The 144,179-nt window shown below is 43.0% G+C and overlaps 1 protein-coding gene across 2 annotated transcripts; it reads right to left on the reverse strand.

Annotated features, from left to right (window-relative positions):
* Window positions 1–24,810: 24,810 nt before the first annotated feature.
* On the reverse strand, window positions 24,811–95,265 carry GLDN (gliomedin). Of its 2 annotated transcripts, XM_007170393.3 has the most exons (10): window positions 94,758–95,264; window positions 64,995–65,046; window positions 48,766–48,783; window positions 48,287–48,394; window positions 37,992–38,129; window positions 35,598–35,726; window positions 32,823–32,906; window positions 32,600–32,725; window positions 30,884–31,034; window positions 24,811–28,502 (listed from the first exon to the last, which is right to left on the reverse strand). In XM_007170393.3, exons 1-10 carry the CDS (start codon window positions 95,118–95,120, stop codon window positions 28,025–28,027), a joined length of 1,647 nt encoding a protein of 548 aa, XP_007170455.1. In that variant the 5' UTR covers window positions 95,121–95,264; the 3' UTR covers window positions 24,811–28,024. The 2 variants fall into 2 exon arrangements, with proteins under 2 accessions (XP_007170455.1, XP_007170456.1); XM_007170394.3 differs by lacking the exon at window positions 48,766–48,783 and having other exon boundaries at window positions 94,758–95,265.
* Window positions 95,266–144,179: the final 48,914 nt, after the last annotated feature.

Here is a 144,179-nt window from a genome sequence, read left to right on the forward strand (position 1 = left end):
AATGCAATCTCCCACACAGAAAAGAATTGAAACAATGCCGTTTGAAGCACCATAGATGACGCTACAGATAATCATACAACTTGAAGTAAGTCAGAAAGCGAGAGACACATATCCTATGATATCACGTATAGGTCTTATGGAAAAATTGATATTAATGAACTTATTTCCACAGAGAAGGACACTCACATATTCAGAAAACAAACTTGTGGTTAACCAAATGGAAAGGTGTGAGGAATGTAGAACGGAGGAGATTGGGTTTAACAGACATATGCTAATCCTTATAAAATATCGAATCGCCAAAGACATACCAAATACCAAGAGAGGTCTACACAACATTCTGTAATAACCTATATGGAACAGGATCCAAACATGAAAAGATATATGTATCAATGAAACACATTCTGTACACCTAGAACCAACACAACATTGCAACCAAATTTGCTCTGAGAAAAATACAAATTAAACTAAGAATGCCAACACCAAATAAGAAGACATAAGTCTGAGGGGGTTTGTCCTGGCACATTCCACTCTAATTTGCAACCTACAAACAGGACTTCCAGGAAGGCTCTGTTGCCCTAGTAACCAGAGTTGGGAATATAGAAATGCCGCCGATTTGTGGCCGTTTCCTGCAACAGCAGCTTTAAACCCAGTGCTATTGGTCACTGCATATTCACAATTACTACAGGGTTGTCAATGACACCTGCCCTCAAAAAATGTTCTGGTGTAGGTAATGGCGAAAAGAATTCAGAACACGGCCAATGTTTTCAAGGAAACAGTTTGAAGAGGTAAGTTTTACTCTTTTCCTGTTAAAAGAAAAAAAAACGGACGTGGATAAAAGCTCCATATCGGGAATTATTAGACGCATGCAAATCCAAAGTACAAAAAGGTATCACCACCGAACACTCAAAATGCCATCAGTAAAAAGTCTACAAACAATAAATGCTGAAGGGGTTTTAGAGAACTGTGTACCCTCTACTTGCTGGTGGGATGTAAACTGGTAACAGCCAGTAGTGAGAACAGAATGGAGGTGCATTTAAAGGTAAAACTTGATCTACCATATGATCTAGTAGGCCCACTGCTGGCCCTATCCCCTGAGAAGACCAGAATCCGAAAGACACAGGCTGGCAATCCTGCACTGCATCAATATTTAGCAGAGCCAAGGCTTGGAAGCAACCAAAATGTCCATCAACCGATGAATGCACAAAGAAGAAGTGGTCCATGTACACAATGGAATATTCGCCGTGGAAAAGAATGAAACACTGCTCTTTCCAGCACCATAGGTGAGCCTAGAGATAATCACAGAACGTGAGGTAAGTCGGAAAGCAGACGACAAACATCCTGTGATATCACTACTAGGTGTTACCTAACAACTGACACAAGCGAACATATTTCCACAGAGAAAGACACTCACAGACATAGAGAATAAACTAGGGTTCTCTAAACGGAAAGGTGGGAGGAATGGATACATTAAGATTAGGGTTACCACACACATACAAATACATATTAAATACCTATATCAAAAAGACCGATCCTATACCAAGGTAGGTCTACTGAACGCTCTGTAATAATTTACATGGGGGCTTCCTTGGTGGGGCGGTGGTTAAGAATCCGCCTGCCAATGCAGGGGACACAGGTTCGATCCCTGGTCCGCGAAGATCCCACATGCTGCAGAGCAATTAAGCCCGTGCACCACAACCACTGAGCCTGCGCTCTAGAGGCCACGAGCCACAACTACTGAGCCCACGTGCCACAACCACAGAAGCTGGCACACCTACAGCCCGTGCTCTGCAACAAGAGAAGTCACTGCAGTGAGAAGACCGTGCACTGCAACGAAGACTAGCCCCCGCTCACCGCAACTGGAGAAAGCACACATGCAGCAACGAAGATCCAACTCCGCCAAAAATAAATAAATAAAATAAATTTATTTTAAAAAATAATAATTTACATGGGAAGAGTGTCTGTACATGAATAGATATATACAGTGTTCTATTGAACCTGATTGTGTGCACCTAGATCACAATATTGTAATCAGTGCACCAATTTAAAAAATTAAAACCACTAACAACAATTAATGAGACATAAACTTATTGGGGTTTTTCCTGGCACATTCCATTCTAATTTACAACCTAGGAACAATTGCATGGAAATTGCTCATCATCAGAAATTAATAAAGACATGCAAATCCAATCTATAAAAAAGGTTCACCTCACAACAGTCAGAATGATCATCAGCAAAACAGTCCACAAACAATACAAGCTGAAGGGGTTTTAGAGAACTGTGGACCCTCTAGCTGCTTTTGGGATGTCAACTGGTAACAGCCAGTAGTGAGAACAGAAAGGAGGTGCATTTAAAGGTAAAAGTTGAGCTACCATATGATCTGGTAGGCCCACCTCTGGCACTATCACCTGAGAAGACCAGAATCAAAAAGACACAGGCTGACAATCCTACACTGCATCACTATTTACCCTAGCCAAGACTTGGAACAACCAAAATATCCATCAACCGGGGAATTCACCAAGAAGAACTGGTCCATCTACACAGTGGATATTAGCCATGGAAAAGCATGAAACTGTGCTGTTTACACCACCATAGAAGGACCTAGGCATAATCACACAACTTGAAGTAAGAAAGAAACCAAAAGAAAGATATCCTATGATATCACTTATGGTTGTTACCTAAAAAATGATACCCATGAACTTATTTCTAAGAAAAGGCCACTCATGGATTACGAATCCAAAATTACCTTTACCCAAATGGAAAGGTGTGAGGAATGGATAAATTAGGATATGGGGGTGACAGACCTATACTAATACATAGGAAACATATAATCACCAAAGACCTATGGAATACCTAGAGGTCTATTCAACACTCTGCAATAACGTACATGGGAAAGGATCCAAAGATGAATAGATAGATATATAGATATAATAATCCATATTCTGTACACCTAGAACATACACAACATTTTTATCAAATTTCTTCTGATAAAAAATAAAAATTAAGTTTAAAAACAAAGAAGAAGTAAGGAGATATAAGCTGTTGGGAGTTTGCCTTGGCACATTCCACTCTAATTTACAGCCTGCTAACACGATTTCCAGGAAGGCTCTGTTGCCCAAGTACCCTGAGTTGTAAATGTAGAAATTTTGCCGCCTTGTGGCCGTTTCCCGCAAGAGCAGCTTTAAACCACGGCTAATGGTCACTTAATATTCACAAGGACTCACGGCTGTAAAGGACACCTGCCCTCAAAAAAATGTTCTGAGGTAGGGAGTGGCCAAAAAACTCAAATGAGAGCAAATTTTTCAAGAAGATCGTATGAGAGGTAAGTTTTACACACTCTTTAAAAAAAAACAAGGGAAAATGGATAAATTTCAACATGAGGAATTATTAGACTCATGCAAATCTAATCTACAAAAAGGTTTCAACACACACCAGACGAATGACCATCAGCAAAAAGTCTACAAACAATAAATGCTGAAGAGGTTTTAGAGAACTGTGTCCCCTCTAGCTGCTGGTGAGATGTAAAGTGGTAGGAGCCAATAATGAGAACAGAAGGGAACTGCGTTTCAAAGTAATAACTGAGGTACCATTCAATCCAGCAGGCCCACCGCTGGGCCTTTCACCTGAGAAGGCCAGAGTCGAGAAGACACAGGCTGGCAAAGGTGCACTGCAGCAATATTCACAAAAACCAAGACATGGAAGCAACCAAAATGTGCATCAACAGATGAATGGACAATGATGAAGTGGTCCATGTACACAATGGAATATTAGCCATGGAAAACAACGAAACACTGCTCTTTGCAGCACCATAGATGATCCTAGAGATAATCACAGAACATAAGGTTAGTCGGAAAGCAAAAGACAAATATCTTATGATATCCCTTATAGGTGTTATCTAACAACTGACACAAATCAACTTATTTCCACAGAGAAAGACACTCACAAACTTAGAAAACAAACTATGGTTATCTAAAAGGAAAGGTGGGAGAAATGGATAAATTAAGATTAGGGTTACCATACGTATACCAATACATATTAAATACATATATCAAAAAGACCAACCGTATACCAAGGAGGGTCTACTGAACACTCTGTATTAATTTACATGGGAAGAGGATCTGTACATGAATAGATATATATAATGTACAAATGAACCAGATTGTGTACACCTAGAACGAATAGTATTCTAATTATTACCCTGATAAAAATAATTAAATTAAAACAACAAAGAAGATGTACTGAGATATAAACTTATGGGGGCTTTCCTGGCACATTCCATTCTAATTGACAACCTAGGAATATGACTTCTCGGGAATCTCTGCTGCCCTAGTAACCAGGTTTGGGAATGGAGAAACGCTGCCGCCGTGTGGCCGTTTTCCACAACAGCAGCTTTCAACCCGGTGCTAATGGTCACTAAATATTAACAACAATTGCAAGCCTGTAAGTGACAGGCGCCCTCAAAAAAATTCCTGGGGTCGAAAATCGACCAAACAATTCAAAAGAGGGCAAGGTTTTAAGAAGAAAATTTCGAGACATATATTTTACTCGCACTTTTTTTTTAAACAACAACAAAAAGGCATGGAAAACTGCTCATCATTAGGAATTATTAAAGACATGCAAATCCAATCTACAAAAACGTATCAGCTCACACCAGTGAGAATGACCATCAGCAAAACTTCTGCAAACAATAAATGCTGAAGGGGCTGTGGAGAAATGCCTACCCTCAGCTCTAAGTGGGACTAAACTGGTTAGAGCCACCAATGAATACAGAATGGAGGTGCTTTTAAAAGGTACACATTGAGCTACCATGTGATTCAACAGGCCCACTCCTGGGACTATGACCTAAGAAGACAGAATTAGAAAGACACAGGCAGGCAAAACTGCACTGCAGCACTTTTACAACAGCCAAGACAGGGAAGCTACCAAAAAGTCCATCAACAGATGAATGGGAAAGAACTGGTACATGTACAGGTGGAATATTAGCCGAGGAAAAAATGGAACAATGCCGTTTGCAGCACCATAGATGAGTCTAGAGGTAATCACAACTTGAAGTAAGTCAGAAAGCAAAGGACACATATTCGTTGATGTCACTTATTGGTGTTACCTACAAATGGATACCAATGATGATTTTTCCACAAAGAAGGTAATCAAAGATTCAATCAACAAACGTATGGTTAACCAAATGCAAAGGTGTGAGGACTGGATAAATTAGGATATTGGGGTAAACAGAGATATACCAACACATGTGAAATATATAAGCACCAAAGACCTACGGAATACCAAGAGAAGACTACTCAACATTGCATCATAACCCACATGGGAAATGGATCCGAAGATGAATCGTTATATGTATATGTATAGAAGAACCACATCTTGCACACCTAGAACAAACAAAACATTGTAATCAAATTTGCTGTGATAACAAATAAAAATTACATTAAGAAAACCAACAAGAAGTAATGAGACATAAACATATGGGGGTTTTTCCTGGCACATTCCATTCTAATTTACAAGTTGGAACATTACACCCAGGAAGGCTCTTTTGCCCTAGTAACCAGATGTAGGAATGGATGTACTGAGACATAAACTTATGGTGTTTTTGTCTGTAGCAAAACCCCCATACGGCTTTTTGGAGGTAAGCTGGGGTGAAGGTAGAGAGTGGCATGGACATATATACACTACCAAGTGTAAAATAGATAGCTAGTGGGAAGCAGCCGCACAGCACAGGGATATCAGCTCAGTGCTTTGTGACCATCTAGAAGGGGGCTGATAGAGACGCAAGAGGGAGAAGATATGGGGATATATGTGTATGTGTAGTGATTCACTGTCTTATACAGCGCAAACTAACACACCATTGTAAAGCAGTTATACTCCAATAAAGATGTTTAAAAAATAAATAAAAACTGCCAACATACAAAAGTCCAGGACCAGATTGCTTCACAGGCAAATTCTATCAAACATTTAGAGAAGAGCTAACACCCATCCTTCTCAAACCCTTCCCAAAAATTGCAGAGGAAGGAACACTCCCAAACACATTCCATGAGGCCACCATCACCCTGATACCAAAACCAGACAAAGATACTACAAAAAAAGAAAATTACAGACCAATATCACTGATGAATATAGATGCAAAAATCCTCAACAAAATACTAGCAAACAGAATCCAACAACACATTAAAAGGATCATACACCATGTTCAAGTGGGATTTATCCCAGGGATGCAAGGATTCTTCAATAGACGTAAATCAATCAATGTGATAAACCATATTGACAAATTGAAGAATAAAAACCATATGATCATCTCAATAGATGCAGAAAAAGCTTTTGACAAAATTCAACACCCATTTATGATAAACACTCTCCAGAAAGTGGGCATGGAGGGAACCTACCTCAACATAATAAAGGCCATATACAACAAACCCACAGCAAACATCATTCTCAATGTTGAAAAACTGAAAGCATTTCCTCTCAGATCAGGAACAAGACAAGGATGTCTACTCTCACCACTATTATTCAACATAGTGTTGGTAGTCCTAGCCATGGCAATCAGAGAAGAAAAAGAAATAAAAGGAATAAAGATTGGAAAAGAAGAAGTAAAACTGTCACTGTTTGCAGATGACATGATACAATACGTAGAGAATCCTGAAGATGCCACCAGAAAACTACGAGAGCTAATCAATGAATTTGGTAAAGTTGCAGGACACAAAATTAATGCACATCAATCTGTTGCATTCCTATACACTAATGATGAAAAATCTGAAAGAGAAATTAAGGAAACACTCCCATTTACCACTGCAACAAAAAGAGTAAAATACCTAGGAATAAACCTACTGAGGGAGACAAAAGACCTGTATGCAGAAAACTATAAGACACTGATGAAAGAAGTTAAAGATGATACCAACAGATGGAGAGATATACCATGTTCTTGGATTGGAAGAATCAATATTGTGAAAATGATTATACTACCCAAAGCAATCTACAGATTCAATGCAATCCTTATCAAATTACCAATGGCATTTTTTTACGGAACTAGAATAAAAAATCTTAAAATTTGTATGGAGACACAAAAGACCCCAAATAGCCAAAGCAATCTTGAGAAAGAAAAACGGAGCTGGAGGAATCAGACTCCCTGACTTCAGACTCTATTAGAAAGCTACAGTAATCAAAACAGCATGGTACTGGCACAAAAACAGAAATATAGATCAATGGAACAGGATAGAAAGCCCAGAGATAAACCCACACACATATGGTCACCTTATCTTTGATAAAGGAGGCAAGAATATACAATGGAGAAAAGACAGCCTCTTCAATAAGTGGTTCTGGGAAACCTGGACAGCTACATGTAAAAGAATGAAATTAGAACACTCCCTAACACCATACACAAAAACAAACTCAAAATGGATTAAAGACCTAAATGTAAGACCGCATGCTGTAAAACTCTTAGAGTATAGGCAGAATACACTTCAACGTAAATCTCAGCAATATCTTTTTTGGTCTGTCTTCTAGAGCAGTGGAAATAAAAACAAAAGTAAACAAAACGGACCTAATTAAACTCAAAAGCTTTTGCAGAGGAAAATAAACCATACACAAAATGAAAAGACAACCCACAGAATTAAAGAAAATATTTGCAAACAATGAGACCTAGATTAATTTCCAAAATTTCCACACAGCTCATGCAGCTCAATATCAAAAAAAACAAACAACCCAATTGAAAAATGGGCAGAAGACCTAAATAAAGATTTCTCCAAAGACATACAGATGACCAAGAGGTACATGAAAAATGCTCAACATTGCTAATTATTAGAGAAATGTGGATCAAAACTACAATGAGATTCAACCTCACACTGGTCAGAATGGCCATCATCAAAAGGTCTACAAACAATAAATGCTGGAGAAGGTGTGGAGAAAAGGGAACCCTCTTACACTGTTGGTGGGAATGTAAACTGGTATAGCCACTATGGAGAACAGTATGGAAGTTCCTTAAGAAACTAAAAATAGAGCTACTCTATGATCCAGCAATCCCACTCCTGGGCATATATCTGGAGAAAAACATGGTTCGAAAGGATACATCCACCCCAATGTTTATTGCAGCGCTGTTTACAATAGCCAAGCCATAGAAGCAACCTAAATGTCCATTGACAGATTTATGTATAAAGGTGTGGTACATATATACAATGGAATATTACTCAGGCATAAAAAATGAAATAATGCTATTTACAGTAACATGGATGGAGCTGGAGATGATCACACTAAGTGAAGTAAGTCAGACAGAGAAAGACAAATATCATATGATATCATTTATACGTGTAATTTTTAAAATGATACAAATGAACCTATTTACAAAACAGAAACAACTCAAAGACTTAGAGAATGAACTTATGTTTATTGGGGGGAATTGTTGGGGGGAGGGATACATCGGGAGTTTGGGATTGACATGCACACACACTAATATATTTAAAATAGATAACCAACAAGGACCTACTGTATAGCACAGGGAACTCTATTCAATATCCTGTAATAACCTAAAAGGGAAAAGAATTTGAAAAAGAATAGATACATGTATATGTATAACTGAATCACTTTGCTGTACACCTGAAACTAACACTGTTAGTTTAACAACACTGTTAATCAACTATTCTCCAATATAAAATAAAAATTTAAAAAAAGAAATTGAAGGTACAAATAAATTCTGTGCTCATGGATTAGAAGAATCAATATTGTTAAAATGTGTGCTCTACACAAAGCAACCTACTGATTCATTGCAATTCCTATAAAAATTCCAAGGACATTTTTTCACAGAAATAGAACAAATAATCCTAAAATTTATATGGAACCACTGAAGACCCCTAATAGCCAAAGCAATCCTGAGAAAGAGGAACAACACTGGAGGCATCACACATACTGATGTCAAACTATATTACAGAGCTATAGTAATAAGAACAGTATGGTATTGGCATAAAAACGGACACATAGGTTAATGAGAGATAAGTTAATAGGTTAACAGAATGGAGAGCCCAGAAATAAACCCAACCACATATGGTTAACTAATTTATGACAGAGAAGCCAAGAATAGGCAGTGGAAAAAAGGCAGTCTCTTCAATAAATGGTTTTGGGAAAACTGGACAGCAACATGCAAAAGAATGAAACTAGACTACTATCTTACACTATATACAAAAATCAACTCAAAATGGATTAAAGACTTGAATATAAGACCTGAAATCATAAAACTCCTAGAAGAAAACATAGGTGGTAAGTTCCTTGATATAGGTCTTGGCAATGATTTTTTTTTTGGATTTAACACTAAAAGCAAAGGCAACAAAAGCAAAAACAAACAACTGGGACTACATCAAACTGAAAAACTTGTATACAGCAAAAGAAACCATTAACAAAATGAAAAGGCAACCTACTGAATGGGAGAAAATATTTCAGATTGTACATCTGGGATGTACGGGATTAATATCCAAAATAAATAAAGAACAAACTCAATAGCAAAAAAGAAACCTGATTAAAAATGGGCAGGGGCTTCCCTGGTGGCGCAGTGGTTGAGAATCTGCCTGCCAATGCAGGGGACACGGGTTCGAGCCCTGGTCTGGGAAGATCCCACATGCCGCGGAGCAACTAAGCCCGTGCGCCACAACTACTGAGCCTGCGCGTCTGGAGCCTGTGCTCCGCAACAAGAGAGGCTGCGATAGTGAGAGGCCTGCGCACCGCGATGAAGAGTGGCCCCCACTTGCCGCAACTAGAGAAAGCCCTTGCACAGAAACGAAGACCCAACACAGCCATAAATAAAAAAAAAAAAATGGGCAGAAGATCTGAGTAGATGTTTTTTCAAAGAAGACATATAGATGGCCAATAGGTACAGGAAAATATGTTGAACATCACTAATCATCAGGTAAATGCAAATTAAAACCATGATGAGATATCACCTCACACTTCTCAGAATGGCTATTTTCAAAAAGACAAGAGATAACAAGTGTTAGTGAGGATGTGGAGCAGCAACCCTCTTGCACTGTTGGTGGGAACATAAATTTGTGCAGCCACTATGGAAAACAGTATGAGGGTTCCTCAAAAAATTAAAAATAGAACTACCATATGATCCAGCAATTCTACTTCTGGGTATTTAGCTGAGAAAATGAAAACACTAACTCAAAAAGATATATACACCCCTATATTCATTACAGCCTTATTTACAACAGCCAAGATATGGAAGCCAGCTAAGTTTCTACTGTTAGAAGAATGGATAAGGAAAATGTGATATACATACAATGGAATATTATTTAGCCATAAAAAGAATGAAATCTTGCCAATTTTGACAACATGGATGGACCTCACTGGCATTTTGCTAAGTGAAATAAGTCAGACAGAAATACAAGTACCATATGATCTCTTAAAAGAGGAAAATATAAATCCCAAACTCATAGATACAGAGAACTGACTGGTGGTTGCCAGAGGAGGGGGTTGGTGGTGGTGGGGGGAATAGAAGAAGATGTTGAAAAGATACAAACTTCCATTTATATAATAAGTCCTGAGGATGTAATGTACAACATGCTGAGTATAGTTAATAATATTGTATTACATATTTGTAAGCTGCTAAGAGAATAGATCTTAAAACTTCTCACCACAAGGAAAAAAAAGTTTTAACTATGTGAGGTGATGGATGTTAACTAAACTTACTGTGACAATCATTTTGCATTATATATACATATACATACATTTATCAAATCATCATTATGTTGTACACCTAAACCTAATGCTGTATGTCAATTATATCTCAATAAAACTGGAGGGAAAAAAAACCAACCAAACAACTGATTGCCTGTTCCCCCCAAATGTGAAATAGACTTAAATGTGCAAAAGGTCAATGTCACCAGCAGATCTGTACAACAAGAAATGTGAAAGGAATGTAAAGGCAGTCAGTCTTTGAAGCCAAAAGAAAATGATACCAGATGGAGGTTTGGATCTACACAAAAGACTGAAGAGCACCAGTAGCGGTAACTATATAGATAAATTATATAAAGAGTTTTACCTCACTATTTATATCTCTTTAAAAGACAATTGAATAGGAGAGGAGAAGATGGCAGAAGAGTAAGACGCGGAGATCACCTTCCTCCCCACAGATACATCAGAAATACATCTACACGTGGAACTGCTCCTATAGAACACCCACTGAACGCTGGCAGAAGACGTCAGACCTCCCAAAAGGCAAGAAACTCCCCACGCACCTGGGTAGGGCAAAAGAAAAAAGAAATAACAGGGACAAAAGAATAGGGACGGGACCTGCACCAGTGGGAGGGAGCTGTGAAGGAGGAAAGGTTTCCACACACTAGGAAGCCGCTCCGCGGGCGGAGACTGCGGGTGGCGGAGGGGGGAAGCTTCAGAGCCACGGAGGAGAGCACAGCCACAGGGGTGCAGAGGGCAAAGTGGAGAGATTCCCGCACAGAGGATCGGTGCCAACCAGCACTCACCAGACCGAGAGGCATGTCTGCTCACCCACCGGGGCGGGCGGGGGCTGGGAGCTGAGGCTCGGGCTTCAGTCGGATCGCAGGGAGAGGACTAGGGTTGGCTGCGTGATCACAGCCTGAAGGGGGCTAATGCGCCACAGCTAGCCGGGAGGGAGTCCGGGAAAAGGTCTGGAGCTGCCGAACAGGCAAGAGACTTTTTCTTGCCTCTTTGTTTCCTGGTGCGCGAGGAGAGGGGATTAAGAACCCGCTTAAAAGAGCTCCAGAGATGGGCGCGAGCCACGGCTATCAGTGCCGACCCCAGAGATGGGCATGAGATGCTAAGGCGGCTGCTGCCAACGCCACCAAGAAGCCTGTGTGCAAGCACAGGTCACTATCCACACTGCCCCTCCCGGGAGCCTGTGCAGCCCGCCACTGCCAGGGTCCCGTGATCCAGGAACAACTTCCCCGGGAGAACGCACGGCGCGCCTCAGGCTGATGCAACGTCACGCTGGCCTCTGCAGCTGCAGGCTCGCCCCGCCTCCGTACCCCTCCCTCCCCCCGGCCTGAGTGAGCCAGAGCCCCCTAATCAGCTGCTACTTTAAACCCGTCCTGTCTGAGTGGGGACGAGATGCTCTCAGGCAACCTACATGCAGAGGCAGGGCCAAATCGAAAGCTGAACCCCAGGAGCTCTGCGGACAAAGAAGAGAAAGGGAAATTTCTCCCAGCAGCCTCAGAAGCAGTGGATTAAAGCTCCACAAACAACTTGATGTACCTGCATCTGTGGAATACCTGAATACACAATGAATCATCCCAAATTGAGGAGGTGGTCTTTGGGAGTAAGATATATTATTTTTTCCCCTTTTCCTCTTTTTGTGAGTGTGTATGTGTATGCTTCTGTGTGAGATTTTGTCTGTATAGCTTTGCTTTCACCATTTGTCCTAGGGTTCTGTCCGTTTTTTGTTTGTTTGTTTTACTTAAATTTTTTTTTAATTTTTTTCTTAATAATTATTATTATTTTTTTAATAAATTTATTTATTTTATTTATTTATTATTTTTGGCTGCGTTGGGTCTTCGTTGCTACTCTACTTGGAGCTGCACAGGCTTCTCACTGCAGTGCCTTCTCTTGTTGTGGAGCATGGCCTCTAGGCACATGGGCTTCAGCAGTTGTGGCACGCTGGCTCAGCAGTTGTGGAGCCCAGGCTTAGTTGCTCCGCTGCATGTGGGATCTTCGCAGGCCAAGGCTCGAACCCGTGTCCCCTGCATTGGCAGGCGGATGCCTAACCACTGCGCCACCAGAGAAGCCCTTAATAATTATTTTTTATTTTATTTTAATAACTTTATTTTATCTTACTTTATTTTATTTTATCCTCTTTCTTTTTTTTCTATTTTTTCTCCCTTTTATTCTGAGCCATGTGGATGAAAGGCTCATGGTGCTCCAGCCAGGCATCAGGGCTGTGCCTCTGAGGTGGGAGAGCCAACTTCAGGACACTGGTCCACAAGAGACCTCCCAGCTCCACGTAATACCAAATGGCGAAAATCTCTCAGAGATCTCCATCTCAACATCAAGACCCAGCTTCACTCAACGACCAGCAAGCTACAGTGCTGGACACCCTATGCCAAACAACTGGCAAGACAGGAACACAGCCTCATCCATTAGCAGAGAGGCTCCCTAAAATCATAATAAGGTCACAGACACCCCAAAACACACCACCGGATGTGGACCTGCCCATCAGAAAGACAAGATCCAGCCTCATCCACCAGAACACAGGCACTAGTTCCCTCCACCAGGAGCCTACACAACCCACTGAACCAACCTTAGCCACTGGGGACAGATACCAAAAACAACAGGAACTACGAACCTGCAGCCTGCAAAAAGGAGACCCCAAACACAGTAAGATAACCAAAATGAGAAGATAGAAAAACACACAGCAGATGAAGGAGCAAGGTTAAAACACACCAGACCTAACAAAAGAAGAGGAAATAGGCAGTCTACCTGAAAAAGAATTCAGAATAATGATAGTAAAGATGATCCAAAATCTTGGAAATAGAATAGACAAAATGCAAGAAACATTTAACAAGGACATAGAAGAACTAAAGAGGAACCAAGCAACGATGAAAAACACAATAAATGAAATTAAAAATACTCTAGAAGGGATCAATAGCAGAATAACTGAGGCAGAAGAATGGATAAGTGACCTGGAAGATAAAATAGTGGAAATAACTACTGCAGAGCAGAATAAGGAATTAAGAATGAAAAGAGCTGAGGACAGTCTCAGAGACCTCTGGGACAACATTAAACGCACCAACAGTCGAATTATAGGGGTCCCAGAAGAAGAAGAGCAAAAGAAAGGGACTGAGAAAATATTTGAAGAGATTATAGTTGAAAACTTCCCTAATATGGGAAAGGAAATAGTTAATCAAGTCCTGGAAGCACAGAGAGTCCCATACAGGATAAATCCAAGGAGAAACATGCCAAGACACATATTAATCAAACTATCAAAAACTAAATATAAAGAAAACATATTAAACGCAGCAAGGGAGGGCTTCCCTGGTGGTGCAGTGGTTGGGAGTCTGCCTGTCAATGCAGGGGACACGGGTTCGAGCCCTGGTCTGGGAAGATCCCAGATGCCGTGGAGCAACTAGGCCCGTGAGCCACAATTACTGAGCCTGCGCGTCTGAAGCCTGTGCTCCGCAACGAGAGACCGCGATAGTGAGAGGCCCGCGTACCACGATGAAGAGTGGTCCCCACTTGCCACAACTAGAGAAAGCCCTCGCACAGAAACGAAGACCCAACACAGCCATAAATTAATTAATTAATTAATTAATTTTTAAAAAAGCTAAAAATTTTTTTTAAAAAGCAGCAAGGGAAAAACAACAAATAACACACAAGGGAATCCCCATAAGGTTAACAGCTGATCTTTCAGCAGAAACTCTGCAAGCCAGAAGGGAGTGGCAGAACATATTTAAAGTGATGAAGGAGAAAAACCTACAACCAAGATTACTCTACCCAGCAAGGATCTCATTCAGATTTGATAGAGAAATTAAAACCTTTACAGACAAGCAAAAGCTGAGAGAGTTCAGCACCACCAAACCAGCTTTACAACAAATGCTAAAGGAACTTCTCTAGGCAAGAAACACAAGAGAAGGAAAACACCTACAATAACAAACCCAAAACATTTAAGAAAATGGGAATAGGAACATACACATCAATAATTACCTTAAATGTAAATGGATTAAATGCTCCCACCAAAAGACACAGACTGGCTGAATGGATACAGAAACAAGACCCATATATATGCTGTCTACAAGAGACCCACTTCAGACCTAGAGACACATACAGACTGAAAGTGAGGGGATGGAAAAAGATATTCCATGCAAATGGAAATCAAAAGAAAGCTGGAGTAGCAATTCTCATATCAGACAAAATAGACTTTAAAGTAAAGACTATTACAAGAGACAAAGAAGAACACTATATAATATCAAGGGATCGATCCAAGAAGAAGGTATAACAATTGTAAATATTTATGCACCCAACATAGGAGCACCTCAATACATAAGGCAAATACTAACAGCCATAAAAGGGGAAATTGACAGCAACACAATCATAGTAGGGGACTTTAACACCCCACTTTCACCAATGGACAGATCATCCAAAATGAAAATAAATAAGGAAACACAAGCTTTAAATGATACATTAAACAAGATGGACTTAATTGATATTTATAGGACATTCCACCCAAAAACAACAGAATACACATTTTTTCTCAAGTGCTCATGGAACATTCTCCAGGATAGATCATATCTTGGGTCACAAATCAAGCCTTGGTAAATTTAAGAAAACTGAAATCGTATCAAGTATCTTTTCCGACCACAACGCTATGAGACTATATATCAATTACAGGAAAAGATCTGTAAAACTTACAAACACATGGAGGCTACACAATACACTACTTAATAACGAAGTGATCACTGAAGAAATCAAAGGGGAAATCAAAAAATACCTAGAAACAAATGACAATGGAGACACGACAACCCAAAACCTATGGGATACAGCAAAAGCAATTCTAAGAGGGAAGTTTAGAGCAATACAAGCCTACATCAAGAAACAGGAAACATCTCGAATAAACAACCTAACCTTGTACCTAAAGCAATTAGAGAAAGAAGAAAAAAAAACCCCCAAAGTTAGCAGAAGGAAAGAAATCATAAAGATCAGATCAGAAATAAATGAAAAAGAAATGAAGGAAACAATAGCAATGATCAATAAAATTAAAAGCTGGTTCTTTGAGGAGATAAACAAAATTGATAAACCATTAGCCAGACTCATCAAGAAAAAAAGGGAGAAGACTCAAATCAATAGAATTAGAAATGAAAAAGGAGAAGTAACAACTGCCACTGTAGAAATACAAACGATCATGAGAGATTACTACAAGCAACTCTATGCGAATAAAATGGACAACCTGGAAGAAATGGACAAATTCTTAGTAATGATCAACGTGCCAAAACTGAACCAGGAAGAAATAGAAAATATGAACAGACCAATCACAAGCACTGAAATTGAAACTGTGATTAAAAATCTTCCAACAAACAAAAGCCCAGGACCAGATGGCTTCACAGGCAAATTCTATCAAACATTTAGAGAAGAGCTAACACCTATCCATCTCAAATTCTTCCAAAATATAGCAGAGGGAGAAACACTCTCCAACTCATTCTACAAGGCCACCATCACCCTGATACCAAAACCAGACAAAGATGTCACAAAGAAAGAAAACTAAAGGCCAATATCACTGATGAACATAGATGCAAACATCCTCAACAAAATACCAGCAAACAGAATCCAACAGCACATTAAAAGGATCATACACCATGATCAAGTGGGGTTTATTCCAGGAATGCAAAGATTCTTCAATAGACGCAAATCAATCAACGTGATACACCATATTAACAAATTGAAGGAGAAAAAACATATGATCATCTCAATAGATGCAGAGAAAGCTTTTGACAAAATTCAACACCCATTTATCATAAAAGCCCTGCAGAAAGTAGGCATAGGGGGAACTTTCCTCAACATAATAAAGGCCATATATGACAAATCCACAGCCAACATCGTCCTCAATGGTGAAAAACTGAAACCATTTCCACTAAGATCAGGAACAAGACAAGGTTGCCCACTCTCAACACTATTATTCAACATAGTTTTGGAAGTTTTAGCCACAGCAATCAGAGAAGACAAAGAAATAAAAGGAATCCAAATCGGAAAAGAAGAAGTAAAGCTGTCACTGTTTGCAGATGACATGATACTATACATAGAGAATCCTAAAGAGGCTACCAGAAAACTACTAGAGCTAATCAATGAATTTGGTAAAGTAGCAGGATACAAAATTAATGCACAGAAATCTCTTGCATTTCTATACACTAATGACGAAAAATCTGAAAGTGAAATTAAGAAAACACTCCCATTTACCATTGCAACAAAAAGAATAAAATATCTAGGAATAAACCTACCTAAGGAGACAAAAGACCTGTATGCAGAAAATTATATGACACTGATGAAAGAACTTAAAGATGATACAAATAGTTGGAGAGATATACCATGTTCTTGGACTGGAAGAATCAACATTGTGAAAATGACTCTACTACCCAAAGCAATCTACAGATTCAATGCAATCCCTATCAAACTACAACTGGCATTTTTCACAGAACTAGAACAACAAATTTCACAATTTGTATGGAAACACAAAAGACCCCGAATAGCCAAAGCAATCTTGAGAACGAAAAATGGAGCTGGAGGAATCAGGCTCCCTGACTTCAGACTATACTACAAAGCTACAGTAATCAAGACAGTATGGTACTGGCACAAAAACAGAAACATAGATCAATGGAACAGGATAGAAAGCCCAGAGATAAACCCACACACATATGGTCACCTTATCTTTGATAAAAGAGGCAAGCATATACAGTGGAGAAAAGACAGCCTCTTCAATAAGTGGTGCTGGGAAAACTGGACAGCTACATGTAAAAGTATGAAATTAGAATACTCCCTAACACCATACACAAAAATAAACTCAAAATGGATTAGAGACCTAAATGTAAGGCCAGACACTATCAAACTCTTAGAGGAAAACATAGGCAGAACACTCTATGACATACATCACAGCAAGATCCTTTTTGACCCACCTCCTAGAGAAATGGAAATAAAAACAAAAATAAACAAATGGGACCTAATGAAACTTAAAAGCTTTTGCACAGCAAAGGAAACCATAAACAAGACCAAAAGACAACCCTCAGAATGGGAGAAAATATTTTCAAATGAAGCAACTGACAAAGGATTAATCTACAAGATTTACAAGCAGCTCATGCAGCTCAATAACAAAAAAACAAACAACCCAATCCAAAAATGGGCAGAAGACCTAAACAGACATTTCTCCAAAGAAGATATACAGATTGCCAACAATCACATGAAAGAATGCTCAACATCAGTAATCATTAGACAAATGCAAATCTAAACTACAATGAGATATCATCTCACACCGGTCAGAATGGCCATCATCAAAAAATCTAGAAACAATAAATGCTGGAGAGGGTGTGGAGAAAAGGGAACACTCTTGCACTGTTGGTGGGCATGTAAATTGATACAGCCACTATGGAGAACAGTATGGAGGTCCCTTAAAAAACTAAAAATAGAACTACCATATGACCCAGCAATCCCACTACTGGGCATATACCCTGAGAAAACCGTAATTCAAAAAGAGTCATGTACCACAATGTTCATTGCAGCTCTATTTACAATAGCCAGGACATGGAAGCAACCTAAATGTCCATCATCGGATGAATGGATAAAGAAGATGTGGCACATATATACAATGGAATATTACTCAGCCATAAAAAGAAATGAAATGGAGTTATTTGTAGTGAGGTGGATGGAGTTAGAGTCTGTTATACAGAGTGAAGTAAGTCAGAAAGAGAAAAACAAATACAGTATGCTAACACATATATATGGAATCTAAGGGGAAAAAAAGGTCATGAAGAACCTAGTGGCAAGACGGGAATAAAGACACAGACCTACTAGAGAATGGACTTGAGGATATGGGGAGGGGGAAGGGTAAGATGTGACAAAGTGAGAGAGTGGCATGGACATATATACACTACCAAACGTAAAATAGATAGCTAGTGGGAAGCAGCCGCATAGCACAGGGAGATCAGCTCTGTGCTTTGTGACCACCTAGAGGGGTGGGATAGGGAGGGAGGGTGGGAGGGAGATGCAAGAGGAAAGAGATATGGGAACATATTGTATATGTATAACTGATTCACTTTGTTATAAAGCAGAAACTAACACCACTGTAAAGCAATTATACTCCAATAAAGATGTTTAAAAAAAAGACAATTGAATATATACACTACTATATATAAAATAGATAACAAATGAAAACCGACTGTATAGCACAGGGAACTCTGCTCAATGCTATGTGGTGACCTAACTGGGAAGGAAATCCAAGGAAGAGGGGATATACATATACGTGTGGCTGATTCACTGCTGTAAAGCAGAAACTAACACAACATTGTAAAACAACTATACTCCAATAAAAAAAAGACAATGGATTGCTTGAAGCAAAAATAATAAAAATATACTTCTGGTTTTATAACCTATGTACTGGTGAAATACATGACAAAAGTATCACAAAGACTAGGAGAGAAAAATGAAAGTATATTGTCAAAAAGTTCTTACACTATGTGTAAAATGGTGTATTGCTTGAAGATAGACTGTGATAAACAGTATAAACTAAAGTAAAATAACACAAAATAAGGTAACTAATAAGCGAAGAAAGGAAGTAAGGTGAAATTATAAAAAAGTTTTCATTAGTCCACAAGACAGCAGAAAGAGAGAAAAAAAGGACCAAAGGACAGATGAGACCATAGCAAGATGGTAGATTTAAACCAACCATATCAACAATTACATCATACGTAAATATTGTAAACCACAGATCAGCAAACATTTTCTTAAAGGCCATATAGTACATATTTTACCTTTGCAAGTTATAAAGTCTCTGTTGTCACTACCTAACTCTGCTGTTGTAGCACAAAAGCAGCCACAGTCAATACATAAAGAAATGGATGTGGCTGTGTTCCAATAAAACATTTACAAAAACAGGCAGCATAGCAGGCCATAGTTTACTAGTCCCTTGTTTACCTCAATTCAAAGGCAGAAATAGATTGGGGAAAAAAGCAAGACCTAAATATATGCTGCCTACAAAAAAATATTTTAATATGATACCCACCGATTAAAAGTAAAAGGATGGAAAAAGATATACCATGCTAATATGAATCAAAAGAAAGCTGGAGGGCCTATGTTAATATTAGCCAGAGTACATCTAGAGAGCAAAAGGAGGGATAGGGTTCAAAGAGAGTCAGCAAGCAGAAAGATGGCTGCATCTTCTGCCAAATGGATCAGGTTGCCAATACATATTTCATTGCCAGACTCCTAGGAACGAGGCCAACCAAATAAGACAGAAAAGGACTTGTCGAACCTCCTTCATGTGAGTGTGCCTTTAGCCCTTGCTACTGTACTAGAAGGGTCGAAGGAGCTAGAAAGAATGGAGGAATCCTAAGCTTCTTTCTGAGAGGCAGGAAAGAATAGTGACTAACAGTGTGGGCTCTTGTGTCAGACTTCCTGAATTTGAATCTTAATTTTACCATTTACAAACCGAGTGAGAGTGAGTGAGTTTCTTAATCTCTTTTAATCTGGAAAATGGGGATAAGATTTGTACCTTATGGGCTTCCCATGAGAATTACATGAGTTAATACATGTGAAGCATTTAGTACAGCACCTGGCACATAGTCAGTACTTAATAAATGTGAACTATGATGATGACACTGATGTTGCCAACCACTGTGGTATTCCTTTGGAGAAAATGAAGCATTGTACCCTGTTTGTGCAACAATCTTTAAGTTGACACAATGACCCCCATCCTCTAGGAGTAAAATGTTCTTAAATATAAGTACCATTTGGAAAATAGATAACTAATAAGGACATACTATATAGCACAGAGAACTCTACTCAATACTCTGGAATGAACTGTATGGGAAAAGAATCTAAAAAAAGAGTGGATATATGTATATGTAAAAAAAAGTACCATTTGGGGTGGCATGACTTAACCCAGGCGAATAAGGAAAAACTCAGTTTTCCACATTTCCCCTCTACTCTCACACTCCTACAACACACAATACTTCTGACACCAGATGTGTGGGAGTTTTCTCCCACTATGAAATTCTTGGATACTGGTTGGTGTCTTAAAAGTCAACTCAATTCTGACATTATCTACCTGGAGATAGCATGAGAGCCCACAGGATAAAGGCTCAGTCCTACAAGGTTGCCCCTGCTTCAGATGTCAATTGCAAGTCCACGTTCTTACCTGTGCTTCTGACTAACCGGCTATAGATCAGAAGTTCCAATGACTTCCTCTTTGGTTTTGATTAATTTTCTACAGCATCTCACAGAATTCAGAGAAACATTTTCCTTACTAGATCACCAGTTTATTTTAAAATGATAAAACTCAGGAATAGCCAGTTGGAGGAGAAGCATAGGGCAAGGTATGGAAAAAGGACTTGGAGCTTCCATGCCCTCTCTGAGGGCACCACTCTCCCCAAATCTCCACATGTTCACCAACCCAGAAGTTCTCCAAACCCTGTCTTTTTGGTTTTCTTATGGAGACTTCATTATACAGGCATGATTGATTAAATTATGCCTATATAATTAAATCATTGCTGATTGATTCAACCTCCAGCTCCTCTCCCCTCCCCAGAGGTTGGTGTGGGACTGAAAGTTCCAACCCTCTAATCATGGTTGGCTATAATGGCAACCTGCCCCCATGCTATGTTACCTAGGGGCTTTCCAAAAGTCACTTCATTAACAACAAAAGACACCTTTATGGCTCTCATCACAGGAAATTCTGAGGTCTAGGAGCTCCGTGCCAGAAAGGAGACAAAGACTAATATATATTTCTTATTATAAATCACAAGATCACACCAGGTTTCAGCAACTTGAAACCAGGTGTAGGTGAAATCCGGCCCACACCTTTTTTGTGCAGTCTGCAAGCTAAGAATGCTTTTTACGTTTTTAAATAGTTAAAACCATTTTGTGACACATGAAAATGATAACATTCAAATTTCAGTGTCCATTAAGTTGTATTGGAATCAGCCATGCTCACTCATTGGCATATTGTCTGTGAGTGTTTTCAGCCACAACAGCAGAGTTCAGGAGTTGCAACAGTTCAGAGACAGCGTGCCCCACAAAGCCTAATATATTTATTATCAGGCCTTTTACAGGAAAAAATTTGCCAACAAGCTTGACTTAATGCATCCTTGAACTTCCCCTTTGTTTCTAAACGACCACAAACACTACACAAAGTGCAGCTTGGAAACTGCCGACCCAGATATCTCCATCCCAAATGGCAGAGTCCCAATCTTTCTCTGGCCAGGTCCTCACCTTGGTATAGCGACTTTCTTCTGCTGGGAGTTTAATCTTCTTTGGAGCTTGGCAAAAAGCTTCTTTGGAGCTGATCTTCAAGTCCAGGGTCTGGTCCTCAGCTTTTTCTGCCCTTCTACTGCAGGAGACAGGAGACTCTTTATGTGCTGCTAAGGAGGCCCTGGGCTTTTCCACATAGCTTTCAGTTGGCAATTAATTGCTCTCAGCTTTTTATTATCTTTTTCCTTTTAGAGGGTCAAACAAGCTTAGCAATAGCCACCTGATTTCATTATCCTTTTAGTCCCTATTTCTCCATGATCTCAAACACCTGATATAAAACATTAGCTGATGTATTCCTTTCCACTGCTATACCATTCCAGCTTCCCACCAATGAAAGTTCTAACGACTGGACCACCACATTGTTCCAGTGGCTATTTGTGCTCAATCTACTGTCAGCCATGAGGTCCTTATTGCAAACAGGGTGGTGAAGCACTCAGCTCCAAAGCCCCATCAGTGGCCTCATTCTGGGACCACATATGGTTAGGGTTCACATTTGGTAAATATAAATACAGGACTCTCAGTTAAGTAAGAATTTCGGAAAAACAAAATTTTTAGTGTAGGTATATCCCATGCCTTATCCGGGACATATTTATACTAAAAAAATTGTTGTTCTTTATCTGAAATTAAAATTTAGCTGGGCATCCTGTATTTCACCTGGTAACTCTACAACAGGTTGGGTTCCTCAGGAAGCAAACTCTGAGATGGAGTTTAGCTAGTAGGATGTCATTAAAGAGTGCCCTTGTTATCAATACCTTTGGAAGGATTGGAGGAGAAAGAAGCAAGAGGGCAGAAGGAAAAGTCAGTCTGTGATGCAGGTCCAGTGACAGATTTGGATGAGCCCTGGGGATCTCTGGCACTAGAATGGCCCTTTAGAGTAGTTCCAAGTTGGGCTGAGTTGTCCAGGCCCTTATACTTACACTGATCCGTCAATGGATGAGGGAGTGCTTTCTGGGTGGAGGGGATCTCTGCAGACGAGGCAATTCCTGAAGGGGCTGACGGCTGAAGGCTATATGCCAACAGCCCTCCCAGCACCAGGGGCAGAAAGTCTTTCCTGAGGTGGAATCCATGTAGTGAGTGCATCACAGTGTCTACTACGCTTGGAGAGAGGATTAAAACATTGAGCAGAGAGAACAGATGATATTTAAGGACTTTTCCACTTGAGCATCTATGATTAAGTGAAATAATGTGTTCAGATTGCCTAGAAGAGACCATGGCCCATAGCTGGTAAGCACCAGGCAGTAGTTGGGTTGATGTCTCTGAAACTTTGGGCAGGAAGGGTTGTCCAGTGGTGAGGCAGTTTTTAGAGTAACACGTGGCACTGCTTCAGCATGCTTATCTACCAACAGTCAGAAGGTGATGACTGTTGAGAAATTCTTTGGTGGGGAGTGGTCTCTGCCTGACTAGGCTTGATTTGGCATTTTCCTCTAGACAGAGCTTTTCAAAAAGGAATGCCTTTTGAAAAAATCTTCAAAGTTAATTATTTTCTCTTTCCTGTTACAGAGACCAGATCCTTCCTTTGAAAGTGGCAGAGTGAGTTGGAAAACATGATCATAAAGTCAGGAAACAGTGTCTCATGTTTACCTTGGCACTTAAGCTGTGATGTTGGGTGAATCTTCTCTGGCCTCACTTTTCTAGGCTTTTAAATGAGAGGGTTGGAGTGGGTATTCTGTGAAGGTTCTATCTAGTGTTGACCATTTGTAATCCTGTGATTGTGTATGTGGCCTCTTGGCAAATGAGTTTGGGACACTGACCATGCCAGATTGCTAGACACAAGACTTCAGCAATTTTAAAATTAATTTTTTAGATTTTAGAGAGTAGTTTAACCACCACTTTTGCTAGACACAAGACTTCAGCAATTTTAAAATTAATTTTTTAGATTTTAGAGAGTAGTTTAACCACCACTTTTCAAGTAGCTCAGTTTTTGAGGCTGATCATGGCAAATTGCTTGGAGGGAAATGTAGGAAGACAAGTTAATTTCTTTCTTATTTTAAATCTTAGAGTGAACAGCTCTAAGATTGAATATGTTAACATCCCATGCAAGGTCTGAATGGTTCAATTAAAGGGGCAAGGCTATGTTCTTCATGGACTTTTATTTCTTTTTTGCTTTGTATTATTTTAATGACAAAAGTCATCAGTAGTGCATACCTGGGCCTCCCAGTAACAGAGACACTTCTAGGGAAGGTTATAAAGAAGCTCTGTAGATCAAGGCAGCAGGTTCTTGAATTGTTTTTTCATTATTTGAGGGCAGTTTTATTGTAAATTTGTTGTGTGGCTAAGGGACCATTTTTTGGTGACATGAAGTGTTAACCACCTCATCAAACAGACCAATAGATAGAAACTGTTGATGCTGTGCCCCTCACTCATCTCTGCAGCCCTTGAATAAGGCTGTAAGAATAACAAGGTCACTCTGGTTACCTGTAGGGATGAACTATAAAAGTTGCATTTATAATTTATTAAGAATCATATAATTTTTAGAGCATTTCTCAGTTCACATAGAAAAATCAAAGGAGGTAAGTAGTACTATTATCCACATTTTACATATGAGACAGAGGCTCTGAGGGATTGAGAGACTTGCCCAAATTCACACAAATCCAATTTTAAAAATTTCTTCTTTTTTATTTTTAGCCTAAAAAGTCATGTCCTTTGTAGTTGCCTCACCTAAGCCAATAAGTTAGCAAATATTCATTGCATTTATGTCTGTAAGTATCTAGTTTTAGTAACTAGTTGTACCTTCTTCATGTTTTCCTATAGAGAAAGCATAGTCCATATCAATGACTTTTTTCAGTATTCCAAAGAGCTAGCAAACTGTGAGAGTTTGAACAGAGGCGCAACAAATATAATTCTACCACAATATTGGTTTTTGGTTGTTATTTTTTCTTTTAAATGTTACATGTAAATTAATAAGAGGTAAAGATAACACTACACTGGTTTCAACATATGATTGTGCCCAGCAATGATTATTTTTATTGACTAATTAGATTAAAGTTAAATAAATTTCAACCAAAAAAGAGACATTCACCATGATTCATTTGTTGTTCAGAATAGTTAACAATCTGTGGTTACAGATTGGATATTATGGCTTTTAATGCAGTGTGGTACACCAGGTCACAGCAGCTGCCTGAAGACTGAAAAGCCTGATCACGAACTTCTCCTTCATATGGTTTGTGATCAGCCAGTCACAGCCAAAGTGTAGTCTGTGCAGCTAGAAAATGACACCTGGTGTCTCATTTGACTTTTTTATCTTGCAAACTTGGAAGGTAAGAAACTGTGAAGGTACCTAAGATCAGAATTCCTCATTTTAAAACTTTTCCCCCAGGACTCTTTCTTTGTCATAACACCTGTGCTTAGTGATACGTTGAGACCATAACCACCACATGGTTTCAATAGGACACATTATCAGTTTGCAAGAAAATGCTTTGAAATAGGGTTCACCCACATTTGAGGTTGGGAGGGGTGGTTTTATTTACTTTCTGGTGGGAAGCTATCTGCTTTAGATTAAAGAAGAATTAGAGAATTATCTGGTTTGATTCTGACATCAGAAGTGCAGACATTTGGAAAGTGCTTTAAAGTAACTTTGGTTATAAGTGACAATGTAAACTGCTAAAATGATATCTTGACTTAAAAACATTAGGTGGTATATTCTATTTTAGCAGTGAGCTCAAATCTTTTCTCTCTCTCTTTTTTTTTTTTTAAATCAAACACTGTTTGGAAAGTGAAACCAGGAAAGAATGAGTAAAATCTGAATTCTTTTCACTCTGTAAAGACAAACTTGTCACCCTTATTATGAAATTACTAATTTTTGTTTGTTGGTCAAACTCAGTTGTCCTTATATTACTCTGCATAGCAAAAAAAAAAAAAAAAAAAAAAGAGAGAGAGAGAGAGAGAGAAATCCCAGTATAAACTTCGCTAGTAGTGAGTATAGGATTCCTTACCAAAAATTAAGGGTGCTAAGATAGCTCAAATATCAAGACTAGGGTTTCTAAAACTTTTTTTCTAAAAGAAATATGTGCTAACTCAATAAGTAACCTCTTTTGGTTGCTACTGTATATACAATTAGTATTGTATATATAACTATCACTATGAAATTATACACATATTCAGGTCCCCTATGTCCAGAAACAGCAATGCATATTTTTAAATAGTTTAAAAGAAGACTAGTATATATTAAACACATTGATCTTGAACATGAAACTCTATTTTACTTTGTTATAAAACATGAATCTGAAGAGAGTATTTTTTAAAAGCTGTGATGACATGACACAACCATCTAATTAAAAAGTGGGGGAAAAAGTTTCAAATACCCATTATTTTGAGAACACAACAACAATAAATTCCCTAATAGCTGCCTAGGTTTATTCAGGGTGTGGGGAGATTTAAATATTTAAATCTGTACATCCCCTAAGTTTTAAAATGCTTCTATTACTAAGGTATAAAACTTAGGGCTCAGGGCCACTGAGAATCGATTTGGCTCCAGTGAAAAAGTTTCAGAAGCTCTCCCCCCAACACATTCATGTACTCAGTGAGGGCAAGTTGCTGAAAAATCTTTACATAAGTATTTCCCTAGGTGTCTTTCCTGGCTGCAGGACCACAGAAACTTTCCAGATTCCTTTCGACTCTCAGTGGCGCTGCCTGGACCTCAGTGCTGGGCTGAAGGATGTTTGAAGAACTGAATTGGCAGAAAATATGCGTATCTAAGGGCATTTAGGAGCAGGTTAAATTGGATTTTCTCCTTGCATCCGAAGGAACCAGATCACATTCTTTAAAACTATATTAGGGTAAGAACAGTTCATTAACTACTTTTTGGGAGGGCCACTTAATTTTATGCTGTTCTCACCCTTCTTCTTTACCAAAAACTCAAGCCATATAAATGACCACTTTTTCATCTGGAACAAAACAAAATATAACAAACAGGCTCAGGTGAATAAGCCCTTTCAAGAATCAGGCTCACTTTATATTTTAGATCAGGGGTTGGCAAACTTTTGCTGTAAAGGGCCAGAGAGTAAATGTTTTCGGCTTTTGGGGCTGTTACTCAACTTTCTTGCAGTGATTCAACTCTGCCAGTGTAGAGGAAAAGTAGTCATATACTAAAATACATAACCAAATGCCTGTGACCGTGTGGAATAAAACTTTGTTTACAAAAACAGACGATGGGCTGGCTTTGGCCCAAGGGTCATAGTTTGCTCATCCCTCTTCTAGATAATAACCACGAATGGTGCCTCTCTTCTGAAAACTGCAAAGTGTTTCCCAAGGTTCTCGCCAGAGTAATGCCCACTAGCACAGAATTTACTCTGATAGCAGATCCACATCTGTGGCAGAAGAACCCTGCAAGACCTGAGGATTCGATGTTTATGACCCAACCTGCGTATCAGCATGATCAGAAATTGATAGGAACCTGGAAGGGCCTGTTTCTGTTTCATTAGGAAACACGAGCAGGTAGCTGTTCCTGGCTTTTGCTAATCTTGGAGTGGTAATCAGGAGCTGAGGATAATGGCCACTCTGGTGCTCTGGTGGCAGGTGCAGATGCAGAGAAAGGTAATAAATTAGGGGTAATAAGGTACCTCAGCAGCCTTAAGGGGTCAGTGCGGCTTCCAAGGCACCAAGTCATCACTAAGGAATTTGTTGCTCAAGCAATCAGGCTGATCAACTCAGAGGTAAAATTGCTCAGCATGTGGCTAAAAACCAAAAAAACAAAACCAAATATGTAAAAGTTGTGAGAGTGGCAACAGCTAAGAATCACAGAATTCCCTACAACTTGAGGAAATCTTACCAATCATCCTAGCCAGCCCTTTCAAATTACCAGTGGGGAAAACAAAACCTAAAGAGGGACAGGTAACTTGCCCAGCTAGTTTGTAAAGGAATCACCAAATATCAGCCATTTTTGAGTTCCAATCTGTTATTTTCTCCTACAGAATCTGAATTAAAAGGGGGTCACCAACCATATAAATACCCATGTCATGTGATTATGACAGCTAAGTACCTGACCACCCTTAAAGACAAGTTTTCTATTGGGATATAAATGGTACCAGAGAACAGCTGAAATTTACTGAGGGGAATAGAATGCACCCCATCACTGGTTTAATGTAGCTGACAAAAACTGTACAGGATAAAGCATTAAATGGCCATCTTCCCACGAATATAAATTCTGGTCTCTCATATTGTATGATAACATGGCAAGAACAGATGGGGACGTTCTTAAATCGAAGTTTGCATTTATCTGTTTCCCTCCTAACAAATCAAAGGCAAATGTTATCCTCATATCTTTGGTGTCCGTGACATAGAGGATCCCTCGGGCAATGAAGGCGTTGCCAGCCTTGGATTTGGGGTACGTGGTGTTGATGTGTTGCACCACAGAGAAGGTCCTCTCGTTCAGCTGTGCGACAAGGATGCTCGAGCCATCCACACTGGAAGCATAGATAATCCAAAGCCCCTTTTCATCTACAGCTAAATTGAAGTACGTCTTGGAATTTGCAAAGAGGTATTTTCGATCAAAATACAAGGCATTTTCAAGCTTCAGAGTTTGGGATGTCTCTTTGCCAAATTCAAATCTGAAATGTATAAAAAAGTAGATATGAGCCACCATTTTTGTGGAGAAGGGTGGTTTTTTAGGCTCCTCCATTAAACTGGGGTGGGGCCTGGGATTCTGCGTTTCTAGTAAGTTTCCAGGTTGTGCTCATTCTACTGTTCCGTCTGCAGTGCTGTGAGCAGCAAGGATGTAGAGGATGGTGACTACATCCCAGTGTCCACCTACTAGCCATGTGACCCCGATAAAACTCCTTAACCTCCTGAATCCTCAGGTGTTTGCTGACCTCCTGAAATGCCCTCTCAAAGTTGCAAGGGGCCTTGAAAGATAATCTAGTCCAGTCGTTTCATTTTACTAATGAGAAAAGGAGAAGTGACTGGCCCAGGAACACAGGTAAGTATCAGAGCCAGAGTTTAAACTCAGGCTTTTGACTCCAAGTTTGGGGGTTCTTCCTCTACTCCATGCTGGAGTTTTAAGACAAAAATTTCACAGGAGGCTCAACGAAGGAAGTCACCAACTGAGAAGCGAAGCAGCAAAGTCATGGCTGTGATGTCATTTTTCTTGTCTGATAAGTGACTGGATCAATGAAGTGACGGCATGAAATCCCATGCCCCTCAGCTCCCAGAGGCCGTCTGATTTGGCAGACTCCACATCTAGATCATATCAAAAGTGGATTATGATTCAACTGCAGGAATGAAAATTCAGGAACTTTAGGCTAAAGGAAAAGTAAAACACTAGAGGGCGCCATTGAGCAGCAGAAGAACTGTGAAGGGTGTGAAGCTGCGGGTATGCACTGGAACATGGCGAGCTTGAAACCAATCAAGAAACCCTGAAGTAAGCTTGAAAAGAAACAAGAGTGAGGGCTTGAGAAAGCCCTGTTTGCCCATCTCAGCTCTCGGGGTTCTCTTTCCTCTGAATGCCCGGGATTCAGGACTGCCATTGGGTTCCTGACTAGTACTGGCACCTACAACTGCATTCCTTGATGAGGCTTGCCTCTCCCAGCAAAAAAGGGGTCTAATTCCAGTCTGCCTCTCCTTCTCCTCCCAGTCTGTGGCCTGGCACTGGAGCAGGGCCGCAGCATAGGTCTCCTAACCAGTGCCTCACGCAAATTTAGTGTCATTAGAGGACACTCTTTCTTAGGGTGGCCAGTCCTCCTTTGGGCTCATTTACCCCAGAACTCCCCTCCTACCACCCCATGTAACAGCGGTCCCCGGGAGCCACAGGATTGAATGAGAACAAATGTCACAGAAAGGAGTGTGTCTGGGGAGAGAGGGCTTCTGAATGGGAGGAGGGTCAGCTATCTTGTTCTGTTAGCGCAAGATGCTGTCCAGATGACGAGGTGGTGCAGAAGCCCAGTAGAGGGGGGTGAGAGGCACAGGAGGGGACGCTTCCAGCCACGGCTGACACGTGTGTCTAATGTGGCTGGTTTAACTGTACGATGTACTAGGAGACCTGCCCCCACCCTAGCCTAGCTCTGCAGCACCAACAAGGTTGTTGAAGCTGGATCTCACAGAGGGAGAGAGAGAAGGGACCCAGTCCTCCCTCAAGATCCTTGTCTCTTGTTTGGAATGACGAGGACCATGGCTTTTGTAACACTGGAATTGTCATTTCAGAGGGGGGTACAGTGGAGGGCTGCAGAGGCTCTGGTCCGCCTTTGCATTTTTAATGAGGACATGGAGGTCACAGGAGGTGGAGTCTCTCCTCTGAGGCCACAAGTAAGTAGGCAGGAGAGTTGGAACTTGAGTTCACTGCTCTCTTGATTTGCCCAAGATGACCCGCTTCTGCCTCTAAAGCCCAGAACTTGATTTCTTCTGGAGCCATGCAGACAACTTTCAGCAATTCTTGTGTGAAGCCAGGAAGCTTGGGCTGCTGCCCTGGGCACCGACTATCTGTGTGGCCACCTCCCCTCCCCGTGGGAAAGCGGAGGGAGCAGGGGAGGTGGCCTGGCAAGGGCTCCGTCAGGATGACAGAGCGATCTGAAGGCGGGGGCCCTGACTTTGCCTTGCAGTCTCTAGTCCTTGGTGATCTCAGCCGTGACATGAAATTCTTCATACCCAACATTTTTCAGAACAAAACCGATTTCGGGGTATGATACCTTCCTGCTAGAGGGAGCTCTGGGTTCCGCTGCTTCCTTTCCCAAAGGATGAGAAAGCTGCTGCTGTTATCACTCCAGGCCTTCTTTCTGGCCCTGACCTTACTCTTGGTGTCCAGACCAGCAATAAATGCAGATATGGGGCTCACTCATCATGTCCTGTGGTTCATTTCGTCAGCAAACCCTCACTGACCTCTGGCTGTGTGTCACCCCTGGGGACATGAAGATGATGGAGCCACAGTCCCTTCCCCTAAGCAGTTGAAGGATGGGCTGCGGGGCAGAGAGGAGGGTGCCAGTGGCCCCAGGGGACTCACCTCACTATGGTGTTGGAGCCTCCTTTGTGGTAGTAGAGAGAGTTATTGTGCACGGTGTGCCCACAGCCATGGAAATAGTAAGGGAGGTGGATGAGCGTGTAACTGCCGTTCAGCAGTGAGGTCTGGTCCTGGAATTCCTTTACCCTGAGGCCTGCAGGAGGGAAGCCAGCGAAAGGCAATCACGCTTGGGAGTGAGTCGGGGGAGGAAGTTAAAAGGACGGAAGGTGAGAGTGAGATGTCCTGTAAGGGTCCTTGTTCAGCTTCAAGAGTCTCAGGCTCTCAAACTCAAAGGCCAATTCTCTTCTATGGATTCCCGAACCATCTTTTTTTTTAGTTTTTTTTTTTTTTAACATCTTTATTGGAGTATAATTGCTTTACAGTGTTGTGCTGGTTTCTGCTGTATAACAAACTGAATCAGCTATACGTATACATATATCCCCATATCCCCTCCCTCTTGCATCTCCCTCCCTCCCACCCTCCCTATCCCACCCCTCTAGGTGGTCACAAAGCACAGAGCTGATCTCCCTGTGCTATGCAGCTGCTTCCCACTAGCTATCTATTTACATTTGGTAGTGTATATATGTCCATGACACTCTCTCACTTCATCCCAGCTTACCCTTTCCCCTCCCCGTGTCCTCAATTCCATTGTCTACGTCTGTGTCTTTATTCCTGTCCTGCCCCTAGGTTCTTCAGAACCATTTTTTTTTTTAGATTCCATATATATGCGTTAGCATACGGTATTTGTTTTTCTCCTTCTAACTGACTTCACTCTGTATGACAGACTCTAGGTCCTGACACCTCACTACAAATAACTCAGTTTTGTTTCTTTTTCCGAACCATCTTTTCAACATAGTAACCACAGAGTTGGCTTTGATCCTCCCAGGAAAATGGCATCACCCTCTCCCCTACAATTTTATAAAATTTTCTATCAGGCTGACATAGGCCTGTATCGGGAAGAGCACCGTGCAGTCACCTTCTGCCTCTTGCACTCCACAGTGGCCATGCTGACTCATGACCTTGCTCTTTCCTTTTGAGCCACAGAATCCTTCTCAGCTGGTCATCCAGGCAGTTACTGCCAGCTGATGTGTGAGCCTTGATGAAATGAAGCAGCGTATCTCAGCTATTGCTCTGACTAGTAGGTATGGCCAGGCCTCTTCTGGCATGAGGCCACTGCTACTACCACTGGCAATTCCTGACCACATTCCTTTGAGGCAGTGTGACTAGGGTCATGCTCGGATGCAGCAGACCTGCAAGATGACACTTCATCGTCTCCCCTGGGCTCTCTGCCCACAGATATCTGAGAAAAGTGGCCAAAAGTACTCTCCTTAAAGAAAGATAGCCCATGCAAAAGAATTTGTCTCCGACATTTCTTCCACATTACGGTTTTTGGGGTTTATAAAGCCATCAGTCATAATGCTATTTGTTTCCTTCTGGACACTTTGCTGAAAATTGGAATAAGCTACACTGAGGGAGCTTATTGCCCCTCAGTGTAGCCCTGGTCATGTCCCTGTGACCTGAACTGCAAGGCTTGTCACCAGTGTGCTCAACTGAGAAAAGTATTCTGCCTACTCATTTGGGCTTTCTAAAATAAAGAGCAAGTCTGTTACACCAATTAGCAGGGACTTCAGACACAGAAATAGGATAAGCCTGAAAGGAGGCAACGGATGAAAGATACAATTACAACACAGATATGGATCATCCGCCAAGTGAAAGCACCTGAAAAATGTTCAGTCACCCAGATCCGTTCATCACTCTTGTTAGCAGACTCTCTTATCCAAGTCCCAAACGTCTCTTTAACTTTCAAAACTTGTGTTGGATTTCCAATGGACGTGATCATGGATTCTACCAAAAGAAGAGAAAGGAAAGTTACTCACCTACCAATTATGACTTTTAGTCATCTGATTTCTGAATTTTAAAACAGGATGCTTAGTTTCTGTACCTGCTTGCAGGGAATGGTGTTCACTGACTTTCTCATCAGCTTTTCCAACCAAGGTATCATCATTTGGTACAGCACACGTCTCACCTAAAAGAACAACAACAACGATAATCAGAGCAAACTAGTTGGCACAGTGAGATTTGTATAACTTTATAACTGGTTACACATCCTCAATCCAGACTCTAGTTCCATAAGCATCCTTTACAATAGGCTCACCGAGGTTTTTGTTCGCTTGCTTTTAAGCACCAAGTCATACACTTCCAAATTTTTCCCCCTCCCTGGGGAGTTCCTAACAAGCATTCCATGACCATAGTTGCTAAGATACTACAATCAGGAAAATGTCACCTGAGTCAGCCATCCAAGCCCTGAGCAACCTGGGAGAAAGACAGGCTTACTGACATGTTCCTGGCCCCTCTGGGCCAGTGGGAATCTATCACAGTCTGCATTTTTCTGGAGGGATTTTCACTTTCAGGGAAGCTGATGGGGATGAGGGAGCAGTCTCATGATGGGGTGACCCACTTTACCCTGTCTTCCTGAACTGCCAGGGAGTAGAATCACAGAGAAAGAAGGAGCCTAGAGGCAGCCCAGCACAGAGAGATTTGAGCCCCTTCCCACCCCATTTCCCACCTGTTTCTGCTTGAAGGCCTGTGGGACCCAGGTCCTTGAGGGGCACCTGATTCATAGTTCGTTTGAGGCTACAACTGAGCTCAAATTCATCCTCCTTGGCTTGTCATTGTTCCCCTTAGCAAACGGGCTTAATTCAGACCTTTGGTGGAGAGGTGGCTCGGGGTGGCAGAAGTAGGACAGGAGGCAGGGAGGAATATGGTCAGTGTGAAGACGAGAGGGAGTGGACTGCCTGGGGGTAAGGACCCCCTACCTGGGGGCAGGTCGGGGCAAATCAGGCTTTCTGAGAAAGGCCAGGCCCACTTCCCTAGACAAATTCTGAGGATTTCCAATCACCCTGTGGTTGCTTGATAGAAAGGAGCACCTCCACTGTCACTAGGGAAACTCACAGAATAAACTAGAGAGGTTTCTTTATCAGCAAAATAAGGAGGCAGGACCCTCCGCAGTCTCTAATCTTCCTTCAGCTGGATATGAGCCTGTGTCTCTCTGAAGCCCTTTGTCACCCGACGAGAGCAGTCTCAGGATCTGTTAGACTCCCCCCCACGCAATGCTGCCGTCCTGGGTTTTGTCTGGAGTTTCCGCTTAGGGGATTGGGCTTCGCACAAGAGGGGGACAGAGAGACCCTCCCATTCTTAGTCTGAAGAAGAGGCCCTCATTAAATCATGTAGCGCCCACCAGCTTCTAAGGCTGTGGGAGTGGGATGGGGGTTAAAGAAAGGGAGTTGGAGCAGGAGAGAGGGTCAAGTTCAGATGCTGGGTGCAACGAGGACTCATTTCCAGGAGGAAAAGTGGAAGATAACGGCCTCTCTTTTAAAGCAGTTTTCACAACCCTGGAGCCCATCCCCTGCAGACCAGCCTCTTGGTAGACAGGCAAGGTGGAGGAGAGCACCTCTCCAGCACCCTTCTCACTGCTGACAGAGCCTCTGGCAAATCAGAATTCCCAAAGAGCAAGGTCAGACCTCCCCTCTGCTCAGGGGAAGGTTCCCACTGAGCTCACAGTCCAAGGGAGGCTGAACAAAGGGTGATGCTAATGGAGGGGGCGGCACTGACCCGGGGCGGGAGCAGCTCTGCGGTGATTTAACAGCCAGCTAACTGCTGGGGAGGATTGTAATCAGGCTCCATTTACTGGGGGTGGTAACATCTTTGAAAGCTCAGATTCACCCACTCTGACTGTGTGTGCTCCCCAAATGTCTTCCAGAAACAACAGTGCACCAGACAGAATGAGAGACTGTTTAGGAAAGTGAAAATGAAATCCATGGCAAGTGACAAAGAAACTCCAGTCAGGACCCTCCTCTCTGCCAGGGAGCAAGGCATCAAGTTGTGCTTTCTCACGGCCTAAGTTAGGTGAATTAGTCCCTGGTCACCACTGTGCGGAGAAGTTCTAGCTCTACCCTAGAAGGATTTCCCATTAATATGGCCCTTGATTTCTCCTTAGCTTTCAACCCCATGGCCACCCCTGTAACTACTGGCCGAAGAACAAACCGTCCAGGCCTGCCAGAGATCAGGTGTCCCTTGGCCTTGACTGGCTTATTCTCAAAGTGTGGACTTCCGTCTCCGAAAGAAGATGCTCTAAGCAGGCGCTTTACAGGCAGGCACATCTGGGTTTGAATCCTAGCTCTGTCACTTACTAACTGAGTGATCGCGGACAGGCTATGTAGTTCCTCGGGGTTTCAGCTTTGTATCTGTAAACTGGTAAGAATACGACTCCTATGTCATAGGACTGTTGTAGAATTAAATGAACTGAGCACTTAGCCCTGTGCCTGGAACATCAACATTAGTGGTGGTGATGGTAGTACTGGGGTGTTGTGGGAAGTTAGCCGATCTGAATCTCCCCATCATCTCCATCTCCCCAGCATCAGTCAAGCCCTTCATGCTCCAGGGATGGCGGATCTGGCAGGGAGGAGCACTTATCTGGTGATAAGTGAAGGGAGAGGGATGAGGCCAGGGGGTGGGAGGCCCAATTCTAAACCTGCCACCAGTCCTCACCCCGGGCAGACTGCTCAGGCCTCCCAGGAACATGTTGCAAGGGGGGAACACTCGCTTTGGGCAAAATTTCCCTCTGTTTAAAACAAATCTGGTCACAAAGCCTGGGTGAAGCCTGAGAGTTTGGGATCATTAACTGAAGAGGTGGTTCCCTGGGGAAGGGGTGGGTGACCTGGGCACTGGCCGTTGAACATGTTTGGCTGCCGAGGGCCTTTGGATCTTCTGCTTCCGGGGGGCCCTGGGGGACCCGGAGGGCCCGGGGGCCCAGGTGGGCCGGGTGGGCCTTGGTCACCTTTGGCACCTGGAGAAAGAGAGAGAGAAGCAGGGATGGGGGTTGATTAAAGAGCCATAGGCAGAGATGGGCTTCACACAAGAGAGAAGGGGACCCAGCATCTCCAGGAAGGCTTGCTGAGTCCCCCTTGCCAGACATAGCTGTCCTCCAGCACTTGTTCACACAGAGTTGAGGGAGCACCCATAGCAGGTGCTGAGTTCCAACTATGTGCCAGGAACTGTGCTAGGAATTTTATAAATCTCCTCCCCTTTGTCCTTCTCAGCCACTCTGTGAGATAGTATCAGCGGTTCCTCAGTGACCCGAGTCTCAGGGAAGTTCAGTGCTTTGCCCCAGGTCACAACTGGAATAGAGCTGGGACTCACCCTTAGGGGTGTCTTGCTCCTAAGCTCATCCTTTTTTCGTTGGCTGATGTTTGGAAAGCTCAACCCTGACTACTTATTAGAATCACCCAAGGAGCTCAAACACAATTCTAATGCCTGGGCCCCATCCCAGATCAATTAGATCAAAAAATGGTGGGGAAGCTGGTCATCTGTATTTTTAAAAACTTCCTAAGATGCTTTCAGGTATGAGAAACATGCCTCTATGTGGTAGAAGAAACCAGGGGCTCCTGTCCTGCTTTGTGACCTTGGGCAGGCAGCTTAACCCTCCGAGACTGGTTCTTCATTTCCAGATTGTCTCATACTCCCTGTCCTGACTTGTGAGAATCCATTGAAGTCATTGGGGTGAGTGCTCGGACAGTTGGATTCTCTACACATCAGCAGGTGGAATCCCTACACACTTCTAGCTTCAGGTGGCCAGTGTGGGTACAGCCCCTTGCAGGGGCCATTGGTTATGGAACTTTCATAAAGATGCCGCTAGGCTGGGATATTCAATCCTTTTGTTCTACCCTCCCTTCCTGGGCTGACTGGTGATCTAAGATCTCTTTAGCTGCCTCTTCCCAGCCCCACCAAATAAGCACTTTCAGTCGCTTTAGAGTGGGCAAGCAGGGGTCACAGAGGCTAACGGCGGGTCTAAGCCCACTGTGGAAGGGGCAGAGATCTGTAGGCAGGGCAAACACAATCCAACCCTCCTATTCCTTCTCTGCTCTCTGGCCAGAGGACACACTCAGCTCTGGCCTGTTCTCTAGAACTGGGGTACACTCAGAGATGTTGCTTTCCTGAATGGTTTGTGGTCACCCTCACTTGTTTGGTAGTATAAGGGAGTGTGGTATTCTGGATGTGTAGATTTCCCGTATAACTGAGTATAACATGACCTTATATTTTCAAAGTATATTAACATATATATGATCCTGTCAAAACACTTATTAAATTTTATGTATTTTACATGGCAACTTCCCTGTTTGTTAAACAAAGCATGCTAAACCTAATTTGATCTTTCCTTGGTGCTTTGGTCTTAGCACAGTACCTGGCAAATAGCAGGTGCTCAGTAAATTTTGAATGGCTGGATGGGCAACTGATTCAGGGTCATTGTTCTGAACACCTATCATCCTAACTTCTTGAGGACAGATATTATGTCTTAACTCATTTTCATATTCCTATTTCCAGCTACTAGCAAAATCCCTAATTCATAAATGGTGTCCTCTGATATTAAAAAATGCTTATTGAACGCATTAATAGGATAGTTATGTTTTTATGGTATAAATGGTCTCCAAAGTAGCGTGCTTTTAAAATTCTTCTGCCTCTTTCTGTGCCATGACCATCAGCTGTCGCCTACTCTTTCCACCATGTAATTGTCTTTCTGAGGCTTGCTGTGCCTCCACCTCCTCCCCCATAGACAGCAATTATCTGTTTTTAACCTGGGCTGGAAACCAGAAAAAGAAGATCAGCAATGATGTCTGCCCCAATTCTATGTCAAAAGTCTTAGGATAAGGGCCTGAGGATGGCTCTAGCTCAACTCTGAAGCTGTGCTTTCTGTCTGTTGTCCTCTGAGGTATCTGAAATTGCTCGCTTACTTGTCTTGTTCTGGATTGTGCTGGATTTAATAGCTATTTAGAAAAAGGAAGCTTCCTTCATCCGAAATCCATCCAGCCATGACACTTAGACCGGCATTATCTCAACTACTCATGCTTAGATATCAGATTTGGTCTCACCAACATTGGGCTTATATGCATGGTTCTCTCCTTGTTGAAAGCACAGAACTCTAAAACATGCTGCGAAACAGATGGGCACATAAGGCAGCTAAGGAGAGAAGACCCGGAGCAGCCTTGGTACTAGAAGCCAGGCCAATTTCTGGGCCCATTCACCCTGGGAGAGAGCCTGAGCGCCAGCCCCTTACCTGAAGGAAGCACATCATTAGACACGTCCCCTTTGTCTCCTTTGTCACCCTTCTGCCCTGCTGGGCCCTCGTTTCCAGTCAAGCCCAGCTCACCAGGGTCTCCCTTTTCCCCTGGAGTTCCTGTGGCTCCAGGTGGCCCTGAGAAAAAATGATTTATTAGCCTGTTGTGCAGGAAATTCTGGCACACTAACTACTTTGTAATATTGTACTTTGTATTTTTAAGGTGAAGTAGCTTCAGAAACCAAATACATAACACTTCATAACCATTTTAGGACAGCAGCATGTTCTCAATTCATGAAAGAATAGTATCTCCAGGTGGTTCTGTTGAATTCTTTTCAGAGACATTTGGCTGGGCCAACAGGTTAGAGAGGAGTGAACCCCTAGAAGGACAGTCACAGCAAGAGCAGAAAGAAGGTAAAGCCTAATTGGAAGTCTGCCCTCCCCCACCCCACGCCCTCCTCACCCCAGCAGGAAGGACTGAGAACTCAGAGGGGTTTGTTTGGCACCATAAGGGTGGATGTTGTCCTCTGCATTATCTGGTATATTCCTCACAACATTGGAGTGGTAGGCTGGTCAGTTATCCTTACTCTCATTTTATAGAAGTTGGAACTAAGGCCTACAGGGGTTACAACTGATGCTGAGTGAGAAGCAAAAGTCTCGATTCCAACTCCAATGCCCTTTTCTGTGACATTCCAATGCAAAATGCTTTTAATCAAAGTAGCAAAACAGGTAAAGCTGCTTTAGGACAAGCATTACAAGGGATGGTGATAGTGTGAACAAAATGTAATGGAGGAAATCTCTGTCTCTGCTCACAGGGAGGCATCACTATAGGAACTACAGTCCTACCACCCACAGCTAGGAATAGTCAAGATCTATGCCGTGACTCATCTCAGCATTGTACTACAGCAGCATAGTATTCTGATGCCTGGGAGAAAGGAAGCAAACAACATGCATAATATGATTGCCTTGGCTCATAGTAGTTTCCACACAGAAGCTCAGGGAGGGGGAACCTAAACAAAGCCTAGCAATTTCACTGAGGTGAGGAGACAAAAAGTTGAGCTTGGAGAGATAAAGGTGGCTAGCATTCATGAGACAGAATATGAGAGAGGGGGTAATCATGTAGAAAGAGCTCTGGAGAACTTCAGAGGTGTTTCCTCGAGTCTTTGTCAGAGTAATAGTCTGTGCAGGGTGAAAGTCTACAAGGTAGGGAAAAGAATGAACAGAAAGCCACTCACTATACAACTCTCAGAGCTTGCACAGGGAAAGGTTCTCATTCCCACCAGTCAAAGCAGAGAGATCTCAGAATGGTGGGCTGTTAGGTCAAGTCCTTGGAAAGTCTTGTCTTAGTAGTGAGGCTAAATTAGCCCAAGAGTCAAGGCTGCTGTGGATGTACCACAACAAAGCTTAAAAACAAGCTTCAAAAGGATTAAACTGAGCAGAAAGTAGTTTAACTGCCCAGCCAAACGTCTCTAAACTGTAGTTTAAACTACTGAAAGTAGTTTAATCATTTAGTCAATGTAATGTAGCATATTAATAATTTAAGCAAGAAAAAAATTATATGACCATCTTGGTGGAGGCAGAAAAGACATTTGATAAAATTCAACACCAATTCTTAATAAAAATTCTCATCAAATGAGGAATAGAAGGGGACTTCCCTGGTGGTGCAGTGGTTAAGAATTCACCTGCTAATGCAGGGGACACGGGTTCGAGACCTGGTCCGGGAAGATCCCACATGCCGCGGAGCAACTAAGCCCGTGCACCACAACTACTGAGCCTGCTCTCTAGAGCCTGCAAGCCACAACTACTGAGCCCACGCGCCACAACAACTGAGCCCGTGTGCTGCAACTACTGAATCCCTTGTGCCTAGAGCCCGTGCTCCGCAACAAAAGAAGCCGCTGCAATGAGAAGCCCACGTACCGCAACAAAGAGTAGTCCCCACTTGCCACAACCAGAGAAAGCCTGCGCACAGCAATGAAGACCCAAAGCAGCCAAAAATAAATGAATAAATAAATAAAAATTTATGAAAAAAAGAAGAGGAATAGAAGGAAACTTCCTCAATCTGAAAAAGGGCATCTATGAAAAAACCTACAGCTAACATCATCCTTAATGATGAAAGACTAAATGATTTCCCCCTAAGATCAGGAAAAAGACAATGGTATCTATTCTCATCACTTTTATTTCACACTGTACAGGAGGTTCTAGCCAGTGCAATAAAGCAAAGAAAAAGAAATAAAGGCAAACAGACTAGAAAGGATGAATTAAAATTGTCTTTATATGCAGACGACATGATTATTTATGTAGAAAATCTATAAAAAAGCTGCTAGAACTCATGAGCACCTAGGCACACTGAGAGGGAAAGTGATTACTTACTACTGTGCAAAGGTATTGCCAGATATGGATCAGTTAATACGATACCCTATTGCAGGGATCATTTGCTCATTTTGACAAGAGCCTCCTGGAGATATTGCTCAATAGAGATATTTTTCAAAGTGGCAGAGACTTCAGGCAATAGGGAAGAGCCAGAGGCATGTTTTAGTGCAAAACTTCAGTTTCTCTCCATCTCTTTAACCAAGAGGGCTTAGCATTCATTGTTTTTTCTAATTACCTTGCCAGTCCCAAGCCCCTTCTTATAGGTTCTGGCTGAGTGACTGCCCATTCACCCCTCTCCTGTGCCCCATCAACCTGGCCAATCCCCATTCTCCAATTGTCATTCTGTGCCATTGCAATTGTCCTCCCCCCAGATTTAAGACCAATTCTGAACCCTACCCCCAACTTCCTACCAGCCCCATAGGATTCCTATATAGCTGTCCCAAGAGAATCATAGAATTACGGATCGGAAGGCACCTTAGGGGTCACTTAGATTAACCTCCCATCCAACCCTGAAAGCCCCTCTCCACCACCCGATTGGCTCCTTTCAAGTCCTTGCAGCAATGCGGAGGTTATTATATCACATCACACCACAGAGAGCACTGGAATACTCTGCACTGCCATCGGAGGCCATTATTCCCTAAAACATACATCTGGAGCTCTTAGCAGCTTTCCTTTATGCCGAGGGAATGATAAGGTCTTCCAGATTCAAGGCACCCTACACAGACCATCCCAAGGAAGTCAGCAGTATATGAAAGAAACTTAAAGTGTTGATCACTGTTAAAAAATGTGGTGAACAAAGAAACATTCACCAGATTTCAGCCAACTACTAAAAAAAAAAACTCAATGGAAACCATGCAATTCAGCTGTAGATGGGGGTCAGAAGCCCCCGGTTCCCTGCCTCTGCCAGGGGTGATCTTGGGTGTCACCTTGTACTGATGGAGTTGCTGGGGACACAGTGGAAGACGATGTGAAGAAGAGCAGGGACCTCTCTAAATCAGGGACCTCTGCATGAGCACACGTTCTTTTGTCAGTATTTTAAATAGTCAATTTAGCACATTATCTGAAGGACACAAAAGAGAACGTTGCCATAGTGTCCAGCCAGCACAATGCGCCGAGTATAACTGATACCTTCTAAAGGTGTCACATGACCTACATTCAGCAATGCTCAGGGAAATGGTATCTTCTAGTTACTTAAGGGGTTTCTTTTTTCAGGCATTTATTCTAGTCACAAAGAGCTTCTCTGCATCATCGTTTGATTTCCCCTTCTTTTCTTTTATTCCTTCCTCTTATGCATTTTTCCCCCTTTCTCAAAAAGGCTAGGTGTGAAATAGAAAAATGTTCATACTGTAATGCAGCTGTTATAATGCAGCCTGCACAGGGGCAGGTGTTTAAAGCTCAGGATACTAAGGACCTTTGCTTATGGATGTATTCTGACTCTCAGCTGTGTGTGCATGATAATTTTTAAGTTTTCATTAAGAAAGGGTAGGGGATGTTTTGTCTACGTACCGTCTTTGCTGCCTCCACAAAGTTTTCCCTTGTCTTGCTTGGTGAAACCACCTTGGCCACGCACAGAAGTATACCGCCACCTCATCAGAGGACTTGAATGTGGCACTTTCTACCTTCCCCTGCCTCAGCTGTGCACAGGGACACTGTTAAACATTGTGTGGCCTGGACCCTGGCATTGTTGTCCCGTGATTCCTGGCAGGCTTTGAGTCAGCACATTCTGCCAGGGAAGAAAGGCCAGATTCCTCTTGCTTCGCTCGGGCGCTGGATGTGGCTTTCTGTTATTTTCCTTCCCCAGTGGTGCCCACTCAAAACAAGCTGTTTTCCCAGCTTTAGAGTTTGGGGTTGTGTGACCAGCTGGGGTCAACGCCATCATCTTCACTGCAAGGGGTGAGGGAGGACATCTTATTTTTGGCAGGACCATCTGTCTCCGACTGAGGCAGAGGAAAGGGAGCCGAGGGTGTTGGGCAAAACCCAGACCCAAGACTGGGATGAATAAGGAGGAGGGCGTTTACTTCTGTTTTGGTGGAGATTCGATTCTTAGAGAAGACACTGAGGCATTAACTCTTGAGTGAGAAAGTGAGAGGCAGATGGAGAGAAAGAAAAGGCTTGGTTTTGAGGCATAGCACGTCAAACTTCGAAAAAGATGCTAGTTGCAAAATTGACAACATGTAAGTCCAATTCTTCTCTCTAAATCTAAGTCGGTGTTTTCAAATAAATACAGGCATTTCCACTCAGATTTCCTTCCTCACCCTTGGAAACAACAACAACAGTAATATCTAACACTAACATAGCACTTGCTATGTGTCAGGCCCTATTCTAAGCACTTTATATATATATTAATTAATTTAATCTTCCTAACAACACTATGAGGCCGATACTATGACTGTTCTCATTTTACAGATAAGGAAACAGAGTGATTAAGTAACTTGCCCAAGTGCACACAGCTAGTAAGCGGAAGATCCGGGACCCAAACCAAGACTTCAAGCTCTGGCTCTGGCCTACTGCACCCTTGTTCTTAGCATCCCTAAAGTCAGACACTGAGGGTTATCTTCGTATTTCAATATCCCGGAAACAGCTGTTGGTCTAAAGCTCTAAACTCTGGTTTCGTCAGCTTAGTCTTCTTCTCAAGAGCCCGCAGTGGCTCCCGGCGGCCTCCTGCAGACATGGAGCTGAAGGCCCTGACCCCACACCAGGCTCACCTGGGTCCCCTCTTATACACAGGGGCAACCTCCTTAGAAGTTCCTCCGAGTGTGGCTTTTCTGTTCTCCCCCTGCAATGCCCTCCCCATCTCCCCTCTGTTTGTCTCCAAGATGTTGATCACACTTGTCTCTCTCGTCCTTTACACTTGTCTCTACTGTACAATCCGTCCTCTACACTGGATCCTATTTGTTCATTATCTGCACAGGAAAGTTCAGATTTTTCTTCCAGCAGTATTCTCTGCTGTGTAGTATAAAGCATCTTCATATCAGAATAACCAGTTATTGAATTCATCCTGGATATACACTATATCTTCTCTTTCAACAGGACTGTAAGCTCTTATGGACAGAAACTATGTTCTGTTCTTCTCATTCATGCATTCCTTCATTTTTCACTCATTAATTACTTACTGAGCCTCAGCTGGGGTTGGCTGAGAGCTATGCCAAATAATAGTCTCTCTTTCATAGGCAAACACTAGAGCAGGCTGTTTAAAAACCGGAAGCCATGCTAGAGTTGTTGGAAGACAACCTCTTTAGAGTACAGAGGAGACCAAGGCCCGATGAGGGACTGACCCGCCCAAGGCCTCAGAGCCAGTCGGGGTTCGAGGCAGGTGCTCCCGGAACTCCTTTCCTGGCTCCCCTCTGCCAGGAGAGCAGGGACCATTCTGCCTGCCTGACAGGTTAGTACTCATTGAACTGTGCGTTCCTGCACACGTCCTGCGGGCCTCTCGGAAGGGCTGGCGCTCTCCCACCCTCCCGGGAAGACTCAGGGTCAGACTCAGCATCATCCTTCGACAATTAACAGCACTAGCTCCCGAGGCCCAGCCTTCCTTCCCTCGGCTCCTGCTCTGCGGCACCTCCAGTAACGCCACTCTCACAGCTTGGGCCCAACCTCCTCGAGCCTAGACATTTAGTGCAGTTGTGTTTAAGAGCAGGAGTCCAGGAGTCAGAGAGGCCTGGGTTCAAGTCCTGCCTCCTCCACTTATTAGCTTTTGGACATTAGACAAGTTATGTCCATTAGTTCAACCATGACTTGATTGTCCTCTTTCGCTGGCTGTTCTAGGCTCTGGAGGTTGAGTCTAAGCGAGAGTGACATGGCCTGGTTCTCAAGGACCTCACGTTCTCCCTAGGGAGTCAGACCATCAGCATATCAACAGGCAACGCTGGGAGAGAATTTCAGGGAGGGATATGTTATTGGAAAAGAGCAGGGAATGTGACTGAGTTGCTGAGGCAGGTGCCAGACACAGAGGTCAGGGACAATCTTGAAGAGGAGGTGACTTATAAGCTGAGATCTGCTCTGTGGGAAGGACGGGCCTCAAGAAGGGCCGGGTCACAGCAGTGCAAAGGCCCTGGGACAAGGGTGGGCCTGACCTGTTTGGAAAACAGAAAGATAAGGTTTCTTCATCTGCGAAAAATACGGCTGGTAAAAATACCCATCTCCTTGGGGTTGTTGTGAAGACTAAATGAGGTGAGTGTAGAGAGGACTTGGTAGCGTGCCTGACAGTAAATGTCAGCTATTTACTATTGTTCAGAGGATCACTGCTAGAGGGCACGGTCCAGCCTAACCCTGTCCTATCTCTGTGGAACACAGTCTCTTTTTCCTGATTTTGGTAATAGCACTTGTTGTTCCCTCTTTCTGGAATGCACACCCACTCCTCCCTTCTCCCACCCCTTGCCTGGCAAACCACTAACGATCCTGGAACTCTCAGCTGAAATGACGGCCCTTCCTTCTCCACAGCCATGACCCTGGCCCAGCAAGTCACATCCTGCATGAGACCCTGTGGCTGACAGAGAGACCCAGACCACTAACCTGAAGGCTCTGGAAGGGCCTGGCCCCCGCCTCCCATCTCACCTTGCTGCATGCCCCCTCCCCCAGCTGCCCCAGCAGGGCCTTGGCAGGTGTGTGCACTCCACCTGGACCACCCTCTGCCTCGCCCTCATCCCTCAGGTCTGACCTCAGACATTACCTCCCGACCCGCCCTCTCTGCACTGTAGCTTATAACACCCTGTTCTCTCCTTCAAATGTGCACCTCACATTGTGATTACAGATGTATTTGTGTTGACTATTTATGTCTGCCTCCCCACCAAAGATGGAAAGTTCCACAATAGGGGCTACGTCTATTTTGTTTCCCCACTAGTACTTGGAACCCTCTCAGTAAGTATTTGCTGATGAATGTTCCCATCGTCTCCTGGTGTTCTTCCTGCTGCTCAGTCTGTCCTTGGCCTCGTTTGCTGGCTCCTCCCCTCCTACTTGGTCACTAGATGCTGTTACTTCTCAGGGCTTGACCCAGGCTCTCCTCTGCTAGTAGCTCCCTCCCTAAGGGACTGCACCCTGGCCCACAAGCCCACTGCCTTGGGTGACACCCTAATGTATACCTCTAGCCCCGGGGTCTTCTCCAACTGCAGACCTGCATCTTCAAGGCCCCCTTACACCTCCTCCTGGATGTTTCAAGGTATTTCAAACTCAGCACATCCCATGCTGAGCCATGACTGTCTCCCTGGACCTGAGTCAGTCTAGGGCCCCTCACCTCAGGGAAGAGCAGTCAGGCAGGATGAAAATCTCACAGTCAGTCTTGGTGACCCCTTCCCCTTCCTTCTCATATCCACCTTCCCCCAAGTCCTGTTGATTTCACCCCCAAATATCACTCAGCTCATCGGCCTTTGCCCACCCCACCTGTATCCCTTCCGCCCTCATGCTGAGTAGCTTCTGCCCTGTTTCCCTAACAGCAGCACTTGTGCGCTCGCTCCAGTGTGTCCCCCACCAGCAGCAGCGGGGGTATCACAGAAAGGCAGATCTGATCATGTCACTCTCCTACTTGAAACCCCTTCGTGGCTTCTCATGGCTCCCAGAATAGAGCCAATTCCCCTCTGTGGCCCTGCCAGCTCTGGTCCCTCCTCCCACTCCCTGCAATTCTGTTGATTGCTGGGTGGGATGGGAATCCACCCTGGGCTCAGGAAGGGAGCAGGGGAGGGAAAGCATAGCTGTGCGGCTTTGGCAGGGTGACGGGGACAGCACAGCCCTTGCTCTGGAGTCAGATGGTCCAGGCTAGAGTCTGAGCTGGCCGAGGGCTGAGCAATGCTTCCAACAACCTATTCATAGAGCTAGCCTTTTCAAAGCCTCCTCCTTTCCCTCCTGCAGGCTCCTTTGTGTGGCTTCCAGTGAGGTGTGCAGGGCAGGTGTCTGAGTACAAACCCCAGTTCTTAAAACGCTCAGGGCTAACCTGATTCGGTCTTGTTACCTCTCTGGTTTCAACTTGACCATGCTCACTTCTCATCCTTTCTGTCCGGCTACGCTGGCTTCCCTGCCACTCCTCAGCGTCTGCAGGCACACTGGACTTACAGGCTCCGCTGGAACCCTCTCCCCCAGACAGTCCGCCACCTGCGCTCTCCTCTCCTCCAGGTGTCTGCTCAAAGGTCCCTTCTCAGGGGGCCTCACCTGGCCTCCCAGTCTACAGTCACGCCCCACCCTACACACTTCCTATCCCCTCCCCTTGCTCTATTTTTCTCTTTAGCACTTAGCACCGCGTAACAGACAATATATTCTACTTATTTATCTTGTTCATTGTCCATCTGCCCAGACTAGGATGTCAGCCTCATGAGGGCAGAGATTTTGTCAGCTTTTTCATTTCTGGATCTCCAGCATCTAGAATAACACCTGCCACATAAATACGTTTTACAGAAATAAACAGACTTTTTCTTTTCTGCCCTCACTGGGCTGTGGGCTGCATGCTAAGCATATCTCTTCAAAGCTAGAGATCTGTCTCAGACCTTTTTGGAGCTACCCCTTTCTCACCTGACCCACATCCAGTGCTGTATGGTGGTCCCTCCCCCTCACTGTTGGCTCTCATAATACTCATTACTGAATCCTCAGGACCAGATCACATTTGTGGGGTCTTTCTGGGATAAACCAAGAGCCTGAACACTGACGGTCATCATTAATTGATGCTGATATTCATTTATAATTATAGTTATTATCTGACATGTAAGGGTCCATTCTGCTCTGCAGTTCTGGCTGTAACTGCTGGACTTCTGGGGACGGAGTTGACATGGGCTGCGTGGGCCCATTTTCACAGAGGCTGCCCCTGGGAACACAGGTATGCAGGCTTTTGGCAAGTGGCAGAGCCCCTCAACAATTTTCTCCCTTTCCACTGGCTCTCACTCAAATTGTTTAAGAGCAGAAACACTGGAAGGGGTTCCTGTGTTGTCTGGAAGAGTTGTTCTAGTGGTTCTTCTAACCTGGGGCCTGTCCAGGTGAGTTGGGGCAGTGTAACCAAGAGATTGAAAATAAATAAGAGAGTCGGTGGAGCCTCCACCCTCAGCTGCGGCTAAGAACCAGGCCTTCCTCGAAGCGCCCTGAGGAGTCTCTAACCCCTGCCCTCACGCCTCCACTGTGCCATGTGCCAGCTCTCTTCAGGTGACTCTGCCCCGGCCTTCCCCACGGACTTCCCAGGACTGGTGCTCAGAGCCCCTCAGAACTCGCCCTGCCCCAGCCTCCAACCCCCAGACCCTGCCAGGCCCTAGCTGAGCCCCTGCTGGTCACTGCTCCCTGACACATCTGACACCTTGGTGTTTCCAGGTCTTTGCTTGGGTGGTGGCAATACCACCACTCACAGCAGGGCAGAGGAGGTCTCTCAGAGATGCCAGCCACATCTTCTTAATAGTCCTGTGACCCCTGGACAGGAGACCCTGACAGCTGGGACCACACAACCTGAGTGTCAGCCTGGATGCTGCCTTCCTACTCAAATCATTCTAGTGATTCCTCCAGCCAGGAAAACCTAGGGGTCAATATCAGTCAACTGATTTTCGGTCAAACACAAAAATTTGCTGGGCAGGAGGAGGCAGTGAGAGGGTCGGGCAGGAACGACACTTGAAAGAACTTCGGGTACCAGCACAGACAGCCTTCACAGCCCGTGTAGTGGCCCTCCCCAGGACTGCTCACTCCTGCCCCTTCCATCTGTCTGTCTGCATCAGAGCAAGCAGAGGAGTGGACATCAGCTCTCAGGTGTACTGCTTCTCTCAGGCAGACTGGATATAAATCTTATCGGGGTTGGACCAAAGAGAAGGCCCTTGCCGCCCCAGAACACAGCAGCTTCCAGGCAAGCATTAACCAGCCTTGCATTCAGAGATGCAGCACTTTTCCCCCACTGCACCAGCTTTGGTTCATCCAAAATGCAATAATAGAGACAAAAAACAAGGAAATGAATTAGAAGAGTGACAAAATACCCATTTTTCCTCTCTTTCCATTTGCTCCTTTTTCGCCTTTTGGGCCCTGGGGACCAGGCTGTCCATCTGATCCATTGTGTCCTGGTAACCCACCAATTCCTGGAGGTCCTGCATCAAAACACGGGAAATGGGAACATTTAAAAAAATCTTCACAGAAGTTAACATGATTTCCTTTAGCCAGTGAAACTGGCCAGGCATTGACGCCTCTTCCAGATCTTCTCCTGCTTCTTCCTTTCTTTCTCTACCTTCCCTGCCCCCGCCTGAAGCAGTGACAGGTGGGGAATGGTGACAGCAAGTTCTCAAGTGGGAGGGAACAGGAGAGCTGGTGATTGGGGCAGAGAGAAGGAGGGGGACACAGTGATAGTCAAGGCTGCCTTCAGACTCTTCTTCCTTCCCTGCTTCAGTCCCTTCTGAGTGATCCCGGGGAGCCAGCCACCCATATCCTTCCCATGAACTTGGAAAAATCCATGGGCCCTTACCTGCTGGGCCAGGTGGTCCTACAACAGAAAAAAATATTTAGATGGTAAACCACAGATGGAAGAAAGTGAAGCCAACACCACAACCCAAAAAACAAAGAGCACCTTCCCCCTCTTAAAACGTACTAACCATCTATGGGCCCTAAGGAACCGCTCCATGCCTTTTACTTAGAACTCAGTATATTTGCCCAAAGATTCTACAAAACAATTCAACAAAGACCCATTTGCCAATCAAAACCACTTTTGCAAAAAAAAAAAAAAAAAAAAAAACCACTTTTGCTTAAGTTCCAATGGACTAAGAATAATTTCTAAGTGGCTTCACTATAGACTCATAAATCAGTCATCTCTCAAGCAATCAACTTAATTAAATGAGGTTTGGTGACAATGTGGGTGGGCACTAGTGCAGCCCTGGCAAAGGTAGGTGTCAGGAAGTGCTGCTTTTGCATGGCTGAGATCCAGCTGTCCCAGGAGCAGCCCCAGATACGCTCATCCAGCCAGCCTGTCTCCTCTAGGCCGCCAAGGGGAATTGAGAGCAGAAGCTGGTTTGCTTGGTCTCTATTTTGTTGCATAAAATAGCCTGAGAAAACTTGAGGGCCCAGATCAGGTAACAGATACCTTTCTTAGTGTGTAATTACCCAAGGATCTAAGGGGTTCAGGTGAATAATTTACACATAATCTAACACAATAATTTTGCTTCCACAAATAGTCTTAGTGACAATTATTCCATTTAAGCACTCGGACAAGCCAGTGAGGTCATGACATGAACAGCTGAGGGTCTTTTGCTTCTCCGGAACACATATAACAATCACCAATATTGGAGTGGGTAGGTCTTTCTAAAGATCCAAGCCTGTGACTCTTCAGAAAACCACCATTTATACTGATGAACCTAGTGGCAGGGCAAGAATAAAGATGCAGATGTAGAGAATGGACTTGAGGACACAGTAGGAGAAGGGTAAGCTGGGACGAAGTGAGAGAGTAGCATTGACATATATATACTACCAAATGTAAAATGGATGGTTAGTAGAAAGCTGCTGCATAGCACAGGGAGATCAGCTCGATGCTTTGTGACGACCTAGAGGGGTGGCATAGGGAGGGTGGGAGGGAGGCTCAAGAAGGAGGGGATATGGGGGTATAGGTATACATATAGCTGATTCACTTTGTTGTACAGCAGAAACTAACACATACAACATTGAATAGTAGTTATACTCCAATAAAGATATATATATATACACATATATATATCTATATATATATATATATATAAAAGAAAACCACCATTTACTAAGCACTTCTGTGTGCACCACAATCTTCCCATAAGTAGAAATCTTGATCCTTGTGTCTGCTGTGTTTACGACCTATCTGAGGAAGGTGAATACTTTGAAACCACAATGAGATGAGGGAGCTACAGAGAAGCAAACCCCTACAGAGGTGCCAGGGAAGTCTGGGCACATGGCAGTCGGAGAAGGCTCTCAGAGAGAGTGAGCCTTGAGCTGTGGCTCTGAAGACACAGTGGCCTGACATGGCTGCAGGGGTGAGGGCTGGGCATCCCATGCAGGAGACCAGCTGGAGAAAAGGTACAGGGGTGGGAGCTTGCGTGATTCAGGGTGAGAGAAAGGAGGAAGAATGGCTCAGCTGGAGTGTGTAGAGATGAGGCTGAAGTGTGTTCTTGGCAGAGGGATGTGGGGTAGCAGCACTTGAAGACCAAGTGGAGGGGTGTAGACAGTATGTGCCAGGCAGTGCGGAGCTACAGTAGATTGATTCTTAAGCAGGGGGGGATGACACTGAAATCAGCGTGTGTTTGATATCCTCTCTGTAGATGGATATGGAATAGAACTAGGGAGTGAGATGAGAGAGAGAAAGAGACAGGGAAGGAAGGGGGTGGGGCAGGGAGAAAATATCCAGAGGATCTTTGTAGTTAAAGTTTGGGACAAGGTTGTGGATAAATGCGGTTGGTGACTGTAGAGTTCTAGAGGGAGCTAGACATTCGAGAGGTGTTTCAGCAGAAGAATGGGCAGGACATGTCCATGTCTGATTGGGTAGGAGACAGCTGAGGAGGCCTCTCAGACGACTGAGCCTGGATACTGATGAGCCTATTTGACAGACATGAAAACTTTGGGAAGAATACGTGTTTGAAGGTATGCTTTCAGTACATACAGTCCTATGTTGGGCAAAAATGATTTGCTGAAAACAGCACGGCATTTTCTAGGGTCAGTGTAGCCTGTAGTCAGTGTGGTCAGTTTACTGCCAGATGGCGCACACATGCCCTGGTAAGGAGGTGATATGGCCCTTTGAGAGCTGTCAGAAGAAATCAATCAATCGTCAGTCCCGACTGCAGATGGAGCCAAATTCAGATGTGCAGATTGGTAGAAAAAGGTAAACAAGCAAGAATCAACTGTATATAGTAGGTTTCAAGAGTTCTCAGGGAGGGATACATTGGGAGATTGGGACTGACATATACACATTACTCTATATAAAATAGATAACTAATAAGAACCTCCTGTATAGCACAGGGAACTCTACTCCATATTCTGTAATGATCTATATGGGAAAAGAATCTAAAAAAGAGTGGATATATGTATACGCATAACTGATTTACTTTGCTGTACAGCAGAAACTAACACAACATTGTAAATCAACTATACTCCAATAAAAATTAATTAAAAAAAAAAAAGGACAGTCCGATAACCATTTCCATGCAGTGGAGTATTGGAAAGAGGTCCTGGCAGGAGCTGTATACTTAGGACACATTAGTTATGGCCAAGGGTATCACTATGATGAAGTGTTTAGATTAGGGTTTCTTGACACTGACCTGAGATCCTTGATACCCTATGGCTACAGTTTTTACACATTTGAGGCCACAAAATCAACTAGAATGCTTGTAAAAATGCAGATACCTGGGTCCCATCTGGAGATTCTGATTTGATTTGGATTTAGAGTAAGGCCCAGGAACTGGCATTTTTACCAAGCACCACAGGTGTATGGGATGCAGGTGGTCCTGGGTCCCCTCGACCTGATGTGAAAATTTTCTGGGAAAAGAGTCAGTCACTCTCCTTAAAGGGGTTCCTGACCCTAGAAATATTGGGAGCTACTAGCCTTCAGGTAAGAGCGAAATGTCTGAGCCAAATTTGGGGATGTAGAGAGGGGGACACACCCCATCTGGAGGGAGGAAGGTGATAGAAGAAGCACCAGGAAAGAGAGAGAGAGTGATCTGAAGATGGAAGAGGGAAGCCAACAGGTCTCATGCCTTGAAGCTAGAGAATTTCAGAAGAGAAAGGATGACAAACGGTTCCAAAGAGCTCAGGAGCAGAGTGCTACAGTGATGATGACTGTCCCAATATCCTGGGATGCCAATTGAGCTGCTCACGGCCCCTTACACCCAGAAGAAGCCCCAAATATGAGTCATTATAATAATGTCAAATGTCAAATGTGTGCCTACTAGCTATTTAGCAAACCATCTTTCAGGATGTTTTTTTAGCTCCTGACCCTTCTCCTCTTCTGGAATAACAGACCCTCTAGGAACACGTGTGGGCAGCCGCGTTCATGTTAACACTGTACGCAGGGCTGTTTCCTGGGCCTGCCAGCAGTGCAGCTACACAGGACTGCACGCTAAGAAGGGAGCTCCCTGCTTGGGTTTAAATGCTCTGCAGTTGCCGTTTGGACATTCTTTTTTTTTTTTTTTTTTTAACATCTTTATTGGAGTATAATTGCTTTACAATGGTGTGTTAGTTTCTGCTTTATAAAAAAGTAAATCAGTTATACATATACATATGTTCCCATATCTCTTCCCTCTTGGGTCTCCCTCCCTCCCACCCTCCCTATCCCACCCCTCTAGGTGGTCACAAACCACCGAGCTGATCTCCCTGTGCTAAGCGGCTGCTTCCCACTAGCTATCTATTTTACGTTTGGTAGTGTATATACGTCCATGCCACTCTCTCACTTTGTCACAGCTTACCCCTCCCCCTCCCCATATCCTCAAGTCCATTCTCTAGTAGGTCTGTGTCTTTATTCCCGTCTTACCCCTAGGTTCTTCATGACCTTTTTTGCTTTTTTCTTAGATCGTTTGGACACTCTTAATCATTTTTTCTTTGAATTTGTGCTTTGTAAGTGAAGTCTGATGGGACAGTGGAGCATGGCCCGGGGCTTTGAGTCTTGATTTATATGTGGCCCTGCCTCCTATCTCCTCCCTGCCTCCCCAGGACAGATTTTCCCCTGCCTGCTCCTGTGCCCCTTGAGGTGTCCTCCCCACTCCCTGCCCCATCAGTGACTGCTGCCACCTGCCACCCCAGTGGGGGCCCAGGCTCGAGTGCAGGGGAGGCTAGGGTTGGGTGTGTGCCCTGCGTGCTTTTGTCCCAGGGAGCCCCTGTGCCTGTGAGGGTGTGTACTCATGCGGTGAGTATCCCATGCCTCAAGGAGTACGACATTAAGTAGCAAATAAAAAGCCCCACCATGGCAGGTCAAGAGAGGTTGTGGAAGAAAGGAAAAAGCCTTTTTCCTGCTTCATGAACAAGGGACCCTGCATTTTCATTTTGCACTGGGCCCTGCAAATGGCTCTGATTACCCCACCCAACACTCCTAGCTGGAGTTGTTTAGAATTGGGTAGATACGTGATAGGAGCTGAACCACTTAGATTTTTTTCTCCTTGCAATCTAAAGTTGACCTACAATGCCCCTACTTATGTGAAGTAGAGGTCTGTGGATGGCCATGCACAGTGAAAAATGTCAGTCTGCAGGGAGAAGAAAATGAAGGAGAGAGAAGCAGAGATGAGGGACTGGGTGTCTGCTAGAGAGTCAGAAAGGCTGAGAGAGGAGCTGTGTGGGTTTCCCAGTGGCTTTCCAGTTCCTGGCTCCAGCCCCCTGGGTCAGGCTGCTTCCCCTGCCCTCCTGGTCTGTCTGTGAGATACCCTTCTGTCTCATGAGGCAAGCTTTGTTTTCACCAGACTGGGTTTCATTGTCATCTTCCTGGACCCACAGACAGATTGCGTTTCCCTGCCTTCCTTCCATGGTGGGGGTGGGGAAGTGAGATACCTCCAGGCCTGACCTTTTAAAGCACCCAGTGGGTGCCATCCTTTGTTCCCCTCTCTTCCCTTGGGAGTGATCTTGGTGCCTGGTGCTCAGATGATGGAGCTACGAGACGGCAGCACTTGGCTCTCTGAGTTTCCAGAACTGCATAGGAGAGTCACCCAAATTTCGCTGGACTTCGTGGAGTGGGAAATAAGCCTTTGCTGTGTTAAGCTGCTGAGATTTTAAGGTTTAATTGTTACCAGAGCATGGCCAAACCCAGCTTGACAAACACATCCCTCTATCTTTTTAATAATTTATAACCTCTCACCCGCTTTTCCTCACATAAGCTCTAACGGGTTCCTGCTACAAGCAAACAATAGAATCTTAATTGAGACAGGATATATAGGCACCAGAGTTATGGAGAGTGAATAATAAAGAAGTGTAAGTGTAAGTCTCACTCCCTGTCTTCAAGGGCAGGCGCTGGCCAGTGGCTAACGCTACAGGCTTCTGGAAAACCTGACTCCTTGGATCCTCCCACCACAGCCATTCCAAGTCATAGGAGAAGATGCTTATCTCTAATTTCCTTTTAGTAGCCTCTGCTTTCCCCCTGGGATGGTATCAGAACTGATGTTGCCTGACCCAAGTGACCTGCTTAGCACAGCAATGACCACAGAGGAAGTGGCTACACATTTCCCAAAGCCTTGCTGGTAGAGGAAAAAAAGAAGCCAAAAAATCCAAATAGATTTATCATTGCAACAAAAAGAATAAAATACATAGGAATAAACCTACCTAAGGGGACAAAAGACCTATATGCAGAAAACTATAAGACACTGAAGAAAGAAATTAAAGATGATACAAACAGATGGAGAGATATACCATGTTCTTGGATTGGAAGAATCAACATTGTGAAAATGACTATACTGCCCAAAGCAATCTACAGACTCAATGCAATCCCTATCAAACTACCAATGGCATTTTTCACAGAACTAGAACAAAAAATTTCACAGTTTGTATGGAAACACAAAAGACTCCGAATAGCCAAAGCCATCTTGAGAAAGAAAAACAGAGCTGGAGGAATCAGGTTCCCTGACTTCAAACTATAGTACAAAGCTACAGTAATCAAAACAGTATGGTACTGGCACAAAAACAGAAATATAGATCAATGGAACAGGATAGAAAGCCCAGAGATAAACCCACGCACATATGGTCACCTTATCTTTGATAAAGGAGGCAAGAATAAACAATGAAGAAAATACAGCCTCTTCAATAAGTGGTGCTGGGTAAACTGGACAGCTGCATGTAAAAGAATGAAATTAGAACACTCCCTAACACCATACACAAAAATAAACTCAAAATGGATTAAAGACCTAAATGTAAGGCCAGACACTATCAAACTCTTAGAGGAAAACATAGGCAGAACATTCTATGACATAAATCACAGCAAGATCCTTTTTTGACCCACCTCCTAGAGAAATGGAAATAAAAACAAAAATAAACAAATGAGACCTAATGAAACTTAAAAGCTTTTGCAGAGCAAAGGAAAACATAAACAAGATGAAAAGACAACCCTAGAATGGAAGAAAATATTTGCAAACGAAGCAACTGACAAAGGATTAATCTCCAAAATATACAAGCAGCTCAGGCAACTCAATATCAAAAAAACAAACAACCCAATCCAAAAATGGGTGGAAGACCTAAACAGACATTTCTCCAAAGAAGATATACACATTGCCAACAAACACGTGAAAGGATGCTCAACATCGCTAATCATTAAAGCAGTGCAAATCAAAACCACAGTGAGGTGTCACCTCACACCAGTCAGAATGGCCATCACCAAAAATCTACAAACAATAAATGCTGGAGAGGGTGTGGAGAAAGGGAACCCTCTTACACTGTTGGTGGGAATGTAAATTGATACAGCCACTATGGAGAACAGTATGGAGGTTCCTTAAAAAACTAAAAATAGAACTACCATATGACCCAGCAATACCCTGAGAAAACCAGAATTCAAAAAGAGTCATGTACCACAATGTTCATTGCAGCACTATTTACAGTAGTCAGGACATGGAAGCAACCTAAGTGTCCATCGACAGATTAATGGATAAAGAAGATGTGGCACATATATACAATGGAATATTACTCAGCCATAAAAAGAAACGAAATTGAGTTATTTGTAGTGAGGTGGAAGGACCTAGAGTCTGTCATACAGAGTGAAGTAAGTCAGAAAGAGAAAAACAAATACTGTATGCTAACACACATATATGGAATCTAAAAAAAAAAAAAGGTTCTGAAGAACCTAGGGGCAGGACAGGAATAAAGATGCAGACATAGAGAATGGACTTGAGGACACGGGGAAGGGGAAGGGTAAGCTGGGACGAAGTGAGAGAGTAGCATTGACATATATACACTACCAAATGTAAAATAGCTAGCTAGTGGGAAGCAGCTGCATAGCACAGGGAGATCAGCTCGGTGCTTTGTGACCACCTGGGGGGGTGAGATAGGGAGGGTGGGAGGGAGACGCAAGAGGGAGGGGATATGGGGATATATGTATACGTATAGCTGATTTGTTATACAGCAGAAACTAACACAACATTGTAAAGCAATTATACTCCAATAAAGATGTTAAAAAAAAAAAAGAGAGAGACATGTACCACAGTGTTCATTGCAGCACTATTTACAATAACCAGGACATGGAAGCAACCTAAGTGTCCATCGACAGATGAATGGATAAAGAAGATGTGGCACATATATACAATGGAATATTACTCAGTCATAAAAAGAAGTGAAACTGAGTTATTTGTAGTGAGGTGGATGGACCTAGAGTCTGTCATATAGAGTGAAGTAAGTCAGAAAGAAAAACAAATACTGTATGCTAACACATATATATGGAATCTAAAAAAAAATGGTTCTGACGAACCTAGGGGCAGGACAGAAATAAAGATGTAGACATAGAGAATGGACTTGAGGACATGGGGAGGGGGAAGGGCAAGCTGGGATGAAGTGAGAGAGTAGCATTGACATATATACACTACCAAGTGTAAAATAGATAGCTAGTGGGAAGCAGCTGCAAAGCACAGGGAGATCAGCTCGGTGCTTTGTGACCACCTAGAGGGGTGGGATAGGGAGGGTGGGAGGGAGACGCAACAGGGAGAGTATATGGGGACATATGTATAGGTATAGCTGATTCACTTTGTCATACAGCAGAAACTAACACAACATTGTAAAGCAATTATACTCCAATAATGATGTTAAAAAAAAAAAAAAGAAAGTAAGGCCTGGTTCTGCTGCCATAGGAAGAGCTAGTGAAAGATGCAACTTCATAAACCTGATATTTCCAGGTCTGGAACACCTCCGAGGTCTGTAGTCTTGACTCTCTCCTACTCCTACTCCCAGCAAGGACTCCCTGGGGCTCAGGATTCATGCCAGCCACGGCTTCAGTGCCAGAGAGGAGCTCTGGCCAGAGCGGGGGTGGTCCCCTCTTTCCCTTGGGAGGCAGGCATGCTTGCCTTAAGGGATGGCCTGACAGGGTCCAAGCCCGAATCCACATTTGGAGCCCGAATCCACCAACACTAAAACAACTTGCTAGTTTGCTCAGTAAGGCCAGTTGAGTGAAAACATCATCAGCTACACTAGCTGTTCTGAGAGTGGCCTATCCATTTGTTTACCAAAGGTTGAACTGTCTACAGCTTTGAGGCCTCAGTTCCCACCCTCTGTGTGCTGGCCCATCCTCTGCAACCACCCCTGCTGCCAGCTATTCTGCCAGTCCCAGGGCACCTGACGTGGGAAAGTATGTATCTTTCCTCACATGCCCCCATTAAACTGAAGCTTTGGTCCAATCTCATTTATTTGGTGCATTTCAACTTTGGATTATGACCATGGCAACCTTAAAAATGAGTAGAGTAGGGATGGCAAATAGGTTTTTTTGTTTGTTTTTTTGTTTTTATTTTTTTTTGGCCGCGTTGGGTCCTAGCTGCGGCACGCGGGATCTTTGTTGAGGTACACGGGCTCTTTGTTGCGGTGCATGGGCTTCTCTCTTGTTGTGGTGTGTGGGTTTTCTCTCTCTAGTTGTGGCATGCAGGTTTTCTCTTCTTTAGCTGTGGTGCACAGGCTCCAGGGTGCGTGGGCTCTGTAGTCGTGGCGGGTGGGTTCCAGAGTGCGTGGGCTCTGTAGTTTGCAGCACGCGGGCTCTCTAGTTGAGGTGTGTGAGCTCAGTAGTTGTGGCGCATGGGCTTAGTTGCCCTGTGGCATGTGGGATCTTAGTTCCCTGATGAGGAATCGAACCCGTGTCCCCTGCATTGGAAGGCAGATTCTTTACCACTGGACCACGAGGGAAGTCTCAGCAAATAGGTTTTATTTCAAGTGCCAATTCTAATCAATTAGTACAACTTTCTGCAACACTAGAAAAGAATGACCTGAGACCTGAGGCCATGCTCGGCAGCAACTGTGATCCACTATTGATGTCTGCCTGGAAATAGGATAAGAAGTGTTATCACTGGGTTGGAGTCTCATGGCTGCAAGGAGAATGGGCACTGTGGATTTCAAGCAACTCTGTTGCAACAAGCAGTTCAGCAATATTATGGTTTAGAGATTTTCCAACAAGCCCCTATATGGAGGCCACTGGAGGTGAAGAATTACCCAAGACCTGCCTTCTTCAAGATACCTGCTCTTCCAGAAGACATGCTTCTGGGGTCCCAAGGAAACCTGCGCTCAGGGGTAAGATGCATCCAGAAAACATGTCATTTGACAAACTCTGCACTAGCAAAAACCCCAGACTACTCTAGCTAGTGAACTGCCCTCACTATTCACCTGAGATGTCACCAGCTGCACAAAACTACACGGCATCTGTCTTTGTCCCCAGAGCAACCACAGCTGAGTCCTGGGAAAGGGACAGGAATGGGGTTTCATGGTCACAGCTGGACTAGCTTCAAGTCACATGCACCTGCTTTTTTAAAGATGAATCTAGTGTGGAGCTAGATCTTGTTCTCAGGCCCCAAGCCCAGGGTCTGCCCTGGCAATCCTTCCTGAAGGCATTTTCTGCAAGCTCTGGACCAAGGCTCTCTGTGCCTCTCCCCAAAGTTCCCCAATTCAGTCCTGGGTCCTGTCACCTCCCCACCCCCAATCCAGGCAGCTTGGCCTATCCCTAGGTACCTCCTTGCCTTGCAACTTGCACTTTTCACACCTAAGTTTTAATTGAAGGGCTTTCTGTGTACAAGGAGGCCCACTTTCAAGCTATCATGAAAAATGAAGGGGCTGGCATTTGAAAAGCATTTTTAGATGCCAAAGAATAACCTCCTCAACCCATTTCCAGCATAGATGCGATCCCGCCAGCCTCTCCTAAGTGGTCTTAATAGCTCCAGCCCACATTCACTGAACAGCTTGGCTCTCATTCTATCACTATAAAAATCAGAAAGGAAGAGGCTTTTCCTGTGCCTCTCAACAGGGCTTTTGTGCCTGTAATTCCATCCATTTGAGCATTTTTCTAGCGCTCATTACTGTCACACATGGGAACGCTGAAAAGGGACTCCCAGAGATGGAAGAAAGGTGCTTAAGCCACAAGGGTTTCAGAATAAAGGATCAAGCTGTTCTGAAGATATTTAATTTTCTGTGAGGGCTGAAATGTGACTTGAGTAACTCAATTAGCATTTTCTAAGAAGCCACAGGATTATAGCTTTTCTCTCTGAGGCTAAACTAAGCAAACAAGAGTCAGACTTGGACACAGGGTTCCTCAGAGAAGCATCTTTCTTACCAGCCCACCACTCCCATTAATCACTTACATAAATCACAGGTTTAGTCATTCAACAGACTCAACCAGAGCTCCTAACGCACGGCAGGTAACGAGAGGTACTGGGGAGAATATTGCAGAAGAGGTTTCTTACAACTCCACACACACTGTGCACTGTGAAGTGACCAGGACCTCCCCAGAGCCTGGGGCCATAGACTGAGGAGATCCAACACAAGCTTCAGATGGCTTCAAAGTCTTGTGGTTATCTTTAAAGTCCATGAGAGCTGTGCATTTACTCCGTAAAAGGAGTTTTTCTTTCTTTTTTAAATTGAAGTAGAGTTGGCCTACAATATTATATTAGTTTCAGGTATACTACATAGTGATTCAACATTTATATACATTATAAATTGATCACCATAAGTCTAGTAATTTGTCACAGTACAAAGTTACTGCAATAATACTGACTATATTCCCTATGCTGGACACTACATCCCCATGACTCATTTATTTTATAACTGTAAGTTTGTACCCCTTAATCTCCCTCACTTATTTCACTTACCCCCTAACCCCCCTTTCCTCCCTGTTTGTTCTCTATATCTGTGAGTCTGTTTCTGTTTTATGTTTGTTCATTTGTTTTGTTTTCTAGTTTCCACATATAAGTGAAATCATACAATATTTGTCTTTCTCTGTCAGACTTAATTCACTTAGCATATTACCCTCTAGGTCCATCCATTTTGCTGCAAATGGCAAAATTTCATTCTTTTTTAATGGCTGAGTAGTATTCCATTGTATGTATATACCACATCTTCTTTAACCATTCATCTATCAATGGGCACTTAGGTTGCTTTCATATTTTGGATATTGTAAATAATGCTGCAATGAACATAGGGGTGCATATATCTTTTCTAATTAGTTTTTTGTTTTCTTCAGATAAATACTCAGATGTGGAATTGCTGGATCATATGGTAGTTCTATTTTTAATCTTTGAGGAACCTCCATACTGTTTTCCATCGTGGCTGCACCGATTTATAATCCCACCAACAGGGCATGAGAGTCCCCTTTTCCCCATCTCCTTGACACTTGTTTTTAGTTGTCTTTTTGATAACAGTCATTCTAACAGGAGTGAGGTGATATCTCATTGTGGTTTTGAATTGCATTTCCTTGATGATTAGTGAAGTTGAGCATCTTTTCACGTGTCCGTTGGTCCTTTGTATGTCTTCCTTAGAAAAATGCCTATTCATGTCCTCTACCCATTTTTTAATTGAATTGTTTGTCTTTTTGATATTGAGTTGTTCGAGCTTTTTATAAATTTTGGATATTAACCCCTTAACAGATACATCAGTTGCAAATATCTTCTCCCATTTGTTTGGTTGCCTTTTCGTTCTGTTGATGGTTTCCTTTGCTGTGCAAAAGATTCTTATGTAGTCCCATTTGTTTATTTTTGCTTTAGTTGCCCTTGCCTGAGGAGACAGAGCCAAAAAAATATGACTAAGACTGATGTCAAAGAGTGTACTACCTGTTTTCTTCTTACATTTAAGTCATTAATCCATATTGAGTTTATTTTTGCATATGGTATAAGAAAGTGGTCCTGTTTCATTTTTTTGCATGTGGCCGTCCAGTTTCCCCAACACCATTTTATTGAAGAGACTGTCTTTTCTCCACTGTCTGTTATTGGCTTCCTTATCATAAATTAATTGACCATATAAGCATGGTTTTATTTCCAGGCTCTCTATTCTGTTCCATTGATCTATGTGCCTGTTTCTGTGCCAGAACCATACAGTTTTGATCACTATATCATTGTAATAGTGTTTGAAATCAGGAAGTTCGAAGTTCTTTGTTCTTCTTCCTTAAGATTGCTTTGGCTATTTGGGGTTTTTGTGGTTTTACACAAATTTTAGGATTATTTGTTTCAGTTCTGTGAAAAATAACATTGGCATTTTGATAGGGATTTTATTGACTCTGTAGATTGCCCTGGGTAGTATAGTCATTTTAATTTTAACAATATTAATTCTACCAGTCAGTGAATACAACATATCTTTCCATCTGTTTGTGTCATCTTCAGTTTCTTTCATCAGTGTTTTGTAGTTTTCCGAGTACAGGTCTTTTATCTCCTTAGTTAGAGGTTCATATAAAACAACTTATGTTATAGTAGTCTATTTTAAGTTGATAGTAACTTAAGTTTGAGCACATTCTAAAAGCACTACATTTTTACTTCCCCTCCCTTCATTTTATGTCTTTAGCATCATATGTTACATCTTTTTGTGTATCTCTTAACAAATTATTTTAGATATATTTTACTACTTTTGCTTTTTAACCTTAATATTAGCTTTCTAGGTAGCTGATCCACTACCTTTACTATATGTTTGCCTTTACCACTGAAATTTTTTTCTTTCATAATTTTCTTATTTCTAATTATGGTCTTTTCTTTTCCATTTAAAGAAGTCCTTTTAACATTTCTTGTAAGGCCTCTTTAGTGGTAATGAATTCCTTTACAAGCTTTTGCTTGTCCGGGAAACTCTTTATGTCTCCTTTAATTCTAAATGATAACCTTGTTGGGTAAAGTATTATTGGTTGTAAATTTTTTCCTTTCAGTACTTTCAGTATATCATGGCACTTCCTTCTGGCTATAAAGTTTCTGCTGAAAAATCAGCTGATAGTCTTATGGGGGTTTCCTTGTACATGACTAGTTTTTTTATTACTGCTTATAAGATTCTTTAACTTTTGACATTTTAATTATAATGTGTCTTGGTGTGGGCCTCTTTGGGTTCATCTTTTTGGGGATTCCCTGTGCTTCCTGGACTTGGATGTCTGTTTCCTTTGCCAAGTTAGGGAAGTTTTCAGATATTATTTCTTCAAGTAGGTTTTCTGTCCCTTTCTCTCTCTCTCTCTTTTCTTCTTCTGGGACCCCTGTAATTCAAATGTTAGTATGCTTGACCCAGAGGTCCCTTAAATTATCTCATTGTTTAAAATTCTTTTTTCTTTTCACTGTTTTGATTAGGTGATTTTCACTATTCTGTCTTCCAGATTGCTGATCTGTTCTGCATCCTCTAATCTGCTATTGATTCATTCTAGTGTATTTTTCATTTCAATTATTGTATCCTTCAGTTCTGATTGGTTCTTTTTTATATTTTCTTTCTCTTTGTTGAAATTCTCACTGAGTTCATCCATTGTTCTCTAGAGTCAGTGGGCATCTTTATGACTATTACTTTGAACTCTTTATCTTGTCAATTGCTTATATCTGTTTAATTTAGTTCCTTTTCTGATGTTTTGTCTTGTTTTTTCATTTGGAAGGTATTCCTTTGTCTCTTTATTTTGCCTAACTCTCTGTGTTTGTTTCTATGTATTAGGGATGTTGGCTACATCTCCTAGTCTTGGAAGAGTGGCCTTACGTGAAAGGTGTCCTGTGGGGCTCAGTGGTGCAATCCCCCCTGGTCACCAGAGCACTGCTGTGGGCATACTGATGCATGGGGCTGGCCTTCAGTGCAACTGACTTCGAGGCCAGTCTGGGACTATTGTGGGTGCTCTGTAGTGAGGGGCTGGCCCCCTGGAGTGGGAGCCACTTTGGAGGGGTGCTGGTGCCAGCCAGGGCTGCCCAGCGGTTGGGGCAGGGCAGAAAGTGTTTTGGAGGGACCAGCTGGAGTGGGTCCTCAGGGGAAAGTCAGGGTGGGGCACACAGTGTTAGTCAGGTTGATGGACAGTGACAGAAATGGTGCCTGCCCCTGGCTCCATCCCCAGAACAAGTCCCTCCAGATCCCTGCCCCTCCAGCGCATGCCTTAAAATTCATCAATGAGTCTCCTTCTCATGTGACCCAAGCACTTTTCAAGCTGCTGCCTCTGTGCTGGGAGTCAGAGTGAGCGAATGTGTGTGCAAGCCCTTCAGGAGCGTCTCAGTCTCCCACAGCCCTTCCGCTCTCCTGAACGTAAACCTTACTGGTTTGCAAAGCCAGGCATTATGGGAGCTTGTCTTCCCAGTACAGATTCCCCCAGGCTGGGGAGCCTGATGTGGGGCTTGTAGCCCTTGCTCCTCAGGGGGAATCTCTGTGGCTGTGACACCCCTCCTGTGTGTGGGTTGCTGCACTGGGGGTGTGGGTTGGACTAGACTGTGTCTCTGCCACTCCTGCCTGTCTCACTGTGTCCTCTACTTTCTGTTCTTAGTTTAGAAAATCTGTTCTGCTAGTCTTCAGGTGGTTCTCAGAGATAGTTGTTCTATAAGTAATTGTAGTTTCAGTGTGTCCATGGGAGGGAGTGAGCTCAGGGTCTTCCCACTCTGCCCTCTGGATGTGGACCTCTCCATAATACACGTTTAATGCAAAAATAATTTCCCTCTGTTTCCTAAGAATGCTACACCCCCTTCTCAGAGGCAGGAAATGCAGTGTCTGAAATCAGGCACCGTAGGCCCATCCTTGGGCCTGGTTAGTGCCTGGCTGGGGCAGAGGGTGATGAATTGGGTGATTGGTCTCAATTCAAGGTACCACACATTTCTAATTACCCAAGACCTAGTTATTTACTATGGCCATACTGAAAATATTATTATTTTTCATAATTACATTATAATTGGTTTTTAGCCCAGTAAAAACATCTGGTAAAAGCAAACCAACATGTATTTTCATAACCTAAAGGGTTCCTAGGTATTCATTCTGTCCCTGGCCCATTGGCCAGCACAGGTGTTCCCCATATGAGCTTCTGAAGGGCAGGAGGCAGGCGTCCCTGCCCTGAGACGAGAGGCCAGTCTCTGTGAGACTCTGGAATAATCACATCAAGACCATTCCCCTGGGACTTCCCTGGCGGTCCAGTGGTTAAGAATGTGCTTCCACTGCAGGGGGTGCGGGTTCAATCTCTGGTCAGGGAACTAAGATCTTGAGCAGCCAAAAGAAAACAAGAAAAAAGACCACCCCCCTCTTCCCCTGCCCCATCCATCAGCCATTCCAGGTCCTAAGGCTTGATGTGCTTTGAGGTTAATTCCCTCCCTCCTTTCTACTTGTCCTTGATTCATTGAGTGGAGGGGGACAGAGTATGACCAACCTCCAGTCCCACCCAGCACATAGTAGGCACCACACAAAGCACTCTTCATAAAAAGTATTTTCTTAACTAATTAGCGGTTTGCATCTAGAGCTTCCCATTCAAGCAATATATATGATATAGGGAAATAATTACTTCTGGTAAGAGCTCTCTACTATTTAGCAAGGTCTTTTTCCTTTCTTTTCCCGTTTAAAAAACTAATGGAAATAAGGAAAACATCAATGGCCTCAGTTCAGGGTACCACACATTTCTAATTACCCAAGACCTAGTTATTTTCCATGGCTGTATTTCTATGGCAATATCAAAAATATTATTTTTCAAAATTATATTACTATTGATTTTCAGCCCATTGAAAACATCTGATATACAAGTAAACCAACATATATTTTTATAACCTAAGGAGTTCCTAGGTGTTCATTCTGCCCCAGCCCTTTGGCCAGCATATGTGTTTCCCACATAAGCTGCTATTGGTCAGTGCTCAGCCAGCCTACCTGTCAGGCAGATACCCCTGGTGCTGTTGCACAGGTCCACCATCACTCGGATCTGCAGGAAGAGAGGACCATTAATAGCGGTATGGTAGGCAGTGGACCCTGAACTTGCCCTTTATTCAGACAAGCAGAAAGCAATTATAAAAATTTACAAAATAACTTCAGGAGAATATGTAGAAGTCTGAGGAAAAGCTACCCTAAAACTGAAAAGAAACCCTTAAAAGATCTAAAGATTTTTTTATATCTGCAGCTCATCTATCAACATTGTCAACAGAAACTCCTTGATTTCTACCAAACTCTGAGAAGGCCGAGGATGGGGAAGGAATCACCAAATCTACATCCAGGCTGGTCCCCCCACTGTCTGAAGGGCTCAATCTGTGGGTCTGAATAAAGAGGGCTGGTGAGCTTAGCAGTCAGAAGCAAACACTTAACTATCTGAGTGAGTACGGGTGAGGTACTTAACTCCTTGACACTTTGGTTTCCTCTGAAATTGTAGATTATATGAGTAGCTGTCTTGAAGGTTAGGCAGCTCCATGTCTGGCATGTGGAAACTGCTCTTAGAGTGATTCTCATGCCATGTGGACACTGCCTACTTGCCACTGGATGGCCACCTGGAATACATGGTCACTGCATTGTGGTACCATCCTGACACCTGGTTCCCACAAACCACTTTACTCTCCTCCCCCCATCCATTTTCCACGCTGCTGCTAATGAGCTTCACAAAACCCAAATCTGATCAGGTCAGCCCTGCTTCAAACACTTTTGTGACTCCTTGCTGCTCTAAAGATACAGCAAAATTCCTCCTTCTCTGGCCTCAGCTCACACAATTCCCCCCTCCCTTTCTGTTCTCTAGTTCCACTCTGCCTCAGTTTGCTCATCTGTAAAATGGGGCTATTTGTAGTACTTACATCTTAGGATTGTTGTGAAGCTTAAGTGAAGTTATATGTGAAGCTCTTAGAACACTGCCTGGCGTGTAGGAAGCACACACGAAAGTGTTTTCTGTTTTGTGGAGGTAGCAGAGAGTGCAGATAGAGGCATGAATCCTGAAATCAAACTGCTTGTGTTCTAATCATGGCTTTGCCATTCACAAGCAGTGTGACCTTGGGAAAGTTACTTAACCTCTCTGTGCTGCAGTGTCCTTGTCTGTAAATGGAGTTAACAGTACCTACCTTACTTAAAGCATGGGTATGTGGATAAATGAGTGAATACATGCAATACTCTTACAACAGGGCCCGGCATATGATAAGCAAACTCTATTTATGCTATTGTTTTGATGGTTCCTTGGATATGCCTGGAATGACTTAGATAATTTATCAATTTACCATCCAAGAATTTCAAATTTATACATAGAGCAATTTTTAGACCCAAATAATGTGGCATTTCAAAACTGTGGGAAGAAACATTATTAGTTGGGAAATGGAGTTGAGACAGCTGGATAGACATGTGGGGAAAAATAAAAAAGATGGATCGCTATTTCACTCCTTACACTAAACAAGTTAAGTGAGCCCCATTAATCAAAAAATTAAAAGTTAAAAGCAAACTAGTGAAAATACTGAAGGAGACCTTGGGAAAAATATTTATGATGGTATTAGAGTAGGAAAGACTTTTCTAAGAAAGAAACAACCCTCATGCTATATATAGGAAAAATGTGATAAATTCAACTGTCTAATAATTTAAAATTTCTGCAAGAGGTAAAATATTACAAGCAATAACAAAGGAGAAACACAAACTTAGAAAAATAATTGCAAAGGGCTTGTATATAAAGAGCTGTTACAAAGCAATAAGTAAAGGGAAAAAAACAAAAACAAAAACAAAGGAAAATGGGCATGGGACCCAGGCAGAAAGTTCAAAGAAAAAAAATAGTGCCCTATCTTCACTTATAGTTGAAGAAAAACATCAAATTATGAAATACTATTTTTACTTCTTAGGTTTGCTAATAAAAAGAATAACAGAGCACTTCTCACAAGGGTGTCAGGAAAGTAACACTCTCATATTGTGTTGATGGAAATGTAAAGGGATACTGCCTCTTTGGAGGGCATTTTGACAATATCTACTAAAATTTAAATGGATCTACATTTTGACTCATCAATTACACTTTGAGATTTATTCTACAGATACACTCATATATGCATGAGAAGATATAAGTACAAAGATGGTTGTTGCAAAAATGTGGGCAAAAGCAAAAACTAGAAACAACCTAAATAATTATCAGTGAGGTCTGGTTAGAGAAATTGTAGCATATTCACATAAGGAAATACTGTGAAAAACAGTAAATTTAAATCCATAAAGCTGATATTGAAAGATCTCCAAGATAAATGAAAAAATACAAGGTACAGAGCAGTATGTATAGTGTCCTTTCATTTATATAAAAAAGTAGTACATACGAAAATGCTACTTTAGGCTTCTCTCTTGCTGCTTTCCAGATTCTCTCTTTGTCTTTGACTTTCTAGAATATTTCTGGAGAGAAACCTAAGAAGGAGAACTGAAACCTAAAAACTCCTCCTCAAGTAAGGAGCAGTAGAGAGCCAGGGTCAGAGGGAGCTATACTAAGCATGATTCGCCCTTCTGTTTTATTCAAAATTTTCGCTGATTTCTCTCTCAATGAAACTCTTTGTAAAAAGAACATGTTTTGATTTGAAGGGAAAATTTGTTTTGTCTTCTACCTAGGTTTATTTTGTTTGCTAGGAGATCCAGAGGGAAACTTGTACGGTATTTACTTTTTGTGAAGTGTGTCAGCAGGTGCTTATTGACTGCTTTAGAAATTTATTGTGAAATATATCATACATATCACAAAAATATGAAAGGTGTGCCAACAGTTTAAAGATGAATAATAAAACAAACATGTATACACCACCTTCAGCTAAGCAAGGCTTTAGAGCATCCCAGGTGCCCCTCCCAAAACACACCCTTCCCTCCTAGCCACAACCACTCCCTGAGCTGAAGTATATTAGGCCGTGAAACTCTCCCTTTTGTACAGATAGCAACAGAGAGGCTTAGTGAGGTGAGGTCATTTATTCAAGGTCACACAGCTTGCTCTTGGAAAACCAGGCTCAGCTCCAGGTTTCCTGATTCCAGGTTTACTGCACTTTCTATTATGGCTCTGATGAGCATCTTAACATAACCAGAAGAAATTTCGATTCACTGTGTTTAGTCATGCTCATAAATTAATGCAATCAGCTGCACTACAAAATTTATCATCTTAAAAAAATGTATAATTGTCCATTGAGAGGACCATTAGAGGCTTCACAATGCTTCATTTGTTGCCTGGGGGATCACAGCAGAAGGAGTAGTTAGAAACAACAGAAGCATCAATAGGGAAAATTAACCTTTCTCTCTTTTATGCTCATCACTGGTCTGCAGTTGGCACAGCTTCTATAAAAAATGATGAAGAAGGAGTTTTCATTTCCTGATCTTTTGGCTTCATTTATATGCTAAAAGTTAATTTAGATATTTACCAGTAAATTGTGTTAATCTTCACTCGGGAATATTCTTTTAACAAACATGGTCTATATAAGATTGTATCAAGGTAAAACATGGTATGAAAAGGTATGGCCATAAGAAAACCAGAAACTTTTTTTTTTTTCTGATAATAATGATTAAGAGTTTGGATGAAAATAAGAAAATTCAAAATTGAAAGTCACAAAATCTAGCTTGTCAAATTAAGGAGTCATATTTGGTATACAAGGCTTCCTAGATCTTGATTTAGGATTTGAGAATGGTGAAGTTGGAAGAGGCCTTAGAGCTCATTGTCCTGGGGGTGTCAGGCAGGACCCATCCAGGACGTGGCCCTGCCCCTTCTTGAGGCCATCTCCCCCTGCTCTCTCCCATTGCTCTGCTCCAATCACACTGGCCATCATCACTGGTCTTTGCCATGCCTCACAAGGCATGGGGACTTGTTTTCAGCTTTGACAACATATGGCAGCAATGGGAGAAAAGACAGCCAAAATGGGTCCCATTAGTGGCCTGACCAGACCTTCCAGTTTTCTCTCTGGATACAGAACTGGTCTCACTGGATTAGTAGAACTCATGGGATCTTAGGAAATTCATGGGCAAGGAAGGGGCTCCTGAAGAAAAGTAATGGACTTCTTGCTAATCTGGCATCAGATGGCTTGAGCTGGCTCTAATTCAAACTAAAAATAGATGGGACTAATTTGGCAGTCTGTATGAGAAAGAAAATGCTATGAACTGGGAATCTCACTTGCAGGAAGCTTATACAAGGATATCTGGGCAAGAATGCTTATTGCAACATTGTGATGGCAAAGGCATGCAAAAAATCTAAATGTTCATCAGTAAGGCACTTGTTAAACAGATGAGAAAGAATGAAGTAGGTCTATATGTACTAATCTGGAAAGATGGCCTTGGCATACTGTTACGTGATAAAAGCAAGGTGCAGCCCAAGCCATATAACACAATACAACTTTTTGGTTGAAAAAGAATATTTAGATATGTCTGGATAAGTGCAGAGAAAAGTTGGAAGGCACATGAACCAAACCATTAACAGATTTTTTTTCTCCTGGAGACTGAGACTAGGAGATAAAAGGGGTCTTTTCATTTCTTAGTTTATATTGTTTTAAAAGATATGTTGGGATTATGGGTGAATTTTACTTTGCTATGCTTTTAATAATTCAGAGAGAGAGAAGAGAGCATGCAAGCATTACATGAACCCAAAAGATGGGTCTAATGACCCAGCTTTCCCTGGGAATCCAAATATCATGCCTTCACAATAACCTCCATCACTTGGAATAACTTGGACAGATCTCTGTTGCTTCTAGACAAATGAACATAGAATGAACTAGAACAGCTGTCTAGTGACTTTCAAATTGTTCATTAGTCATAAGATTTTTCTTTTTCCCACATAAATTGCCAACCCTCCAAATAAAAAAACAAATAGAATGAAGCTACTCTGGGTTAACTTATCTGTAAAATGAGAGGGTTGGACTAGACAGATGATTTCAAACTCTGCTCCCAGGAGGAATCAGGGGAGGAAGTGGGGAGGGACACCTGGAGACCTAGAGTCAGGGGAGGAGGGATAAGAAAGCTGAGGTCCAAAGAAAGCAAGTGAAGTAGCTGGCCCAGTCTCCCCTAGCTGGTTCCAGAATAGAGTCCTGTTTTTCTCCCGCATCTACTTTTTCATACCATTTAGCCTTTGCAAAAGGAATTGTCTGAAATTCAACAGGAAATGCAAATTTTTGCTTTAGTCTACTTTGAATGTGAACAAGATATTAGATTTTTACCAGTTGATTATGCATCAACTTCAAGAAGTCTCTTCTGTGCAAAAGAGAAAGGTTTAATCAAAAGTGTTTCTCATCAGAATGAATAGAGCTAAATGCCGTGTGCTACCACTGCTCATCAGAACACAAAACCTCAGGTGGTTGGCTGGCCTCCCTCTTGAACTCCCTTCCTCTCACCCTTTACTCTCAGGACTGATTCACGAAAAAGTAAGGGAGCAAACCTGCCTGTCATCATCAGTTTACGTATTGCTAAAATAATGTGTCCTGTCACGGCTTCTCTGAAGTTCCCCAAGTACAGGTTCTGGTTTGCTGGGGGGAACAATGTTTAAGCTCCAAGTCACCTTTCAGATCTGACCTATTTTGTAACTTAAATTCCATTTTCTTAGACAACTGAATACCCTTTATGGTGCTCCTTAATTATGCAAATTGCTGTTGTTTTGTGTATGCACATGATCCTTTAGAAAACATTGAGCTATGAATGTGGTGGCCCAGCTGCTGGAGGGTTAGACCACAGGTATTGGCGGAATCCCTCATGGGGTCTGAAGCTGCGGTGAGCTACCCTGGACTCATCCCTCTGAAAGGCAGGAATTCACACTGGGACCAAGACATGGTGATGACAATCTGCAAACCGCAACAGGAAGGTGGGGTTTGCTATGTACGGGGTGAAATACTGAGGCACGACCTTCTTCCTGCAGCCCCACAGGAAGATCAGCCAAAGGTCTGGGCATTTGTCGCAAGTGAACAAACCCTGGCCATCCCACACTAATGGCCTGGGGCCGAGTGCTCGTGTCAGTTGAAACTGGTATCCTCGGAGCCCAGCTAAATCCTAACGAGTCTTCCTCAAAGACCTCCATTCCCACTAACTGCCCCCTTTACAGCCCAGCAGCATCACCACGTGGCTGCTTGTTGGCACGCTCCGTCATGTTTTTCGGGCTCCTCAACCAGATAGGCTCCTGTTGGTAGGGACTGTACTACGTACTCTTCCTGTGCACCGCATTCACTCTTCTGGTCCCTTTGCCAGCATTAGAATGGCATTAAGCACATAGTAGATATTCAATAAATACTTCATTGTTGACTACTCAATCAATTGGGAGGAGAATGTGCTCTTCAACCAATGATATTATTCCTTTTTTGACCAGCAGTATATGGGAACCGAACATCTAGCATGTGGTTACCTGTTTCTCTTTGTGCCTGTTTGCTTAAGATAACCTTATTTTGGCAAAAACTCCACTAATCCCTCGAAAATAGGAGCCTGGAGATGCTAGGGTTATCCTATAGGGTCCCTGATACATGGCTAACAGAAAATAACAGAAACATTTCATGCTGTCTTGAGTAGAAATACCTGGTTAGGGCTGAGTTGGCCAGGTAAAGACTGGGGTGCTGAATGAAAAGGAGTCTCAAACATCAATGAAAATGCAATGCCACAGGGAAAACATGGTATTCCCCAGCTCTTCCTGTTTTGCTAAGTAGATCAGAATGGAGGTGAAGACCAGCCTGCCCTCCAAGGGGCAGGGGTCTCAGACTACGTGTCCCTAAGGCATTTATTTTCCTGAGTAGCTTACAAGGGCTGAACTGAATTGCTAGTGACGGTGTGGCCTCCCATCGCCCCTTTCTCACCCTGCCTCAGTAATTGCCTGGATTCTCTAATAAAATGCTGAACAAATAGTTAACATGTATTGGTTTAGAGTCCACCCACAGCCTTGGCCAGCCTTCTTGCACACAAAGGCTGGGGAGTCACAGAAGTTGAAGCAGCTCAGGCTGGGCCCAGGCCTCCTCAGCAATCCCAGTTGGAAGGGGCAGTTCCAGCAAATGCCCTCACCCAATGTCTCCGGCAAAATTACTTTCAGCTGGGATCAGGGCCGGGGGGCGGGGTGGGGAACAGCCCTGTGACATTTATGAACCCTGGGGACACCTAAATATGCATGACAGAAGTCCCTGAAGGAGCAATTCCTTCCCCAGGTGTGCTTGGAGGCCTTCTTTAGGTCTGACCTGATGGGGGAGATGAGTGACTTGTTTCTTGTTGACTGAGCAGGATCCCCTACTAGCTCCCCAGCCCCTTGACAAAACAGGACTCATGGCAATACTTACCCCAGGGAGTGGCTGTGAGGAGTAAACGGAGGAGTCCTTATAAAAACAACTTTTTGGTGTTCGTACTAGTGTTACATAAACATGATTGTCTCATGATTTGAATGTAAATCAGCTGATCCTGCTTTTTAAAAAATCGTCAATTCATACTATTTTAATCAAAGCCTGATTACGAGTTTCTAAATGTAAAACAGAGTAGGATTTATAGAAATAGCCAGACATAAATTGATAAGTGCCCTAACCCACTAAATATAAGCCTCGATTGGTATTATAACTCTCTTCCTAAACCATTCCCTTCTCCCACCAGGAGCCCCTCAGGTGCCAGCAAGCCCCAGTTCTCAGCCTTGTCCTGTTTGCAGTTCAAGCAGCTGCCTCTCAGGAATGGCCTGTCCTTTTGCATTTCCTCCCGTCGCCTGCTTAGTTGGGAGCTGCTGACAGCCTGGACTCCTCACGCTAACATGCTGACCCGGCTCCAGAACCAGGAGTGATGGGCCACTCTCAGAGGAGGCTCAGAATGCCTTCTCCCACTATCTCCTGTGCTCACACCTTTCTTCCTCCAGGTCGGAGATAGACTCAGACATGGAGACAACATGATGTTTTATCTACTTATACTGCATCTCATCCTGACACAGTTCTCCCCGGTCATAAAAAAAAGAAAAAGTAGCAGCTAAAAATCAAGTTACTAAGTTCAAATCCAACTTTAAGAAGTTGTTTTGTATTGAATTGCCTATTTTCAAGCCCAGCAATTTTACAATTTATTCTGGCCAATTGTTTCTTAAAGGGGAAAAGCTCTTTCTATCTCTGTATTTTAAACACATGCAAATGTAATGGAATAGCTTTCAAGTGAAATTATATGTAACTATGAGAAAATATAGGTAACTATTTGATCTTGAGACCTTGAGGTAGGAAAGAATATTTTAAGCACAAAAGCAAAAGAAGAACCCATAAATGAAGGACTTTATAGATCTGACTACATGAAAATGGAAAATTTTAAATACTCCCCACCAAAAAAACCCCCAGCAAACAGAATTAAAAGATAACACCCAGGGCTGAATGGTGTGGTGTGAAGAACATGAGTTTTGGGAGTCAGATACAGCTAAGTCTGATCTGAGTGCCAATTCCTTCACTCACTGGCTCTGTGTCATTGAACAGGATGCTCTCTAAGCCTCAGTGACCTGTCTGTAAAATGGGAATAATCATAATAATGATAAGAATAGCAACTACCTCATAAGGTTGTTACTAGGATAAGGACTTTTTTGACACACATACCTAAAGCTCTTAGCATAGTGCCTGGCAAGTTTTAGGTTCTCAATAAATGTTATAATCATTACTAAGGGAAAAATATTGCAACATGTGTAATGCACAAAAAGCAAATAGTTTTTCTATATAAAAGGTATTTGTAAATTAGTAAGGAAAAACTTTTTAAAACAAATTAAAAAATGAGTTAAAACATGAAAAAATCTCACACAATGATTTCAAATCACCAATAAACATATGAAAAAAAAATTCATCTTCACTGTAATCAAACACCTGCAGCCCCCTCCCTGATGTTAGGGATTCAACCTGTCCCAGGGTTGGGTCCCACTTATTTATTTATTTATTTATTTACTTAGTGTCCTACAATTCAACTCAATTCTTCCTTTTAAAAAATTGTGTTTCAGGTGTACAGTATTATAGTTCAACATCTGTATACAGTAGAGTAGACTACCCTAAGTCTCGCTACCATCCATCAACATACAGTTGACTACTTTCACCCAACCCTCCAACCTCCTTCCCCTCTGGTAATCACTAATCTCTTCTCTGTATCTATTAGTTTGTTTTATTTTGTTTCTTGGGTTTTTTGTTTAAGATTTCACACTTGAGTGAAATCATATGGTATTTGGCTTTCTCCATCTAATTTCAATTAGCATAATACTCTCAAGGTTCATCTATGTTGTCACAAATGGCAAGACTTCATTATTTTTTATGGCTGAATAGTATTCCATTCCATCTTCTTTATCCATTCATTCATCGATGGGCACTTAGGTTGTTTCCATATCTTGGCTATTGTAAATAATGCTGCAATGAACAAAGGGGTGCATATATCTTTTCAAATTAGTGTTTTTGTGTTCTTCGGGTAAATACCCAGAAGTGGAATAGCTGGGTCACATGGTAGTTATATTTTTAATTTTTTGAAGAATCTCCATACTAATTTCCATAGTGGCTGCACCAATTTACAGTACCACCAATAGTGCATAAGGGTTCCCTTTTCTCCACATCCTCCCCAATATTTGTTATTCCCTGTATTTTCAATAATAGCCATTCTAACAGGTGTGAGGTGATATCTCATTGTGGTTTTGATTTGTATTTCCCTGATAACTAGTGATGTTGAACATTTTTTTCATGTGCCTGTTGGCCATCTCTATATCTTCTTTGGAAAAATGTCTATTCAGATCCTCTGTCCATTTCTTGAATCAGGTTTTTTGTTGTTGTTGATGTAGGAGTTTTAAAATATATTTTGGATAATAACCCCTTATCGGATATATGATTTGCAAATAACTTCTACCATTCAGTAGATTGTTCTTTGTTTTGTTGATGGTTTCCTTTGCTGTGCAGAAGCTTTTTACTTTGATTTGGTCCCATTTGTTTATTTTTGCTTTTGTTTCCCTTGCCTTTGGAGTAAGAGCCACAAAAACATAGCTAAGACTGATGTCAATCAGGTTACTGCCTATGTTTTCTTCTAGTAATTGTTATGGTTTCAGGTCTTTCTTTCAAGTCTTTAATCTATTTTGAGTTAATTTTTGTGTATGGTGTAAGACAGTGGTCTAGTTTCTTTCTTCCTTTTTTTTTTTTTTGGCATATGGCTGTCCAGTTTTCACAACAATATTTACTGAAGAGACTGTCTTTCTCCATTGTATGTTCTCTGCTGCTCCTTTGTCATATATTAATTGTCCATATATGTGTAGGTTAATTTCTTAGTTCTTAATTCTGTTCCACTGATCTATGTGTCTGTTTTTGTGTCAGTATCAGTATAGTATAGTATAGTATAGTATAGTATAGTATAGTATAGTATTAGTATAGCTTGAAATCAGGGAATGTGATACTTCCCCAGCTTTGTTCTTCTTTATCAAGATTATTTTGGCTATTCAGGGTCTTTTGTAGTTCTGTACAAATTTTAGAATTATTTGTTTAAGTTCTGTGAAATTTGTCATTGACATTTTGATAGTGATTGTGTTGAATCTGTAGATTGCTTTGGGTAGTTTGGACACTTTAACAATATTAATTATTGCAATCCATGAGCACAGAATATCTTTCCACTTATTTATGTCTCCTTCAATTTCTTTCATTAATGTCCTGTAGTTTTCAACATATAGGCCTTTTACCTCCTTGGTTAATTTTTTTTAATAAATTTATTTATTTTATTTATATTTATTTTTGGCTGCATTGGGTCTTTGTTGCTGCATGCAGGCTTTCTCTAGTTGTGGCAAGCGGGGGCTACTCTTCGTTGTGGTGCACGGGCTTCTCATTGCAGTGGCTTCTCTTGTTGAGGAGAATGGGCTCTAAGTGCACGGGCTTCAGTAGTTGTGGCTCATGGGCTCTAGAGCGCAGGCTCAGTAGTTGTGGCACATGGGCTTAGTTGCTCCACGGCATGTAGGATCTTCCCGGACCAGGGCTCGAACCTGTGTCCCCTGCATTGGCAGGCAGATTCTAAACCACTGCACCACCAGGGAAGCCCCTCCTTAGTTAATGTTATTCCTAGGTATTTTATTCTTTTTGATTTGGGTTTGCATTGTTAATGGGTTTGTTTTCTTAATTTCTCTTTCTGATAGTTTGTTCTTAGTGTATAGATATGTCACAGATTTTTTTTTTTTTTTTTTTTTTTTGGCCACACCAAGCAGCTCTGAGGGATCTTAGTTCCCTAACCAGGGACCAAACCTGGGCCTTCTGCAATGGAAGCGCAGAATCCTAACCACTGGACTGCCAGGGAATTCCCGCCACAGATTTTTTATATATTGATTTTGTATCCTGCTACTGTTCTGAATTCATTTATTAGTTCCAACAATTTTTTGATAGAGTCTAGGGTTTTCTATGTATATTATCATGTCATCTGAAAATAGTGACAGTTTTTACTTCTTCCTTTCCTATTTGTATACCTTTTATTAATTTTTCTTGCCAAATTGCTGTGGCTAGAACTTCCAATACTATGTTGAGCAACGGTGGTTAGAGTGGGCATCCTTGTCTTGTTTCTGATCTTAGAGGAAAAGTTTTCAGCTTTTTGTTGTTGAGTGTGATGTTAGTTGTGGGTCTGTCATATATGGCCTTTATTATGCTGAGGTATGTTCCTTCTATACCCACGTTGTTGAGAGTTTTTATCATTAATGGATGTTGAATTTTGACAAATGCTTTTTCTGCATCTATTGTATTAAAATACATCTAGTCTAAAATGTGAAGTGGATAGCTGGTGGCAGGCAACTGCATGGCACAGGGAGATCAGCTCGGTGCTTTGTGACCACCTAGAGGGGTGGGATAGGGAGGGTGGGAGGGAGACGCAAGAGGGAGGAGATATGGGGATGTATGTGTGCATGTGGCTGATTCACTTTGTTGTACAGCATAAACTAGCACAACATTGTGACGCAATTATACTCCAATAAAGATGTTAAAAAAAATAAAATAAAATACATCTGGTCTAATGTGTCATTTAAGTCTGCTGTTTCCTTATTGATTTTCTGTCTGTATGGTTTATCCATTGATGTAAATGGGGTGTTACAGTTCCCTACTATTATTATATTGCTTTTAATTTCTCCCTTTAAGTCCATTACTATTTGCTTTATATATCTTGGTGCTCCTCTGTTGGGTGCATATACATTTATAAATGTTACATCTTCTTACTGGATTGACCCCTTTATCATTATCTAATGCCCTTCTTTGTCTTTTGTTACAGTCTTTGTTTAAAGCCTATTTTGTCTGATGTGAGTATATCTACTCCAGCTTTCTTTTCTTTTCCATTTACATAGAATTTTTTTCCATTCTTCACCTTTAGTCTGTGTGTGTACTTACTTCTTCTTCTTTTTTTTTTTTTTGCAAAAAACTTACCTCTTCTTATTATTTTTTTGTTGTACTTTTTTTAAACTTTTTATTTTATACTGGAGTGTAGCCAATTAACAATGTTGTGATAGTTTCAGATGCACAGCAAAGCAACTCAGCCATACATATACACGTATCCATTCTCCCCCAGACTCCCCTCCCATCCAGGCTGCCACATAACATTGAGCAGAGTTCCCTGTGCTATACAGTAGGTCCTTGTTGGTTATCCTTTTTAAATATAGTAGTGTGTGTGTGTGTACTTACTTCTGAAGTGAGTCTCTTGTAGGCAGTATATAGATGAGTCTTGTTTGTTTGTTTGTTTTTTTCAATCCATTCAGCTACTTTGTCTTTTGATTGGAAAATTTATTCCATCTATATTTAAAGTAATTATTGATAGTTATGTACTTATTGCCATTTTGTTAATTGTTTTCTGGCTGTTTTTGTGGTTCCTATTTGTTCCTTTCTTCTTCTCTTTCTCTCTATCTTTGTGTTTTGGTGGTTTTCTTTAGCGGTATGTTTCAATTCATTTCTCATTTTCTTTTGGGTATTTACTATAAGTTTTTTCCCTGTGGTTACCATGAGGTTCACATATAACATCCTATGTAAATAGCAGTCTGTTTCAAGTTGGTAGCAACTTAAATGTGAACACATTCTAAAACTTTATATTTTTACACCCCTGCACATTTCATACTTGTGATGAGACATTTTAAATCTTTTAATTTTATGTATCCCTTAACTAATTATTTTAATTGTAGTTAATTTTACTACTTTTGTTTTTTAACATTCCTGGTTGCTTTATAGGTGATTTATCCACCAGCTTTATATAATATTTACTTTTTCCAGTGAAATCTTTTACTTTCATACATTTTCATATAATTAATTAGTGCCATTTTTTTCAACTTAAAGAAGTCCCTTTAATATTTCTTATAGAGCCAGTTTAGTGGTGGTGAATGTCTTTAGCTTTTGCTTAACTGGGAAACTCAATTTTTCCTTCAATTCTGAATGATCGCCTTGCTTGGTAGAGAATTCTTGATTGGAAGCTTTTTCCTTTCAACACTTTGAATATGTTATGTCACTCCCTTCTGGCCCATAAGGTTTCTGCTGAAAACTTTGCTGATAGTCATATGGGGTTTTTCTTGTATGTAACAAGTTGTTTTTCCCTTGCTGATCTTAAGATTCTCTCTTTATCCTTAACTTTTACCATTTTAATCATAATGTATCTTAGTGTGTGTATCTTTGGGTTCATCTTATTTGGAACTCTCTAGGCTCCCTGGTCTTGAATGTCTGTTTCCTTCCCCAGATTAGGAAAGTTTTCAGCCACAATTTCTTCAAATAATTATTCTGGCCTTTTCTCTCTCTCTTCTCCTTTTGGAACCCCTATAATGCAAATGTCATTCCACTTGATGTTGTCCCAAAGTTCCCTTAGGGTATTCTTCATTTTTTTTAATTATTTTTTTCATTTTGCTGCTCTGTTTGGGTGAGTTCCATTGCTTTGTCTTCCAGTTCACTGATTTCTTCTTCTACCTCATCCAATCTGCTGTTGAACCCCTCTAGTGGATTTTTTTCAATTCATTTACAACTTCTGTTTGGTATTTTCTTATATATTCTATCTTTTTGTGAAATTCTCACTGCGTTTGTCCATTCTTCTCCTGAGTTCAGTGAGCATCTTTATGATCATTATTATGAACACTTTATCAGGTATATTGCTTATCTCCATTTCACTTAGTTCCTATTTTGAGGTTTTGCCTTGTTCTTTTAATTGGAACATATTCCTCTGTCTCCTCATTTTGCCTAATTTTTTTGTGTTTGTTTCTATGTATTAGGTAAATCAGCTACCTTTCCCAGTCTTGAAGAAGTGGCCTTATGTAGGAGATGTCCTGTGAGGCTCAGAAGTTCAATCCCACCTGGCCACCAGTGCCAGTAATCAGGGGTGTCCCCTATGTGGGCTTCATGTACCCTCCTGTTGTGTCCAGGTTGTAGCTACTCCTGCGGTACATTGGTGGGTGGAGCTGGCCCCATGAATGGTTGTGCAGCCTGGTTGTGGTGGCTGTTGTATGCTGGTGGGTGGGGCTAGCCCTTGAAATGGCTGTGTGGCCTGCCACGGTGGCTTCCAGGCACTGGTGGATGAGTTATTGCACAGCTGGTTGTAAGGCCTGGCCAAGGCACAGGGGTAGGCAGGGCTCTTGGTGGGGCATGCCCGTTGAGGCTAACAGGTTATATAGAGATTTCCAAAATGGTGCCCTCCACTGCCAGTATTAGCAAGGCAGCCTGAGATCACAAAAATGGCTCTCATCAGTGTCTCAGTCCCAGGGTAGTGTCCTAACTGGTTCCTGCCTCTTTGGTAGATACTTCAAGATGAGTAAGTGGGTCCCCCTAACCTATGGTCCAGGCACTTTCAATCTGGTGTTTTTGCACTGATTTTCAGGTTAAGTGAGTCTGTGCATGAGCTCTTTAAGCGGTGGTTTTCTGTTCCCTAGAGTTCCATAATTTTCCTGGACATATTTCCTGTTGGTTTTCAAAGCCAGGTGTTTTGGGTGCTCATCTCTCCCGTGCATGATCTAAGGGCTGGGTTGCCTCATGTGGAGCTCAAATCCCTTGCTCCTCAGAAAAAAACTCTGCCTTTGTGATCCTTCCCGATTGTGGATTTCCATGGCTAGGGTGTGGTTTTTTCCTTGGCATGAGCATATTTCTGTTTCTCTTGTTCACCTTAATGTTGTCCTTTTACCTTTTGTTCTGGAGACTCTGTTCATCCAGTTTTCATGTCCTTTTCAGAGGGAATTATTCCATATGTAGTTGTAGATTTGTTGTGTCTGTGGGTGGAGGTGAGTTCAGGATCTTCCTATGCTGCCATCTTGAACCCTCTCCTGGGCCCTCCTCTTTTAAACATCAAACTACCAAGCCTCTAATATCTTCTCCCACCCAATCTGGCCAATGATTCTTCAATTTAGGATGTATTAGAATCACCTAGAGTGTAATCTACATACAGATTTCCAGACTCAACCTTCACTGATTCTGACTCAGCAGATCCAGAATGTAGCCCAGACATCAGCATTTTTAAACAGATGCTCCCAGGTCTTTTTGATGAAGATGACCCCCACCCACACTTTGAGAAGTTCTACCCTGTACCATCAAAAACAAGGGCTTGTTCCAGCGTCTTTCAGTTCCTGCAGTCTCTCTCTCTCTTTTTTCCTCTCCCAGAAAACTCCCTGTGAACTCAGACCTTGAGAACAGAGTCCTGACTAACGAGGTGGGGCTCTTTTTGTTTTTCTCCTGATGATTCTTCAGCAATTAAAAAATAAATAAAACCAGAAAGGATCACAGGGTAACTTCTCCATAAGTCACCATGCTTTGTTAACTTATTAACATGCAAAACACTTTTAAAATTAAGAGTTTTTATATCCTTCTGTATTTTCCAAGTTACTATAATGGAAACATTAACAATCAGAAAAAAAGTTGCAAAACTCCTAGTCATTCTCACTCTTCGTATATCATCCTAGCTGTAGCTCTGATGTCGCTTTCCCAAAAGTCTTTCTCCCCCATCTCAGGTTGGAGATGTTCTTATCTCCCCCCAGCACCCCTCACTTCTCCCATCAGGGCACTCTTGTCATTGCCTGGTTACTTGTTTGTTCCCCACTAATTGTAAGCATTTCGGGGAGGGGAAGTATATATCTTGTTTATTTTTATAACCTCAACACATAGCCAGTAGCTTTCCACATAGTAAGCTGTGAATGAATGAATTCTTCATTCCTCAGCAGGAGACAGAACATTCAAGAAGCTAGAGGCAAGACTGAACGTGTTAAATAGAAATTTAAAAAATATAAAAAAACACCCAATTCAAACTTATAGAAATGAAAGTTAGAATGTCTGAGGTGAAAAGTACACTGAGTGGGACTAAGAGCAGAGGAAAGATTAATGAATTTGAAGACGTAACAATAGAAACTAGACAAAATGGAACACATGGAGAAAAAAGACTTAAAAAGCAAACAGGTCATCAGTGAGCTGTGGAAAAACTTAAAAGTAGCCCAATACATGTGTAATTAGAGTCCCTGGCTGGCAGGATGGGCAGAAAAATATTTGAAGAAATAATGGCAGAAAATTTCCCAATTTTAATGAGAACTATAAACCCACATTTCCAATAAGCTCAGCAAAACACAAGCAAAAGAAACATGAAGAAAATGACACTAAGGCATATAATAATAAAACTGCTTAAAACATTCAGTAAAGGGTAAATCTTAGGGGCAGTCAGAGGAAGAAGAGACACAACCCACAGAGAGGAACAAAGACAAGAACAGCAGGCTTCTCACTGCAAACAGGCAAGTGAGAAGATAGTGGGGTGGCATCTTTCAAGTACTAAAAGGGAAACATTCTCAATTCTATACTCAAAATAATTTTCCAGAATGAAGGCCAGGACTTCAGACATTTTTTACATCTCCCTCTATCATGCTCCACCTAAAATGAACCACCTGCTGTTCAAGGGCCTTTTTCCCTTTCTGAAGCCCTGCCCATCTCCCAAGTTTCAGGTCAAATGCCACCTTCTTCTTGAAACCCTTCCTGATTGCCCACTGGATTTTATTCTTACTTCTCTTAGGGTTTTACCATCCTTTGCTCTGTCATATGTGCTTGAGGATTTTCCCCTCCCACTGGCCGATGAATTCCCTGAGGGCTCCTTTCTTGTTTTTCCTATCACCACAGTGTGCACCCACACTGCCCAGAACAGGCGCTTAGCATCTGTTATACTGACTTACATATTACCTAATCCCTGAAAGATTTCTTTTAAACTTCTTTCCAAGACATTTCTGACGACTTAGAAGTACCTATTTATTCATTAACAAATACTTGATAAGTTGGGCCCCATGTTTATAAAGGTAAGACAATCCCTGGGTACAAAAAGCTTGCAATATAGTTAATTCATTTAATTAGTTGTTTATACAAGAGTTTTAAGTAAAATAATCTGGGTTTCATAAGGAGTAGATAGACTCTTGGTTAGAGTTTCCCTGTGTCCAGGTCATGAGTATTATCATGCTCAGCATCTCCACTATTTCCTGGGTATACCTCCAACTGGAATTCCTTCCCTCCCAGGCTCTGGTATTCAGCTGTCTCTTCAATATCTTCACTTGAACATCTAACAGAAATCTCAATGTCAACATACCCCAAACTGAACTCCTGATATTCCCCTCAAAATTGTTCCATCTGCAATTCTTCTATCTCATTAATGGCAATTCTATCTTTCCGCTGCTTGGCCACTAACCCTGAAGTCACTGAACTCCTTTTTTCCCCCCCTCATATTCAAGTTGTCAGCAAATTCCATCAGCTGGACATCAGACATATCTAGACAATGCCCGCTTATCATTCTACTGCTACCACCCTGGCCTCAGCCACTGTCTTTTCTCACTGCAGTAGCTAAATAAATGGCCTCCCTGCTACCACTGCCCACCCTCCCCACACAGAGAGTCTAGTCCTATCATAGTGATCCTTTGAAAAGGCAGGTCAGATCATATCACTCCTCTGCCTAAAATCCTCCAAAGACTCCCCATAAAGGCCAATGTCTTCACAACAGCCTGCAAGGCCCTACTTGAACTGGTTCTCTTGTCCTTCCTTCCCCCAGTTATCCTCTCCCAGTCTTCTTGCTGTTCCTTGTGCTCTGGGGACACTCTCCTATCTCAGGGTCTTTGCACTTGCTGTTCCCTCTGCCTGAACAGCCCTCCCCTAGATTTCCACATGGCTCACTCCCTCACCTCCTTCAAGTTTTTGCTCAAATGTCACCTTCTTAGTGAGGCCTTCCCCACCCAGAAGACTTCCAATTGCATCTTCCCCTTCCTGCTCCCTAATCCTCAACGCTGCTTTATTGTTCTTCACAGCACTCATCACTTTCTAATATTGTAGATAATTTACTTATTTACTTTGGTTCTTGTCTGCTCCTCCCCCCTTCCCCCACCAAACATAAACCCCAACAGGACAGGGATTTGCATGGTTTGTTCATACTGTTTCTTGTGCACCCACAGTTGTGCCTGTGATATAGTAGGTGCTCAGTAACTACATGCCGAAACTAACACACACCTCCAAAACTCTTAGTATGAAAAGAAACTAGGTTCAGAAACTGGCAGATACCTTAGTCTATATTTGCCCTTGCTGAGCTGTGGATGCATTTTATGAGTGAAGAGGTATTCATCAAATACCTCACTAGAGGTCTAGCGAAGAGTGGAGATATATTTAAAGAGACAAGGTGACCAAAGATGACAAATTAGAGACCAAAACTGTACACAAAGTTTTAGTTGTGTGATACAGACAATAAGTGCAGAAGAGGTTAGGGGTGGAAGAGATGAGTGTTTTGAAGCGAGCTAAGAATCACTTGTCTCCCCCAGGCCTCTAATGGAGTTGTCTGAAGCAGGAGTACTGCTGGAATAATCTCTCACTAACTGTTAATAACAATATTTTGTGCTCACATTGTTCCCTTCAACAAGCATCTTCAGTTAATTTTTGATTTTTATCTAAGCATTCTTATCGTCACCTTATAGTCAGAAAAGTATACATAAACCATAGTTAAGTAACTTGTCCAATGTTGGGGGAATGGACAAAGAATTAATCCACTATCTCAAACTCTGCCCTTTGGCATTCTTTGTATATAGCAAAAACATTTGTGACGATGTTTTGTCAACCTACTCCCTGCTCAGCCCCCTCCTCCCTCCGCTCAGAGAATAGCTACAAGTGGTTAGCCCAGAAAATATTTAGAGGAGGTCCTTGGGTTGAGATGCTCACCCACAAAATAATTGTTGATGATGTTAGCATCAGAACACTGGCTGGATGGAACTGTTGGTTTGACAAACATGCTGTTCCTATGGGGTTCAGAAAAATTTGGTCTATGAAAGGATAAATGCATGAGTTCACCTTGAACATGAATAAAATATTTGCAAATTATCCTTAGTATAATTAACGTCCCTAAATTCAATACCCAGCACATATATATATATATATTGAACCCACGAACCATAAAAATGACTATCTGGGAAATAACATTCTTTCTAGAAGTCTGTGTGTTTCCCTTATGGCACCCGAGATACCAGACCTTGGAGTTATTCTAGAACCTGCCCTTTCTCTGGCAAGTTCTATTGATTCAATCTCCATTGTTTTAATTACAAGGCTTCAAAATTCCCTGAAGCACAAAAAGGAAGGATTTGAGAGATACTAAATATCAGTAACAACAAGGTAACATATATTGAGTTCTAGGCACCATGCTAAGGACTTCACATGGATTACTGAATTGAATCCTTATGATAACACCTAAGGTAGATACTACTGTCATTGCCTTCTTAAAAATGAGGAAACTGAGATTCAGAGAGGTTGAGTGATCTGTTAAAGGTCACACAGCTAAGAGGGGAGCTAGGAGTAAACACATAGTATGATTCCAGCACTAATTATAAAGGCTTTCGGGTCTGCCTTTTACTTTTTAGACTTGTAAAGACCTCTCTCATGGAGAAGACAGAATTCTTCTTGGAAGAAATGGGTTCTCCTTTCCTTGAATGTTCTTTCACTCTTCAGTTTTCCTTCCCTCTTTTTTCCTCTCTTTTCATCTCATATTCAGTCTCAAAACAAATTTAGCATCCTCACTTCTAAACTAACCCACTTTAGGTTCCTCAGTTCTGCCCATGATGCCACCATCTTTGGATGGATCTGGACCAGGTGGCTCCTTTCTCTTTCTTATATCCAATTAGTTCCCAAGTTCAATGCATTCTTATTTCTTGGTATTTCTAGGATCTATATCTTCTCCATTTTTGATGCCATCACCTTAGCCAGACAGAACCATTTCCTGCCTGGACTAATGCAATAATGTCCTAACTTTCTTCCTGCCTCTTGTCTCTCCCCTGTGCAGTCCTTCCTGCATTGTACAGCCAGACCAGTCTTATAAAACCACATTCTTCATGATTGCCCCATGAAAAATTCTCCCAATTACCCATCAGATTCATTCTCAACTTTTCAAAAGTAGAAATTCAAGGCTCTCTCTCATGTAGCCATCTTAATTCCTCTCCCACAGCCCAAACTCCCCAGTGCAGGAAAGCTTCTTGCTCTTCCAAGCCTTGTACCACATTCATTCCTGTCCCTAGACCTTGGCTCAAGTTATTACCTGCACTTGGAATGATTTTCCCTCCTTGCCTGCTCAAATCTCACCAACCCTTCAATGCCCATTTCAAGTTCTGTCTCCTCCATGAAACCTGCCTTCATCACTTTAGTGAGGATTGATTTTCTCTCTTTGTCACTGCCCTGATGCTTACTGTAAAGGGTTTTTCTCTAAAGGTCTTCCTGTTCAGAGGGATTGATTCCAAGGTCCTCAAGTGCTGCCTAAAGGGAGAGGGCCTTTTCTACCTTTGAGTGAAAGGATTCCAGACCCCAATTACACTAAGTTACTGAAAAACTGGGGAATTATTTTGCAGCTGCCAGCTCATCATTTTAGCTTGGGTACAGTTATCCACAACGCATTTCCAAGTCCTTCTCAGTTTTTACATACAGCCCGTGTAGGATCTCCAAAGTTCCCAGCACTTTGATAAGCACAAGAAACTTTCTGAGTGGCAAGATGAAGGGGTTATTCTACCTATTGCGTTCAGAACAAATTGCATTTTAAGTGATCTTTAGTTGGCATTGTTATTTTAACTCTACCTTTCAGTAAAGAAAATTGTGTCTCAACTTTAGTCAGACTAGAAGTAAATTATATCTACTTAAAATATAGAGCTATTAAAATCCAAAGAGCTACATAAAAAAAAAGCAACTGATGGGCTGAAAAATGCTCCCTTTGTAGAAGAATTACAACCTAAAATCATCAGCTTGTTTTACACAACATGACCTTTAGTCTGTAGATAAAATGCATGTAAATGAAGCTTGAATGTCAACTAGATTTGGCCAAGGATTTTTTCTGGTGGGGAGGGGAGGGAGGGAAGGAAAGTTTGAATAATGTAGATTTTTTTAAAAAATGTCTTTTTTTCCAGATAAGTATGTTTTATCAGATATAAAGACTATTTTGATAGTTCTCACATAGGTACCTATATCCTAGAGAACATGAGACCCCTAAGAAGTAAATTGTTCTCCTTTCTTAGAATTTTTTTGCTCTACCTTCCACTCACATTTTTTCAATTTTCCAAATGAAAGCACCCAAAACTTTTTTCAGGACTGCCACCAACAGGAATCATCAGGAGTTAACAACAGCTACGCCAGTCAGAAATGGGGTGAATGTGACTCTCTTCTAGTGGGTGTCAAACCTCGTCATCAGTGGCCATGAAGAAGGGGTGAGGCCCCAGGAAAGCCTGAACTGTTGAAGAAGCCTTGTTGCCATATCAAGGCTAATTCTGTTTTGTTTTCAATGACAAGATGATTTAGGTTGGTGTGATGCCACCCTAGGCTTCAAAAGGCCAAATATGATCCCGAAGCAGCAGCTGATAAAAGCACATATGATCAGACAACTTGGCATTCTGAAGAAAGTGGAGATGAAGAGTAAACCCAGAAACAAGATACTGAGGGCTTTGGGCAAGGAGGGCTGCATGATAAAGTCATAGTGATTAATCTCAGTAACAGCAACAATGAACACTTACTGGAACTCTGACTATAGCAGGCACTGTCCTTTACCTACATTGTTTCCCTTAAACCTCCTAACAGCCCTATGAGGTGCATGCTATTATCTCAATCTTACAGAGGAGGAAACTGAGGATTGGGGAAATTAAAAGACTTGCCCAAGGTCGCCCAGCTACCAAGCTGTGGGTCCGGGATGAGAATCCGTCTGACTCATGGGTCAGACGACTGCCACAACATACCTCAGGGAAGCATCAGGGAGAGAGAATTTGGCTGCAAACCTGACTGTGAAGAAGGAATCCCAGGTCTCTCAAGTTAAGGGCAGGAAGACAGTGGCTGAAGGTGGCAGTAGCGCCACGTGGAGGTGAGCTTGGACCAGCCAAAGATGGATCCTGAGACACGGGCTTTACGGAGGATGAACAGCCATTTGGCATTGGAAGACCCGTGATTTGAGCAGTTGTTCTGCAACTCAGGACCTCACAGCAGGTCCAAATGGTTTAATGCCTTTCATGTGGTCAACACAACTTCCCTGTCCCTACGGGTCCAGATGCTCAGTCTTGACCCATTTGTTTCTCACATAAGTCCTTAGAGAATCATGACAACTGTACATCTACACTGAATGCTTTATTTGCATGTGTGCAAAATATGTGTCAATGAAGAAAGTGTCTGAAGGATGTAGCTAAGGGGCCAACTCTCTCCTGTCTTCCTCACATACCATCATGACCTGATACATGAGTGAAGTTTATGGGTGTGTTCACAGTACCAATACCAGACACAGTCTTAGCAGAGATGTAGCTTCAAATTCTCTCTTACCCTTGATACCTGGAAATGGCTTCTAACATGCAAATTAGCCCCACAGTGTCAGGTATGACATCCCAAGTGCCCACGTGCACATGCTGCTATGAGGAAGGCCACGGAAACCCACCTCCCAGTCTCTCCATGTGGGTTATTACTTTGGCTGCCTAGTCTTTTTTTGTTCTGCTCTGTCAGGCCTCTGAGCTCTCATCAGGGTCCACTTCATGTGACAGGACCTAATGGGGTATATGTTTCTCCCCTTCAACTGAAGAGAATAGATGGGGTGTGAAACAAGGCCTAGATATGGGGTTAAATGGGTGGCTAAAAGCAGTCCTAACATTGACTGCTCTTGACTTGGGAAGTCAGCTTAGGGGGAGCAAAGGCTTGAGGGCTGGTTCAGCCCCACAGCCTCCCTCTAGAGTGAAACCACAGTCTCAGGGCAGCTCTGTCCTGGGCTCTGTTTCCTTGTGGGAGGTCTTAAACTCCAGAGTTAACCCTATGCTAGAAGAACCCTGATTTTACTAAATTAGCTCTCCAAAGGAACCATCCCTAGCACCCCTCCGTTCCCATGGACCACTGTCTAAATGAGAGGTCAGCAAACTTTTCTGCAAAGGAAAAGACAGAAAATATATTAGGCTTCGTGGGCCGTATGGTCTCTGGTGCAACTACTCAGTTCTCCGGTTGTCATGTGTCAAGCAGCCACAGACAATACATAAACAAGTGGGCATGGATGTATTCCAATAAAACTTTATGGTTACTGAAACTTGAATTTCATATAATGTTCATGTGTCATAAAATATTATTCCTCTTTTGATTTTTTTCCTATCCATTTATAAATTTAAAAATCATTCTTAAGTCATGGGCTGCACAAAAACAAGTAGCAGGCTTGATGTGACCTTAGGCCATAGTTTGTTAACCCCTGATCTAAATCCTCAGCTTTTACACCCTGGAAGTGACCCAGTTCAAGGAGTGGGAAAGGCAGGGGTTACCTTCCTTTCCTTCAAGGAAATATAGCATCCATACAAGCAGAAGCTGTAACTACAGGTAATGTGATTTTTGTCCCCTGTAAACAAGATAATGTCTAGATCCATATAAGTGTACCTCATAGCAGTCATCATGAAAAGTTCTGTTTGCTATAATGTGTTACTGCTTAACATAGCTGGAATCTCCTCCTTGAGAATGACCTTCAGAACACATGTTTTTGAAAAGCCATAGTGACAGGAAATCTCCATCCTCCGAAGGTGGAGTTAATGTTTAGAGACAGCCAGAAACAAAACAAAATGAAACAAACCAAACCAAACTGAATGCAAAAAACCATCTCCATTTAACCACCAATAATGATAACAATGGCATAGATACCACTATCCTTCCAGAACCAGGCTGGGAAATCAGTGGTGGGGGTGGAGGTTGTGCTGGAACTAAATAAAGCCATTTTTGTTCAAAACTACTCATGATTATGAGATGAGCCTGCTGCAAACTAAGCTTGGAAGTCTTAACGTGGCCCCTAACTATGTGAGTGTTGTCTGGCCAACACACTGCCAGTCAATTCAAAAACATTTTGAGGGAATTTTTGTCAATACTTCAAAGCCAAGAGATTTCACATAAAAAGTCAGATTTGGGCTTCCCTGGTGGCGCAGTGGTTGAGAATCTGTCTGCCAATGCAGGGGACACGGGTTCAAGCCCTGGTCTGGGAAGATCCCACATGCTGCGGAGCAACTAGGCCCGTGAGCCACAATTACTGAGCCTGTGCGTCTGGAGCCTGTGCTCCGCAACAAGAGAGGCCGCGATAGTGACAGGCCCGCGCACCGCGATGAAGAGTGGCCCCCGCTTGCCGCAACTAGAGAAAGCCCTCGCACAGAAACGAAGACCCAACACAACCAAAAATAAATAAATAAATAAAATTTTTTAAAAAAAAGTCAGAATTTTTACTTTTCTTGACAAAATCAAAAGATCAGGCACACTGGGCTCTCGTTCTCATACAGCAACCACCAGCAAAAGCCTCCCCTTATAGACACAGCACATGAACCTTGGGCTGGAGCAGTCCCTACCATGCCCTATGGCCCCCAGCCCAGGGGCAGCTGCCATGTAACCTCGTGCTTATGGCCTTTTCACTCACGATAAGAGTAACACAATCACATGGTCCAAAAGTCAAAATGATGCACAAAGCTATGCAGTGAAAGTCTCATTCCCACCTCATCCCCACCCTCCCTAGTACTTTTGTTAATTTCATTTATTTTTCCCCCTTCTTCCTTACACTTTTGTCACTTAAAATATATCCTGGGGATTGTTCCCATAGCAGAACATAGAGAATTTACTTATTCTTGTTTTACAGCTACCTCGTATCCCAGTGGATGTATAGGTCAGTTTATTTAACTAGTCCTGTAGTGGACACAGGTTAATAGTCTTTTGTTTTTACAAATATTCTGCAATGAATAACTATGTGCATACGTCATTTCAGAGGTGATAAAGTCTGTTGTGCAGGATAAATTCCCACAAGCAAGATTACTGGGTCAGAGGGTAAATGTGTTTGTAATCCAAAGGTATTGCCAAATTGGCTTCCATATGGGTTGTAGCATTTTGCACTCCAAACAGCAATTCAAGAGCATGTCTGTTTCCCTTCAGTTTCCCCAACCAAATATGTCGACAAACTTTTGCAGTTGTCATTCTGACAGGTAAAAATTATATTTCAGAGCAGTTGTAATTTGCATTTTTGAATCAAGAGTTCTTTTCCTGTGTTTTTAAGAGAAATTTGTATTTCTTTTCCTGAGAACTATCTGTTCCATACTCCTACTGGATTCCTATTTCTGTTGCAGATTTCCCTATTAAATTCTTATCTTTTACATCAACTTCTAGAACTGCTATATATATTCAGAAGAGTAGCCCTGTACCTATGATATGAGCTGCAAATATTTCTTTCCAGTTTGTCATTTATCTTTTGCCTCTGTTTATGGTGTATGCATTTGTTTTTATTGTTGTATGTGATGCAGTTTTGCTGTTGTGTGTGCTTTTTAAATGGGGTTAAATTTACTTATTTATTGTTTGCTTCAGGCTTTTCAGTTATAGTTTGAAAGAAAGGTATTCCCCATTCCAAAATTAAAAATGAATTTACTCATATTTTCTTCTAGCAATTTTAGAGTTTCATTTTTTAAATGTAAATCTTTGATCCATTTAAAGCTTGTTAAGGTGCACATTGTGAGAAGTAAAACTTCCTTGGGTGCTCGACCCAAGATTTCAGGGAGGATGATAAAGCTACCAGAACATCAATAAGAGTGAGACCTGAAGAATGGGTGAGAGAGAGCAGCTGATGAGAGGAAGAGTGAGAAGAGGGGTGGCGAGGGAGTGGAGACTAAACAGAAGCAGCATCTCCTGCAGGAGTTCCTGGCAGATGGGTTCCATTACTGGTCAAGCTCAGTGGTACCCAGGGCCCCTTTTACTTTTCTCCAAAGTACCCACTTACTTTTAAAGATTTAATGTGTTTGGCTGTACCAAACTAACTGTACTTAAGTAATAATTAGTTATGTTGCCCTTTTAACAAAGTCATTTACAGCTGCCAATCAGTTTCCGGTCAGACTGTGCTAACCAGAATGACCACGCTGAGTTGATGTACTTTCAGCCAAAAGCACAGAACTTAGAAGTGTCAGTTGGCTTAAGAAGGCTCATCTTGGATAAATGAGCCATTTTGGAAGACTTTTTAAAATGCTGAAATTAGTCTGCATACAGCTTACTTCTTTGTTCCTAGATCTCTAAGGACATGGGACTTCTGATTTCACCTTCATTCAAGACCTACTGGTGCTATATAAAAGGGTGAGGGAAAGTGTAGGCTTCAACCTTAAGAAGTGGGCACACTGACCTCCATGCTGTACACTGAATAGTTCTCTTAGCAGCTTTTCTACTCAAGGTGCCCTGAGAAAGTTCTTAAAAATTGTTTCCTCATGTGAATAATTCTCTGTTCTGAGAAAAACAGAGAGTAAAAATGAGAAAAATCTGCAAAGGTGAATGGTGAAATTGTTGCTAAAATAAAGTATGTAAAAGGTTTTTCACCAATTAAGTTGGTTCCTCTGCCCAAAGTAGAGGACTCAAGGGAGAACTGATGAGAGTGAGATGCTTAACACAGCTGACCGTCATCGGGAAGGCACGCCAAGGTCCTCTGTGTTGGTGAGTGAGCACCCACCCCTAACAATTAATTCAGAATCTCTGGGAGGTGGGGCCTAGGCATCAGTCATGTTTAAACTCCCCATACGATTTCAACGTGCAACCACTGCTATGGAACGGTGTTATTCAAAGTGTTGTTCTCAGACCAGCAGCACTGATGTCAGCGGGAACTTGCTACAAATGCAGAAGCTCAGGCCCCAACTTAGACCTTCTCAATCAGAATCTGTATTTTCACAAGATCCCCAAAATATTCACAAGCACATTAAAGTTAAAGAAGCCATGGTCTAGAGGAGCTTTTCTCAAAGTGTGGCACCTAGACCACCTGTATCAAACTCATCAAGGGGTTGGGAAGGTGGGGGAATGGGGATCAGGGGACTTCTTAAGGAAGCCGATTCTGGAGATTATAATTCTACAAGTCTGAGGGTGGGGCCCTGAAATCTGCATTTTTAATATGTTCCCAGGTGATCCCTAAGCCTACTGTTTGAGAACTACTCCCAAGAGGAATAGGATGGTGGCTTTCTCTTGGCCTGCATAGAAAGTCCCTCAGTGACTCCAAAAGGTCAAAGCACACCCATTGCAAGTGGGGGATGAGTTGGGGATAATCTACAAGTGCTTCTCAGCCTGACAAATGTAATGTTTCTGGTGACTTGCAACAGAGCAGGTGGTGGTAGTTAAATCAGCTTTCATATTGACACAGAAATGAGTCTCTGCGTTCTCTTGGGTTAGTGACTGAACAGGATGCAATTTGGATACATAAGCCTCTACCTTAAAAGCAGAATTAAAAATATAAAATGTTGATGTTCAGATGCATCCTTCTCAGACGATTTCAAAAACCCCTCAAAATGCGTGGTGGAGAGCCAAGAAAGAGTGAATTCCCTTAAGGAGATTTCTTCGTTTTACAGAGTTCTTTTTTTTTTGAAATTTTTGCTTGGGCCCAGATTTCTAAATGATAACGTGGGTAAAAACTGAATCCAGGAATGGAAAATGTGATCTTTCTCATAAGATGTGTTTGAAGTGTGTAGTACTTCCATGTAGTCTTATTTTATCTTTTTTATATAAAATACTCCTTGATTGATTGATTGATTTTTGGCTGCGTTGGGTCCCTGCCGCTGCCCGCGGGCCCTCTCCAGCCGCGGCGAGCCGGGGCCACTCTCAGCTGCGGTGCTTGGGCCCCTCATTGCAGTGGCCCCTCCCACTGCAGAGCATGGGCTCCAGGCGCGTGGGCCTCAGCAGTTGTGGCTCCCAGGCTCAGTAGTTGTGGCTCACACGGGGGCTCCAGAGCGCAGGCTCAGCAGCTGTGGCACAGGGGCCCAGCCGCTCTGCCGCATATGGGATCCTCCCGGGCCAGGGCTTGAACTCTTCCCCCCCTCCTCTTCCCTCCTCCCTCCCTCCTCGCATTGGCAGGTGGACTCCCAACCACTGGGCCACCAGGGAAGTCCTCCATGTAGTTTTTGTTTTTTTTTTTAAATTTATTTATTTATTTATTTTTGGCTGTGTTGGGTCCTCGTTTCTGTGCGAGGGCCCTCCCCAGCTGCGGCAAGCGGGGGCCACTCCTCATCGCGGTGCGCGGGCCTCTCACCATGGCGGCCTCCCTTGTTGTGGAGCACAGGCTCCAGACACGCAGGCTCAGCAACCGTGGCTCACGGGCCCAGCCGCTCCACGGCACGTGGGATCCTCCCAGACCAGGGCCCGAACCCGCGTCCCCCGCATTAGCAGGCAGACTCTCAACCACTGCGCCACCAGGGAAGCCCCCTCCATGTAGTTTTAAAAGCACTTCAGCTCATGTAAGATATTTAAAAGCTTCTATAACAGGTTTAAGTGGATTTATCTTCAAATACCTAGGATTCCAAAATATGGCTCACACTTGACTTGCGGTGACAGAACTGAAATCTTTGTTATTTTAAAGTGAAATAAGACCATAGCGGTTGTAACGGATAATTAAATGGAATGGGGAACTGCAATGTGATCTAAATGTAATTGTTAGATAATTATTGAGTTAAAATCAGCAAAAGCAAAGAAAGTTAACACTGGAAAAAAGATTTTTGAGGCTTTGCTTTAAAGACTTTTTTAACAGCAGTGTTTCTTAAACCTTTTGGGAGGAGTGCAATGGAGCCCCTTTGAAAATCTAACGAAAAGCTATGGACTCGCCCTAGATGCACGCGCCTGCGAGAGCACACACTGACATTTTCTGAAGTTCCATAGACTTCTTAGAGCCCATATGATGAACCTCAGCTTTGACGTTGAGTTTTAAGAAAATTGCTCTATGTTGATTTCCACTATTTGTAACCACTTTAGACACAAGAGTAAGTTTCTCCGTAGAAAGCTCCCGGGGGTTGGTAAAATTAGGGCTGATTGTTTTCACTTAAACAGAGACTATTAACGTCGGCAGTCTTGTGCTGATGAGCCGAGGCCAGGTGAAACGCCAGACCACTAGATCATGCCAGGGAAAGAATCCCTTTATTGAAGCAGCCTGCGCTCTCTCAGAAATGCTACCTCCGTGCTCTCAGGGGCACCTACGAATTGCACAGGCACAGCCCGGGGCTGCTGTGGCTCCTGGCACACCAGAAGGTGAAAATTTATGTCCAAAGTTAGGAAGTAGGCTCTTAAAAACACTGCCTACTCCCCTCATTTATCTGCAGACTGAACGACGTCAGAGGTGGAAGACTTACCCCTTCACCCCCTCCCCCATTTAACAGATGAAGAAACTGACCCCAGAGGGCTAAGGTGCTTGCCAAGGTGACTTCCCCCAGCGGGCTCACACCCAGGACCTCTCCCCACGGCACCTTGCCATCTGGCTAGGGGAGGAGAGGGCGTCTAGGGCTCTCTCCCCACACTGTACGCCGCCCACCCCGGCGGGGGCGTCAAGGGGAGCTGAGCCCTCGCCTACCGGCACCATGGAGTACGTCATCATCAACAGCATGTCGTGGCTCTCGGCGCGGATGTGCTGCGCCGGCTCCCCGCCGTGGCTGCGCTTGTTGCGCGCGGCGCTCACAGGGTCTAGCGGTGGCGCGGGCGCCCGGCGAGGTGCGTGACTCAGCTCCGTCAGGAAAGCGCGCAGGTCGCTGTCCTCGCGCTGCTCCCGGCCACGCTGCGCCTCCAGCGCCCGCAGCGCCGCGCTCAGCCCGCGCCACTGGCACAGCGCGAACACCGTGCCCGCAGCATTGAGCGCCGAGAGCAGGGCCACGGCGGCCAGGGCGCCGCGCAGCCCCCAGCCCGCGCCCCCGCGGCCTCGCTCCGCGCTTCCGGCCATGCTCTGCGCGCCTCGGGCCGGGTCGGGCAAGGCTCTGCCGCCTTTCAACCCCGCAGCCTTTATACGCTGTGGGCAAGCCGTGGGCTGGTGGCAGCGCCGTGAGTCACGCCGCCCTTTGGCCCGGCTGGCGGGGCGGGTTGGGGACAGTAATGGTGGCGCCCGAGCAGCCCGGAGGGACAGGCAGGCGGAGAGGGGGAGAGGAGCGAGTGGAGACAGTCCGCGGAGGGGGGCAGGGCTCACGCTCCTGGTGCCCGGCCAAGCAAACCAGCAAACCCATCTCTCCTTCCTTTTCCCCCGCTGCCCTGCGCGTGGGCATTGCCGTGGCCCAGACGGGCAGAACGAGGGTCAGACTGAGGGGGAGAGCAGGAATTCTTATGGCCTGAGAAGTCGCTGGATTCCACCCCCTCCGCCCCCACACTGCCCTCTCTGGAGAAAAGGATCAGCATGCCCAGATGCCAAGGCATGTGCCCACTGTCCCTGGGAGGTCTGCTGCTGGGCTGGGTCCCAGGCTGCCTATCATTCCTCCCCAGGGTCATAAGGCCTCATGTGGCCACTGAAGACCCCACTCCATCTTTCCTAGGAAGGGAATGGCTAGAGACAGGGAAACAGCTGGCATTGGAGGGTTAAAAGAGCCACCCATCAGAATCAGAAAAGCCCAGCCCTGCATGACAAGCAGGAATCATCTGTGAAGGGAGATTTTTCAGGATGTGACAGGCCAAGAACTCTCCCATGAGATCCATATCTGGGAGGTAGCAAGGTGATGAGAAAAAAAACTCCAGAGTAGAAATCAGGAGAACTGGTTCTACCCCTATCCTGCTGCTACCCAGCTGGGGGACTTTGAGCATGTCCCAAGACCACTCTGGACTGATTCTGAGGTGCTTTCTGGCTGAAGGGTTGGGACTCTGGGTCCCTGCTGGACCTTACCTTACTTAGCCTGTCTTACTTGAGGGGGCAGTTGCCTCATACCTCCTGGCTACCCCTTCACAGCCCCAGCCATTTCCTGTTAGCTCATTTGCTTGCTGTGCCTCAAGGGCCACTGTCCTCCGCTCCCCCATGCAGAGTCACTTCTCAGTCTCCTCCAAGGACCTCTTCATCCCTATTTTTCTCAGCTTTCTCTAGAATGGCTCTGCCTCCCTGGGGCCCCAGGGCCTGCAGGAGGCCCTGGTGGTGTGGGAAGCCACAACTAGAAGACAAGATTGCGGTTTCCACAGCCCATTATCTCAGAGAAGGAGGTGGCTCCCTGCCACTGAGCCAGCTGGAGCTTCAAGGTTCTGTGTCAAGGTCTGGATTCCTGAGTTTTAATTGGGACATTGACCAACTTGCATATTCTTAAAAGAACATCCAGGATGAGGAATCAGGAAAGCATGAAGGCCCAAGTGGTTCATGAAGGACCTCAACTATGGGGACATGATGTCTGAGAGGGGATGGGGGTGATACAGACAACGTTGTTCAGTTCCTCCCAACTCCAACCTATTGGAAGAATTACCATGTGCCCTCATCTCTTTTCATCTAGGCATAGGATGCCAACTGTCAGGCTTAGGACCAATGGGGAGAAGCCATGGAGAGACAAGAGTTGGAGGTCGGCCCCAGTAAGATTTTCATTATGTCACTAAAAACTTACTGAGCGCCTGCTGTGTGTTGGGCACAGTAATGGGTATTGGAGGTACAGAAATGAACAAGACAAGCAGCTTTTGCAGTGTAAGCAGTTGGAGTCCCATGGAGCCTCCTGAGCGTCTCTTTATCCTAACATTCATACAGTTTCTGTTGCCAGACCATCTGTCACCAATGCGCACCATTAACAACAGAGTATACAGCTCCTGAGGTTAGGGGTCACATCCTGTTTAACCCTGTCTCCCCCCAACACCCAGCACAGTCCCTGGCTTAAAATGGCCATTCAATAATTACCTGTTGAATGAGCAAATGAACAAACGAATGAAAGGCTGTATGGTGAGGGCAAGGCTATGTTAAATGATGTGTGTGTAGTGGTGGTAGGGCTTAAGAATGAAACCCTGCTTATACCACAGAACAGGCCCCACCTTCCTTGGAAGGCTGCCTGTCTAATGGTCAGGAGAGTGAAAGTAGCCTGACACACACATCCCCACCCCTTCTGGTTCAGAGCCCACAGCCAGTAGAAGATGTTCAAGGGACTTTAGTGTGGTTGGCTATGGGCTGTCTGAACTTGCTGATATCCATATACTGTGCCTGTGCTGTTGACCAACTTCTTAGTTCTTCCAGATCTTAGTACTTTAGTTGGGTTATAGTATGCTTAAGGAAGGGACCTCTCTTCACTGTGTCCATCACAGCATGGACTTGTGCAAAGTAGTAATATTTGATTAATTGGTTGTCAATGCTTTTTTAGGAACAGAACTTTGAGTGGGTGGTAAACTTGGCCTTTTGTCTGAATACAGTGACTTTGCGGTTGGTTATGTGGGGCGCTTCAATCTGTGGCTTCCTAAGCCTCCTGAGACTTTTTGAGAGGCTGATATGTCTATGTAGGCTGCCCTGTCTAGTATTCTCTGGATGAGCTGGTACATTCTACTTATCATTAAAAAATAAAGTTAGCTATTAATCTGGCCTGTTTTGTTGATATAGGGGGTTTAAGATACAGCGAGGACATGGGGAGATATCTGAGTTTCCTTTTCTGGAGACCAAAGAAGCCAAGAACATCATGTGCTACCTCTACAATGAGAAGTAGTTTTTCCATTAAAAGGCAGATGCTTCGTTTCCAAAGGTTAAATAGAATGGTCCTCAGAAAATGATTCCAGCTGGTTAACTTTAGGGCCCTGAAGAATAAAATCCAATTCAAGAATATACTCCAAAAAAAAAAAAAAAAAAAGAATATACTCCAATTTTAATTCCATGGCATTTTCTCCTGATTGTGAAGTGAATAATTTTCATTTACTTTAAGGCCTGGCACTTGGGTATTTTGGTCCAAAGGTTGGCAGCTATGTTGTGACTTCTGATGGTGCTTTGCTGCCTCCCCAGCCCCACCCTTCCTCTTTGCCACCGGTTAGGGAGAAAGTCTCTCTAATAATTGCCAGCATGTACGTCTATCTTCCGCCCAACCACCTCTGGTTTTAACTCCCCATTTCTACATTTTCACCCCAAGAAACTTCAAGCCACCCAACCGAAGTTAGAAATTCTCTCATTTTCCTTGTTTGTTCACTTGTTCATTCATTCAACCATTCATTTATCCACTTATTCAACAAATCAAGTGCTTACTATCTGCCAGGAACTGTGCCAGGAGCTAGGCATAAGATAGAGAGCAAACCCAGACACCATTCCTGCCTTCCTGAAGCTTACAGTCTAAGAGGGGAGACAGATTAACCAAGTACTCACAGATGCGAGGGTATAATTCTAAATGAGATGATGAGATAGATGCCCTGAAAAAAAAGGAGTGTGACTCTGTGAGATTATATCACCAAGGTACCTGTCCTAGACGTGGAGTGTGGTGCCAGGAAAGGCTTCCCAGAGGAACTGATGGTGCTTGAGTTGGAAACTAAAGGTGAGTCATCATTAACTAGGTGACAGTTTGGGTGGGAGAGTTGCAGGCAGAGGGGAGAGCATGTGTGAGGCCCTATAGCAGGAGGTACCATGGCTTATTTGAGGAACCATTAAAGCGGCCAATGTGGTTGCAGCATGGAGAGCACTGGAAGCAAGGAGGGGAGGGAGTGAAATGAGGCTGGAGACAGAGTTAGGGGCCAGTCTCTGTGGGTGGGACTTTGTAGGGCTGGGGTCTTTATTGTAAGAGGAGTGGGAAGCCAGTGAGGGGTTTTAAGTGTATGTGTGTGTGTGGGGGGGGGTTGGTTTGGTGGATGACAGATGACAGTGTTTCGTTTTCAAAGATTACCTTTTCTTGCAGGATTTGCAGTGGCTCCTGTCACTACAGAAACTATGTATGATCTCTGACAAGCACCAGGCTAAATCTCAGCCTTTAAACCCACTTTTCCAAATGAAATAAGAAAACATTGAGTTCTAGAAAGTGCCACTTTCTCTTTCACTGCACATTTAAAGGTAGTTGAAAAATAGAACTGCAACTAACATTTAGATGATTTGGCTAATCTTGATACTAGCTGGGGTTTTTATATAATACCCAGCAGATACTTGCATTTTCTGAGAAGTCAGCCTTTGGTGCATCAGGCTGAGACCACCAAATCAGGTTATGCCTAGGGTTGGGAATAAGGCTAGATGATATTGCTTCCCTTATGAGATTTTGGTCTAAGTTGATCAGGTAACAGATTTCCACCTATCATAGTTATAGTTTCTTAGGCCTTTGAGCAGCCCAATTATTGTTGGGCATGGAGCTGTCCAAGGTTGTACCGTAGTGCTATTTCAAATTTCCCCTCTACCCTTTCTGTGCTTTGTTTCCTTTGTTTGCGGTAAACATACCCCCATCTCATCCTGCCCTTTTAGCACATGGTAGCCAATTGTCACAGATTGGGTTCCCTGGAGCAGATACTGAGATGGAATTTGGGGTGCAAGATATATATTAGGGATCAGCACCTATGAAGGAAAGAGAGAGGAAGCAGGATTGGGCAGAAGGAGAAGTCCAACTCAGTGCAGTCCTGCCAAGCCTTGGCCAGCCCACTGGGAAGCTCTGGATTGAGTATTGCCCATCAGTGTCCTGTCTCAGGCCAGAATGACTGGGCTTCCTCCCTCTTCTCTCTGGGTCACGGGGCAGATGTGGGCTGCCCTGGGGAGGGTGTGGCCTTGGGCCAGGTGGCTCTTGAAGCTGAGGCACACCTTGACCTCATTCCCTGCAGCAAGTCCTTCCTTGAAGGGGGACATGGGCACATCTCCATGTCCACATTTCCACCTGATTAGTGACAGACAGGTCCCCCAATTCCAACATTAGTAGACTCTTAATTGTAACCTTGTTGGACTGTTGAGAGAAGTCTTCTTTTTCATCTGGAGTTATGGCCTTTCAGTAAATTAAAAAAAGTGATTGTTTTCAGAGGCTGAAGGAAAAATATGAAGAGGAGCTCCAAGACTGGCTTTGAAATGGCTAAATCCGTGGAAGTAAGATAATACTGCAAAGCCCCACTTAAGAAACTTGAACTGCTGTTTTTGCAAGGACAAAACAAAGCTTTATATGTGTAGAGCAGTTCAGTTTTCAAAGTACTTTCTCATGTTATTTGACCCCCATAATAAGCCTGTGAAGTGAGCAGGGTAAGTCTTACGACCATTTCACAGATGGAAAAGCAAGGCTCAGGTGGGTAAGTGCCTTGCTCAAGATCATCCTGTTGTAACCTCACCAGCATTTATCCATGCCCTCTTCATTGAAAGTGGGAACCTTCTTGGCCCAAATTTTGGCCAGTCAGGAATGCTCAAGATCATGGGCAGAAAGTAGGGAAAAATAGGGCAAGGAAAGGATTCAATTTGATGAAATGGAAAAGGGCTTAGAGTGGCACTTGGCTCCAAGGCTTAAAAACAAAGGCGGCGTAAGCACTGAATGCTAGAATGTGTGAGCTTCACAAGGGAGAGGAAACCAGTCCCCAGTCTAACATTTTATGGAGGGTTCACAGAGAGCAATGATGTCAGAATATGATTTCCTGGAGACTAGGTAGTGGAACCATAATCTCTGCATCTCAGAGATGAATAGTGAACCTGAAAGAAAGATGAACTAGGAGTCTGAGAGCCCAGGACCTTTTCTTCCTGGGATCAGAAGCCAGAGTGACAAGCAAGATTATATATGCCTCATCTCTCCAGAGGCTAAGTGGGAGGGACCAAAAGGGATTCCTGCCAATTATCAAGACTGGAGAAGATGGCACTACATCTACAGAGCCAGAGGACTGAAGCCAGGCATTGGAGGACTGCCTCCAGCCAGGGGGAGTGTAGATCAGACTACAGACCCTGACTGCGATGACTTCTTTTTCTTTTTTTTTTAAGAGATGTGCACAGCTGTGATACTGGGCTTTATCTCTCCTATCCTTCTCTCTCTCTCATTCTTTTCTTCACGATCTTACAAAACAATTAGGAATGAATTATTCTTGTGTGTCATTTTACCTTCTTTCTTTTTAAAACATGTTATTGTGGTAAAAACACTTAACATGAGCTCTACCTGCTTTACAGAGTTTTAAGTATATGATACAGTATTGCTGACTATAGGTACAATGTTGTACAGCAGATCTCTAGGATGTATTCATCTTGCTTAACTTAAAATATTACGTCCTTTGATTAGTAACTCTCTATTTCATCTTTCCCTGCTCACCCCCAGTCTCTGGCAACCACCATTCTACTCTTTGATGCTATGAACTTGACTATTTTCGATACCTCACATAAATGAAATCATGTAGTATTTGTCTTTCATGATGACTTTTTCATAATGCCTTTTTAGTATAATGTCCTCAAGGTTCATCCATGTTGTCTCATATTGCAGAATTTCTTTCTTTTTTAAAGGCTGTATAATGTTCCATTGTATGTATATACCACATTTTCTTTATCCATTCATCTGTTGATGGATATTTAGGTTGTTTCCACATCTTGGCTATTGTGAATAATGCTACAATGAACACAGAAGTGCAGAAATCTCCTTGAAATCCTGATTTCAATTCTTTTGGGTGAATACTCAAGAGTGGGATTGCTGGATCATGTGATAGTCCTATTTTTAACTTTTTGAGGAAACTTCATACTGTACCATAGCAGCTGTACCATTTTACAATCCTACCAACAGTATACAAAGGTTTCAGTTTCTCTACATTCTCACCAACACTGTTGACTTTTGGTTTTTTGATGATAGCCAGTGTGAAATGATATCTCATTATGGTTTAGATTTGCATTTTCATGATGATTAGTGATGTTGAGCAGTTTTTCATGTACCTGTTGGCCATTTGTTTGTATTATTTGGAGAAATGTCTATTTAAGTGGTTAGCCCATTTCTTTAATTGGGTTATTAGTTTTTGTGCCATGGAGTTGTAGGAGTTCCTTATATATTTTGGAGATTAACCCCTTATCAGACATATGGTTTGCAAATATTTTTTCCCATTCCATATGTTGCCTTTTTACTCTGTTGATTGTTTCTTTTGCTGTGCAGAAGCTTTTTAGTTCGATGTAGTCTCACTTGTCTATTTTGCTTCTGCTGCCTGTGCTTTTTGTGTTAGATCCATGAAATCATTACCAAGACCAATGTCATGAAGAATTTCCACTATGTTTTCTTCTAGAAGTTACAGAGTTTCAGGTCTTACATTTAAGTCTTTAATCCATTTTGAGTTGGTTTTTGTGTATGATATAAGGGTCCAATTTCATTCTTTTTTATATTTATATCCAGTTTTCTCAACACCATTTGTTGAAGAGACTATCATTTTCCCTTTGTGTATTTCTTAGCACACTTGTCAAAGATCAATTGATTGTATATGCATGAATTTATTTCCAGGTTCTCTATTCTGGTTCATTGTCTATACTTCTGTCTTCATGCCAGTACCATATGTTTTGACTATTATAGTTCTGTAATATATGTTGAAATCAGGAAGTGTGATGCCTCCAGCTTTGTTCTTCTTTCTCAAGATTGATTTGGCTATTCATGGTCTTTTGTGGGTCCATATGAATTTTAGAATTGTTTATCCTATTTCTGTAAAAAACTGCCATTGGGATTTTGATAGGGATTGAATCTGTAGATAACTTTGGGTACTGTGGACATTTTAACAATATTAAGTCTTCTAATCCATGATCACAAACTATCTTTCCATATGTGTATATTTTCTTTGATTTCTTTCACCAGTTTTGTAGTTTTCAGTATGTAAGTCTTTTACTTCCTTAGTTAAATTTATTCATAAGTATTTTATAATTTTATGCTATTGTAAAGGGATTGTTCTCTTAATTTCCTTTTCAGATAGTTTGTTTTTCGTGTATAGAAACACAACTGATTTTTGTATCTTGCAACTTTACCAAATTTGTTTATTCTAACAGTTTCTACTGGAGTCTTTAGGGTTTTCTATTTATAAAATTGTGTTTTCTGCAAACAAGGACAACTTTATTTCTTTCCTTCCAGTTTGGATGTCTTTTGTTTCTTTTCTTACCTATTTTCTCTGGTAGGACTTCCAGTACTATGTTGACTAAAAGTGGTGAATGTAGGCATCCTTACCTTGTTTCTGACCTTAGAGGAAAAGCTTTAGTTCTTCACTATTGAGTATGATGTTAGCTGTGGGCTTCTCATATATACCTTTATTATATGGAGGTACTTTTGTGCTGTTCTTAGTTTGTTGAGGGGTTATTATCATGAAAGAATGTTGAATCTGTAAAATATTATTCTGTATCTATTGCAACAATCATGAGACTTTTTCCTTTATTCTGTTAATGTGGTGGCTCACATTAATTAATTTCCATCTGTTGAAAGATTTTAGCAACCCAGAGATAAATTCCATTTGGTTATGGTGTATGATTCTTTTAATGTGCTGTTGGATTCAATTTGCTAGTATTTTGTTGAGGATTTTTACATCTATATTTATCATGGATGTTAACCTGCAGGGTTTTTTTTGTGGTGTCTTTATCTGCCTTTGGTATCAGGGTAATGTTGGCCTCATAAAATGAGTGTGGAAATGCTCCCTCCTTTTAAATCTTTTGGAAGACTTTGAGAAGGACTGGCATTAATACTACTTTAAATGTTTGGTAGAATTCACCAGTGAAGCCATCTGGTCCTAGGCTTTACTTTTTTGGGAGGTTTTTGATTACTCATTCAATTGCTATACGAGTTACAGGTCTATTCATATTTTCTATGTCTTCATGATTCAGTCTTGGTAGAGTGTATGTTTCTAGAAACTTACCAATTGCTTCTAGGTCATCCAATTTGTTGGTATATGATTATTCATAGTAGTCTCTTTTGATCCTTTTATTTCTGTGGCATGGGTGGTAATGTCTCCTCTTTCATTACTGATTTTATTTATTTGAGTCTTCTCTCTTTTGTTCTTAGTCTAGCTTAGGGTTTATTGATTTCGTTTATCTTTTCAAAGAACCAGTTCTTAGTTTTGTTGTTTTTTTCCTGTTGATTTTCTATACTCTATTTATTTCTGCTCTAATCTTTATTTCCATTCTTTGACTAACTTTGGCCTTAGTCTGTTCTTTGTTTTTCTTGAGGCGTAAAGTTAGGTTATTTGATATCTTCCTTCATTTTTAGTGTAGGCATTTATCTCAATAAAATTTCCTCTTAGTATTTTTTTTGCTATATCCTGTATGTTTTGGTATGTTGTATTTTGTTTTTGTTTGTCTTGAGGTAGTTTTCTAATTTTCTTTTTGATCTCTTCTTTGAGCTAATTGTTGTTTAAGAGTGTGTTGTTTAATTTCCACACATTTGTGAATTTTCCAGTTTTCTTTCTGGTATTGATTTCTAGTTTCATTCCATTGTGGTCAGAAAAGATAATAATCTTAAATTTGTTAAGACTTGTTTTGTGACCTAACATGTGATCTACCCTGGAGAAAGTTCAATGTGTACTTGAGAAGAATGTGTGTTCTGCTGTTGGGCAGAATGTTCTGTGTATATCTGTTAGGGTCATTTGGTCTATAGTGTTGTTCAAGTCCCATGTTTTCTTATCAATCTTCTGTCTGAATGTTCTATCCATTATTGAAAGTGAGGTATTGAAATATTCTACCGTTTTTCTATTGCTGTCTATTTTCCCCTTCAGTTCTGTTGATGTTTACTTATATGTTGAAGTGCTCTGATGTTGGGTGTGCATATACGTATATATACTGTTATAGCTTCCTGGTAGATTGACACTTTTATCTTATATACTTCTTTGTCTCTTGTAACAATTTTTGCCTTAAAGTTTATTTTGTCTGATATAAGCTTAGCCACTTTTACTCTCTTTTGGTTACCATTTGTATGGAATATCTTTTTCAATCTCTTCATTTTCAGCTACGTATGCCCTTAATCTAAACTGAGTTTCTTGTAGACAGCATGTAGTTGGGTCTTGTTTTCTTATCCATCTAGTCACTCTTTGTCTTTTGATTGAGGAGTTTAATCCATTTACATTTAAAGTAATTATTTATAGGGAAGGATTTCCTACGACCATTATGTTAATTGTTTTCTGTTAATCTTATAATTCTTTTGCCTGTCTTTTTCCTCTCTTGCTGTCTTACTTTGTATTTTGTTGATTTTTATTTTTGTATTGATAGGCCTCGATTCCTTTTTCTTTTGTGTAACTTTAGGTATTTTTGTGTCTATGGTTACTTTGAGGCTTACATAAAATATCTCGTAGTTATAACAATCTATTTTAAGCTGATAACTTAAATTCAATCACATACAAAAACTCCACCCTTTAATTTCTCCTGACCCTCATGTTACTGTTGTCACAATTTACATGTATTCATGTTGTATCTCTTTTAACATATTTTTTAGTTACAGTTATTTTTAGTACTTTTGTTTTTTAACTTATATACTAGAATTAAAAATGATTTACCCACCACCATTACAGTAATACAGAACTCTGCATTTGTGTATATATTTACCTTTACCAAGATTTTCATACTTTCTTATACTATTGTGTTGTTTTTAGTACCCTTTTATTTCAATTTGAAGAACTCCCCTTTAGCATTATTAGGAGGTCTAGTGGTGATGAACTCCCTCAGCTTTTGTTTGGAAATTGTTTATCTTTTTTTTTTTTTTTTTTGCCGCACCATACGGCATGCAGGATCTTAGTTCCCTGACCAGGGATTGAACCCACACCCCCTGCAGTGGAAGCGTGGAGTCTTAACCACTGGACTGCCAGGGAAGTCCCTTATCTTCATTTTTGAAGGACAGCTTTGCCAGGTGTAGTATTTTTGGTGGCAGTTTTTTCCTTTGAGCACTATGAATATATCATACCATTCCCTTTTGGCCTGCAAGGTTTCTGCTGAGAAATCACTGATTGTTTTATGGTGGCTCACTTGTATGTGACAAGTTGCTTTTCCTTGCTGCTTTTAAAATTCTCTGTCTTTGACTTTTGACAATTTGATTATAATGTGCCTCAATGTGGGGTTTTGTGGTTTTTTGTTTTTTGTTTTTGGTTCATCTTACTTGATGTTTTTTGGGTTTCTTGGATCTGGATGTCTATTTCCTTCCCCATATTTGGGAAATGTTCAGCCATTATTTCTTTGAATAAACTTTCTAGTCCATTCTCTCTTTGATCCTTCTGGGATTCTCACAATGCATCTATTGGTCTATTTTATAATGTCCCATAAGTCCCTAAAGTTTTCTACACTCTTTTTCATCCTTTTTGCTCTTCTGACTGAATTATTTTCAATGACTTGTCTTTGAGTTCACTGATCCTTTCTTCTATTTAATCTAGTGAGTTGCTGAGCTCTAGTAAAATTTTCAGTTTAGTTATTCTGTTTTTCAGCTCCATGATTCCTGTTTGGTCCTTTTTTAACATGTTCTATCTCTTAGTTAAAATTATAATTTTGTTCATGCATTGTTCTCTTGACCCCAGTATCTTTATGACAGTTATTTTGAATTCTCTGTCAGATAGATCATATAATACCATTTCATTAGGGTAGTTCTCTGGAGATTTATGTTGTTACATTGTTTGGCACACCTTTTCCTTGGCTTTCCGTGTTAGTGTCTGTGCACTAGACAAAGCAGACTGGCCTTGTACAGGAGGAGACTCCCACCAATCAGCCTGGCCAGCAATTCTGAGGGCCTCTCAGTCTTTCATGCTAACCTAGTCCATTTCTTTTGTTCTTTGCAGTCCCCAGGTGTCTAGGGTCATTGGACACTCTGTCCAACTTCTTCCCTCCACAGGGAGAATCTGGGAACTGGGTTTTTTAAAAAAACCTGCTTGCTCTATGCTGAAACATGAAAGGATACTATGGTGACTGCCAGCCCAAATCTCTGTCTCTGTTCTCACTAGCCCCCAGGTGGCTAGATTTTGCCAGGTCACATCAACATTCCAAGACAAGCAAGTCAGAAGCTGGTCCTGTAGGAAACCCCCAGAAAGTTGTGGTATTAGAAGCCTGGGCGAAATATTTCCCTTGCCAAGGAGAATCAGGCAGCTATGGCCTTGATAAGGGGACTAATACCCACCATTTGTGGGTCTGCTCCTTCTTAAGGTACCCTAGTGGCTGTAACAGAGCCCAGAGAGCAGATATAAGAAAAGACTACCATAAGAGGGACCAACAGTACTTAGAAGAGGCTTGTATGAAACCAAGCCAATAGAGAACAATGATAACTTTAAAAATAAGATTAGGATGTAAAGATTGCAGTAGAGCACAAAAAGACTTTCTGAAACCAGAAGATAAGATCTGCAGACAATAAACAGCTCATTCTGCTCAATATTAAAGAAACAAACAACCCAATCCAAAAATGGGCAGAAGACCTAAATAGACATTTCTCCAAAGAAGACATACAGATGGCCAAGAAGCGCATGAAAAGATGCTCAACATCACTAATTATTAGAGAAATGCAAATCAAAACTATAATGAGGTATCACCTCACACCAGTTAGAATGGGCATCATCAGAAAATCTACAAACAACAAATGCTGGAGAGGGTGTGGAGAAAAGGGAACCCTCTTGCACTGTTGGTGGGAATGTAAATTGATACAGCCACTATGGAGAACAGTATGGCGGTTCCTTAAAAAACTAAAAATAGAATTACCATATGACCCAGCAATCCCACTACTGGGCATATACCCAGAGAAAACCGTAATTCAAAGACACATGCACCCCAATGTTCATTGCAGCACTATTTACAATAGCCAGGTCATGGAAGCAACCTAAATGCCCATCGACAGACGAATGGATAAAGAAGATGTGGTACATATATACAATGGAATATTACTCAGCCATAAAAGGGAATGAAATTGAGTCATTTGTTGAGACGTGGACGGATCTAGAGACCGTCATACAGAGTGAAGTAAGTCAGAAAGAGAAAAACAAATATCGTATATTAACACATGTATGTGGAACCTAGAAAAATGGTACAGATGAACCGGTTTGCAGGGCAGAAGTTGAGACACAGATGTAGAGAACAAACGTATGGACACCAAGAGGGGCAAACCGCGGTGGGGTGGGGATGGTGGTGTGCTGAATTGGGCGATTGGGATTGACATGTATACACTGATGTGTATAAAATTGATGACTGATTAAAAAAAAAAAAGATCTTCAGACAAATTAAGTAAATGGAAAAGAGGTAGTACGTAAGTAATAGGAAGTAAAATTTCCAAGCTAAATTAAAGGACTGAGTCTGCTGATTGGAAGGTTTCAGTAAGTTGTGGGCAAGACAAATGAGTCATAGCTTGGTAAATTCCTGAAGTCTGAGAATAAAAAGAAAACCTATACTCTTCCCGAAAGAAGGTACAAGTTACTTACAGAGGAAGAAGTATCACGGGGGCATCAACTTTCTTATCTATAACATTTGAGGCAGAGAAGACTGGAGTGAATCATGTGAAGATTACCAGAAAAAAATACTGCATACTGAGAATACTGTAGCAAGGTCTTACTCCCCTGTCAGAGTGATAGAAATATATTTGAGGATATGCAAGGATTCAAAGGACATGTCACCCACATCTTTCATCAGAGAAAAAGATGTTAAGAAAAGATCTAACCAAACAATGAATGAATCAGCTTAAAGGCTTCAGGATAGAGGGAGGATGGAAAAGAAAAAAAAATAATGTTGAGGGGCTTCCCTGGTGGCGCAGTGGTTGAGAATCTGCCTGCTAATGCAGGAGACACGGGTTCGAGCCCTGGTCTGGGAAGATCCCACATGCCACGGAGCGGCTGGGCCCGTGAGCCACAGCTGCTGAGCCTGCGCGTCTGGAGCCTGTGCCCCGCAGCGGGAGGGGCCGCGATGGTGAAAGGCCCGCGCACCGCGATGAAGAGCGGTCCCCGCACCGCGATGAAGAGTGGCCCCCACTTGCCGCAACTAGAGAAAGCCCTCGCACGAACCGAAGACCCAGCACAGCCAAAAATAAATAAATAAATAAATAAAATAAATAAATTAAAAAAAAAAATAATGTTGAGCAAGAATCTGTACAATATATAATTAGTTATATTTGGATGGATAATAAAAGACCATTTAGGAATGTGTAATAGAAGTGCTCAAAATAGAATAGACATATTTCAAGGGAAATGTTAATAATAGCCTGGAACTAAAAGTACTGAAGGAGAAAGAGGGGAAGTAAAAGTTTTCCACAGGTCTCATGTTGCCGTGTGAGAGTGGGAAGTGAAAGCATTCTAAAGATTTCATCCTGCAAAGGAGGAAGAACAGCAGGAGAACAGAGAATCTGGAGGAAATAGTTAGACACGTCTTCATATAATGGGTCTGACTGAGTGACACAAAGGAGGCAGCTGGTAGAATGGAAGACTAGAGCTCCCAAACTAACAAGGAAAATAAAAGAATTGAATAGCAACTTGAGTTCATTAATACAAAGGAAATGGGGGGGAGGGATGAAATAAATAATGAACATTAAGTGAAATAAAAGAAGTCATTGATGACTTGTTTGCTAAATACAATACATACTTTTCAGCCTAAAGGTCAGTCTTGTTTGACCTCTCTGCAACCTTTGGCACTCTTTATCACTCCCTCCTTCTTGTCATTCCTTCCTCCCTTGGCTTCCATGACATTACTTTCTTCTAGTTTTCCTCCTATTTCTCTGACCATTCCTTCTCAGCCTCCTTCAACTGCTCTTCAACCTCTGTTCACCTCGATGGCCAGTATTCTCCTGGGTTTTGCCTTACAGCCTCTCTATAGACTCTCTCTTGGTGACTTCACCTACTTCCAAAGCTTCTGACCACCACCTACCATGGAGGACTCCCAAGCTCTGTCTGTAGCCTAGGCTTCTCTTTTGAGCTCTAGACCCACAGGGCCAACTACCAATGGCCTCCATCTGGAGGCCCACAGTGACCTCAAACTCAACACATCCAAACTTTCCCCAAGTCTCCTGCTCCTTTATTCCCTCAAAACAAAACAAAACAAAACAAAAACCCTTATCAAGCTGATGGAAGGAAATAGCATACCATTTTATTTTTTATTGCTTTATTAGTGATGGCAAGGTGTTAAAAAATATTTTATTAATCAATCGCGTGTGTCTGTGTGTGTGTGTGTGTACACGAATCCTTTCCCCACTTGATATTCCTTATACCCCTTCCTTCCTCCCTGCCCTGTGCCTTAATTTGGGTCCCCATCATGCCTCAACCAGACTACTGCAGCACTTTCCCTAATGCTCTTCCTGTTCCCAGTCTGCTCGTTAATGCACCTATATTTGACTCTTCAGTCCCAGTGATACGTTTCTCATACAAATCTGATCATGTCACTCCCTTGCTTAAAATATTTCGGTTGCTTCCTATTGCCTTCAAAGTGAAAACCAAACTTGCTGGCATGGTTCACACAGGGCCCTCCATGATCTGACCCCTGCCTATTCCCTCTGGCCTGTCTCTCACGATTCCACACTGTGCCTTATATTCCTTCTTCCAGCTTCCGGGAGGTACCTGCTCCTTCCCTGCTCCCTGCCATAGCAGCACTCATCTCTAGCCTGTTTTGTCCTTCTTCCCTGCTCTATCTGCCCAACTTAAATTCATTCTTCAAAATTACGCTAAGTGAAATAAGTCAGACAGAGAAAGACAAATACCATACGATATCACTTATATGTGAAATCTAAAAAAAAGAAAAGAAAAGAACAAACATAACAAAACAGAAATAGACTCAGATACAGAGAACAAACTAGTGGTTGCCAGAGGAGAGGGGAGTGGGAGGATGGGCAAAATAGGTAAAGAGGATTAAGAGGTACAAACTTACAGTTACAAAGTAAGTCATGGGGATGTTCTGTACAGCATAGGGAACATAACCAATAATATTGTAATAACTTGTACGGTGATAGATGGTAACTAGACTCATAGTGGTGATCATTTCATAATGTATAAAAATATTGAATCACTGTGTTTTATGCCTGAAGCTAACATAACATTGTATGTCAACTATACTTCAATAAATAAAACACTTCACCTCTGGTGGTCCCTCTGGAGAGCCTTCCTCATCCCTGACCCCACCTCCTTGGGAGGGTAGCTGCCCCAGCTATGTGCTCCCACTGCAATTGTGTTTACCTATCCTGGTGTACATCCCATCATTTTACAGTTGCCTTTTTACCTATCTTCCTGCCAGGCTGTGAGCTCCTTAAGTGTAGGCCTACATCTTGCTCATCATTATATTCTCAGAACTTAATGCGTGCCTGGCATACAGTAGACATTTAATGCATTTTTGAATGAGTGAGCAAATACCTGATAAAATGAAATATCTTTCCTACAGTTTCTTTCTGAGGCCTCCTTTCCTGACCACAGGATTCACTCGCAGAAGGGGAAGCAATCACAGTTGCACACTGCCATCTCCTCTGCCCAGTGAGAGAGGGTGCTCCTTTGAGAAACTTTCTCCATCCCAGGTGGTGTTTGAAGGGGGTTCTCTACATCTGCCTACCTTGCAAAACTTCCCTGTCTTTGGCCCTGGCCCTCTTGACCTTCCTGGGGAAGCACTACTAATACCCTTGTCTTCCCCCAAAGGTCCTCCCTGTTTCAAAAGAGACTCTAAGCCTGAATGTCCAAGCAGATACTGAAAAAGGGGCCAAAGCCCCAGGGGCCAGTCAGTTCTAAAGGCTGCCTTGTTCGCCTTCCCTCCCCTTCCTGTTTGCCATTGCCTGGTTCATGCTGAGTTTGGGGTGGGGTGGGGTCCTGTGTGCTGAAGCTGGGGCCTCCTCATACAGTGCTTCAGGGTATCTTAGGGTGGACTATGGCTATGATGGTGAGAGCCCAGGACTCTGGGATGGGGGACCAGAAGGCAGGAGGCAGGGCAGGGCAAGGACGTGGCTCAAACTTGTGTGGGAGTGTATTAGTTAAGGCTCTTCAGAGAAACAGAACCAATAGGATGTGTATATAGAAAAGTATAGATAATATATAGATAGTCTGTATACACACACACACGCATACACACACACACACACACACACACAGACATTTATTATAAGGAGTTGGTTCATGTCATTATGGAGGGTGACACTATGTACAGGGTGTTGGCAAGCTGGAGACCTGGGAGTCTGCTGGTGTGGTTCCACTCTGAATGCCAGCAGGCTCAAGGCCCAGGAAGAGTCCATGTTTCAGCTCAAGGCCTAAGACAGGAAAAAGTCAATTTTTCAATTTGAAGACAGGCAGGAGGATTCTCTCTTACTTGAGGGAGTGTCAGGCTTTTTGCTCTATTCAGGGCTTCAGCGGATTGGATGAGGCCTACCCACATTAGGGAGGGCAATCTGCTTTACTCAGCTGATTTAAATGTTAATCTCATCCCAAAATACACTCATAGAAACACCCAGAATGTTTGGCCAGGTAGCTGGGCACCCCATGGGCCAGTCAAGTTGCCACATAAAATTAACCATCACAGAGGGCAATAGGGTGAGCAGAAAACTCCTAACTCTAGCTTTTGGAAGATTCCCCCCCAACAACATACACCCCTGCCCTCTTATTTAGACTTCCCAGAGAGGGTGGTTCCACCTCCTAAGAGGCATTTTTGGAAATTTATGGAGGCATTTGTCACAATGATGGGGGTGGTGGTGCCACTGATACTTAGTGGACATGGGCAGAAATGTCAGATGTTCTACAGTGGTCAGGACAGTCCACACCACAAGGGACTATGTTGCTTGACTTTCAAACATCCCACTGGATGTTCATGTCTGTGAAAATCTTGTTCATAATTATCTGGGTCTAGCATCCAATTTCATTTTATATATAAACACAAAGGATTTTTTTTTTTTACAGTTTTAACATACATTCAATTTCTCAGGAGTGCAAGATTGAATGAAGGTGGTAAATTTTGTTCAGAATTTTTACTGAGGGTTGTTCACCATTCTGGAAAATAATATGAATGGCAATGCCAATCACAGTAGTTGAGTGGCCCTTAAAACACATGTGTATCTGTGTGCATTTATATCTATTGCATTCATGGTCATTCTGCATGTAGGTGCAGACATCCAGCTACTCACTAGATCTTCCAGTTGTAGTTGTGTACACATTTTTTTCAGGTATTGACATACTTATTATTTTACTTTAAAACTGCTTTTCTTTGTTTCTTGAATATAATGCAGTGAATGTATTAATTTTTCTGAAATTACGGATTTTAGAAGGGAAATTTTTTGTATAGGCAGATTGTTTTACCTCTGGTTTTCATTTGAGCATAACAAAGGGAGAATTACAAATGATTTGTTATCAAAAGAGCATTGGGTTTAATGTGACTGAGAGCCACTATTCCAAGTGAGCCAGTGTCCTGAAGAAATGCTCATCTGTCTGTCAGTCCCAAGCCTGGCCCCAGGGGGCCTGTGTACAGTGAGGAGACTGGGTCCCCAATAACTTTTTCTTCCACTTTAGGGTAACTTCAGAAATTAACGGATCCCTAGGCAAGTGGCTGATGTATCCTGCTCCTTAGTGTCACTGAGATATTACTTTGTTTAACCAAGGGATGGAAGGATCAAGAGGCTTTCTGCTTAGTTCCTCCCAGGAGCTTATAGGCTCCGCCTCCTCCATGAAGGCTGCCTGGATCAGTTCCACCTCAAGGAACCTCTCTCTCGCCTCTGCTGATCTTCCTACGCTTGCTCCATCTTAACTTCTTTCCATGAGTTCATTTCCTATCATCTCCTCAAATGGACTGTAAATTTCTTGAGGGGAGAGGTTGATGTGTCCTGTGTCCTAAGCTGCTCATTAAGAATGTTGAATGAATGAATGAGTGAGTGAATAAATGAATGGATATATCATGTGGAGGGAATACTGGATTGCTTTACTAATTTAATCCCAGTGTCTGTGGAAATCAAATAGAAAGGACCGTTTTGTGCTTTCTAAACAGCCAGCTCACCAGCTAACCCCCTAGTGCTGCCTTGGGCTTTAATCAGCAATTTAAGGAGCCCTGGCACCTGATTCTAGACGAAATGCAGAACAGCAATGAGCTCAAGCAGGAGAGAGCTGGGCTGTCACCAGCGTGACACATGGCACCATGTAACACCTGCCAGCTTCCATTTACGTTACTTTACTTCTAAATGTTAGAAGTGTTCATTCTTTTGAGATGCTAGATAATTAAGACCTTTTATTGACTGCCTGAAACCAAGAATCTGAGCCACTTTTGGATGATTAGGAGTGTATACAAAGTAGTTGGAGGTGTAGTGGGTGTAGGGAACACAGTTCTGGATTTGGATTCAAAAGACTGGCTTGATCCCTGACTTTCCCACCAACTAGCTGTATGGCCATGGACAAGCCAGTTCATATTTCCAGGTTATAAGTCTGAGTCAATGAAATGCAGTAAACAGCTATTTAAAGGAACTACCCAGTGATGCACTGGCAGAGACAGATGTGCCATGAAGCGAAAGATGCTTAAGCTTTAAAGCCCCTCATTACACTGACCCTTCCCAAGGCCCTGTGCCTTTGACTTTGAATGCTGTCACATGTACACTGTTCCTTTCTTTAGGTACTTCGCATAACTTAGACAATTCTGATAAAAAAAATATGAGTGAAAGTCTAGATACCTGGGATTTACTAGTTTAATATTAAACTTGAGCCACATTGTACATTTTTTTGTAGTTGAGAATTGTCCCAGCAAGAATTTTCTTACTGTAAGGTCCATGTCATGTTCCTATTAGTTTTGCTATAGTCTTAATTTCTCGTTGTCCAGGAGTTCTGGACATTTGACTTAAATACTGCAGATGCACTTTTCCTCCTTTGTTTTCCTAGAAGAGCTTTGCCTCTGGCCTCTTGGAAGGGATGGCTGGGTTAGGTAAATTATGCATTGAGTTGACATCGTTCAGTAGAACAGATCCTTATTCCATAGCAACCTGATTTGGACACCTGCCTTAATCAAACTGAGAGAATATGGGGGGACTCAGGAATTCTCTTAATTGTTGGGTAAGTATGAGAGACAAGCTCCATGGTTTAGCGTCATATTGTTAGCCCAAGAAGACAGAGCAGAGAAAGCAGATGGTGAAGGAGGTGAACATCTTTAGGCTGAAATTTCTTACAAGCACCCACAAGGCATCTCTCCTCAGCTTGCTTTTCAGAACCACTATAAGGGCCTTGCAGCCTGGTTTGCATACCCACCCTGATCAAAGTGGGGACTGTTTATCTGGGCTTAGGAATTCTCTTAGTTTTTCTTGTTTACTGGTATTTTATTCCCTTTTGCCTGAAGGAGAGAAAGAACTGTTTTCTTTGTTTATTCTTCCTGGTCATTTTCACCAAAAACGAGGTTACATCTCCACTTCTGACTTCAATTTGTGTCGAAGACGAGCCCCAGTGTTTTGTTGTTGTTTTGCCTATGACCTTTGTTTTCCCAGTATAATCACTTCCTCCTCAGAATTACGACCCACTAGGATCCGTATGGCTAACAGTAAAAACTCCAGATCAGTAGACAGCTGAAATGGGTTTACAGTTAACATTTACTTTGCCTGTCTGAAACCTGCATTATCCATTTATGCTTTTACTCACTTAAGTTTAATTTCCACATGTTTGTTTGTTAGTTGGATTTAAATCCGCATTTAGTTTTAAAACAGCTTTGAATTTGCCTTTTACCTTTTTGGCTCAGATTTACCTTTCAGTTTATATTATTTCCGTTTCACCCTCAACTAGCCATGAACCCCAGCTCTGATCAGTGTGACCTTGTCACCCAGCATGCATTTCTTAATTTCTTCAGACTGGGGCTTAATAAACATGATGGTCCCTCTCTTTACAGTGTTTGAGTGTCCTATGAATTGGCTTTGTTTTATTCACTTTTGTTTCTGTTAGCATTTTTAGAACAATTTTCAAATTTATATGGGAGCACATTGTCATCATATGAGCCTAATGGTAATTAGGAATGGCTAGAATAAGTGCCAGCATAGTATTTATGATTTATAAATATTGATCTTGGGAAATGCTGAGAAATATTTACATTTAAATAAGAAGAGTGTCTATCGTGTTGGGGGGTTGGAGGGCTGTCCTCTGAGAGGAGAATGTGGGAAGAGCCCAATTCTATGGGCTGCCTGGTTTTAAAATAGCACCAAGCTTGTCATTGTGCTGCCCAGTCTTCAAGGGGGCTGAGAGATGCTGTGAACAGAGCCAGAAGGGCCACATTTTTGTATAGGTTTAAAAAAAAAAAGCAAGACCTCTGTCTCCTGGTTTTATGCATGACACAGACCCTCCTCCCTTCTGCCCTGCATGCCAGTCTCCTGCTGTCCTGTTACGGTTGGTGTCAGAAACCTTGCCTGTGGTGAAGTCCAGCCTGTGAGCTTCAGAGACTTGGAGTGTTTTCTTGTGGGGGAGAGGAATCCCTGCAGTGATCAGGAGGTGGAGAAGGGACAAAGCGTGGGGCAGTCTAGAATGGAAAGCACTGGCATCCTTCTCTCCCTCCCGCATCTTCTCCGCAGGCCTTCTGAATGGCAGAGCTGAGACAGAGCTGACTTAGGGAGTGGGCTGCTTTCAGACACACCGGCAGAGGAGGTGGTGCAGGGTGCGGACATGTAGGTCTGTGCTGAACTTTACAGTTTGCAAGTGGTCTCACATGATCTCGTGGGGGTAGGTCAGAGGCTCCAGAACCATCTTATAGTCATAAAAATTGGATTTCAGAGTGGTTAAATGAATTTCCCAAGAGCACACAGTTTTTAAAGAAAGGGTAGAGCCAAACACCCAAATCCAGAAATTTGGCATTGGAAGCCTCCCATGCCACAAAACATCTCCCTCTCTTGGTTCATCTTTGATGCCTCAAGTTCAACTCTTCAAAATTAATTTCTGTGGGAATGTAATGGATTTTTTTCTCCTATGAGACATCCATATTTCAATTCTTGAGGAAACATTAAGCCTGAGCATGAGTTAGTCAGATGGCTCCTTCCCACTTGAGTGCAGACACTATAGAAGGAATTTCTCGTCAGGCGGGGAGGAGAGGGCTGGAGAAGCCAGGCATGGCGGGCAACTGCAGGCCACCCAAGGGCCTGGACTCTTGGGGTGGTGGGGCTGTGAGGACAGGTCCAAAGAAGGCAGCCCAGGAGGCCACTGGAAGAGTAAGCTTGGGAGGAGGGCAGAAGGTCAACTGCCTTCTTTTTACTGGGCCAGCTAAGGGCCTGTCCAGGGCCCTTGTGGTTCCAGCAGTCATTTGGTACAGCAGAAAACACTGAATTCCTTGGAGCCATTGAAAGGCTTTCATTCAAGCCTCAATGGCTTTCATTGGAGGCTTGAAAGTTCGGAAGCTCTGTGTAAGAAGCAGTTTAGGAACAGTTCAGCCAGAAGTGGGTTGTGTTCCCTGCAGACCTATAATTCTAGGAACTGCACTGTTTCCTAATGGGATCACTGGTTATGGACTCATGGAACTGAAAAAGACTCCAGAGCCAGAGCAGAAGAGAAACTTAGAGGTCCTGCTGTCTGGGACTTGCCCAAGGCCACATGGTAAGTTAGTTTCACCCCAAACTGTTGCAATCAAATGTACTCACAAAGACCTCAGGAGGGAGTTTGGGGAGGGAAGGTGGAAAACATGTTGTCAAACATTAGAGTATGACAAGTTCTCCTGAGAAAGTTCTCTATTCTACCAGGAATTTAAAAAGTGACAACTGAAGGGGGCCTACGATATATTTTTTTAAGCGGTTTGGTGGTGTTACTGACATTTGAGTATTTCCAGTTTGTTTTTACAGCTTGGGTGGTGAACAGCAACAAACTCTTACATCACACTTCTCTCTAAAAGCCAAAGCAGTTCCCTTCTGTAAATATAGTGTACAAAAAGAGAGAGGCATTTCCATATAGTAGCCCTCTGTATTAATTTTCCCTTTGTGCTTCCAAATCAGGCTAGGGGCTGCACAGTTCAGAGAAAGCCTCCATCTGTTCTGGGCAGATGAGGGGAAGAACACTGCCTGGCAAGCAGACCGCCTTCCTCCAAAGAGGCCAGGGCCCTTAGAACTCACAGAGGAGCTCCCCCCGCCCCCGCCAGCAAGGCGGCAGGAAAGCGCTCGCACCTGTGCACTCAGTCCACCTCGAGTCCAGGAAGCAGCCCTGGCAGCCGCGGCGGGAAGGCCGCGCGTACAGGGGCATGGGAATGGAGCTGCATCTCTACCTTCTCACCTCTGGCACAAGGGAGGAACATGCTCCCTGGCTTAGCTGCTGCTGTCAGGAATTTCAGTTATCAGGCTTCTTTTCTACACAGCGTTTCTCTCGGTGTAGTTCATAGGATGTTGTTGAATTCCCCTTTCCTTCTTTTCAGGGAGCTCCTCTCCGTGAGGGCCTAGGCCTCCCCCTTCTCAGGACAGGGTCCTTCCCGCCTGCACACTCTCTCATGGGCCTCCAGGGCCAGAGGATGAGTCCCCAGTGCTGTCCATCTGCTCTGTTTCCGTCTGCTCAGTCCAGTAGATGTTCACTGAGGACAGACTCTGGGTCAGGCCTGGCGCGTGTGGCAATGGAACTCTCTGCTGTCTGACCTTGTGGTGCCTACAGGCCAGTGAGGGAGACAGCTATGGGGTCATGAAGGGAGAGGGCTGAGAGGGACCTCAGGAGTGGGGTTGATGATGCAGATTCCATGTCTCCCCAGACTGAGGTATCTCTTGTCTTGTTGGGGCCACAGAGAGCTTCAAGAATTGCCAGTGTCCATAAACAGAGACTCTGGGAATGTCCTTCTGTCTTTCCCACTCACTTGGCACCTGACCGTGTACTGTTTTGTACTGGGCTGTTGTTTACCTGTGTCTCTGAGTTCTTGCCTCAGCCAGATGACAAGCCTCTTCAGGTGGTGCCGCCGAATCCCATCTGCTTTCCTTAGCGCTTTCTCAGCCCAGGGCCGGGATGGAGGCAAGTGCTCCCTCCACAGGTGTTTGGCAAACACACTTGTGCTGCGGGGAGTCAGACAGCTGGGACCTGGGGTAGGGCTCATGGCCAGTGGAGGCCTCAGGGGCTTGGCTGGCTTCTTTTGGCCCCCTTCTCCCCAGAGTGTGGCTCTTGACACAACCTGATTTGCTCCCATACTTAAGACCAATGGCTCATGACATAATGGTGAGCAAGGAACCAGGCCACAGGCTGTGCCATCGCACAGAGGGGAAAGAGCATTTGACAGGGGGATCTAGGTTTGGACCTCAGGTCCTCCAGTGCTTGTTAACTTGGGTCTCCATGTCTGTAAAACGGGATGATGACGTCTAGCTCCTAGCCTTGTGAAGATTAAAAGTAAATGTGTGTGAAAAAATGACGAATGTTTGATTGTTGCTTCATGGCCTATAAGGGATTTCTCATCCCTGATCTCATTTCAACCTCATAGTAGAGCAGGCATTATTATCATTTCCATTTTACAGATGAAAAACCTGAGGTTCAGAGAGCGTCGACCTACTAGAGATCACACACTATTAAGAGGTAAACTAGGCCTGGAGCCTAGCCTGATTCTGGCCAACCTCTGTTGCTGCCTGTCTAAAAGGACAGCTAGTACATGTGCAGTGTGGTACAGGGTTTTAAAGTCCTCTTGTGCCCACCAGCTGCTTATTTTTCCTAGAGGAATGTATAAATGCAACATATTGCTATATATAAAATACTTAGGGCATGATTTTCATGAAACTGCTGCAGCCAATGAAGCAATGAACCTTTGGTAATCATGTGGATACAACTGCTCAACTGGCTATCACTTATTGGTGACAATGACAGGTTATGAGGATTGTGTAAAAACTGTTTGTAAGAATGTCTACAAGGTTTAATTATTATCCCTGGTGAGATATTTTGACTATGCTACAACATGTGAAAGTGTTTGTGAGAACTGTATGTGCTTCTGCATCTGATAGAATCTGCTTATATCTTCAGAAAACTTTGTTATGAACAAATTCAAAACAGAAATATAGATCAATGGAACAGAATAGAAAGCCCAGAAATAAACCCATGCACCTATGGTCAATTAATCTATAACAAAGGAGGCAAGACTACACAATGGAGAAAAGACATTCTCTTCAATAAATGGTGCTGGGAAAACTGGACAGCTACATATAAAAAAATGAAATTAGAACATTCTTCAACATGATACACAAAATAAACTCAAAGTGGATTAAAGACCTAAATGTAAGACTGGATACTATAAAACTCTTAGAGGAAAACATAGGCAGAACACTCTTTGACATAAATTACAGCAATATCTTTTTTGATCCGTCTCCTAGTGTAATGGAAATAAAAACAAAAATAAACAAATGGGACCTAATTAAACTCAAAAGCTTTTGCACAGCAAAGGAAACCATAAACAAAACAAAAAGACAACCCACAGGATGGGAGAAAATATTTGCAAATGAAGTGACTGACAAGGGATTAATCTCCAAAATTTACGAACAGCTCATGTAGTTCAACATCAAAAAAAACCCAAACAACCCAATCAAAAAATGAGCAGAAGACCAAAATAAACGTTTCTCCAAAGAAGACATACACATGGTCAAGAGGCACATGAAAAGATGCTCAATATTTCTAATTATTAGAGAAATGCAAATCAAAACTACAATGAGATATCACCTCACACCAGTCAGAATGGCCATCAACAAAAATCTACAAACAATAAATGCTGGAGAGGGTGTGGAGAAAAGTGACCCCCTCCTACACTGTTGGTGGGAATGTAAGTTGGTGCAGCCACTATGGAAAACACTATGGATGTTTTTTTAAGAAACTAAAAATAGAGCTACCATATGATCCAGCAATCCCACTCCTGGGCATATATCTGGAGAAAATCATGGTTCAAAAGGATACATGCACCCCAATGTTCATTGCAGTGCTGTTTACAATAGCCAAGACATGGAAGCAACCTAAATGTCCATCGACAGATGAATGGATAAAGAAGATGTGGTACATACATACAATGGAATATTACTCAGCCACTAAAAAGAATGAAATAATGCCATTTGCAGCAACATGGATGGACCTGGAAGTTATCATACTAAGTGAAGTTAAGTCAGACAGAGAAAGACAAATATCATATGATATCACTCATATGTGGAATCTAATTAAAAATGAGGGCTTCCCTGGTGGCGCAGTGGTTAAGAATCCGCCTGCCAATGCAGGGGACACGGGTTCGAGCCCTGGTCTGCGAGGATCCCACATGCCGTGGAGCAATTGGGCCTGTGTGCCACAACTGCTGAGCCTGCACTCTAGAGCCTGCGTGCTGCAGCTGCTGAGGCCCGTGCGCCTAGAGCCCGTGCTCCGCAACAGGAGAAGCCACCGCAATGAGGGGTGGCCCCCGCTCGCTGCAACTAGAGAAAGCCCACGCACAGCAACGAAGACCCAACGCATCCAAAAATACATAAATAAAATAAATAAGTTTTTTAAAAAAAAGATACAAATGAACTTACTTACAAAACAGAAACAGACTCACTGAACTTAGAGAATGAACTTATGGTTACCAGGAGGGAATGGTAGGGGGGAGGGAGAGATTGGGAGTTTGGGATTGACATGTACACACTGCTATATTTAAAACAGATAACCAACAAGGACCTACTGTATAGCACAGGGACCTCTGCTCAATGCTCTGTAATAACCTAAATGGGAAAAGAATAAATACACGTACATGTATAACTGAATCACTTTGCTATACACCTGAAACTAACACAACGTTGTTAATCAACTATACTGCAATATAAAATAAAAATTTTAAAAAATAAAAAAAGAAAACTTTGTTATGAACAAATTTAAATTACTCTTTCATGTCTGATTTCAGATATTTTAAGTGGTGCATCAGAGAATAGGAATGCTGATTATAATGTTTATAAGGAAATGGATGAATATTCTACTCATAACTACTAAAATCTGCTAGACTTAGGCTAAACCTGATATATCAAGTTATAATAAAATAAGGTGAACATATTCCATCTTTAGCATGATTAGGGGAGAGGGTGTAGGGGTGAGAATCCTAGGCTGAGCCTGGAAAGAAACAGCGACTGTTTGGCCAAAGGAAAGGGAAGTTGTGCAAGACAAGAATGGGGTGGACTGGTGATGGCCCAGGGCAAAGTCTGGCAAAGTGCTTGGCCCCTCGTACTTGGGCAGTGAATGCAGAGGGACCAAGATCCATCCATTGCCTTCAGCTCTGCAGGCTACTTCTCAGGGTGTTTCCTGTGGAATTTCCAGAAGAGAGCCAGGGTGGTCAGCTTAGAGGAATATGTGATTCATTTTGGAACACTGGACATAACACGTTACTGGAAAGATACACACTGGATGACCTGCACAGTGAAACTCAACTTTCCAAATGCTGGCAATGATAGGAGATTCAGTTCCAATGACCAGTTGTTTACTGAATGGATGCCAGTGCAAATCAGAACAAATGCATTCTAACCATGACAGTCACAGGAAGGACACAAAGAACGGAGTGTTCCTGATCCCATGAAACAGCTCACTGGAATCTGTGAACTCTAGAACCTAGAATGGGAGGACTCTTATATCCCTGCCCCATGACCAGCCAAGACTAAGAGCTCTGGGAGGCCTGAGGTCACAGAGGTCTGGGTATCTGTGGGCCCACTCTCTCCCCAGAAGATCCCTCACCCACATGGGGCCATGTGCAGAGCATGGGTGGTGTGACTACTGGATGGGAGTCTGGCTCCTGACGGCAGGTGGAGTGAGCACAACTGGAATCTGGCAGGAGATCCTTGGCACTGGTCAAACCATCAAACGAGGTAAGTCCTTGGAGTCTGAGCAGGAACAGGAGACTATTCCATGCTTCGGCAGGGATTGGGAAGATGTTAGAATGTGGGGCTCAGAACAGGTATATGGAGTTGAACAAACATGGCTTTTTACCTCAACTTTGCCATCAACTGAGCAACACTGGGTAGGTGGCTTCATTTCTTTGAGCCTCTGTTTCTTCATCTTCATCTGTAAAATAGGGATGGGCATTATAACTTTCTTGTTAGGCCGTTGAGGGCAGTAAATTAGATAATGTATGTAGAGCACGCAGCACTGTGCCTGACACTTGGAGACTTACTACACAGTAAAGGAGTACCCTGGCCACAGCAGCCTCATGGGGGTGGCTAAGCAGGGGCCCCAGAAAGGGTCCTCTGACTTAAAGGTAGGTCTGGATCCTAGACTTCTGGCAATTCCCAAAGCTTCCTCTTGGAGGTTTGGGGGTGATTGGAGGGGTGCACAGTCCAGTTACCTGGCTATGTCAAAGTATAAAATATCCATTCTTACTCTTTCTGCCCCAGATCCTTTCAAAGGCAGAACAGAACTGTGGGATGACTCTGGACTAAGTGTCAAGAGAATTGAGACTGATTCTGTCACTCCCTGGCTGGGTGACCTTGGACAAGTCCTGTAACCTAGGCATGGATTTCTTCATTTGAAAATTGGGGGAAAGGTCATCTGCTCTATTTGTCTGTCATAGGATCAAATCCAACCTCTTTAGCCTGGCATTCAGACTCCTTTCATTATATTCCCTGATCTCAGCTCCTGTAAATCCTCTTCATACCCACATGGACCTGCGAAGCTAAACCTTTCTTAGCCTTTCCTTCATACCCAGACAGAACCTTCTTGCCCAAATCTTGTGTGTCTAAACACCTTTGCATTCCCTACAGCATTTAGCACAGGGTCTTGCATAAAACAGATGATTATTTTATCGATTAGCATTAGGTTTGTTTACATGTGACAGGAAAATGAAAATAGTAGCTTAAACAAGATAGAAATTATTTCTCTCTCATGGAAAAGAGGTCCAACAGAAGTAGCCCAGGGCTGGGATGGTGGCTCCAGGTATCAGGGACCAATGCTCCTTCTGTCTTCCTGTTCCACCATTCTTAGCACATCATCTCATGGTACACTATGGCTGCCAAGTTCCAGACATCTCACTCTCATTCTCATTCAGCCAGCATAAAGGAGAGAAGAAAGAGCACGAAAGTTGTCTTCTCTCCCTTTAGGGAGACTTCCTGGATGCTACATGTGACTTCTGCTCATATCATCTTATTGGCTAGAACTTAGTCACATGGTCATTCTAGCCATAAGGGAGGCTGGGGAATATACTTTTTAACTGAGCATATTGCTATTTCTAATAAAATTGATAGGGAAAAGGGAGAGAAGAGATACTGACATACCCATATGGTTACCTCTGCCACAGTTATTAAAAGAATAAAAATTATGCAAATGCACTACCAAGTTTAAAGCCTCATACAATGGATGAGATTATGATTACAAAATACTTACCTTGTTCGAAATGGTACTGGTGTCCTGATCTTTAGGTTGGAAACAGCCCAATTCTTCTTCACCTCTGGTGGGAATGTGGTGACATGTTTTTTCATAGAATGACAATTCAGAGCTATAAGTGAAGATACATTTTGGCCCTTCTCCCTTACCACATTTTACGAATGAGGAAACTGAACTCCAGAGAGGCTAAGTAATTTGCCCATTGTCCCGTGACTAATGAAGGAGCTAGGACTAATACTTGAGTTTCTGGACTCTATCAAGGGTTTTTCTGCTCCTCTGTGATGAGTGGCCCATTCAGGTTCTGGAGGCCTTGAATTCTGTGGGTCTCCCAATCCTGGCTGGGGATGCTGCTTGTCCAGCTCCCCTGTAGGCAGATCTAGGTCACCATGTTGTCAGCTGCATCCCTGCTGGTGTGCAGTTCAAAAAGCCTTCCATCTGGAGAGAGGGAAACATCAAGAAATAGAGAAGTGTGCTATTTAAATAATGAGGCTTTTTTGCTCACAGCAAATAATTACCTCCTTTCCTTTGTACCTAGAATGCACAGGGTCCTGAACGAGGTCCTGAAAAGAAGCATAAGAAATGGTTGCTGCCCTTGAAGATGTGGATGTACAGATTCATTCTTCTTTTCATTCATTCATTAAAACATTATTTATTGAGCATCTACTAAATGTAGACACTAGGTGCAGCACTGGGGATACAACAGTGAACTGCAGAAGCAGACATGCTTCCTGCTCTGAAATCGCTTATAGTCCAGTGGAGGACAGAGACCAGTAAACAGGCAACTACAATATGGAATTAAAAGTGCCCTGATGGGAGGGGACAAGGTACTCCAGGTATGTCACCTGGACTAGGGTGTTGGGGGTAGGGTCAAGACTTAGTGGGTGAGATAACATTGAAGTGGAGACCTGAAGACTGAGGATGTGTAGGCCAAGGGAGTGCTGTGTGAGGGGCACGGAAGGTGGAAAGGAAGAGTACTCCAGATAGAATGTCCAAAGGAGTGTGTGTGTGAGGAGCTGAGAGGGCTTTATCATGACCAGAGTGGGACAGGCCTTGGTGACCATGGTGGAAGAGAGGCGTGGGGAATGTTGAGAAATGTGACTGGAAAGGTGGGCAGGACTTTGAAAGGCCTGTTGGAGAGTTTATATTTTATCTTGAGGCTAGTGGGATAAAATGCTTGAGGCATATTTGTATTTTAGAAAGAGTCCTCTAGCCTCAGGGTAGAGAATGGATTGGAGGGGCAGGTCTAGATGTGGGGAGACCACTTAGGAGGCTGTTGCAGTGCTGGTGGCCTGAACCAGAAAAAGGCCCTGAGAGGTAGACAGAAGTTGATAGATTTGAGGTATCGCTGAGAGGTACAACCGACAGTCTTTGGTGACTAGCTGGAAGCAAGGAACTAGAAAGACAGAGGAAACTAACATTCATAAGGAAAAATGTTAAAATAACACAGACAGATGTTAAGAAACAAAGCCATGGAATAAGAGCTATCCAGAAAGAAAATGGCGGCATGATCCGTGTGTTTTAAGGAAGGGATAATTGCTGTGGGCTGGAAAGATATACGAGGGCTTCCTGGAAGAGTTGAGATTGGAGCTGGGCCTTGTGTATGGGTAGGGTTTTGGTGAATGGACAGGACATCACAGGCTGAACAATGATGCAAGTAGGAGTACTGAGGCACAACGGTGTGTGACTTTTTAGCAGATGGTTTGGTTGTCGTTTTCTTGGGAAAGCCACAAAGAGCTGGTTCTCCAGGGAGTGCAACTAAAACTTTTGCTGAAAGGAGGGACTGGGGAGATGAATCTCATTGCTCTTTCAGAGTGGTACAGAGTTCTTCGTGTATCCCAAGGCCATTTGTGTTGGAAGCTCAAGGGGTCTGTGGACCACTAGACAGCCCAGCATAACCAAAACCCCACAGATCTCAGCTTCCACCAGGAAAAAGACAAAAGGTCCTCCTTCCCCCAAAGGAATGCTTTTATGCTTGTGGGTCTTTTGCAGTGACCCAGGTCCCCATGTTTAGAGCTGCTATACCAGGGTGCTGCTTTACAATTTCTTGACCCCTGCAGAACCCTGCCTGGCAGCCTGCATTGTGAGTGAGGCCTGTGGACCCAGCAGAAAGACTTCTTGAGCCCAAGACTGTGGAAGACACAGCTGCGTAACCGGGCCTGTGGAGCAGCCTCTCTGGCCCTAGGGGGCAAGTGTCCTGCCAGGCATCATGCCCTGTCTGACCACCCTGCCCCACACCTCTGGGTACTGGCTCCAGCTGATGGCCCCCTGATCCCACGTTCTCTGGCTCAAAACCTGCTGGCATCTTCTGTCTTGGTCCAGCCTCCAGTCTCTGACATTGCCTCTGATCTAAGGACTGCTGCAATCTTCCCAGGGAGCGCTTTCTCGGGGCATTGGCCCCTGACAGCGACCTATAAGGTAAATAATTATCACCTCCAATTGACCAGCAGCACCACTTAAGGAGCCACAGTGCCCTGGAGCTGTGCTGGACTCTTCATGCCTTCATTTCTAATGCTCACAATCCTTTTGCGAAGCACATGTTATCCCATCTTACCGAAGAAGAAACTGAGGGAGATTAAATGGCTATCCAAGGCCAACAAGCCAACTTGTCCACTGCCCTACACATCCTGTATGTGAGCCAGGGAAGTCTAGGAGATAATTTCAGCAGCATTGTGCTAGGCACTTCGAAAATGTTACATTTTATCCTCACAAGGACTTAACAAGATAAGTACTACTAATCTCTTTTTACAAATGAGAAAACTGAGACTCAGAGAGGTTAAGTACTTATTCCAAGGTCACACAGCCAGGAAGTGGCAGAGGTGGGATCCAGACCTAAGTCTGTCACCAAAGCCTCCTCTCTCCACCTCTCCAGGTGCCTAAACAGGTGAGGGTCAAACCTCCTTTCCTGAATCAAGACTCCAATGCCCCGGTAGGAAAGCACAGTGATTCAGGGAAATAGTTACAGTGGAGTCATGTGCCCTGTCCTTTCCCAACCCACTCACGTGAGCCTTTAGAAGTTTTTATAGAGGGAAGAACCAGGACCAGAGATGAGCGAGGGCTTTGCATGGCACCATCCTACCACTCTGTTTTCTCAGTCCCTTCTGCCCTCTTCACGCCTCATGGACATGGTTCCTGGGGTTTGCGCCCACGGCCCCAGGTTACAGGATGCCTACCCTCTGCTCCTCCTACCCCCAGCCTCCTGTTCCAAGGCCAAGACTACTCAGCTTTGATTCAGGTTGAATGAGTCATTAAGGGTAAAACAAAGAAGAGAAGGCCTATTCCCTTGCCAGGGAATGAACCCACCCACATTTTGACTTCTTTTTGTTTTGAAATGATGACACTATGCACTGACTCAGAGTTATCACACTCAAAGAGACTACTTTCTATTTTTCTTGAAAATGGAGGCAATGTGTGAATAAATGAGCTGAAAATGGCTCATGCAGGGAGGGAAAGAAGACCTCTGGGCACATCAATGCAGCATGGAGGCTGAATGAATGTGCAGGAATGTGAGGGGACAGAATTCCTTGATGGAGAGGAGAGCCAAGTGGAAGCAGATGTGAGGGCCATGCAGCAAAGCCCTTCAAAGCTCCTCAATGGCAAAACCTGAAGGAACAACCACCAATCCCCAAGCCTACTTGACTTAAAGCCAAGCACGTTCACAGGCACTGGAGGGACGGAAGAGAAGACTTTTTCAAAAGAGCCTTCATACACAGGGTGTGGGGATGGAGAACTTTTCTGTGTCTAATACCAGAGAGCCTCTCCAGCCAAGCAGCCTGGCTGGAGGGCAAGTGAGGGAATGTGAAAGGGACAGAGCATCTTGGAGCTGACTCTCAACACTGTGTTCTCCTCGGGAGGAATGAACTGAGAGGATATAATCTACTACATCCTACCCTTCTAAAGTGGGGTAACTGGCCCTGCGCCCAGTAGCTGTAGCTCACAGCTTGGCTCTGGCATTGCCCAGGGCCTCTGGTTCTTGGTGGTGGGAAAAGAGGACAGAATTGGATGCCAGAACAGTTGGCGCTCTCTCCAGCTTAGTGCTGGATGGTCTGGGGTAAAATTCTCAACCTCTCTCAGACTATTTTCTCTGAGAAAACAGGAGGTGATTGCTCTCATCTACTGGGAAGATAGTGGTTGGGAGGATGAAATGAGAAAATGCGTGAAATGAGAACTACTCTGTTAACTGTAAGATGCTACACAAGTGGTAGTTATTATCGTGTTTACAGACATAGGGGATTAATGTATTCTGACAGACGACATTACACTAGGAATCCAAGGCAATGAGGGCATTCCATTCCATTCCTTAGCATCTGAAAAATATGATGACATTTGAAATGAGTTTACTGGGAGTGAAAGTTTTCTATAGAGCTTCCTTTCCTTTGCAATAAATTCCAGGGTTCCCACGGTGCTTGAAGGTTTCTGTAGGAAGCTGCTGGGGAAAGCCAACCTCCATTTTGGTTCTGTGAGCATCTCCATTTCAGTCATTTGCACCATTACAAAAGGTGCAAAACTCTTGGCAGGATAATGGTCTCTTGTTTCATAGCATTAGGTTTTGATAAATAATGTTATAATTTTTTTAATAGAAAAAGTCTACATAGGAACTGGGAAGTCCCTGGTAAGTTTCTTGATATATTCTAAAAATAGACTTTTATTAGATATAAAATGTGCAAACATTTCCTTCCACTCTGTGGGCTGTCTTTTCACTTTCTGGATAGCATTTTTGATGATAAAGTTTTTAACTTTGAGGAAATCCTATGTATCTATTTTTTTCTTTCATTGCTTGTACTTTCGTGTCAGATCTAAGAAACTATTACTAAATGTAAGATGATAAAGATTTATTCCCTTGGTTTATTTGAGAGATTATAGAGACATCCCTCGGTATCCACTTTGCTAGGGTTTGGGTCTGTGGTCAGAGTCAGTGTCAGGACCTAGGGGTCAGGGTTAGGGTTAGGATTATGGTCAGGGTTGGAGAGTCAGGATAGAGGGTGATGGTTAAAGGGTCAGGGTCAGAGATTAGAGTCTAGGTGTCAGGATCGAGGGTCTAGAGTCCAAGGTTAGGGTTGTTAGGTTTAGGGTTATAGGTTAGGGGTTAGGGTTATAGGCTGCGGTGTTAGGGTTAGATTTAGGTTTAAGCATAACCCACCCTCATCCCCCTTCTCCTTCTCTGAGGCTTCCAGGATGGACATTATTCTCCTAGTAATTCCAACATTATCATATCTTTTCCTTGATAACTGGTCAGATTTTTCTGCTTCTTATCACATTGGATAATTTTAGATTGTAACCTGGACATTTTGTATGGTATGTAATGAGACTCTGGGTCCTCTTAAAATCAGTACAAAGTGACAAGACAAAAAAAAAATAAGAACTACCCTCATACTCTTTACGTAACAGGGTTATGTGAATTTTTCTGAGTTCCTCTATCCAGAGTTATAGGTTTTCTCTCAGGGATTTTAGGTACCTGAGCTGCTAGCATGGTGGCAGTGCAGTCTGGGGGCTACCTATGGCCTTAAAGCTGAACTAAAAGATAAAAAATATGAGAAAAAAGAACAGGGTTTTGTCCACACTCTCTGTCTTGTAGGGTCCAATCTTCCAGGTCATTTGGCCAGAAAAATGGGCTGTTTCTTGGAGTTGTTGCTGTACATGACTGCCATGCAGTTTCATAACTCTGTACAGTAGTCACGGACAGGTCAAATCCAGGAGAAAAATCCCAGGAAACTTGCTGCTACCATATTGGTCATTCATCATATTTTGATTTTTTTCCCCAATCCCCCTGCTTTATTTACTGTTCAAAGTCCTCAGTTACTTGTCTTTGTTGTTGTTGTTGTTCAGAGTGTTTAGTTGTAATCAGTGGGAGAGACAGAGTGCAGCATGCCTCCTCCATTTGGTTGGAACCAGAAGTCTAGCAACACACTTGGAATCCTTCTCTTTTGGTTGGTGCTCCCCAAAGTGTTACTGGCAGCAGCCCACTGATAGAACCTGTGTTTGGGGATCCTATATACCCTGGTCTGGTGGTGCCAGCTCCCAGGAGTCTATGGCTCCAAGTTTTCTGCCTTATTTGGGTAGATACTTGATATAGATGTTCACTCAGCAAAGATGTATTGTATGCCCCTATGTGCTATATCCTGGGGATACAAAAATGGCTAAAATATGGTCCCTGCCCTCAATGAGCTCACAGTCCAGTAGAATAACAGGAATTTGGACTAGAAATTTAGGACCCAAGCTTGAGATCTTTCTCGAGGTCTCTTGTGAGCCCCCAAACCACAACACATTGTCAGAGAGCATTTCCCAGCCCAGTTCTGGGGCTTTGTCTTTCTAGAAAACATCTATATTGCCTCTCTCCTCTGAGGGCAACAAACCACAAAGCACTTCTACCAAACAGTATATAAAGTACTACTTTTAGTTTTGTGAACTCTACAAAATGCCAAGATTACTCTGTGTAGCAGTCTTCTTGCCTACCTACTATATATAGTCTTAGAGAACACAACCTGGTTTGGGGTTCCAGAAATCAAAAGGGAAGTGAAGACATTGGAGAGTGTCCAGAGTGGTACTTGAAATGGAAAAAGAATGGAATCTGATATTTAAAAGAATAAGAGTGGGAGAAGCTGAGGCCACCTGCCAAGGAGATAATCCTTCATAAGGGAGATAAACTATCTCCCTCACTCCACCTCTGCGGCCTTTTCTATTTGAAAGCATTTACCTTCTCTTTCTACATCAAAGTAAGGCCAGAGTGTTGAATCTGGGAAAGGAGATAAAAATGGGAGGAAGAACAGGGGTCAGCCATTTAACTAGCACAAGTAGGTGCCATAAGTCGGCAAGGGTGCTCTGTGTGTCAACTGTCTTGCCATTCTCACCACAATCCAGCAAGACTTTGTGATAAGCGTTGTGGTTCCTGTGGTACATAAGGAGACTGCGACTCAAAGGGTGACATGATTTTCTCAAGGTCTTAAGAGCAAAACATAGACTAGAACCCAGGTCTCCTGAGTATGGGTTCTGTTTTCTCCACTGCGTCAGCATCTAAGACTTTAGGGTCTAACTAGGTTCCCTTCTCATACCACTAGAGCCATAGCAGTCTGCTGTGTGACAAGTGTGTCATTTTGAGGAGGACTTTGGGGAAAAGAGACCCTGCCCCTGACAATGGGATCTGGAGGCTCACAAGAGAGGAAGAAGTCCACTAGGAAGCCAGGTCCCAGGTTCTCCAGAACTAGATCTCCTTTGATCATGTAAGTGTTAATCCCCCTCTCTAAAAAAATAAAATAATCAGAAACTGATCATGATACAAAGGAAGAAAAGCTAAGTTAAGGGAGGGATCATTTTCCAAGACACCTTCCTCTGACCAGGAGGGTGATCTGGGGATAGAAGACTGTCCCCCATTACTCAGAAGCAGCAGAGGAGCAGGGTTATCCCTCCTAGTTCCCCCCTGCCTCAATGCTGGCCCTGGCTCAGAGGGGAGCTAAGAGCTTTGAGGTGGAAGGCTTCTCTCCTTCCTAACTGGTCAGTGAGGAGCAGCTTCTCCTCCTGCTCCAGGAGGGTCAGGGCTACCTGCATGTTGCATTGCAGACCACACAGGGCTTCTCCTTGCCTATCTCCCTTCTGGCTCCTTTTCTCTCACCATCTCATGCCCTCTTTATAATTTAATAACAAGGAGAAAAGAAATGAACATTGATTAAGCTGCAACTGTAGCAGGCACTGTGCTAAGCACTTTACATTCATTAGTTTCTAGCAGAGGACCTAGTACACTGTTGGTGCTCAGTAGTTAATTACCTCTTACCCTTCGTGTCTCCATCCTTCATTTCACTAGAATCCAGGTACGAGGCACTGGGTGACTGCGTTCAGTTTCATGACTGCTGAAGAGTAGAGACAAGAACAATATCAAAATGGCAGCGGTGGAAATGAGACTAGCATTAGGATGAATCACACACATTTCTCGAGGAGGAAACTGAGGCAACCCAGAAACTGACAGCTTAGCAGGGAGCCAAGTAAGAAGATATGTGGAAGCCTATGGAAACTTGGGGCCCAAGCAGCATCTCTTAGCATCAATTTGCACCCAAAAAGCGTCTTTAAAAGTTGGCTCACACTTGCCCCAGAGCAAGCAGCCTTTTACACCATTACAATGCTCTGTTCCAGATGTGACTAATTTTTAATCCCTGTAGTTCTCAATTAGTCATGAGCTAATTCTGTAAAAACATCAGAGTAAGACCACATATGATTATATTTCTCTGGAAAGAGAAAGGAAGATTGCCTGAGAGCACTGGACCGCACCAAAATACAGGGTCCCAGCCAAAACCTTTGAAGGCTTGTGACGTCAACAGATTCCCTAGAGAGCTACCATGTCCTTTTGATTTTTTTGTGTATTATATTTTGAATGCCATCTTCTCCTCTCCTTGCCACTGCCTTGGCTGGGTCCTTGTCACTTTCACCATAAACTCCCAACAGTCTCCCTGCCACCAATCCAGACAAACACAACCAACCATGGATTTTCATAAAACATTTGCTTTTGATGGATCCAAACAACTTTAGTGGCTTTCCACTGCATACAGGAAAGATCTAGACTCAATAATCAAAACTTTCCACAGCTGCCTGCTTTTCCAAACATCTCTACTTCCTGCTGTGAATTCCACCTTCAACACAACTGGTTCACTTATTGCTACACAAATATGCCTAGATTCCGCCAACCTTCCCAACTTTTTCCTGCCCCATGCCAGCACCCCACCCCCCTTCTCAGTCCTCATCACTGATGGGAGATTACCCTTCCTTCAAATATGGGCTCAAGGCTAGTCACCTGGTCTCTAGGCAACTTCCCCCTCCTCGGCAATTGCACCTTTGTCTGGACTCCTCGTGCCACATATAATTATCCTGTATTGTTATGTCTGTAATTTGTTTCCATGTGGGGATGTGACAGCAGCACTGTGCCATACTTTTCTCACAAAACAGGCACTTAATATTCTATTGCATAATCTACTAGAGCTTTGAAATTTCATTTAAAGATAACTTTATCATTTGAAATGTTTTATTGTTTTTAGTGGAGACTTAGGGCCCTTGAGATGGTAGAAGAAAAAGAGATGGAGGGTTTTCTTTTTAAAGCTATTTGTCCTTCCTGTGCATATTATATAACCTCTAATTATTTCCAATATTAAAGAAATAGTCCATCTGAACCCTTTAAAATAATTCAAATATTGAAATGATTCACCAGTTCAAAAGAAACTGGAGTGACCCTTGCAAAATTTTTTTTAAAAAGAAGAAAGAAAAAACAAATATTGGCTCTTCTGGGGGAAAAAATAAAATGGCTGTGCTTTTTTTTTTTTTTTCAATATTCTAAAAGAATTGAAAATGCACCACAAAATGGTGGAGCTTGTTTTTGTGCCTTCGGTAGCAAGTAACAACATGAAAGAAAGTTCTAGGAAACGACTAAATTTCAGGGAAGAAACTTGCCATGTTTCAAGGGACAAAAGTGAAGGATTTGCCTTTGACGGAAACCCACTGTTGACACCTCCCCAGAGTGTAAATTTCATCTGCGGATTCTCTTCTCTATGCCAGTCTCCTGTTGGGTGGGAGAACTCACAGACCTGTAGCCAGCACCACCCCCCTGAGCATTCCTCTTGAGAAGGAAAGACATGGATTTAATCCCTACCGTGGGGATCCTTAGGAGGAGGGCAAGTCTTCTTTGCTTGATTTTATATTTCAGCACCTCTCACTGAATGACTCCAGCTGGCCAGGATGCTCTCTTGCTTCCGAGCTTCTCAAAGGACTCCAGATCTTACATCCTCTGTCCTCAACATTTACTCCCTCCTTTACTGACTGTACTAGTTTTCTATTGCTATGTAACAAATTACCACAAACTTAGTGGCTTAAAACAATATAAATGTATCTCACGTGGGCCTGGAGTCCAAGCATGGGTTAGCTGAGTCCACTGCTCAGACTGAAATCAAGGTGTTGGCTGGGGCTGCAGTCTCATCTGAGGCTTAGGGCTCTCTTCCAAGCTCACTGCTTGTTGGTAGAAGTCAGTTCCAGCTCCTAGAGGCCACCTGCCATTCCCTGTCATGTGGCCCTCTCCACAACATGGCACATTGCTTCTTCAAGGTCAACAGAAGAGCATCTCTGCTGCTTGAAATCATTCTGACTTCTCTGAAGGCCTGAACTCTTTTAAAGGGTTCACCTGGTTAGTTCAGGACCACCCAGAGTAATCTCCCTTTAAATTATCTCAAAGTCACCTGATTAGGGTCATTGATTTCATTTACAAATCCCTTTTGCTATATAAGGTAACAATCACGAGAGTGAAATTACATCATATTCGTAAGTCCTGCTCTTTCTCAAGGGGTGGGGGCTTACACAGCCATGTGAACCAGGGGCTGGAATCTTGGGGGCCACCTTAGAATTCCGCCTACCACATCTCCTTCCCTCCTGTCCTAGGTCAATGTGGCTCAGTCTTCCATTCCACATTTTGGCAGAATAAGATCCAGATAACTGTCATTCCCGAGCCTTTCTCTTGATGTGGTCCGCCTTGGCTTTCCTCTCTGGTTCATCACCTCCCAGCTCCTCTCTCATAGACACTTCCGCAGTGTGCCTGGTGAATCAATGCAAGTGTCCCCTTCTTTGTGACCGCCTTCCCTTTTTTCTTCCCCATCACCTTCACCCAAGCAGAATTGGGAGCTGTGCTAACATCCTGGATGGACCTCTGTGACCGCAGTCATTTGTCATACTGTGACCTTGGCACAACTGCCTCTCCTCTTGGCCGTGTGTCTCTTCATGGCAGGGATCTGTCATGTCCATTCTGTCACCTCAGGGCCAAAGACATGTACCAGGTGCTCAGTAAAGGTTGGATCAATGAATGGAAGGTCCAGCAGCAGGCCAGCAGAGAGTATGTGGGGACACAGAGGGAGTCGTCAGCTGGCCCAGAGCATGGGGGTGTCAAGGCAGCAGTGGAGGCCAGTGAGCAGCACCTGTGTTCACATGTTAAGTTTGTATTGGCTGAATTTGTTTTTGAGACAGTCCTAGCCATATGACTGTTTTCCCTGCTGGCTGAGTTTCCCTGCTAGCCATATGACATAGGTTATGCCCTCACAATTCTATTCTTAGGAATCTTCCAAAATCACATTTTCCTATAATGCATTGAAGAGTTGATACTCATGGGTGATGTCCTACATTGAAAGGAAGAGAAGCAGCCAAGGGGCGGGGGGGCGGTAGTAAACTATCTATTTTGAAGTGCAACCCTAAAGTTTACTTTGTAGAGTTTATGCTCATGCATCTTTTTAAAAATAAATTTAAAACCTTGAATATTATGCTAAGAATTTTCTCTTGAAGGAAACAGAGGTATTGTCATGTCACTGGGAATTCCATGGCTTATGGAGATTCTCTTGGAAGACTTTCTAAGAGTGATAACTCCATCCTGTCCAATCTACTTTTCTTCTTTCAAAACAAAAAAATTAACTATCAAAGTAATATTTGGAAAATGCATAAAATTTAAAGAAAATAAACATGCCTCATCATCTCACTATCCACTGAAAGCCATTTTAACATGACTTGGGATGGAAAAAAATAGGGAGAGAGTTTTACTCCTGCAAAGGACTGCTGTCTCAAGATTTTGCAGCAATCATTGGCTTAGTGATAGTGGGTGGAGGAGAAGCGTAAGTCATGTAAAGTTGACTTTATTTGGCAAGATTTACTGCCTGGCTGGCAGCTAAAGGGAGAAGAACGGGGAGAAAGCAAAGGTTTCCACAACACCCCCAAGACAAGGGATACACTTATGCAAACCTAGCACCAGGGAGAGGGGCAAGTGGGAAGTTCAACTCAACATTTATTGAGCCCTCAATATATCTCCCAATCCAGAAAAGCAATGAAGATGTTAATCTTTGAAATCACTAACTAAATAAAATGTCAATATTTATTTTAAACAAAGTTGCCTGTAGAGCACACTGCAGGTTTCTAACAACCTTCTCCTCCTCCATCCTGTACTTTCTCCCCCCCCGGGCCTTATATTTCTGGACTTCTCTGCTGTAATTGATGAACTTGGAAGGGCTGGAAGCTCTGCTCCTATTACTATATTGTCAGTCTGCAACACTTTCCATTTGGAGACCCTGCTGCATCCTGATCCCTGCCCTTTCCCTCACACTTGCTGCTTTGCAAGATCCATTCACACCTGTGACCCTGGGTCCTACTTCTCCACTCTCAGCCTGGGAACTTCAGGTTCCTAGGGAACATTTCTTCTTACTGACCCACCAGCACATGCAACTGCAACTCCAAGTTGAATTTGTCATGACATGTCCCTTCAGCTTGGCCCCTCTCTCCCCTCCCACTGCCTCCTGCCCTTTAACAAGCTCCACTTGTCAGTCTCTTAGAAGGGCCCTCTCTTCAGTCATTGGCCATTCCCTGTGCACACACAACCTGCTGTTTTCACCTCCTTGTCTTTGCTCAGCCTGTTTCCACCACCAGGGAGGCAGATACTTCAAAACTCCTTCCTTTCAGAAACTTCTTTCCAGAAACTCTGCCTACCAAAATCCATCTGTATCTCCTACTTGGCACCTCCAAGTGCTCAGGTATTTGGGGTGGGCTCTGTGTTTTACATGTCTGTGTTGTTGCTATTCTTGACTTATTGGTAATGACAATACTAAGAATGATTACTATTAATTTAAGGGCTGCTAAGAGCCAGGACATATATCTTTCTAAAAGGCATAGACATAAAGAGAAGGAAAGCCACTCAGAATACTAAGGGGGGAGTCACTGGGAAGTGAAGGTTCACACCCTTACCTCCTTCAACCCTCCTCCCACTTCCCCTCTCCCAGCCCTCCCTTCAGTGCAGAGACTTCTGGGAACAGCAACATTCTAAGCTGTTAACAGCTGAAGCCTTCCCAGAGGCTTCTGTCCCACAGTGACAGTTGGCTGAAGACAGTGAAACAGAGAGGTCCTTTAGGAACGGTTGGGAGTGAGAAGGGGAGGGGAGGGGTAAGGACCAGCCTTAGGAAGAAGTAGACTCCAGGCCCGAGTTCCTCCTAACCTACTGGCATAGCACATTGTGCCATGGTTAGAGCCTCACTCCTCCCTTAGCCGTTTCTGCATGCCTCAGAAAGGGTTCACTGAGCTCAGCCTGCAGGGGACCCAGAGATGAATCAGACATGGATCCTGCCCTCGAGGAGCTTACTGTCTAGTGGTAGAAAATACCAAGTACCATAGCAAAGCCCATTCCAAGGGTCATGGGGCTTCAGAAGAGAGAAAGATGCAGGCTGGACATCAAGGAAGGGCTGCCAGAGGAGGTCGCATTTGAGCTGGACCTAGGAGGCTGAGAGGGAACTTTCCACAGGCAGAGATTGAAGGTGGTGCTAGTTATGGTGATGGACACCTTCAGTCCAAGACTGTGATCTGTAGGGGGGGATAGCTGGAGAAAGGTGAGAAAGAGGCCAGGAGACTCTGGGCATATTCTCTAGAAAGAGGACACCAAGGATGACACTGTGCCTCCTTTAATATTTTGCCCAATACTGCCCAGAGGAAAATAGGTTGTTGTTTATAGGGAGTAATGGTTAAAAGTTGAGAACTCAGGGTTGGAATGACAAGTGCTCTCTGAGGGTGGTTAGGCTGACCCTCAGCACCGTTATCCTATGTGTCTGTGATTTGGAAGGGGAGCCAGTGACATACCTTTGGGCCTAGACAAGGTCTCTCCATCAGTGAACGCCCTCAGGTGAGCAATGATGCTTCACAGTAGAATGGGAGATGGGACCCCAAAGAGTGAAGATGCTCAGGACTGTTCATTTGAATTTGCAAGAGTGTCAGGTCCATGTTTAGCTCATGTCTGCCAGCAGAAACAGTATGGGCACATGTTTTGAAAAGTGTAGGCAGATAGAAGTGAGAAGAGGACTGGAACTGACCCAAGGTGGGGAGAAGATGGCAATGAGTTGCTTGATGTGAACAAAAAAAAGTCAAGAAGGGGCAACAGGATGATAATAAAATACAAAAGGGGAAATGTATTTAAGAAGTCTATACTTTAAATATTTAATCCAGTTTTCCTTTTCCCCTTTGTTGCCGTTTTAGAATTGTAGCTCTACCATTTTGTGGAGATTACAGAAGGGATCTTGTAAAAATTTTTCTTTGGCAGGGAAATTGTTACCCAAATTTTACTCTTTTAAAAATGTTTATACAACTTTCAAGAACAATTTTTGCTTAATCTTTGGCGGCACCGCACCCTTTGGACTTTTGTTTTTAAGCCCAATCATAACCAGTATTTCTCCAGGATTCTAGTCATTCTCAGTGGGCTGAATTTAGCCAGCAGTAACCCTAGCCTTGGAAAGACAAAGCAACCCAAGGATACTTTATGGAAAAGAAACTGGCAGATAAATCAGGTCTAGACAATCAAAGGATAAAGAGCAGAAGACTCAGGCCTGAGAGAGCAGAATCATGTCTTAGATGGCCAGAAAAGAAAAGGAAGGAAGGCACGGTGGGTTAGCAAGAGTAGGGTCAGCATGCAGGCCTGTGGCCCTGATCCTGAGAAGCCTCAGGAGTGGCAAGGGGACATTCATTCTCTGCTCGACCTTTTATACACCTAGCTCAGTGGGAGGAGCCTTGGCCTTGGAGGTGTAGCCCCTGCACCCAGAATTAGGTGAATCCTGCCTCTGGTCAACTCAGGACCAGAAAGGCTAAACTGACCTAATTTGGAAAGGATGCTTTGTGCCCCCTCAGGTGCATGCTCAGTGGCTGCCCTTCTAGGGTGGGAACTATAGAATAGTGCAAATAACCTCAGGGTATCAGAGGGGAGGACGCAAATGACAAGGGGCAACATGGCCAAGTCCAGTGTGAGAAATTGCCTTTGGGAATTTCCCCACATTGGTATTCTTTCAGCCTCCAAACTCAGTCCTGAGTCTTTCCAGCCTCTGTCTGCCTTGTAGTTTGCCTCCAAAGTCCAGCTTTCCTATGCCCGTTTTAAGCCCAAGCAAAGTACCTCTTCAACCCTTAATGTGGCAGGTCTCTTTGGATCTGATTTCTCTTCTGACAGCCATCCCCACCTGCCCCTGGTCTGACTCCGTTATCTTCCTTAGGGAGGTGGTTTCCTTTCTTAGCTTTCTGTTCACTTCTCTTCGCCTCTTTCTCCTTCCTGCTGTTTCTCTGATCACACTTTGCTGGCCTTCAATCATATTGGTGTCCAATTCAGTCTGTTCCCTACTATTGTTTTCTGTTTCTAGGGGTGGTGATTTTCCTAAAGGGAATGTCCTTCTTATTATATTTTTTAAACAAATAAAAAACCAGTTACACTAACAGGGAGCCCTGATCATTTGATACACTAAAAAGGCACAGAAGATGGATATAATTCAGGGGAAATGCTATTCCTCATAGGAAGGAAAAGCAGCAGGAGCTGGTTCCCAGTGTAGGGCTAGGGCTAGAGGAGGAGCTGGAGGTGCGCCTGCTCAGACTCTGCAGGCCTCTGGCACAGGAGGTTCTAGAGCTGCAGGCCTGGCAGGCATGGTGGGAGTAGTCTCTTTAGGGTCTTATTCCCGAAACTCTCTGCTTTGACTATTGGCAGGGGAGCAAGGGGTCAGTTTTACTCAATGCTGTCACAAGTGACTCAAACCTCTTTCTATTGCACCCTGGAGATGACTTTGAAAAGCACCAAAATGATTTCTAAAGACTCTTAGCTCTAAACGACAAGTTAATAGGCTGTTTGTAGCCCTTCTTGTCAGTTGTGGCTTGGGGTAAAACATAGAGCACTCAGTAACTTACGTAGAAAAATGTGGGACGAGTCCAAACATTTGTTGGAATGATTCCAAAGAAGCCTAGAGAAGGAGTAAGTTGAGTTGAGATCATGGAGCTGCCCTTTAAGGACTTCTTAGGGGTCACTTCTCCCTCCAAATCCTCTTCATGAATTTCTGTGAAGAAGAGAGTCTGAAGAGTGTTACTCAAACTGGGCTCAGGACTCCTGGTGGCTCAGGACTCCCAGGTGGGCTGACTGACAAACTGGAGGGGCGTGTTTATTTGTGGTGGTGTGGTCTGCCCTACCTCATCGGCTGCCTCTCCACTCTCCCTGTTGCTCAGACTGGCTCTGCATTCTCCTGCCTTCACACAGAGGCAGCTGCATAAATGAGAGCCCTCCCATCTCCATTTCTGCCGAGTGAAATCCTATCTCTCCTCTTGGCCCAGCTCAAATGTCACCACCTCTAGAACCTTGCATGAGTGTCCAGTTGGAAGTCAATGTTCCCTCCTCTAGACTCAGCGACCATTTGGTTGGGCTCTCCCTTAAACTCTAAAAGCTGGAGAGCATGTTAGTGAAGGTCTTGTCTCCCCCGCTAGGCCATAAGATAAAAGTGAAAGGAAGATTGCTGAGCCCCAAAGTCAGGATAAGCCAGAAAGGTGGACTTGCTTTCTCAGCCATTACATTCCTACAAAGGGGCTTCTCGTTCCCTCTCCCTCTCCATGTGGGGAAGTACCCCAAAAGGGTTCCTCATGGCCTTGTCTTTCCAAAGGCACAGCCAGGTCTGCAGATGTAGGATTTGAGCAGCTGCGGCAAGGCAACCCTGACCACATGGCCCATCCTTTCCAGGCTCCAGCTGACCTGATCAAAGGCCACTTTGGAAACAGCTCTGTCCTAAGAGCCACTAAGAGCTGTGGAGGCAGGAGTAGGGGAGGAAAGGCAAATATCAAAATTATTGCATGATCTTGGGTAGCAACTGGCTAGCCGGGGGATGAGAATGGCTGATAAAGCCTTTCACCTTTGGGGTCAGCAGCATGCCTGGCTGCATTGCAAGGAGGCCAGAACACCTATCAGCTGGGCAGCAGCTCCTGTGAATGAATCGCCTTTGTCTTGTTGGGGGCGGGGACGAGTGCGTGTTTATTTGCTCAACAGAAAGCCATGTAAACCAGGGATCAAAAGGAAGCCCTGGTGATGGCAAGAAGCCCAGGTGCCATGAGACAGAAGATGCCGCCCACAATGGCAAGGAGTACAGGGGGGTTTAGGAGGAAATGTCCTCTGTTTTGGCAGAAGGTTCCTCGCTTCTGAATGGAGCCTTCTGAGGCAGAGGACTGAAGGAGCCAGAAAATGCCTTTGTTGGTTCCCAGAAACCTGCCTGGAGCTGGCAGATGGGGGCCTGGCCTCGGGCACCTCACTTCCTAGCTTCCTGCTAGCCATATGAGCAACCTCATATTTGCAGTCAGCTCAGGCCTCATTTTCTAATTCGAAGAAAAGCAGTGATCCATTATCCCAGGGGTGATTCTTTGCTCCAGATCCAGCTCCTTTTTCTCACTTCGCCCAGCCCTGCTGGCTCTTTCTCAGCAACAGCTAAAGTGGGACAATAAGCATTAGCAGTTGAGGAATTTTTGAGTCGGCAAACTACTAATGCTAAGAGCTCCTGAGAAAGCCAAGGATTCAGGGTTTCAGAAGCAAACGTTACACAAGATTGACAGGCATGGAGGGAATGTTCTGGACCACTGTTCAATAAAGGAATTCCTTGAATTTCATCATAGAAATGACAGAGCTGGAAGAGTCCTTAGAAACCATCTATTACATTTTTGCCCTCCCTAGGCAACTGCTTCCCTTCTACAGATGAGAAAGTGAAGTGGATGGTAGTTAGAGATGAGACACTTACTGCCAGGAGCTGAGCTGGGGAAAGAAGCTAAGTCTTCCTGATTCCCATGTGAATGCTCTTTCCACAAAGATAGAATCTGTTTTTGGATTCCTTTATGTTAATTTCCATGATACACATGAAAACACATGCTCATGACACATCTCCAACTGAACACCTTATCATAACATGTGCCATGAAGTGGTTGTATCATTACCCAAGGGCATAAATCATAGTGAGATGTCAATATAACTTGTTAAACTTGCCAGTGTAATAGTCAAAACATTAATTTATTACACTTTATTTTTCATGGCATGGGCTCAAAAAATTTTCAAATTATTCTACAAACTCTAAAAATGATAATTAAAGAAGCCAAAAATACAGAGTAACTTTAATGGCATTTGGGCATTAAATCGCAGTTTATAGTCAGTGGACAGATGACCTTATTTTATCAGGTGGGGCATAACCCAAATCAGTAAGGAAGGACCATTTGGTTCTACACTACCCCAAACAGTAGCTGCACCCCAGCTGGCAGCTCCTCTCTGGCTCTTAATGAGATTCTCCTCTGTAGCTGCTGCTTTGCTCTCTGGGGAAGGTTGGTTCCATGACAAGGGGTAGGGAGTTGGATTTGGAAAGTCCTCTCTCTGCCTCTAACTCATTCTTCCAGGTCCAGCTCAAATGACTTCTCTGTGAAGCTTTCCTGGGTCCTCCCCCCATTTCTCAGAGTGGCCCAAATCCTCCCCTATTCTAATGGCCCCATGGTGCCACCGTCCACAATGTCCCTTACAGTCACAGTATCAGGTGACTTTGCTAGGTCTCTGCCAGCCCTAGAGGTGTTCTTGTTTGTAATTCCTGATCTTTCAGCCTCACAGGCTACTATGAGAATTTTTGTGCCAATCGGTAGAACTGGAATTCCCATGAGGTCTGGTTCACGAGAGACATAATTCCACTCTTGGGGGTGGGCACTGAACAGGTAAGTGGGGGAGGGAGCAGGGCAGTGGAGGCGTTTGCAGGAAAGCCTTGTTGAAATTGTGGAAGCAGAGGTGGACCAAGAACTGACCCCTGGGTCATTAGAAGAAAAGACCCCTGGGAGGGGACTGACGCTACAGCACCAGCTCCGAGTCATACAATCAGGAAGGCATTAAACATTTGAGGCAAATAGCCATTATTACAAAGGAGAAAATGGCACTCTACTCCACGTACCACCCAGTAGGCCTAGCATGCTGGGCCAAGGCTCCCGCTGTAGGCCTTGAGGCTCACCTGTTGGGAGTAGAGGGGGTTGCCATAATTCTGAGCTAGGAATAGGTGGAGATGGGTGAGGGCTGGTTGGGGGTTTGGAGACTCGGTGTCTCATCTTGGCTCTGCCGCTAGTTGGTTGTACAGCCTTGGGCAAATCTGTTCCCTTAAAAAGGGCCTCATAGAATAATCCAGATTAGGTGACAAGATGAACTCTAAAGTTCCTTCCAGGTCTAAAGGGCTGGGATCTCAGGGCTGCATGAGCTTCTTTCCCACCACATACCTGTTCACTGGTGTGTCTGGAGGGAGGTGTACACAAGAGTCATCACGTGGTCCTTTTGGAAATAGTTGAGTCGAAAAGACTTGACGTCCCACTCATCTTCAAGGTGAAACAGGAAACAATTCACAATTCGACTGCAGCACAGGCATGAGGGGGTTAATCCTCCCGGGAGACCAAACCCAAAATGTCTTTCCTTGGGTGCTCTGAAATACTTTATATAAAATAATTGTACTGTATTTTAGAGCTATAGAAACATTAGTTTGAGAACAATGGTTCCCACGAATTTATTTTACAAACAGGATTATGAAAAAAATAAACGATGGCGGTGGTAGAGGGGGACGCACAAGAAACAGCATTTTTTTCTTTTGCTAAGTAAAGATATTAATGGAAAAACCCAAACTCTGATCTACTATCATTGTTTCATGTTCAGCAAAGAACATTTTAATACCAAAAAAAAGGGGAAAAGGATATAATCTAGCATAAAGGACAGTCCTTTACATTGAATTTAGCTCTATGAAGAAAAGGACCTCATTGTCCATATTTCAGGGAGATGTTTCGCACGGAAGGACACTGGTCCATGGATTGGCTCTAGAGATCACCAGTTCAGAGGTGACAGTGTTCTTTGATGGTCAGTGGATCCACACCACTGCTCATTTGTTCTTTTTAGCAACCAGCCAACACTACAAAGACATGACTGTGACAGTTTCCATTCCTTTACCCCGTATACTATCTTGACCTGGGAGAGGGAGATGCATGGAAGCAAATCAAATCTATAGCCATTCTCTTCTATTTCCTTCCAATTTCAGAGGAAGAATGTACTTTTCCTCTGCTCCTCAGATTCTTTCTCTCAAGGCCACTTCTGCCATAACCACTGCCTAGAGGGTTGCTGTTAAAATAAAACTCCAGTGTCCACTCCCCTTCCCAGCCCCAGTCTGACATAGGCATCCCCCTGCCAGCTTTTAGGTCTTTG

The sequence above is a fragment of the Balaenoptera acutorostrata genome, chromosome 3, assembly GCF_949987535.1.
Source record: "Balaenoptera acutorostrata chromosome 3, mBalAcu1.1, whole genome shotgun sequence".
NCBI lineage: Eukaryota > Metazoa > Chordata > Mammalia > Artiodactyla > Balaenopteridae > Balaenoptera > Balaenoptera acutorostrata.

Bases quoted from the DNA above. Each gene is read 5' to 3' on its own strand.
- GLDN (XM_007170393.3), bottom strand. From the start codon at position 95,120: ATGGCCGGAAGCGCGGAGCGAGGCCGCGGGGGCGCGGGCTGGGGGCTG. The intron at 32,907-35,597 runs GTCACCCACCCC...TTGTTCTTTTAG, and splicing joins GTTCAACGGCCAGTGCCCAG to GTGAGACGTGTGCTGTACCA. The intron at 32,726-32,822 runs GTACAGAAACTA...TTCTTTTGGTAG, and splicing joins ACACCATTCCCTGCAAGCAG to AATCCATGATCACGTCCATT.